Source organism: Coturnix japonica, chromosome 4 (assembly GCF_054131305.1).
Source record: "Coturnix japonica strain WE chromosome 4, WE-NBRP24, whole genome shotgun sequence".
NCBI lineage: Eukaryota > Metazoa > Chordata > Aves > Galliformes > Phasianidae > Coturnix > Coturnix japonica.
This window is the reverse complement of record NC_140666.1, coordinates 78,067,120-78,211,298: the sequence shown is the minus strand read 5'-3', so window position 1 is coordinate 78,211,298 and position 144,179 is coordinate 78,067,120. Positions and strand designations below refer to the sequence as shown.

At 39.7% G+C, this 144,179-nt stretch overlaps 1 long non-coding RNA gene across 7 annotated transcripts; it reads right to left on the bottom strand.

The window, feature by feature from the left end:
* Nucleotides 1–48,609: 48,609 nt before the first annotated feature.
* Nucleotides 48,610–96,795, bottom strand: LOC146761140 (uncharacterized). 7 transcript variants are annotated; one of them, XR_014945501.1, is made up of 6 exons: nt 96,551–96,795; nt 95,694–95,870; nt 62,279–62,368; nt 61,811–61,882; nt 61,149–61,261; nt 48,610–56,066 (listed from the first exon to the last, which is right to left on the bottom strand). It is a non-coding gene; the product is annotated as an uncharacterized LOC146761140 (long non-coding RNA). The 7 variants fall into 7 exon arrangements; XR_014945504.1 differs by having other exon boundaries at nt 61,862–61,882; XR_014945500.1 differs by having other exon boundaries at nt 61,149–61,882.
* Nucleotides 96,796–144,179: the final 47,384 nt, after the last annotated feature.

The following is a 144,179-nucleotide window of genomic DNA, read 5'->3' as shown; positions in this document are numbered from 1 at the left end:
TATGTGTCTCCAGAGGACTCTTGGCATAAAGAACCTAGCAGCATATAGCAAAAAATCCCCACAGTGACCTCTGCATCCCAGCACAATATGAATGCTAAAGACATGTGAAGTTGTTACATCTCCATGCAGGTTTCTTAACACTGCATTAGATTATAAAACTTTTTGCAACCTTCTAAAGATCTTCCTCATTTTTCATCCTTGAAATGTTACAAGAGTAAAATCCTGAGGTCATTAGCTGTCTACCCCTACAATTATGTATGCATATCTGTATGCCTGTATATGTAAACATATACATGCACAATCCTGTTGATTGAATATCCATTAAAGAGATATCCTCATCATTTACATTATTAAATCAAGTTTATTTATAGTCATAATCATAACACACAAACAAAAATTAGTCGACCCCAAAGACAACAGAATGGATTGGACAATTATTATTACCTGATCTGTTTTATCTTAAAGATTTTGCCATCTTTTGCTATTACCACCATATTTAGTTAGTTTAGAAATGTGTACCCAAAACAACACGGTCAACTTTTTGCACATTTCTGAGACTTTTTTTTTTAAAGAATACCTCTATTAAAATACCATCCGAGCACAATCTAGTTTTGTTATGCTCACTGACAATCAACAAAGCTTTTTTTGTTCCTTGAATTGTGCTTATCAGCTAAACCACAAGTGGCAAGCACAACAAATGCTCCAGAACAATGTCATCAGATACAGAAACTTTGTGATTGCTCTGTCCAACGAGCTCTTTATGAAAATGCAGGTTGCAAAAGATTAAAATTCTGCCTTGACTGGGTTCATTTTTTAATAAAGAGGGGAAAAAGGGGCAGGGAACCTTGGGAGGATCAGAAGAACAGATTAGCTGTCTACAGAAACACTAGTTATGTATCATTAACTCCAGTAAAGCTATTCATAGTTAAAGCTGAAAAATGCCCAAGTTGACATTCCTTCCTCCCATGCTGTCAGGGGGGAGGCCAGACACAAGATTTTCCACTTCATCTCCCAGTTTCCTTTTATACAGAGGCTCTCAGCAAACTGCTCGTGTTGCCACAACAGAGACCTTGAACCTTCAAAGCTATCTACAGAGACAGACCCTTATCCCCGATCAATATGGCTCAGCAAAGAAGCACTGGCTGCCCACAGATATCTCTTTGCAGGACTGGAACTTGTGTTTTCAGTGACTGAATTTACTTTTCATAAAAGGGGCAGAATGTCACTGCCAACTGCTGTCTGCAAAGCAAGCTAAAGGAATCTCATTTTCATAGAACAATAAGAAAGGGGAGATGCTCTCTTTTGAGAGTCAGTCATAACCGTGGCAGCTAGCTGTACACTCACCTCCAAATCCTTTTCTGCATCAGAAAGTACAGCACGGCTAGTGGGAGAGGAGGTGATTTTCCTCCAAAAGAGTTTGTTCTGCATTAAGTCCAATCTGAATATCAACATGCATGACCTAAAGGAGAAAAAGCCACCTTATTTCATTTTTTATATAATGCTAAGCACTGACAAAAGAGAGGGAATAATGCAGCAATTCAAAGCATGAGCAGATCGAAACAAAATAGAAATCTGCTTGAATATATGCCATCTGAGAGAAGAATTACTCTGTGGATGCTGAGGAGGAGTGGAAAGCCAAAAAAAAAAAAAAAAAAAAAATTTAAAAAAAATTGTAACTGATGGAAATCAGCACTGGAAGGTAGAAGTTAGGCTCAATTAAAATGCTTAAAAACAGTCCTGAAAACCAAAGAGCCTGGAATGTTCCCATCAACTTTTTCCTCAAAGATCTTTTGATATCTGAGGTCCAGAATACCTGTCTGTCTCTGCAGCTGGGAGTTGGGTAGAAGTAGATGGAGGGAAGGGAAGGAAGAGAAGCCATAGCTCCAAAGATGGCACTGAAAATTTAAGGAGAAAAAAATGGCACCTATGCGGTGGGAAAATAGGTAAGGAAGGGACAAGGAGGAGCAAAAGGAACAGGCTGCAGAGACAGCAATGTTGCAAGAAGAGCTTGTGTCTTCTCTGGACAGAGAAGGAAGATGTAAACTGGTTTGAATCAGGGTGCTGATGGAAAAACTGTCTCCTACAGCTGAGTTGCCTCTATTAAATATATATAGGCCAAGTAAACAAGATCCATAGAGAATGCTTAAGTGTTGTAATTACTGGAATGTGAGGAGAAAGTAAAGGTAAGAATGTAGGTGCAAACAAATGTCAAAATTGAAATTAAATAATACGATAAAACATCTCTGACACCTAACAGAAAGCAATTTCACGTGGACTGGAAATGCTTCCTATGAATGTCCATAGAACTGTAAGATATTTCTCTCAACTTCTTTCTCTACACTGGTATTTATAAAATAGATGTAAGACTCATTTTGCAGAGCCCACAAACAAAACACAGGTTGCAGGTCTGATTTATGAAAGATCAACAACTGTGAATATAGCCTAATATGTAGCAAGAGAGCATGATTCTGCTGCATCATCAGTACTGAACTCCCAATGGCTGTAGGGGGAAAGTATGTCGTATAACCATGGTCAGTATCCATATATCCACAGTCAGTATCCATATGATAAGAATGCAATATGAATCAAATAAATTTGTGTTGCTTACTCAACAAGGCTACTATTTGTGTTTTGCTTCATGAGATATCATTCAGTGTTGATTATTGGTATTGCAGAACTGATTACCCAGACTACAGGCAAACTGCTTAAAGCTGAAAGGATGTGAACAGATCTCTTAAAATAGTCTAGAGAAAGAAAGCAAATATCTCTCCTTGACCCTTGGGGACAGAAGTGTTTCTGTGTATGACACATACCCAGTGTGACACATCACCACATGTGAGTTGGACAAAGGTCTCAGCCAAGATAATATTTCTGTTCTTATAACCTTGGAAGTAAATTCAGGTGTTTTTTTTTTTCTATTAGCCCTTTCAGATGGATTTTTTTCAGCCTTAAAAAAGCAGATGCAGGTCTATCTTCTGTAGAACCTTTAGGAAGAACATAAATATAATTTTGGGATGTACATACTGCAAAGTCTCATTCATATTTCCCTGTCATGGGGGGAGAATGCACACATACACAGTCTCACAAGTGAAGCAACTAGAGAATATGCATTGTGCAACTAGACGCTGGCACACCTGCTGGAAAGGTGTCCACCCATCTCTTCTGTCTGACATTGGGCCCTTGAGATTACAGTCAAGCAGCCAACTGCACAGAATCACTTTCAGTGCCAGTCAGCACGGAGAGGCCGACATCACTGTGGGTGTTAAACATTTTCGCTTGCATGAGAGAGTCTCACATCTCCTCTATAACTCCACATAACTCTCATGAGTATAAAAAACCACCCTCGATGTTTAGGCTGGAGCAGTAATGATGTAAGGAAGTTAAAGGCAGCAGGCACTCTAGATCCAGCAGTCACATCATCCATATTCACTTACTTCAAAGAGCTACGCACTGGGGAAATTTTCTTGAGATTTGGTTACTTTATTCATTTGTTCCTTTTCCTTCATTGTAATCAACCACATACAACCCCTGGTATTCCTGGATGCATGTTATTCTGAACCTTTCTTAAACATGTTTCATGGTGTCCCTTCCTATGTAGGTCAGTACACTGCACACTGATTTTTTTCTAAACAGGCCTTGAGCCCTAGAATATAAGAAAGATATTTAGTTGTTGTTGTATTTTTTCTTAAGCCAGAAATGCAGGTGATCTCCTTCCAAGCAGAAATCAATTATTTAAAAAACAAAACAAAACAAAAAATCACCATAAAAGTGTATCAGATTGTTCCTTCTTTTTCTTGTTTTCCCTTTGAAATAAGAAAAGAATTTCTGAATTTGAGTGCAATTGTGTTACATTAAAGCTACAACTCATTAACTATGGAAGAAAACAGATGAGAAGAGACTTCCAAACTAAAAAGGAGTTTGTCATGTTCTCACAAAGAGGGACAGAAGAAAATTCTGGAGGGGAAAAAAAAAAAGTAAAAGTACTTATTCGGTGTAGCAGTTCTCCCTTCTAATACTGCTAATACTCTAACAGTGCTCACAACAATGTCCCACATAATTCCTACAGAACACCACATAATCGGTGTCCTGCTCCTGTCCCAGCAGTTCCTTAGCTGCTGACACAAGTAAGTCATGGGCAATTTCACCTGAGTGATAGCAGAATAAACACTGGGAATCAAGGGCTCCTACAGACAAAAATGGTCACAGTAAAAAATACAAACCAAACTTAACAAGCAAACAAACAAATAAGCAAAACAAAACCCCAGAAGATTTCAACTGACTAAGACATTGTCTACCTTGAAAAATGCCAGAATTAAAAGATTATGTAGAATCCTTCCATTAGTATCTATGCAAATGGTATTTCACATTTCAAACTCATTGCCTGATGATAACATTAAGTATCATATCAGGATTTTTGGCACCTTTCTCTATTGCACATCAATATGTTTTCTACCACCACCTTACTCTTCTTGTATAATTCATCATGTACTTGATGAGTTTATACAATATTGTTTCAAAGGTTTTCCTAAGCATCTCTTACTATTCATAGAATGGCTTAGCTTGGAATGGTCACCCAGTTCCACACTCCCTGCCATGGGCAGGGCTGCCATTCACCAGCTCAGGCTACCCAGGTCTCCATCCAACCTGGCCTTGAGCACCTCCAGGGATGGGGCGCTCCCAGCTTCTCTGGGCAGTCTGTTTCAATCTCTGGGCAACCTGCTGTATATATATATCTACAATCCACCTGTTCCTGGAGAAGTAGAGGGCTGGAGAACTTTCTTCTATATTACAAAGACCTGCCTGGCATTCAGGCCTACTTGAGTGCAAAATCCTTTATTTCAGGTTCATTCATTCTGTTTGGCTAAATACTGCACTAGAGCTACCATTTTTCAGTCTATACCCAGTAAGCTGTCTATGCAGACACAAAAACCCTGAAGCCTGTGGCTCTCCTACAGCCTAGGAGAAAAGCTGCTAGAAACAAAGCTGAAAGGCTGTCAGGAAAATAGAACATTTTTTTCTAAGCTATTTTTCCATCATTAAGTGCATCTTACACTGCCCAACATTAACAAGTAAACATGCAGTAGGTGTCCAAATTTAATCTTCTGCATATGCCTCGGGGATGATCTGTGAAATTTATAAGTAGGTTTTCTCCTGTTTAACTGAACCAGGTGGGTGTTGAGATGACTGTGCTTTGTCTATGATTCAGTCTTTTAGAATTAAAAAAATATTCTCTGCAGACTATCCATGCTGCATATCAGGGAAGATTTTACCTGAAAGCCAGATGGGGGCCTTATGCAGAATCTGAAGAGCAAGCTTCCCTTACAGCAGTCATTTCAGTAGCACTGTGCTCTCCCCCACTGACTTCTTTGTCCCAGTGTTCTTGAAGCCAGTTTCATTATGCAACTTTCCAAAGCTCTTGGGCAATCTGCTTTCATTCTCTGGCTTTCTTTTCCTTATCATTATTTATACTCTTAACTCCAGTACCTCATTCTTTACACGTGGCATGTTCCTCTTTCTAATGCTTGATTACTTTTTTGCACTCACTTATTCAGAGTGACCTTTTTCACTCCTAGTGTATTTATCGCTAGATGGCTCTCATAACCCTTGGGCATACTGTCATTTATCTCTCTACCCCTTCTATTCCCTACCCTTCCAATGCGGGTTTGCTTAGTATCCCTTTTGTTCCTCCAAACATTGTGCTGCTGAAAGCAAAGCATTTTAAATATTGGGAAAAAAAAAAAAAATCATTAATTGTTTGTTGCCTCACTGCTTCCACACTCTTATGTTTCCAGTTGATGCATTTGCATAGGGAAAAAACAGCTATATGCTTTTGGCAGGAGTGACTTAAATTTTATATTAGTGAAAAAGCAGAAAGGCAGAACTGGGAGGATGGTATTGCAAAGGGTACCCCTTTGTGATGTAGCTGAGTGGGCAGATGCCAGCCAGCAGAGGAGACAGCACAAAAATGGCAAATAGCATCACACTTTCAATAATTCACCTTCTGTACCTTAACCAGGAGAAAGCAAAGGCTAGAGATCATTCATTTTATGGTGAGGTATTTAAACAGGGAGGTGAGGAGGTGATGGAGTCACCCTCCTCAGAGGTGTTCAAGGAAAGGGTAGATATGTCATGGAGAGACATGGTCAGTGGGCATGGTGGTGATGGGTTTATGGCTGGACTGGATGATCTTAGAGTTCTTTCAACCTGAGTGACTCTATGATTTAACAGAGAAATTCTGAACACAACATCTAGGTCTTAATAACCTTTAACATTTTCGAACCAAAGTTTCACAAAGCAGTGCAGACTTAATTTCATTCTGTACTTCCAATCCTCATGCATTATGAAGGGAATTAACCACACATTATATTGGAAATCATATTGTTCAGTTCCTTAATATACCTTTTTCTATTTAAACCTAGCAGAAGCTGCTGCTCAAATGCTAATTTCAAGGTGACTTCATGAAAAACAGATTAGACATTGTGTGAAAGCATCTCTTGTACCCAGAACCAGCAGAGGCCCAGGACCTAACCTGGCAATTTCAGTGCCTCTGCTATTTTTCTGGCCACAGCAGACAATACTTTTGAACTCCATTTTCAAATACTTCAGGATGGAACACAAAAGGGTTTCTCCTTACTTGTACGGTTAGCCTGTAAAATCTGGCCTTTCATTCTCTACCGGAAGCTAACATGAAATCTCATTTTATTCCCATGTTAAGATAACACAACCAGAACCAGTTACCAGGAATTTTCCTGCTCAGTCAAGATGCAAAGTGCAAAATAGAAACTACTGCAGGGAGGAAGCAGTCAACTGCTCTTGTTCACTGAGCTGAGGTGCAGTAACACATCTAATGAAAATATATTTTCAGCACAGATAAACAGCATCACAAAATATCCATCATACTGAACAGAACACTACATATTCATATTGCAGCCTTTCTATGACTAGACTAATGTAGGTTAAACATTCTGGATTCTTATCTCTCTGCTTTTGTTGGGCTGGTGCTAGCAGATCTGCAGAAACAGCAGCATGCACCTGTCAGAGCAAGTGTTTCAGGCTGAGTCTGTAGGCTCAGACATGCACTGGCTTGCAATTACATTCATAAAGTCAAGTTCTCCCTTGCAAATTTAGCTAACAGAAATTTGCTTTTTATTATGAATGTAAGTTTAAACAATATCATATTCTGAGCTAGAGGTGTAAGCAAAGTCACTTAGAACCTGTGGCTTAACCAGTAGAGACAGTTTGAATTCAGTTCTGTAACACATCAGGCAGCAGCAAATCCCACGACTGCTAGTCTCATTTTCCTGCTCTTACCATATTTTAACAGCTTTGCTGTAGCTGGGCAGCAGCAGAGAGGAATTCACATGGTACATCCCCCAAAACAAAATGAACAGTAACATGGTACAGGTTTTATCATTGGACTGCAAATCCTAATGTAGTATTTCAGTGGTTCTATAAATACTTTTTCTTTTTTTTTTTTTTTTTTTGGTCATTCTTATTAAACAAGCATCTTACCTCTTTAATGCATTTGGGTTGATCAGAAGCTTAAGTGTCTTCTACTATAGTACAAATGTCAACAAGTAAAAAATAAAATGCAAGCAAAGTACCAATGTAAAATAATGAAATATTAATATCCTGTTTGGAAACTGTGTGATTCAGTCAGCATTGCTTTCACACCCTGAGTTACACAGAAAGGATCTGGCAACCCCAGATGAATCCATGTCATTCTCAATGTCCTGTCCCTTTTTTTTTCTTCTCTCTCTCTCTTTTTTTTTTTTTTTTTTTCCCTGCAGACAGAAATTATAAACATACACTGCTTTTGGCCATGGTCTGATGAGGTAAAATCCAGAGCAAAATATCATGTTTTGGCTTCTGTTTGGTTACTGCTTTGCTCTGTGTTTTTCACACATGAATGATGCTGTTTTGGCTGCACCTAGAAGCAACCAGCTGTCCCTGAGCTCAGGAGCAGGTTGTTACCTTATAGCACTGTTGGTGATGAAGCCTTTTGATTTTAGTACCTAAATGAAGATGCAGGCGTCCTGTTGGTGTCAACTCCAAAGCCATCAGTTCCTGCAGGTCTCCCATCCTCCCAGGTCCTCATGTCCAAGCACATTGTCATGGCATAGCCTGACACTGGGCGGGTAGAAGCTCAAGGAAACATAATTTGTGCATTAAACATTTATAATGGTGAAAGATGCAAGTTGACAGATAATCCACCTTTTAATCCAAAACATCAGCCAATATATCAGATTTCCTTGTCTTTAGAGAAATAAAAAATGGACAGTTGCATGAGTATAAGGACAGCAAAAAAAAAAAAAAAAAAGCAGAAGCAACTACTCTAACTCCAACAGTTAGAGGATTTTCACATGTACTTCAAATATAATTTAAATAGAGTATAATCTTAGGAACTCCCAGACTAATTTCTACAGGTTGAATTATTTAGAAAACACAGTTTCCTCCCATGGATTCTTCCCTTAGGTAATTGATAAATATTTATAACCCAGACTCCCCGTTAATGAAGATTTTTGCCTAGGAATAGCAATTAAGAGTCTTTGTCAAAATCCCAAATTGAAAATAACTGTCATTCAAGTGTTATTGTTCTTGAGTACGTGTAAAATGTTGCCTTCCAAGATCCAAGGAAAAAATCTTTGTTGGCAAGTTGTTTGAAACAATGCCTAACTAAATGTGAAGGGGCTTGTCTTCACAGCATACCAATGAGGTGGAACTGGCAATCAGGTGTGACTTGTTTAACAAATTAACAATATGTTTCTCTAATAGGAAATTTGTTGCTCTTCATTCTGCATTGAAAATTTGCAGCTACTTTAAAAAAAATGTATATTCTACAGAGACTTTCAACATAATTAAGGTTAAACTTACTTTGAAATTCATAATGGCTACATAAAAGCAAACTGGTAATATTGTACATCTGGAAAATCACACTTTCATGAAATTCTTTGAGCCTTTTGTTAAGGGTAAGTCATTTATATCTTAAAAAAAATAAACTAGAATTCATTAAACTATCAATAACAGCTGTATCTAATTCTGAGTTTTTTGTGTTAAAAAAAAATAATAAATCAGATGTCTTAATCTTGCTCTTATTTGATTTGTAAGTACTTCTGAAAATGAGAGAAAGGGGAATGTGAAGTTGTACAGATAACCATAATTCATCCTATGCTAAGCTGCCAGTCTTGTCCTGTTTGCTAATTCTGTAAATCACTGCAGTATTTACCAGGTTCCTGTGAGTGGATGCTCCTGAGCAAGTTCTGTCTAATTGAGATTTCTGTGCTTACTCCTTCCCCACCTAAGCAGCTGAGATGTGGTGAATTATATGTCAGTATATTACTTTCTTTTTGTTCATAGCCTGCATCATTCTAAACCTACAAATATATTTGATGAAAGAACATAGACCAGAAGAACTTCTCAGGGAGTTGTACTAGTTTACAAGCCTTGAAGTTCATATTGATGGCTTTTGGGTTGGTTGGTTTTCTTTATTTTAATTTCCAAGCATCTTTATGCTATATGGATTAGAAAGATGCATACATTCAGTTCTTCCCTTTGTAGCAGGTAAGTGATATTTAGTGTACATTTTAACATGTTTAAAGCATGTTTGTAATACATATATAAACATGTTATAGAATACATTTAAACAAGAAAACGTGACAAGAGTTTAAGAAATGCACCTGTAACAGACCATCTTTCTAAACCTATGTTAGATTTCTTATTTTTTCTTGGAAAAGATGCTTATCCAAATAAACATAGAATTCAAAAAAGCCACATCTGTTTTTACCAGGGCTTTAGGTTTTGTAGGTAAGCAGTTAAGATTATAAAAACTATTTGCAAAATCTGTACTATGGAGAAAAGAAATAATTAAAACACACTGAAAGCCAGTCTACTTTGGAGCATGCTCCCCCGAGAAGGAGAGTATTTTTGATTAAGTAATCCAAATGCAACCTCTAGAGAATAGGAAGGTCTTCTAGATGCTTTTTTACCAGTGATCATTTCAATTTTGCTAATGTCTACATGTTAAATCACAGAGTAGTAAAGGAATTGAACCTTTCCTCTTGAGACAAGTTGTCTGGATTGGTTTTGTTTTGTTTTGTTTTTCCCCTAGTTGGTTTATACTTCTGAATCTACAGAACGAGCCAGATACAGCTTCTCTTTAGACTGTTCTTACCCTAAATTTACTTACTTCTTATAGTCCAAGTTTTTCATGCTTTGCATTCTAAATTTTCCTTCTCTCCATTGAATCTCATTTCTCTGTTCATTTTATCCCTTTGCTTACCTTCAAATTCCCACCTTCCTCAATGTGTTGACACCTTCCCCCACACAGAATCTCTTCATGCTTTTTAAACCCTCACATGGAGCTTGTTGGCTCCAGAGACCAGGTTCATCGCTGGCATCTCAGAATATCTGAGGCTTTAATGGCAGGTTAAAACAAGACCACCATTTGTGAACGTGGCAAAAATTAGTTGAATTAATTGACTAGAGGTGATCACAATATTATCAGGACAGTCCCCTACTTCCCCCTTTTAGTAAGATTTAATATATTTATTTTACATTTAAGGCATTTAAGGTTTCTGTATGTCACGGTGCACTTAATTATAGCCTTGGTTTATGTGAATACATTTTTGTAGAGGAGAATGAAAGATCACATAATTACCTCATTGACCCAGCAACAAACATTTTCAGGAAGAAGAAAAAAAAAAAAAGAAAAAAAAAATAGAATTGTAGGATATGTGGCCAATTTTCAGCTTTTCAGCAAAAACAGAAAATAACATTTCTCAGGCACTTCATTGAGAGTCACAAGAGGTTTCTGTTAAATACTACCAAGATTGAAGGGTACTCACTACTTAGGATAGCACCTGAATATATCACAAATCACACAGTGCGTGCAATATAACACACCTTTTACTTTCTCTTAAGTCAGCTTTCTTCAATTTGAAATGTTATATTTTTTTTTCAGTTGCTTTTTAAAGCCAAATTCCATGATGGTGAAAGCAATGTGGATTGAAACCAAAACCTGCCTTATCATTTAGCCAAAGACAATGTACCACGTTCTGTTTCTGATTTCAGCAATGACTGCTGAAAGCTTACAGGGGTAAAGAAGAATACCTAGCAGTATAAGTAAAAAGAATAATTAGGCACAGACTTATTCTTTTTGAATACTTATGCATCTGAACCAACGTATGGAGAACAAATCTAAAACAGTGTGAAACACTTTATAAAGAAAACAGAAGATGACCCACGAGGGAATAAAAAGGAGATTTTAGTTGAAAACGACAAGAAAAATCCTGAGCAAAACCAGGCAGTGCAGACTCTTTTAGTACGGAAAAGGCAAAGTTTTATTCTAACAAAACAAGCATCCATCAGAATTAGGTTTAGAAATCATAATATCTTATTAAATCCTGTTGCCTCTGCTAAGTGTAGGAAATCTTCTAATTGCATTTTTCTACTGATATTATTAACTTATCTTATAGCCATCTTCAACTTTCAGGTGTATCCAAGTAACTCTGATGACTTCTCTGAGATGTTCAGAAGTAAAACCAAGATTTTAGTTTGATCGTTGATTGCTTGACCACATTGCCACTTCCTCTGTCTTGAAAACTCACAGAGGAGGATAGGCAAGTCCATACAGTGCATATATACATCTAGATACATAGATATATAGATAAGTGTGTTGCTTATAGCTCCTAGGAAAGATGAGTGCATCACACAAGCACTCAGATAAGAGGTTCTGGAGCTCTTGGGATGAAGAGGTCCAGTCCCAAGATGTGCCCACTGTGTCCTGCTTACCAACTGCAATAATCTGCCACCAGTCCCTGAGGTAGACTGATCAGCCAACAGGACTGACCAGTGCACTGCCTACCAAAAGTCTGATATGAGGTGATGATACTCACGCAGTTACACAGCTTAGAACCAGTTACTGGACATTCACTACATCCCAGTAGCACTACAAGAGCTCAGATGCCAGAGTAGACTTCTGTATGTATGTCCAGTTAACTTATGAATTAAAGAAAACTCAGTGATACGTTTTAACTTCTTTAGAATCATAGTTTTCTGCATAGGTGTAATTTTCCATATGTCGTGCTTTGGTCCCCAAGGCTTGATATGACATGCTGCCACACTGCTCCAGACTGATGTTGTCTTGGCAGATACATACTTGGGCAGTAGGTCGAAGATTTGCAAAATGTTGATGTTGATATATCCTTCACAAGCTGTAAATATACTTTAACTCTACTCTTATTAATATTATTATTATATACCTACATGAAACATTTTGTTTAAACACAGACTACAGCCCATGATTTTTAAGGGCAATACAATCTGACCAGTAGGGTGTAAATGACTCCCACTGACTGTACAAGGATTACGTATGTATGGCTTTTTTTGCATATATACATATATATGCATGTGTCTGTTTGTATCTACATGTTTGCACATGCACATAATTTAGTCACAACAAAAATCAAGATTTTCATTGAAAAAAAAAAAATAAATCGATAGAAGCCTTCACACTCTACAGTCTCCCTTTACAGTCTTTTTCTATGTATTCATATGGATAGAAGAATAAACATGCCTACTGTATTTATTCTGGAGATTTTATTGTGCTAACTAAATAGCTAAATTAATAAAATTGTGTTTCAAATCATGCCTGAGGTCATCCCCATGTGAGACTACAATTCTCTATTAATAATCACGTCAAATGGATCAATTCTTCAGGATTGTCTAAGACTGTCGATTGCATATATTAATCAATCTTTACACATTTCAGATAGAAAATAAGGGGAAAAAAATGGTCTTCCCCATAAATGCTGCACTTGTGAAATCCAATAGGCAGCTATAGGAAAGGTGAACAGGATCTAGGGATGGAGGGCTCACAAATCTCTAGAGATACAAAGTGTATTACATTTTAACTACCTATTTGTTCACTGATCACTGTAATTGTCTTTATTATGGCTTCAGTATTGCCGACTTTTCAAACTCTTCTCAACCCGCAGCACTTACGTTGTTCAGATTTTAGAAATAAGTTGAAACAAACAAACAAGCAAACAAACCCAACAACCAGTTTGCCATGGTAAAAAGCAGAGGATCCTTAAAAACCAAACTGACCGTTTCTGTCTTCATCACAGCACAGAGTGTCAAGTGACAAATGCAGGGCATGCTGCTAAAAGACAAGATGGTAGTAATGAGCCAAAAGAATCCCTGGTGTGACTTCACTCACTTCATTAGAGTTATCCTTAGGATAAATCTGTCCCAGTGCACTGTGGAGTCTCCAAGTTTCGAACGTGGGAGGATATTAGTATGCAGGAAAATGACAGTTCTTCCCCAAGTATTTAAACTAGATTGTAAATCCATTGAATCTGATTCCAAATTACTTTTGCTGCACATTTTTGATACAGTCTCTCAAATCACTTACACAGTTCCAGAAAGCGTTGCATGGTCCAGGCAACAACATGGTGCATTAAAAAGCAATGAGCTATGCAGTCCTGTCAAAACAAGCTCATCAGTAAGTTGGCTGCTGGGTCTTTCCAACCACCAGCTAAATGTATAAGCAGGGGCACCTACAGGGAGGTCCCAGAAGCCTTCTGTACTTTACAAGATTTAAGGACTTAGCTTTAAACATATTAACAGGACACACCATCAACTTTCAGTAGCGCAAGTACAAAATAATTTTTCAAAACTCTCACCAAAGCTTTACTGTCATGATTAGGTAAATGTACATATATATAGCAATATATATATATATATATGAATGTACATAAGAAGTGATGCACAAGCAATTGCTCACCATACTCCAATCAATGCCCAGCTAGCCCCCTGAGCAGAGGAAGGGTGAGCAACATAACTCCTACCTCCTCCAAAACCCCTTCCGTATGATGTCATATGGTATGGAATATCTATTTGGTCCATTTAAATCAGCTTTCCTAATTCTACTATTTCCCACCTCCATGGACACGTCACTGAGAATGGCCTTGGCTCTGTACAATGCTTAGAGCAGCAACTATAAACATCAGCATGTTTATCAACACTGTTGTTCTCCTAGAACCAAAAACACAGCATCATGCCAGACACTCTAGAGAAAACAATTCCATCCCAGCTAAAACTGAGACAAGTTGTCACCAGCCTTGGGATTTTACAGGGGCTGTCATTATCCCACTTGGAGGCAGTATCCCCCAGCTGACACTATCTCCTTACCATCAGTGTCTATGGACAGGGAGTTACAGATGTTTCTACATCACCAACAAACAGTGGGAACCTGGGTGGCTATTGAAATCACCATCTTGCACAGGAGGAAGGTGAGCATTTTCTTGCTGGCAGCCTCTGCCTCCCCAGCCACATCTTTTGCCATCTGAAAGTCACAGTGCTCCACCTATAACCCACCCAGAGGATTGGTTTCTTTCACTGCATCACCTTCTGTTGTTACAATTCCAGCCATGAGGTTGTGATACCTTTACTCTGTGAGCAGAAATGGCTTTTCTGAATTCATTGCCTTTGATCTTCGAAGCTTGGAATTTATCTGCCTGCTTTGGAAATCACTTCTCTCAATGAAAGAAACACTATCTTCCATATATGGACTTCAAACGCATCTGCCTACAATAAGAAAACATTTGTGCCCATGACTAATAGGTTCTAGTTTGAGGTCTTTCTCCTGGGCCCTTTTCCATACAACATTTCTGCAGAAGCAGTATGCACTGGGGATAGGACATCCTGAAAGGTCAAGACCTGGCCTAACATCAAAATACACCACTGTAGATTCATGTCAGCTTCCTACGACAGTTAGATGTATTAAAAGGAACCGGACCCTTTCAGCTACACTGAAGTACTCTACTCAGATTCAAAAGTAGCAATATTCCTTTTGAAAATGAAAATTAAAAACAGTCTTTTGAGAAACACAGCTACCGTCAATACCACTTCCTAACTGCAGCCCTGGCTATAATACTGTGGTCCCAGTAGTTCTTTAAGTAAGTCCAAACTCCTTATAGTCCTTAAATGTACATATATTCTTTTAGTGGCCAGTAGTATTAAACTTGTATTTACTTCTATTAGGTAAAGTTTCCCATTCAGGTGACAGGCAATTTACTGTAGCACTTCAATGGATTGTAATGGCTGTAGTAACTGCACAGTTAAGTGCTGTTTCTAAAAAGTAGAACTGGCAAAATATTTAATGAAGCATTTGGCTTTCTGTATGATGAGATGAGAGCACCCTGTTGTATGCCAAATCAATCTGAGTTTGTACAATATATCCATTCAAGCAGCAATTCTGGGGGCTGGAGAGCCAGAGGAGCTCAGACTAGATTTTCTAGGCTGTAGAGAAAATGCTACTTCCAGATGTAATTTCCAAGTGCTAAGAAGTGCCATTTACTCTGGGAGACATGGATTTGCAGCGTGATTTGTACAAATGCTATGGAACTTCTTCAATCTTTGCTGAAAGGCTGCAAGAATTCTCTTTACCTTTGCTGCTGCTACCATGGGTTTAACCCTGCAATATGAATATTTAGCGCTCCTAATTCCTTAGGATATGTATATACTGTGATCATACTTCACGAAAGGGATTCACAATGTGAGAAACAACAGGCAGTTCCACATCACATACGCAAGACTCACACAGGTCTCTGTTTGTTTATTTGTTTAATTCTTCTTTTTGGCCAGTTCCCCCTCCATGTCCAATTTCAAAGCATTTTAATGTGTTTCAAAACACAGGACTTAACAGGGACAATCTTTTATCTATTCTCATTATAGGAAACATACAATTATTACTTCACTCAGACACCAGAAATCCTCCATGAAATTATTCCATGAATAGCTTTAAGAAAGAGTAGAGCATCGTTAAAATCTTACAGTGAAGATGAGTCAGCAATGTACCTTTGCAGCTAAGAAGGCTAATGATATTCTTGGCTGCATCAGGCAAATTCTTGTCAGCAGGCCAAGAGAGGTGATTGTTCTGCTCTACTCAGCATTGATGAGGCTGTACCTGGAGTGCTGTGTACGGTTCTGGTCCCCCAGTACAAGGGAGATACGGGCATACTAGAGAGAGTCCAACAGAGGGTCACCAAGGTGACGATGGGATTAGAACACCTCTCCTGTGAGAAGAGGCTGAGAAAGCTGGGACTGTTCAGTATAGAGAATAGGATGGTATAAAGATGATAAAGTGGGAAAAAAACATTTGAGGCTGCCCAGAACTGAACATATACGACCCTCCTGAAGGAATTTTTGAGTCAGACAACTGATGTAATGAGTATTTATATGCTGCTTTTCATCTTCTGAACATCACAGGAACATGAACTGGGACAAAAAGGACATCTTAGGAATTACAGTGTGAATTCTGAAGCCACAACATTGCCCTGAGAGAGAGAAGCCTGGAGCTCAAGTTGTCGTGTGTGACTCAGGCTATGGCCACTGTGAGGCTAGTTCATCTCTTCAGTCTCTCCTGAGAAGAAATAAAGCAAAAAATGTTAAATATTTCTTTAGTGCTGCTACTTCTTGCTCTTTTGCAGCTTCTACATCTTTTTTTCTTTTTTTTCTGGTGGTGGTGTTTTTTTTTTTTTAACTGGAAAAGAGCTGGTATTTTTCATAGTCTCATAAATGTTTAATAATCCCAGTAAAGTCCCTTCTTCTGCTCCATGTTCATAACACCTGCACCTAATCAAGCCAAACTCCCTTTCCCTGTCTTTTGTAAGGCACCCCTGGATGTTTTTGTAGGTACTTGCTAATATCTTCCTTCGATTACCTTCTCTCTAGTTTTTCTTTGCAGATATCAACAGGTCAACTGTTGTCACTCAAGAGAAGAACATTCCTTGATTTGAATTCCCAGAAACAAGCTATCAACATAACTAATTGATGATGAACAATGAATTGTCTGGAAAACAGAAGATAAAATGCAAAATGTCCTGAAGTAATTTTACATCTTGTTGTTGAAGAGACATGGAATTAAAAAGAAATTGTTATGTTCCTTATAACCATTCCTTACTGGAGTAATCTACAGGAATAAGTCAAAACTGCATCATCAGCTCTACAGCTTGCATTGTTTTGGGCCACTTTTGTGCATTAGCACAGACATTTTCCTCCAGAGGGAACACGTTCCACATGGAAAAGTAACATTGCTGCAAGGAAAATTGGAAGAGAACGGGCAAAGAAGAGCTCTCAGGAAAATAAAAAATGGGTTTGATCTCCTTGTCTATTACACTACAGAATGTTTTTTACTGAATTGTTTTTCACATTGAGGGAGATACCAAAAGTAGAGAAGCATGAGATTCAGGAGATAATTACCCAGAGAGGCAGCTCATTTCTTCTTCCTCATACAATTCTAGCAAGTAGGTTAAACACAGCACAATAAATCAACAAGTGGATGTCAAATAAAAGGCATTGCTGCAAATGAGGCACATGATGACTCCTTAGAAAAGGAAGATGACATAGAAGCAAACTGCAGTTTAAAGCATTATAAGTATAGAAGTGTTGATTACTATTTAAACATCAATAGAGCTCAAAAACTGAAATTCAATGCAAAACAAAATAAAATAGTGGCTAGCTGTGTTATCTGCTTCAGCAGTGGAACTAGAAAGCTTAGGTATAACTGGAGGAAACATCTCAACCCAAAGGGAAAGTAAATCCTGTAACAGGGAGTTTAGAAAATTCAAACTGGAATTACCTGTTATCAGTGTGCGATCAAAGTTGGTCTTTGTTCACCAAACAAGATGTTCCTCAAGCTACTGTGGGCTGTTGGAATATACAGACCATTCTCCATATATATTTTTGGCCAAGTTAACAAGCTGCAACCAAAACTGGAAACACATCAGAAAGGAAATAAATGGATTAAAATGGACAAAAATTAGGAGATGGGTTATGAAAAACATATTCTAATGAGTCTCTTCAGTCTTACTTCATACATACCAGGTCTGACAACAGAGCTCATTTATGCTTTGTCTTACTTGAAACTGATAGGTTGAATAGGAGAAGAAAGTGCTGCTTATCATGGCTGAAAGTCTCTGAATTTGGCTTTTATACTTTGTTTCTAGACCTAACAACCTCTGTCTGCAGCAATAACAAATTTCTCACAAATGCAATTAAAAGACTTTAAGAATTTTCTAACTGAATGAATTATTGTACAAAACAAATTACTCGTCTCCATGCACTCACATTTTTCTCAATCACCTCTTTCAATATTGGCATCTTTCGGTTTAAGTCTAATAATGTGATAAATCATTAAGAAAAAGAGTCGGGTTGTTCTAACTCACAATACAGTTCTCCTAGAGTGTCTATTCTTTTTTATTCTTATATACATGCAGAAAAAAAAAGAAATTGATTGGTTCTTAGGAAAATTTGATCACACCAACAAAAGATACCTAAATCCTGTCCCATTTGTTCCCACAAGCATGCATATTCTGATTGGGTTTTTACATTGGTTTAACTTGATGGTTCCAATTGAATCAGGAAAGGCCTGTAATAAGTGGCATAGCCAGAGGGGACCCACAAAACTTTAAAAACTTAATATCAATTGTTCATTTCAGTTCATCACATTATTAGCAGCAGCTGTTCTTCTTCAAACCATATTTTCCTACCCTTTGGTTATACAGTGCTGCATCAGTAAATAACTGCAAAATGTTGACATCGTCTGTTCAGAACAAGTGACTGTTATCTCAGCTTGCTGGGATATCCTAGCAAGTTTCATCCAGTCCTTCTTCTTGAAGAGAATATTGTCTTTGATGTTTCAATACCTGTTTATTCAGAAATGACTTTAAAAATACTGTGTTCAAACATTAATAGACCTGCTACTTTATACCACAGGTTCAGAGAATACCATGTTTCTCCATATCCTGCACAGTTTGGTGGCTCTAACAACATCCTTTCAAAACGTGTTTGTATTCCATAGTGCAAGTATTAGTAAGAAAGTCTTGCTGATCTATTCCACAGCTACAACATGGGCATTTCTGAAGCCATTTTCAGACAGAGAAGTTATCTCTTCCAAGAGTTGTACCGTTCTCTGTGGAAAATATGATATGCAAAAGGAACAAGGGGGCCACAAAAGTAAACTGCTGACCAATGATCTTCTAAGAGACTTCTAAAAAGCATTCAGATGAGCGATAAGAGAAAGGGAATTGAATTCAATTCAATTGTGGAGTGAAGATTTGGTAGGCTATTAGAAGAGATTACATTTTAATCATTCATCTCATGAAAGAAAAATATTCGTTCTTTTCTTGAGACATTTCTATTATTATTTCTAACTAAAGAAATATTACACCAGAAACCACAGATGAATTGTAACTAAAGTGAGCTTTGAAACTACATAGACCCCACAAATCTTGGCTAATTTTAAGCCAGATAAAATAATTATATGCCCAGACCATCAAAACCACTGCCACATATCCCATCTATATCATTATGCAAACTAACATTTTCTTTCAACTTTTTCCCCCCTCTCAATTGTCTTCTCCTTCTTCTGGCAGAAAGATTTGCTATGCTAGCCCTTGAATTAGAGTAACATTGCTGTAGAAGGAAACTCCCATATCACATAGTGAAAATTCCTGCTGTCTTAGATAACATGTTCTGATAATCTCATTCATAAACCATACCAGCTCCACCTTATTCCCAGTGAAAGGTTCCTTTCTGGAACCTCACAGCACTCATGGCGAAAAATTTTCCTCTACTTTCCAGAATGAACTTTTATTTCTCTATGATGCTTTCCCACCCAGACGTATTTACAGAGTTCATTTATCCCTTCTCAGCTTTCATTACGTTAGGTTAAACAATCCTAGCACTGCTTGTCCAAAATACCTCCATTTTTTGATCAGACCAGTTTAAAAAAAAAGTTCCTTGACCTCAGTTCTCCCCAGCTAAGCAAACTTTATTTCTCTATTCATTTCAGTGTTCTTTCTCAGATTAACAGACCTGGATCTCTGGCACTATTCTTTTTACATCTGTTGTCCCACCTTTGCAAGAGCTGGATTTACTTGTTCTTCATGTGTTGGTTTATTATCCTCTCTCAACTAGAGAGTCTCCATTTATTTTTCATATCTTTCTTATTTGTGAGTATTGAGTCTTGCTCAGAAAAGAGCTTTCTGGTAGTCAACATACCTCTGACAGAAAGTTTAGAAGTCTTTCACAGTTCCCAGTTCCTCAGGCTGAGTTGACTATATTCAGTTATTCCTTCAGCATATTGGGATCCCTCGTGACACAGAATATTAACAAAAGATTTACCTTTGCACTAAGACTTTTGTTCACATCTGAATGATTTTGATGGAAATTGCTTCTAAGGATTTGCATTGTATTACAGGAGTAATTGGGATGATTAGATTACTTCTTTCCAGTATTTATCCTTCCTGGACAATGGTGATTATGAATATTGGTATTTCAGATATGATTGCCATTCCAGGAGGTTGCTGCAGCCTCTGAAGAGTCAGTATTGGATACAACACATCAGTATAAGTCCTGTTTATGTTTGTTTGTTTTTGTTTTTTTCCCAGACTCTGGTTTTTAATACACATTCATTTCTTTTTTTGTTTTCCTATTTTACATTTAGCCTACACTGGGACTCATCATTCCCACCAATATTTCTTCCAGCTCTCTCCTAATCCATGAAAAATCTTATTAATGCCATTTCCTCTCTGTGTATAAACATCAGAAAGCATGATTATGTATCTCTTCCAACTTTCTTCCCTCCCACTTTCTAGTTATCAACTTTTTCCTTATCAGCTGCAATATCCTAAAGCAAAATTTAATCATATATTCAAGTACATTGAGAAAATATTGTTTTCTGTTATTTCACAGAAATTACAAAGCATATTTCTTGCAGCAGGGTTTGGATTCAGTCATCTAAAGGAACACTTTAATTTAGTATTGCAATAGTCAAATACCCCAAGACATGGAGGTTTGAGTTGTCTGTTGAACTGCATTATCCTCTTTTACCTTCACCTTCTTCTGGAGTGATAAAAAAAATCATCTGAGCCATTACTTCCTGGATCTCAGGGTCACGGCATAGTGCCTTTTGTCCTAATGTGATGGCAAGTTATGTATTCTTCCCCACTGCCCTGCATACCTATAGCTCCAGCCCTCTGGGAGCCACCATCCTCAAAGCCATCACATCCATCATTCTGATGAATACTGAGTGTCCCATCACTTACCTTCTCCCATAGAGATGCTCTTGACTCTCTTCATGCACTCCTCTGTCTGTACTGCTATTTTGTTTTCTTACCCTCTTCCACAGTCTTTATGCCTAGATAGTTCCATTTTGTTTTCTTCACTTACTGTGAAACTTCCTTTTATTCTATCTGTTTTCTTTCCACGTTGTCTTCTGCTGCTTCATCCTCCTCTTCCTTCTTCATGCCAGAAAATATTTTGCCTGTTTCTTAACAAAAACTTCTCTATTGTCCATGCTCAACTTCTTCCTTGGCCTTATGGGGAAGGACTTTCATGAAACAGCTCTTTCAAAGAATGTTTGGCAGTCTTCTACATTATATACCTGCAAATTTTGGCCTACACTTACAGCATCCTCTCCCTTTTTATCCCAGTTTTTTGGTTCTTTTAAGTAATTTTTTCACTTATTCTTTTCAATGAATTCCACCATTATCTATAACATTAAAACATTTACTCTAAGAACCTTGTCAGATATCATTAGATTTTTTTTAATACATGCATTCTTTGGATAAAACCCTCAATGAAAGATTAATCTTTTGCTTATTCACACATGAATATGAAGCACCAAGCACACAAACTCACAAACAATTTCTGCAGTTCACTGCAGTTTTGCCTCTCTTAGTGACTGGTCACCTGAATTTGTCTTATTTTTAACTAAACCATTCCTATCTCCTTTAACAGTTGAATATTCGTCAGTAGCAATTAAGGACATGAAACATAACTCCCATTGCTACAAGGCTTTTGACCTCTTATTCCACACAGGTACAAATCTGCCTTTAAACCACAAATGACATCTAGATCTTCTCATTAAGAACTGGAATAAAACAGTGAACCTAAAAATGATGAAGGGCAACCTAGTAAACCACTGAGCAACTGAGAATGCCAGTTAACTCACCCCTTGAAACAAGAACTTCTTAACCCTTCTCCAAGATCAGCTCCCATTCAGATACACCAGTATACAGTGCTCCCATTGGTGGGTTCTTTTATGCCATGGAATACCCAAGGTGCAATACAAAATGTCATTTTTTGTTTTGTTTTGTTTTGTCTGTTTGTCTTTTATGTATTACCTAGATGTGTAAAATAATGTTTCTTTTCAAATTTTAGAAGACAGCTCAATAGCAAGTACAGGAGGTACTGCAGACTCGGGATTGCAATCATATGATAAAGATATTAGGAAGATGATGGTACTGACTTTAGTAGAAACTGTAGGTTAAACAAGGACTATATTATTGTTGTAGAGAGAAAAGAAGCAATTTTGGTAACATCTTTGCACATATAAAAGGGGAAAAAAATAACCTAAGGCGTATTTTGTTTATTGCTGCCATCTAAGTCATTATGAGATGCTGTGACTTCCCATAGCAAAGATGCATAGTGCAAATGCCATTAATTCCTCTTCCTTCCTAATCCAAAATTAAGAACATTAAAATGCATTAAATTCAAGACATTATAATTTAAAGGGAGATTTTATAAAGGCTCTTTGGTAGTCAATGCTATATTGGCATTTCCATTCTATTTTTTAAGTGCTTATAAATCAGCCATAAATGCTGCTCATTTTGGAACTTGCTATACAAGTTTTCAAGCCACAACCAATCACTCATTCTATCTTTTCCTGAAAATGTGATTCAGATCAATCTTTTTGCTGGGTGAGGTGAGTTTCTGGATGCCAGTGATCTGAAACAGTATGCCAAAAGATAAAAAAATGCATTGTAATGAAGCTTTAATACAAAACAGAACTCCTGCTGTTTTAAAACAATGCCCTTTGATGGAAAACAAAACCAGAATCCAAATAAATTACTATAGTTTCTCAAGCTGTAGTATACATTTGTTTTCTTGAAAACAAGCTGAAAGCCAAGCCAATCAGGTGATGAGGACATCCTTAAACTGCATAACTGCTTAGTTTTACAGTCCAGATATATGGAGCTCCACAGCCATTGTAGCTGGAAGCAGGCAGACTCTGAATCCTCCTTTGTTTTGTATTTAGCAGAGTAATAATCACCGACACTACATTTTGGTGGGTAATCAATATTTAAACAGGTTTATCCTTACTTTGGACCACACTAAAACATGGAGAAGAAGAGGGGCATGATGACTTTACTATTCGAGCTCCATACAGGCTGTTACAGCAAACCCAGGAGCAAAGCTGTGGCAGATAGATTCAAAACCATCTAATACCAGCAATGAAAGGAGGAGAGGATTAGGGCTGGCTGCATAACCATACTTTGCCTCTTTTATTGAGCTGCTCACAACCATGATCAGACCCACTTAAAGAAGAAAAGTCAGAGAACGGCGAGATATGTTCTGCAATGGGAAGGATGATATTTGTCTCACCCAATTCAGCTCAGAGAGAAAATTTCAGTCCAAAGAATACATTAATTCTTAGAGAAATTTGTTCACTTTTTATGTTGGACTTCAGGTCAAAAATCACAGGGCAAGAAAGGAATTGAAATCAAAGAAAATGTTCCATCTCAATAAAACTTGTGAGCTTATTAATATTCTTTCTGTAATTACTGTGTATTATCGTTAGCATTAAGAGGGCCTCCAAAAAAATTTGGTCTCCACTGTATTCAGCACTGCTGAAACATTATGAAAATATGGGCCATGGCCAAAGAGCTTACATTTCAAATCCACTGATCAAAGTGTGCACAGCAACAATACTCAAACTTTCAAGGCTTATTAACATCAGAAACAAAAAATTAAAAGCCTTCCATAACTGAGCAAGATGATCTTTTGACTCGGAATCTGGATTAGTGTTCAGTTTGGAAGAAGAAACGTGTCTTAATAAAGTCAAGAACACTTTCAGCTCTCTATGAAGGCATGCATTGAAGTGATTAAAGAATGGCTCTGTGGGATAGCTAGCTTTTAACTGAATAGGTGAGGAATCTTATTCTGAGATCATTTGAAATGCAACAGCACCTTGGATAAATTGACCATAGTTTTTCACATACACTATATTTATATATGTATATATATGAAACTACTGTTAATTAACAGATTCTGACAAAAAAAATAAATAAAATAAAATAAAATAAAATAAAATAAAATAAAATAAAATAAAAAAAAAAAGGAGGCCTACATGACAAACTATACAGTTTCCGGACAACCTTCAGATTTTTCTTCTTCTAATTTTCTATTTGGAAATACAAGGTTTACTTAGAAATGTCTTTGCAGTTGAACTGCAAAGGTGGTCAAATTCTCATTGAAGATAAAATCTCTTATTTATAGACTTTTTTTTTTCTTGTTTACTGTTTAGTCTTGACAGCAGTTTTAGCAGATAGCGCTTGTTTATCTGTGTACACTTCATCAGCTATTTACTTTGTCTTTTTATCACTTGAGGTATTCAGTTGTTTACAGTGACTGATTTTGCTTCCTGCCTGGATTGCTGGGTTTTGTTGTTGTTTTTCAACTGAGCGCTGAATAGTTTTACAACCTTACAACTGTGAAATGAGTTTCATTCAAGATTGATGAAGTGGTTATCTTGAGAAAGGTAAATCGCTCTTCAGCAGATATACTTTTCCCCAGAAGAAAAAAACAAAGGTCAGGTGTCACTGAAAGGTACAAGAGCTGCTCACAGCACAGAATTCTTTTTCCACAGGGAAATTCTGAAACAAAAACTGGAACAAAACCTCAAAATGTCTTGCAAAACTTGAATCCAAAATATTGCCCAATATCAGCTCAGTGTTGTATTTTGGCTTTTCAGCAAGACAAAGTCTGGAGGGTCTTGGAGACCAAGCACAATGCTGTGAGGACACCATTTTGAGGGTAAGAGAAGCCCATGAAAGCATCCCTCTCTCCAAACTTCTTAAATCAGTCAATGACTTACCTTCAATGTACTGCAGAAAGCTCTTGAATTGCTTGTGCCCTGCTGCATTAAACTCCCAGGATATAAATATCAGGGTGGTCTGCAGCAGGGCTTATTTAATTCTACAATTCTTTGTCATCAGAAGGAAGCAAGTATTCACCACAAAGTCGCCCACATCATTGCACTCTCTGGTCCTGGCTTGCAAGTTCTGAGATGACTCATTGCTCATCCCAGAGCAGAGCTCCAAACAGCCTTGCTGCTCCCTCATGGTAAGTGCATCTCCTATCCATGGCAGCATTCCAACCTGGTTCAACCCAGACCTACTCGTGTGTGAACTCAAAACATGCCACTAAACTACCAAGCCATTCCCAGGGTTAAGACACCATAAATTTATGTCTAATTTTTTAGTCCCTTCATGAATTAAGGCAATTCAGTCAGCAGGTGGAACACTGGTTAACAGCTCGTTTTCCCTTCCCTTTCCATCTCCTGTCAGGATACAGCTTACAGGTCTTCTTGACCATCTTCTAGAAGAAATCATAGTTACATAGGGAATTTTACAAACAATAGATTCTAGGTGAAATAAAAGTCTTCAAAGTGTTGTTTTTTTGGGGTTTGGTTTTTTTTTTTGGTTTTTTTTTTTTTTTTTTTTTTTTGGTTTTTCTTGTTTTTTTTCCCCCAGAGCATAAAGTCAACAAACTGGAAACTTCACTGCTTTGCAAGCACCTTCACTCCTTGTCTTTCCCACTCCATCTTTCATTCCTTGTCTCTCGGTTACTGTGCAGATGGTACGCCTTCCCAGACCTTTTTCTGTTCAGTTGTTCAATTATAGTGATAAAACAGAAGATGGCAAGGAATGCTGAAGCTATCAGAGTGAAAGAAAACAGCATTTCACTGATCCAGCATCCAGCCATCCATACATCCATACATCCATACATCTGCTACCACCAGTGTATGGTGCTTCAGAGAGGAGAGGGACAATATTCTTACTTTGCTCCCCAAATCCTATTAACTTGCAACCTAAACCCCAGGTCTGATGATCCCTCTTATCACAACAAAGCTTGTTGCAGAACTCTGGGACCCTCTAAATTTAGAATGATCTCACAGAGGAATAGCATTTAGAAAACTTCAGAAACCACAAGTGCCAGCATTTCTCTGAACTCCTTTTAAGCTGCCTACCCTTCCTTCTGAGTCTGGTTTGAAAAGTAAACAGAAAAGCAGAATAAATATGTGAGGAACAAGTAATTTGCACACAATAGTGGAATGAAGCCTATCTAGTAACATAAATTGCTTACAGAAAGATCCTGTGAAAACAATTCAAAACACACAAAATACAAGTTTAATATTTTCCTATTAATGTCTACAACTTCTCCCCAGCTGACTACAAAGACATATCATTTAAAGTGGATGTTTCCAAGGAGTTCAACTACTGGTTCCTTTTGCAGTGTGTAGCAATCCTGAAGTGCAATTTTTTTCTTGTTTGATCTTCAAGTTTTAAGCAAGAAAAAGGATCAAGAAAGCATTTTTAAGCAGTTTTTGGTCTTTAAATTCAGTCACACTTTCTGCTCTCTCTGGTTTAAATTATTAATAACAACTTGTGCGGATACTGATCTCAGCAAGTCATCGGCTAAATAACAAATGCAATGAAGGCTCTTCAGCTATTCTCATAACCTATCAGGAGCATCCTGTACCTAGAAAAGGTGTCATCGCTCATTTTTAAGTAACATTTGCAGCTGAACTGATCTCATTTGTTGATGACTTTAATGTTAATTGATGTTCTAACTGCAGGAGTATTAGATGGCTGTGTTCTGCTTAAAATTTTCTAAACTTCTATTTAAATGGCATTTCCAATTTAAGTCAGTTATCTGAAGAATACGCGGGATTCTTTAACCCAACTGTGCACCCTGTCAAAAGGATCCTTCAAAAGGGGTGAGTGAGAGTCTTCAGATTTCATCTTGGATTTGTTTAGAATTTCCTTTTTCTTTATCAAATTTAATATTAACTAACCACAGAGATAAGCTCTTTGGAGTGGATGTTCAGTCCACAAAAGGCACCCTCTTGTCTAAATCCACTGTAATGGTCCCTATTAGTAATCCTCAGCCTATTTTCTTCATGATAAATAAAAAGTGGCACTAACACATTGAAAGTTTTACTGGCAGATCCAAACTGGTAGGTCAACAGAGATTATTCTGCCTCTTGAGGGCACTTTGGGCATGGTAGCTGCATTGGTACACCAAGCTAACAGAGGGCACCCTGAAGACCAGTCATATGGAAGATTCAGACAAGACGTGGGAACTCAAGTTCAGCAGGGGAAATTACAAAACATGAATTTATGATCTAAGGGACTGGATAGAAAATTCAGAATGTTTTATATGCTGGGAAAGGTTTGGAGGGAGAATGTGAAACAAATACAGGGTGAAAAATATATTTACTGTCCACTGGTTTAATGGCTTACAGCTACCCACCTGTACATCCACATGTCATGGATGCCTAATGTGTGTCTCTAAATAAAGTATATAGGAGCATGGCCAGTTAGGCAGCCATGGATAAAAGCAACTGATTTATGTGAGCACACTGGGCATTTACACACATAAATTACACAGTTACTCATGCAGCACACATCTGGGTTTGAAAGTCTAGGTCCTTATTTGCAAAGAGCTTGGGGACTCCTCTGGACAAATAATTGACAAGCAATAAAAACACTCTGAGGTCAGTCCCCAGCCAGTCAAGGATAGAGTCTAGGGAAGCCAAACATGGCTGCAGAATGTAATTCAAAGGTAGCTCAGAAAGGATCTGGCCCAGTAGAGCTCCCTGCTCCAGCAGTGACTGCATAAGGCACACAAAAAGAAGCAGATCATCACATTTACTCTATTTATGAATCTTGCCCTGTCTGCTATAAGTCCATGTTTTTCTCAGAGACTTGTCTATTTTTGAGGGAGGAAAAAAAAAAGACACAACAAAAACAAAACACTACTAAACGATCTCCAAAATTAGACCAATCAATGCATGGAAAGCACTCTAAGCACTCTGTCTGTGTCTGACCTGTGACTAAATACTCACCGTTATATTTAACTCAACCATTTGCAAGTCTGTGATGTCGAACAAATGCTCTACTTTCCACTAGTTTTGCAAAGTGCTCCTAAATTTAACTCTGAGTCAACACTGTATAACTGCACATTTAAGTTAACCTGCATAGTCAGCTTATAAATTTTTAAGAAGCCTTCCCTTCTCTAACAGTGAATGTAAATGTGTATTATTTGAACAAAGACACTAATTTATCAGTCATAACAACAAACGCATTTCTTTGGCTAATACTGACTGTTTGAAGACTTCAAGAGAAGTTAGCTTTGTTACTTATTTTCTTTTTATTAGTACATTGTTTTAGCTTTCCTCATTTATGCATCTTTCATGCAATCATCATTGCATCTGGTCTTGACATACAGTACAGAAAGAGAAAAGTATGATTTAAGTAAAAAAAGCGGGGAAAAGCTAGAATTTAGTAAATTAAATAAAGGACATTTCATGAAAGACTCACATAGAAGAAAATTACGAACACATGGAGAGGAAAGAAATTAAGGAAAAGTCTAGTGTGCCACATTTGCTTAAAATAAAATTTTACCTAAAATCAAATACCATGTGTTTTGTACAATTTCATATGCAGAATAAGAGTAAAGTGAGCTAATACTATGTCTCAGGGTGCCTTCTTTCTCATAGCAGTGGTAGTGACATTGTGTAGTAAGTTTGTGGGAGCTCTGATATGAATGAAGGCCCCACTGAACTAAATGCTATCTACAGATGGCCCCACACTGAGGGGAGTTGCAATGGAAAACTCAGAACAAATACACCACAAAACCTGAGTTAATAGATGACTGATGCAAAATCTGCTACAATCTGTTTTCTCCACTCTTGTATTTCCTTCTCCCAGAAAATGGTGACTGCAGAAAGTAACCTCTTTCCTTGCCTTGAATTCTGTTTCAAGTCATTTCTCCTGGCAAACAAATTGATCATTTCTTCAAACATAATATTACTCACCAGCTATTCCAGCCATACCTACTCTTACCTAAGCGGTATGATTTTCAGTGCAGTCAAGTCCTTCTATCTCAAATTTACACTCACTTTTAGAAGTAAATTAAATCTTTTTTTATTCATTTTACATTTTTTTTTCTTTTTCCAAATTCTGTGGAATATATATAAAATGTAGAGAAAGAGGAAGCATGTGAATATTTTTGTTTTATTATTATTATTTATTAACTAACTAAGGCTCCAACTTCCTTCAAGAGGCAGAAAGATCAAAAGCCTTCTTTGGAGATGTTCCACTGAAGACAGCTGGATATTACATAGCAATAGTGGAAACAATTGCAAATTATCACCATCAGAATCACATAGATGCATGCTCTAAGGAATCAACAAAACAAAACAAAAAAAGGCTTAGCTGTCTGTCAAATGTCCACAGGAGAAAAAAGGTTTTACTCATGACATAATAAAAAAAAAACAAAAGAAAAGAAAGCAAAAAGGATCCTAGGTAGCTGAGGCAGCAGTGCACCAGGTGTATCAGCAAGCAGCTCAGGCAACTTCATCAGCATTGTAGCTCAGATCAGAATTGCATTTGCAAAGCTCCTGATTGTCCTTCCTCACTCCCCCTCCTCCCCCCCTACGCCACTGTGCTCTGGTTGAAGAAGCTGAGCTGTCTTCAGAGCACTCAAACCAGATACTTTTCAGCTGAAATGAAACCCGAAGACCTGTTCTAGCTATTAATGATTCAGTCCTCTGAACCAGACTAGAGCCAGTGAGCTACAATCCCCCAAACCACATGTAGCACAAAGGTCAATGGAAGTCTTTTCACTCAGCAGCTGCACTCCTAAAAGAACACACAGTTTGCTGATGTAGGAAGAGTCATGTGCAACTGCTGCACAAAGGGACAATGACAAGTGGGGACAAGGTTGATTATAGTCAGCCAAAATCAACTGTCGAGCCCTAACAAGCTTGTGATGAAGTACAGCTAATGTAATTATCACCTTAGGGTCCACAGAGGAGTGCACAGATATAGTAGAAGACAAATGGCATGGTAAGCAGGAGTCAGACTTGAGTAAAAAGCAAGGATTTTTAGGCTGAAGGCTGTGATCAAGTCAGCTGCATGGTGACAGCTAGAAAAAGTGCAGTAAAGTGAAAATACAAGGTTGTACAGCCAACAGAATCAGAGGGTGGTTACTTGTGTAAGAAACCAAAAGCCCAGAGTTTATGCTGAATGAAATAAACAACCAGTGATTGCTCCTTAACTCCTCTGACAGAAACAACAATTAACAGACTCATCTTTCTTCAGCTTCTTCTGTTTTCTGTCTTTCCTCAGGTCTTTTATTACATTTTCATCATGCTGGCTGCAGGGTATTTCCTACAATTCCCAAGATGGGGATGATGGGTTTTGCTGTTGACATTACTAGTGAACCACACATGAATTCATAACAGCTAACACATCCAAAGGAGGCCACATAAAAAATTACTTTCACACAATAATATTTCTTCCTTGATATCTGATACCACAAACCTGTTACTTTCCTCAGGGATCAGAGGCCTTTGAGGACAAATAAAGTGGGCAACAATTTCTACAGAAAGGAAAAAGGTACAGATCCTGCTGAAGAACTTTATAGAATATTCTCTTACATTACAAAGAAGACAAGAAAACAAACCCTAAGGCACTGCAACTGTAGGTCACCTTTAAAGGGTAAATAACAAATAATTATACATACTCCATCACACTGAGTTCTGAATATCATGCTGATGCTCCCCAGTTCATCTGTCTTTCATACTGAGGGGACCCATCCATCAGCTAATCATCAACAAACCTGTCATATGGGTGTAATAGAAGTTATCTTCAAGGTAACTCACTGACATTACTTAATTAAATATCTTGAAATATTGCATATTATTTTGTGGTACTGCCACTGGAGACAGAGGTAATTACATGGTAATTCCCATAAATACAATATGAATCCTCAATTATTGTGCTACTAGCCAGATTTGACATTATTTCTACTAGACTGCAATGAATAACTTGTAGTTAAAAAACTGAAATATTCAACCTTCTCTATTCATAAGTTATTTATGTTTATCCATTTCTCAAAGTCACTCAGATTGTTTTTGTAGAATACTCAGTAATTGTATTTAAAGACTTTGTGACTTTTTTGACTGGGTAATTTTCATGGCAACAGAAAGTTGCAAAATGTCCCTAGAACTCATCCATCCTAAGTACTTGCAGATAGATAGAAATATTGCAGATTACTTCAGTTAACAGGTATTTACTTTTTCTCTAAACATTCATAAGATTGTAGGCTCATGGACATGCACTCACTCTTTTCCAATCTTCTTTTCTTCAGGTAACATCAATGCAACAAGAATTGCTGCATTGGGCTGTTTCTCATTCTGACAGTAAAAGTGCTCCCCTTTGCAGTTCATTATCAACTGGAACCCACCAGAAGATTCACAAATTTCTACATTTCCAAGGAAGACAGTGGTTTACTTTTCTGCCTGTCCAACTTCTTAATGAAGTCCAAATGCAAACCAGAACATTCTGCCAGGAAGCTGACATCCATAAAGCATTTTTGAAACTATCATAAAGATTGATACCTTTGTACCACTACGGATCAGAGCATTTGCTGAATGTTATTTAATAGATCCAGTCCAACTGGCACTCCCTTTTTCCATTTGAGTCCTATTTTTGACCACGCAACCTAGTGATGTTGCATTATGGTTGCTGTTTTCTCCCAATGGATCTTGCAGTGTTTCCAGAGTTTGCATCACATTATGTCTTCTACTGACTGGAGTAGTTCATCCTAGGGTGAATCACAGACAAGGCACTTTCTGGAGAGTCTAGCAATGGTACAAGGGACTTCAGAGAGATGTTGGAAGATGTGGAAAACTTGGAAATAGTTTTTTCTTACTAAAAAGTTAAAAATTACATTTTATCCCCTCATTTCTACTAGTAATAATTGTGAGATATAAATCCACGCTAGTACCCCCCTGGGTTTCCTTCTGATCTCTTGTTTCCACATGCTGTGAGGCTATTTTCTCCTTATAGTTTCCATCTCTCTTGCTTTCCCTAACTCCCGCTATTTGCTGTACCATATCTCTGCTATACTCCAGGTCCCAGCAGACTCTCCTCTCAGGTTCTTTATTTGCTTTAATATGCCTCTTGCCTGAAAACTATTATCTAGTTTTCATCAATTCTACTAATTTTTTCCTCCTCTTCATCCTAAACATCACTATTTCCTGAGAGACATTGAGCCACCTGAATATTTAACTGCTATTACCTGAATATTTAACTGCTATTTAAAGCTTCACTTATGGTATTCTTCCCCCCCAGTGTTCTCGTGTTTTTCTACTTCATGTCTGAATGGCCAGTTTAAATACATCTCAGCTACTGTTGACTGGCCCATTAAAATGCTAAAACACATGAATTTTGCCCATGAACACCACATTACAAATTAACCCATATCACTGTGTCCTTTCCTGGTTTCTCAGGCAAGAAATCAGGATTCCAGTTTCTGAATTCAGCTTAGCGTCTCTTTGACTTTAATAACCATTGCCCTTCCCTGCAAATCTTTAAGAGTCAGCAGACATTCAGATTTCTGAAATATGTTCTAGATGTTTCCTGTGCTAAACTGGTCACACTCCATGTTCCTAATCCCAATTCTTTTACCTCTCTGTCTTCGTTACCTTTACATAATGCAGTGCATTGTACTTTGTGAAGTACAGGCAAGGAGTACTTATCACCTGCAGAAGTGTTATGATCATTTCCTCCTGACATTTTATGCTATCAAGTGGTATAAACTACGACAAAATGTCATCATTCAAATACAGCAGTAAAAAGAAACCAAATCCAAACATGAGCTGACTATAGAGTATATGGAAAACTCCCCCCACTTTATCAGCAAATAGTGAAAAAGCAGTAGATAATTCATGTCATAGCATCCATAGTCTCTAGAGTCATACATTATTCATGGATAAAGTCATCTACTTTGTGTCTTTAAAGAAGACACATTAAAAAGTACAATGTTAAAAATAGATGGCATTTTATTGGAGATCATAATTATTTTAAAAGTTGGCAACAGGGCTTTTTAGTTCCTAAAATGACCTTTCAAGATGAAATGAAGAGAAGAAAAGCTACTTTAAGGAAGACACCATGAAAAAAACCACCAATGCCTAAAGAAGGAAGTCTCCCTTAATCAAATTTTAGTGCATTCTCCAGTGAGAAAAAAGGCCAATAAAATTGCATTTAGGAGTATTACTAAATAGCACGGTAGGTCTGTTGAACGTTCCAGCATTTGAAACCTTGTGAGAAAAAAGTCACAATACCTCCATAATTCAGAGATCCAAGCTTTGCCCACACAGTAAACCAGAAATGCACAAATATACTGAAGATCATAAACATGACCAGAAAGCAAACCCTGAGTACAATTTACATGTCTCAGCGTTGCTACATATATTATCAGTAAACAGACCTGGTCACATTTCCCTTAATCACTGTTCATTCTTCTGCTTACTTTCCTTCTAAGCAAAGACCATGCAAAAATATTGATAGCGTTACACTTTAAATCAACAGCAACAGTATAATCAGAGCAGAACAAATAATTGGCTGAGATTAGGTAGGGAAGCACTTAAAAATTCTGAAATACCTTTCGAGTCCCCATCCTGTCCTTGCAGCATGTTTTTTAGTGGTATGTAATATGTTATTTATCTCTCTGCTGCTTGGGTGATTGGACCCAGCCCAGTCTGTCCTGCTGGAGCGAGCCCTACAGTGTGTAGGTTGCAATGAGTTTGCCTTCCTAGAGCCTCCTGCAAGCTAAACGAGACCAGATCCCTCAGCCTTTCTTTGTAGGAGAAGAAAGGGCTTCAGCCCTCTAATCATCTTCACAGCCCCCCTGGACCCATTCCAACAGTTCTACATCCTTGTGCTGGTGACCCCAGGCCTGGAAGCAGTACTGCAGGTGGGGCTTCATGAGGGCAGAGCAGAGGAGGACCATCACCTCCCTTGTCCTGCTGCCACCCTCTTTGGATGCAGCCTAAATCAGAGGTGGCCTTATGGACTGATGCCAGATGATTATTTTTCACTTTTATCTTTATTCTTCACTTGCTCTAAGCCATCAGAACACAGCCAGTTCCTGCGTAGTGTTCCTGAATTGGTAGGACTCAGAGAGCATTAAGAAAGGAATTAGTGAGCTGCCCTGTTAAGGCTGACTCCAGGAACGTATTCTTGTTCAGGAAGGATGTTAAGTGCCTTGTTAAATCCTGTTGAGGCCAGTGGGACTGAAAAAAAAAATGCTTAAAGTTAAGCACATAGTTAAACGCACTCTAGACTTGAACTGTAACTGCAGTTCTGACTACTGCCCTGCACTTGGAGGTCATTTCAGTCCTCAGGGGCCATGCAAGGGAAGCAAAAGCTGCTGGCTTAGTGAGGGGCTGACTGTTTGCCCAGGTGCACGCAGCTAAGAGAGTTCCAGTGGAGACACCGAGCGTTCTATATCTCACCTTTATTCACATTTGTTCTCATATTAAACAAACCTAAACTCATGTATTAGTCAAAAAAACCTGCTTTCCTGCAGCGTTGTTGCCTCCTGTTTGTAGGGTGCAGCATGCAAAATGGGAAGTGGGAATTCTGTCCTCAAAACTGATTGAAGGGAACAGAGGATCAATGAGGAGCACATGGGCTTAAAGACAGATAAATCTAAGGCATAACCAGCATGTTCACAAAATTCAGTCTCCGACCAGATAGCTAAAAAGGGACTAAATTGTCTCGTGAATGTCTGATATACCTATTAATTGCAATGACAATTAATATGCAGACAGCAGAGACAATATGCAGACAGCAAAGACAAGGTGCAGGCAATAGGCAGCATGCACAGCTACAAATAGATGTTACAGCAACAAAGTAATATTTTAACCCCTGTTTTCAAAAAATACATCAACTTTTATTATTCATAGGAAACAATCTACATGAAGAAGAATAAACACGGCTTTAATGTAACAATATTACATTGTCGGCTCCTAATAATAGGTTTAATTTTAACTCAGGAATGCCACATAAACAAATCAAGCTTTTTGTGTCCCTTTGGATTCTTATGGCTACAAATGAGACTTCCAGCAGCTTAAATTCCAGTGTAGGGTGGTTGCACATTGAATCATTAATTACCTAAGTAGGTAGCACAGTCTAGCTCCCTTCTGGTAGAAAAAAAGTACATAAATCAGATTGAAACCCTACGCTGTGGTTTGTATCTTTTTAAAGAAATCCCATCTGTTAGTTTCCACTCCAGAACATTCAGAAATGCTTGCCTGAAGGGAAAAAACCCTAAAACTGAAAATGTCATTGCTGTTGTTGGAGATGGGCTTACCTCCCACTATGTTTTAAATTCAGTACTGCAGTCCTGGCCCTCAAACCCATCTTGTGTAGTGACAGGTCTGAACCACTGCACTGAACTTACGCAGGTTTGAGGAGCCAAAACTTTACACTCCTTATTGTAGGTCAGAGCGCAGCTAAAAAAGAATGCCTATAGGGAGTGGCTAGGAAAAAAAAGGCAGATGAAAGCAAAAGGGCACTCGAGACATTTACAAGAACATGAGGCTTTGAAAACAGGAAAAGGAAAAAGTTATCAACTTACGCTGGAGAAGAAAGGTTCTATGATTTATGCTTGTGTCTGTGCTAAGGAGAGCACCAAATGCTCACGGCTTTCTGTGCAAAGCACGATTTAAACGCACATGGAGATAGTCCCATCCCTGGAAACTTTTCATTCTGTGGCCTTTCCTCCTCTGCCTTTTGCAAATTCTGTAAAGCTATGCCTCCTCATTTAATGGCAATGAAGCGCTGTCAAACCAGATAAAGCAAAATGCTTGCTGTGCTTACCATCCCTTTCAGAGCACATTTTATAATCCATAACAATAAAGTATAATTTATGCATTTTTATCAAACTCTGCATTATTTTAATAACATCTGCGAAGATCGGATTGCAATATGTTCTGGGAGATATTGTTTTGCCCTGGATTCATAAAATGTTATTTTTTTCAGTTAAATCTCCTGCCACAATTTCATCTGCAGCTCCCAGTAATTTTTTATCTATTTTGCCAGATCGCATTTCTAGTGGTAAGCGTTCTCAAAGCCAGATGATTTGCAAAACTTTCTTCAGTTGGCCCTGAATAAGGAATGAAAGCAGGGTAGAACCTATGACTTTAGCTCATTTATTGGGTTTCATTCTTGAAAGAGGCATCAAAATGTTATTCTATTCATAAGCTTTGCATTTATTTTTTCAGTAAACCACTCCCTGATGAAGGACTGCACCTGAACTTGGGCTTTTCCAAACTTTCTTTAGAGAATTCAGAAAGAATTTCCCATTGAAATATTGACTGCCCACCATTTTCAAGAGTGTTCACTTCTCTTACAGCAAAAAGCTGGCTCCAGGAGTAACCCCATGGGTCAGACAGTCAAGCAGGGAACCCTTCATTCCTATCCAAATCACTGCTGGATCTCAGCAGCTTCTCACATTTTCAGACACTAGTAGAGCTCCAAGGGAATACCCCAGTTTCTCCAGGCTAAGACAAGCTGAGCTGCTCCAGTGCCCATTAATGCTTTGGAGCAAAATTTTTCTGTCCTCCTGAGCTGAGGAGAGCTGTGAAAGTGAGTGAAGACAATTGATAGCTTAGTGGCCAGGTCATCTCCATGAACCAAGAGACAACAGGAGTCTGTGGTTCTCATCAGATAAAACCATCTGGGGCGGAAAGTACATTTGCTTTGGATGAGTTCTCTAGCCAATGGGATTTCAAGGAAAACACGCACTAAGGACAGTTGCCTTTGCAATGAAAACTGCCCTGGGAGCTAACTGTCCCATGAGCAAATTTCACTGTCCTTTGTCTGATGAGTCCTCTTTCTCATGTCTAAGGCTGCCTTTTTCAGTTAGACTACTTGTGCTTTCAAGCAGGATCCATGATTTGTATCCTGTCCGAAGAGCAGAAGCTTTTCACCTTTGCCTTGCTTCCCCCACCCTTCATCACACATCTGATGCTGCAGCAATCCGGATCCTGACTTGCTAGGTGTTGTCACCACACTGCTGTGCATACATTGAATTTTCACACTGTAATTAAGGAAGGATTAACTGATAGTTCACACTAGCTACCAAGACAACTTTAGAAAATAAGCTCTTCATTATAGACGTAACTAAAGCAACCACTCTGCTTTGTGACTCACAGGCAAACAAGCATAGAAGTCTTCATTGCTGTAATGGAAACCGTAAGAATTGTAGAGCTAATATTATCTTCAAGGAAACCATATTCGAAATTTTTGAACCACTGGAAATATAAAAATGCTACGTTTACTTGCCCTGTAAAACATGCACTCCACAGTGTGAAGCACATTTCTCTCATTCTTTTGAATAATAAAAAGGCACACATAAATATGTTTATAAAGAGGTAATTCCATCCCTGGTTGAGACCTATAAACCAAGGCAGTTTTGCTTTCCTTGTTACAAACATCTTATGATCAAGTTATACAACTAGACATAGTTGAGTGTATATGTGTGGTTAAGCCAATTTAAAATGATTTGGGGCTAGGAAAACATATTTGGAATGTAGTGCTGGTATCCAAAGATGTAAAGTTATAGTCTCCCAATGGTATAAACAAAGAGAGACTAGGAATTTATATTAGAGTGTATACTCCAATAAGGTCTCACAGACAGAGAGCAGGAGTAGGTTAAAAAGTGGAGCAGTGCTACGGGAGGCCCAGTGAAAGATGAACTTATGAGGTGACAACTCTGAACTACCTAAGTCTACCTAGGGATTGAAGGGAGAAGGGAGCTCTGTTTCAAAGAGGACTTCAGTATTCCAAAATGTATTTGTGTTCCTAAGTGGATTTCAGCTTTCCATCAGCATGGGGAAGGTGAGGCCAGCTGCAGGCTGACCTACCAGGAACACCAGCTGCCTCAGAAAGAAGACCCTGTAGAAACACCCACTAGGAGAACACACAGAGTTCAAGGGAGAGGTGAAAAATTTGAACATGCATATATATATGAGTACGTATACACGCACTGCCAACCATAAATGGCCTCCATTGTTTCCAATCCCACTCCTTTATTCCCACCATAAAAAAATTATGAGACCCAACTATTCATACAGCACTTCCAGAAATTTAATTGAGCAGATAGATTAAACTCTGAGGGCCAAGTGCTGGTGTCAGATACACCCAATGAAACCCCATCTGAGAACAGAATTTGGCTCAGATTCAGGAGGCAAATGAAAGTTTTTTTTTCCTCTTTCAGGAGAAACCCAAGTATGTAAAGTTTATAGGCACTAGTAGGAGAATAAATCAATTTAAGTCCATGTCACACCATTCTTTACAGTTTTGTAACAAGGTGTACTTTGTTAGATTTTAATCTGCATACATTTGAGACAGCAAAGCTCTTCAAAATCATCTTTTAATGGCATCGCAATTTATAGACAGTAACTAATTTCAAACTTCATAGCACTTGGCTTTTATGATTATTTCAAATCATTTAAATGCAAATGAATTTCCAGAGAGAGAAAACATCAAATGCCCTTGAGTGGCAACATGTAATAGAACTGCGAGCAGAAATCACAGTAGGAATTTGAAGCAGTCTGATAGGGTTTGACAGGAGGTCTGTATAAAAGTGTTTGCCTAAATCCAATTTACATTTCATTTCACATTATATTCTATTTACCCATTTTGTCATTTTAATATGACTTATTTACTTAATCCTGCTCTGAAATCCAATCTACTATCAAGAGCAAATGTGGAATTCTGGTCAGGATAGGACTTACTCTATTTTGCATTTTAGGACAATGGCAATATAGTTTCTAAAATAGAACTAGCTCTCTTTTTCCCTCCACAGTTAATAATGTTACAGCATCATGCAGCCAAAAACATTTGTGCATGCCTAAAATAATTACATTTCTTTCAAGCTAAGCAATTGTTTGCCCACTGACAGAGTAATATTTCCTGGGAGGCATTGCTAAGCTACAGTACATACAAAATATTTGGACAGAGAGTGCTGAGAAAGATCTGAACTATTACTAATGTGATTGCACTCAGAAGGATGAGGACCATCTTGGAGCTTCCCATTCAGCAGCAGTCACAGTGAGTGAAGTACAGCAGGTTGGTTTTTTCTACTTGGTTGAATCTGCAGGATGCATGAAGATCTGGCCTTGCTCTGCTGCTTTGGAATAAGCAGTGCAAGGAAGAACCCACCCACACCTTGTTAGTGCTGATCATGGTGTCGTCATCCAAAGCAAGCTGAGTCCTGTGCATGGAGCTTGGACAGGGCTTTACACACATTAGCATAGCCTGCACCCAGCCTTTATCTTGGAGAATGGGCAAGTCTTTTTTTTTTCCCCCTTCTCATGAAGAAGTGGTGTCTGAGCATTTGTAATGGCAGAGTGACTGAATGCATTCTGCTCTGCCTTGTCCCAGTGCAAATTCCACACTAAAGCAAGTTAAACAACGTCACTTCACATTTGTGCATAGGCAAAGAGGATTCTGCAATTTGCACAGCTTGCAAAGGGATTTGGCCCCATAGCACAGGACAGATTTACATGTGTTACCAAGGTGTACCTGTCTGTACTGGGCAAATGCAAACTCCAGTGACCAGCCTGGCCCTAATTTTTGCACCCACCTTGATATCATGCGCAGCATTTGAACAGAGGGAAAACATAGACTAGAAATCCATTAATTCTGGCAGATACCTTACACTGTATCCCAAAGACTTCTTAGTTCATAGAGAGGAGAAAAGGGGAGCAACATGAGCTTGTGTTGCTTCTAGTATCTCTATATTTTCTGATTTCCTAGAGATGAACTCCTTCAGTGCAACGAAGTCTGAAATTTAGATTCCATGTGTTTGTAAAATCTGTACTTCTTTTTAAAGTTAAAAGAAGAAACAAATGCCTTCAGATACTTGAGAGTATTCATCATTCTCTGCCACACTTCCAGCAGTGTACGTACGGTTTGCAAAAACCTATGAATATTTTCATTTCTTATCAGATATAAATTACTGACACGGTTGGTACAATGCTTGTTGGTGAAAACTCCTATAGTTGAGTAAGCTGAGTGATGGGTTTGAAGGAAAATAGCAATAAAATATTGTGCATGGAATAGAGAGATTACTAAAATTGTGCTGTTCCAACAGCAGCCAATTTCACAATCAAGATGTCTTTTCTATTGCAAAGGCGATTTTTATATGCCTCCTGCACATAAATGTCACTATTTTGTTTATTATAGGTTCCTTTCTCATTTATTTCATTAGTTTTGCGTACAGTCTCTATGAAGAGACTTCTAAGGAAGCACATTTGTCCTCTGTTTTGAGCAATTTGTCTTTTGCAAGGGCAATATAGCTGAGTAAAAGCAATAATCCATGGCCTTTTATCAAAAACTTATCAGCCCTGTTCAAACCACTCGGCAGCTCATTATATTTGAATACTCTGACTTCTGGCTCAGTTTCCAACCTCCGTTTGTCCATTTAGATGCTGACTCTTTTTCTTCATTTTTCAAGCTTCATGGAAAGAGTTACTCAAATAATGACTCGGGTATTAACAAAGGCAGATCAAACAGGAGCAAACCTCTAACAATGATCTCAAGTCTTTATTGTTAGTGGGTACATCTCTACCATCAACCAACATAACTCCCCACTTAGCTCACAGGTCTTGCTGGCTGATGGCCCATAGTTCATCAGCATGGGTTTGCCCACAAGCTCCAGTTCTCCTCACAGGTGAAATTTCTCAGTGCAGGGCTGAAACTTATTGCATTAAACTTTTAAAACAGTAGAACATAATTAATCTTGACAAACTAAATAGGTAGAGTCTATATCAAAATCTGTCCAGAGATTGCATAACTCACCTTTCATTCTGCACATGCTGTACTGAACTACCTCTATATTTTTTTCTTCCTTCTGTCTATGTTTCTTTCTATGGAGCTGCAGAATGCTTTTGGTGGTATCTGAAAAGCCTCATTTTAACATTTAGTTCTTTTTTCTGTAGAATAAAGGTTATTCTTCCAGAAGATACTGCTACTGTTTTGTTTTTGTTGTTTGTTTTGTTTTTAATTTAAATATGAATGGTACATCATAAAAGAAATAATAGAAACTTTCGTGGTGAATTAAAAGAGCAAACAACAGTAACAACAACAAACCAAGACTGCAGGCAATACACTTAATACACTTACAGCACACTTCAATCGCTGGTGTTAACATAAGAATGATTGCTTTGCAGACATTGGATACAATTCTCTCAAACCTGCTGAGCTACTGCTTTTTCCCTATGTTTGTTAAATACTCTGTGCCCCAGATAGCTCAGTATCGATAGATCGTTTATGTGCAACATAACTGCTTTGAACAAGTTCTATATTTTTCAAGCAAATGGTTCAGTGTCTTTTATGTTGCAGGAAAGAAGGGAGAAGACAAAACAAGGATGCAATTGAACTATAATCTTCAAAAACTAGCATTGCTGAGGGACAAATCTTTATGATTGGACATACAATAGAAGGAGGGAGGGAGATGTGACAGTCCTCTTTCTGTCCTACAGATTAAATATGATGTGATGATAACAGAGATTGAGGGGATCTCTTTGTACTAAGGCTGTAACACTGAAAGTGCAGGACCAGATTTCCATGCAGCACATGTGAAGGTCCCACACGTATTCTACGTCATTTTCAGAATATTCATTAACATTTCAAACTGGCATGAAAATTATTAGCTTGAGTAAAATACTGGTTTGTTGCTCTTCATCACAAGGATTTACACAATGAAAAGACAACTGAGATTATCAGCATCTTACAAAATAGACATTCACCTGGGGGGGAAAAAAGATATTTAAACAATACTATATATAAGAACTCCAGTTCTGTGTGTATACACGTGCAAGACCATTCACACACACATCTAGGTACTTAGGGTAAGAGTTAATATTCAGCATAGAGCACAACATTCAACATTTTCCTCCAGTATAATCATCTTTTTAAACATGTTAGGACCTTTCTGCAGGTCAATCACAGTTTTCAGACAAGCTATAATTTAAATCAGCTCTGTTCTGCATCTAATATGGATGTTGCACTGAAAAATAATTAAAACTAACCACACCACACACAACTCTACTCCTGTCAGAGGCAGACCACTGTTGTGAATGCACATTGTTAATCTCAGGGAAGGAAAACTTGCAGAAAAGACAAGGAGGTGACAAAGTAATTGCCTGCAGTGGGTAATTTGCAGAGTTGTAATAAAGTGTTGCTCCCTGCTCACTCTTCCTTCATCTCACCTGCACTCTTCCTATGTGCTGACTCACTTTCCTTTCCTACACAGCCCTCTGGGCTAATAATGGAAGCAGATAGCTCTGGCAAGCAGCAGAGAGTAGAGCAGAGCTATCAGTTCTATCTCCACTTTTTCAGCAGCAAGACGGTTCAGTTTGTTCATCAAAAGAGTCTCAGCTTGTTTAATCTCCTTTATCAGTCCTGCTTCCCTCTCAGGCTTGCAAAGACTCCAGCTCCTTAAATTGCTGCCTTCATCTAAGCCAATACAGCACACATTTTCCTCTTCTACCAAATAATGTTTCGATACCAAAGTGAGGGAGCATAAGAGAGAGAAATAATCTTGGCACTCGTTCAGGCTGTTGTGGAAAGAAAGAAGGGGAAAATACAGATTGCCAGTGGGGATTTCCTCTGTAATAAGCCAGATGGCATCATAGGATGCTTGGGGAGACTGTTTCTGTCTAATTCTCGTCAGTGGCAGAAACTGCCAAGACAGGCCTGGCTTTGTGGTAAGACCAGTGACTATTTTATATTCTTTCTCTTTGCTGTGCATGCTTTCCCCACCTGTCACTAATTCCTTTCTAATGCAGCAAGGGCCTGATATAAGCTCCTTCCCCTCCTTTCTCTCCCTAATTCCTAAGCTCCAACCAACAATTCCCTTCTGCCAATACCCACAACATGGACTCACAGCTTGCTTTGCAACCCAGTATCTTACAACCTACTTCATTTCTTCTACTGTAAAATGTTTCAGGTAAAGTGGGGAAAACCAGCTTTGCCATTGCAAATACTTGGAGCCCTGGCTGGAGCCTAAGGTGGGGACCAGTGGCATGGAGCAGGGAGCTGGTGTGCTGTGAGACATGGATATATGACTCTGTGTGGGTCAGAAGGACATCCTGCTTGGAACTCAGGCTGTGGTTACAGGGTTTACTTGTATATGTATTTATAAACAGCATGCACAGGCATACATATTTGTTTCTATAGGTTTTTTTATAATTTCAAAATCTTGGCACTTTCACTGCATAAGGAAATGTAAGGTTCGATCTCTCTATGTATCAGATGAATAAGAGAACCTGTGTATTCCAGAAACATGCAGAAACATAAGGGAAACCCATCCATAATTTCTGTGGGTTTATTTTGCTTCTTTAGACTCAGATCTATCAGCTGCTTGCCTGCTCTAAGGGCTTGTACAAATGGTGTATGGACTGGATTGCTTTTCCTCTTTGTAAGCACTTCTATCTTGTATTCAGCATGGAGCATTCAGATCCTCTAATCTCACTCACAGCTCAGAGCAAAGCAATATTTTCCCACTACTTTTTCAAGCTGCTTCTTGCTTTTTGACATGGCTCTTTGTCTCCAAGTAGTCATCAGGTACAGCAAAGTAGAGAAATACATCCCAGAATGTCATTTCACATAGGCTATAAAGCTGTTAATGGCTGTTGTAGCAAAGGCACTTAAAAACTTTGTGTGCAGTGTGCTGGTGGGAAAGCACAGAGCTGATGCAGTGATGGAGGCTGATGTACAGACTTCTGCTGGGCTGCAAAAGCAGATCTACTATTGACTGGGGTAATCTAAAGAGATTCAGGCTTTATATTTGCTTTATCTATGTATAACATAGCAGAAAATGGCTTACAAGACTTGCCTTGTATCATGTAGCATTTCATGAGTTCTCAGAAATCAATCCATACAGAGAGCTGTCTCCTCATGAAACTAATGCATATATCATAACATTCATCGTAAGTGCAATTGCATTTTTATTCAATTAAACTAAGATACAGAATCTCCAATTGTATTTTTGGATGAACAATTGTTCATATCAGAAGAATATTAATTAAGTGTATTTATTATTTCCATTTATGAAGATACACTTTTGGACCTGCACCTGAGAAGTGAGGACAAATGTCTCTTCCTCTTCGTCATCAACCATCCATGCCATTAACAGCAGAAAAGAAGCCAAAACTTGAATGCATCCTCAGGAGCCTCCACCCACACTACTGCTGACACCAGGGACACCAGAGAGGGTTTCTTGTGCAGCACTTACTGCATGGTGTGCTGTCTGTACAGTCCTGATGCTGGATACTCTCCATGCGCAGCAGAGCCAAGCAGTGCATACCCCACCATCCATCCCTCCATCCAATTCTGCCAGAGACCAAAGCACTCTTCCAGGTCTCACTGGGGACCATGAGAACTGTTTCACCCTGCTCCTATCATGCTTCATCACTTGCTAGTGCAGGCACAGCAACATAATCCCTCTATGTAATTCCCCTCTCCCCACTCTCTGGCTGCCCGCCTGCGGCGCAGCAGATTTCTGTGCCCAGAGCTATTCTCCGTGGCCAACACGAGCAGGAAAGCTCTGGCTGGGGCTGGAAGAGAGACTGGCCAGGCAGAACTGATGGGGCCTAAAGATAGCTTAATACAGCATTTGCTGAGTGCCTTCCTCAGCCACAGCATGTTTCAGCCAAAACAGAACCCAGACATTTGAGCCAAGATGTTTGAACAGGGCAGCAACAACAAAGACAGTTTTTCCTGCTCGCAGCTGCGTGTTGAATATTGTTTTATGACTACATCGTTATTGGGTATGGCAGTCCAGCTCCACAGCTGGCAATACTCTGAGTACTCCAATGCCACCACTGGGAGCTGGAGCTGCTAAAAAACTGTGCCAGCTCCACTGGGGCTTCCCCAGACTCCAGGTGACCCCGTTAAGCACCCCAAGAGCACATCCAACTAAAAAGAAGAAAAATCCTTTTGCTCACCAAGTAGTTCTAAACCAAGTGTAGAAGATAATGGGATGACCTAACCTTGAGTCAGAAGTTTATTTTCCTTCTTGTGAGGATGCACCTAAAAGTAAGTCATAACTCCAAATTTCCTCAGGTGAAGAGCTGGACATGTGGGCTGGGCAGAGCTTAGCAGAGCGATGCGTTTGTTCATTCTCATAGTCTTGGTTAATTAGGCATTGAAAGGTACAGTTTATAACCAAGATAATAGGAACAGCTATCTCACAGTAAATTAGTGGGATACTCCTGGGATACTGAAGGAATAACATACCAGTGTCTGCGGTGGATTAACAGTGTTGTGTGTTTTTATCTTTAAAAAGATCCTTTCTAATAGCAGTACATTTCCTGTTGTCAAATCCATAAGATAACATCTATTTTCTAAGAACATATATGTCTAATAATGTTCCTGTACTATTGATCAATTATGATTCATTTCATGGTGTAGAAATTTATGTGTCTGCTTCCATAAATAAAAACAAAGCTGATTTAGGGAGCATTGGACTACTAAACATGAAAAGAAGCCTTATGTTGTGGGGGTTTTCTGTTTCAACAACATGATTATAAAATCAAGCTTTGGGTAAATTTGGAAGTATAATGTCTCAGAGGCAAAAGAAACCTTTTGTGGAACAAAGGATCTTTGAAAATGAATAAAAATGGCAGAGTATACCCTTTGATTTTGTTTTTGAATGAGGCCTGCCTATAGGAAACCAACCATTGAAGGACATTCACTAAAGCTCCGATCTTTATAGTGACTTCCTGATACCTGTGAAATACAAGGTGTCTTGCAGAAGGCCTAAAGCAGCCAGGGAAAGGATCTCGGGTTAAAGCTGCATCATCACAGGTTTTAAACTGCAACCTCACTGCTCTGACAAGGCACATAATTTTTGATGTGCAAACACAGTACCATGAGGCCTCTTATCAACATGATCGCTGTGCTAGTGGAACTCAGAAAAGTTCAAAGCAGGCTGATAAATTTCCATAAAAGTGCTGCCAACCTATAATCAGATGCCCAAGAGTTCCCAGTTGCACCAAAGATGAAAACTGATTATATTAATTTGTCCTCATTTGAACTGAGCAGTCCTACTGATATCAGCAGTACCCACATGTATTAATGTAAGTCCTTTGTCTGCAAGAGCTGTTTTTCTGCCAGTCAACAGATTTAGGGATTTTCTTCATTTCTATTTCAAAGAGTGAAAATGAAAAGAGCAAAACATAAAACAAAAACTCAAAGGACTTCATGCCATTTAGATTAGAGTTATTTTTCTTTGGCAAGCCAAACCCTGTTTCTCGCCTTTAAGTGACTTTCTCAAAGTCATACTCCACAGTTTCCTTTTAAAATTCAAAGGCAGTGTCTATTGTTGAGATACCATGCTCATACACAGTTGCTTCTAAAGCAACTCTGCAGAAAAATACCCTGCAATTTTTCCAAATCTGGAAACTGTACATTTGTTTTATGATTTATTCCTACCAGGAAGGATCCAAAACAAAACCCTCCTCCCATCTTGTTTTGTGTTTTTCCATTTCCATTGCTGCCTCACCAGTGCAGGCAGCTGCAAACTCTAAGACATGGACATGTAATATTTTTTTAGCTGCAAAGGTTTCATTCTATAGGAGAACTAATTAAATTTACTTTTTAGTGAAAAATAATTCCACTATTTTCCCCCCAGGAAAGCTAGGGAGGGACTTTTTATAAGGGTATATAGTGACAGAATGAGGGGAACTGTAAGAGGGTAGATTTAGACTAGATATTAGGAAGAAATCCTATACTGTGAGGGTGGTGAGACACTGGAACAGATTACCCAGTGAGGCTGTAGATGCTTCCACCCTGGAAAGCCAGGCTGGATGGGACTTCAAGCAACGTGGTCTAGTGGGAAGTGTCCCTGCCTATAGCAGGGGGGTTGAAACGACATGAAAAGTCCCTTCCAACCAAAACCATTCTGTGAACACATTCAAGTGAACTGAGGGGACAAAATATTTAAAAAAGAAGGGAAAGGGAAAGGGAGAGAGAAAAGGAAAGGGAAAGGGAAAGGGAAAGGGAAAGGAAAAGGAAAAGGAAAAGGAAAAGGAAAAGGAAAAGGAAAAGGAAAAGGAAAAGGAAAAGGAAAAGGAAAAGGAAAAGTTGTCCTACAGTTTCCTGACCGAGAAAGAAATACTAATCAGATTCAGAAGTTTATTATATTTTCAGCTACTTCCCTTCCCTCTGCTACAGATTTATTAAATTAAATGCCAGAAGGTCCCTCTTGGCCATTTGTGTTTATCTCAGCTGATTAACATAGTTACCATCTCTGTTTGACTAATGTTTATATATATATTTAAATACATACATACATGTATACTTTTTAATTGTATTCTTCCCCAATATAGATGTATTCCAGAAAGCCCTTTACCTTGCGTGGAGTGCCAGGACTCCATAGCAGCACTGTGCAGCACCTGCCCCACATCACTGGGTAATGGGGTATATTTGTCCAGGCACAGCATGCGCACAGATGTGATTGCTGCTCACCCTACCCCAAACCAGGAATGAACCTGATGCCTTAAGTGTCAGGCAGCTGCTAAAGCAGACCCTGTGGTTCCTATAAGTTCCATGTACTGGTGAGGTTTAAATTTTGCAGCTGTTTACTTGATGGCTTCATTTTTAATAATGCTGAGGGAAGTATCAAAGCAAAGCAGTTAAGCCTCTAGCATTTGCTCCTGCTTCCTTTTTGTACAGGCACAAAGAAATGAAGAAGGCATTTCCGCAAAATAATGACTCAAGTATAAAAGTAAAATTTTCATTTATCTTATTTGGAAGCAACCAAGGAAATCTGAGCTCATGGTATGAGCTCTAAGACAGCTCAGAAGGGAAGAATTAAAACAATTAGTAGCAATTACTACCAAAATTATGGTTCTGAATAGGACAGTGCCCAATAATGAGAGGTCATAATTAGTATTGTGCCCTTCTGTATGCTCATTTGTCTTCTCAGTATTGTAGTCATTTGTGTTGCCCTCTTGCACAGCAGGATCTTTAACGTGACTTTTCTTTCCCTTTTATAAGAAGTTCTTTCCTTTTTATAAGCATAAATAAGGGTTCGACATTTTCAGAGCAAAAGTTTATGCCTTCTGAAGTCTTGAAACAGTATGAGCTTTTCATTCAGACTGTAAAAGAAACTTTCTTGCATTTGAGCTTTGCTGTCATTAACATGTTAAAAGAGGATGGGTCTACATAAGTAAAACAGAGTTAAATCAAATTTTTGCTCAAATAAATTGAACCAGTATCAAACTTTTCATTCTTCTGCAGGTACTTATGTTTTGTGAACATTAGGAAGATTTATTGGTGCATTTTATTGATGGAGAAAACTGAAGACATTGATAAAATTGATATATATATGACTAGAAGAAACCCCTTTAATGTCATCACAGCATAAAAATGCTTGCACAACTGTAGCATCCACACAAGCATTTTTATCAAACAAGGCATCAAGCTAAAACTAATACATGTATATTGGGGTATTAAATGGGAACCACAGGGCCTCAAGAGGTCACCTATACCATATGCCTATTCATACACTTCTATAGATGCGTGGTAACTTGGATTCCTGTTTCGCATAAGACCGCAATTTTTAATATTGGTCTAAAAGCAAATGAGCACAAAGACATTTTGTTATTTCAAAATTTTTAATCAGAAAGAGACATTTTGGGTCAACCGTTTCCTCCTTAATCAAAATGTTTTCTTTCAGCATACATATTAAAGTAAAACTCAAAAAGTAACCTTAAAATGATTAATTACATTATTCTGTTCCAGAAATTTCCTATCACATTATATCAACTCTATTCGAGCCATTTTTTTATAGCTAATCATTTTCAAATCAATATTCTCTTGTTTTTATTTCAACATCACAGCACATTCCAGAAGTCAAGTATTAGGACCAGTGTTGGCCATTTTAAGTATTTCTTGCTTTAGCTAAAAATGGTCGCAGCATTAAACACAAACCAAAACACAATGAATGTAGTGCATTATGTTATTTATAAAACATCTAAAAAAAATAATAATCAAATATCCATGGCAAACTAACTAGCTGAATTGTTCTAGACAAACAGCAAATGTTTTCATTTGTGCAAGAGACAGATAGAATTCTTCTTACATGTCCAGATGTGCCAGCCAACTCACTCCTCTACTGGAGGGCACAGCGTCCACCAGAGGGCTGGCAGGGCAGTCCTTCACAGGACTCTTTAATTTACTTCAGAAGAAATCCATTAAGTTAACTTGAGTGACTTTAATTGGCAAACTGTTGGGGACAGTAATCACCATAGACAGTAATGAGTACATGAGAAATGTGACATCTTCCTTCAGTTACATCAAAGTGGGCATCTCAGCACTGCTTCAGTATTGAAGCCAATACTCACTCAAATCAACAAGATTTTCAGACTTATAAATGTAGAATCTAACACTTGTTCAATCTTTGGCTATGAAATGGTGTTTCTCATAGTATTTCTTTATCATTCATTTCTATATATATCTGTATTTGCCAAGGCACTTTTGTGATTCAGTAACCTAGACCAGAAGAGAATGTCTTGATAAAGTCAACACTGCGTGTCTGAATCAGTACTACAGAAAACAACAAATGTCACTCTGCTGCTTCTTGCCACTTCAGCACAACTTCAAAGGTCACTGATTCCTCAGGAAGCTGCAATAAATAGCCTGCCTCTCATACAGAAATGTTCTGCCAAAATTTTAACTCAGAGTTGCCATATATTTTCACCTTCAGTCATCAATACTTTTTGACAGTTCTTTGCTGGAACACTCCTTCCTTCCTAGCACATTATTAATTCCACAGTTACATCTTTCTCCACACTCCCACAGTAATTGCAGGACTCCCACTCAAGTTTCACTGACACCAAGAAGTGTTTTCCACTGTAACAAGACAGGAAACTCTCTTCATAGCTGTGTAGCTCCTGTTGACAGAACTGTGCTTCTGCCTGTCCCTCCCCAAAAGTTAAATGATACCAGCAAAGTTGTTCTCCTGTTAATTTAAACTAGATTCACACTGAAGCTTTTTACTACCTCAGTAGAGGTAGGACTTATTACTTATACACTAGCTGAACTACCTAGCTGAAAGTGCATGTGTGTGTGTGTGCATTCAAGAAATACAGAGCACAAGGGAGAAAACACTGTGCTCACAAGTGTCACCGCTTAATGCTAAAGTACTGGAGTCAACTTTTAAACATCCCTATCAGAGAAATTTCCTTAATCCTCTGACTGGAGGAACTGCTACAAAAACAAATAAATAGTGAAGGGCTGTATTCTGCACATTGCTGCTTTCTGATGTCCACGCTGAAAGCTGACCCTAGGACAGCCAGTGCAAGCCTCAGGGTTATGTTTTCAAAGAACCAAAATGAGCAGAGGATGCCTAACAAACACTGGAAAACATTACGGGGCAACACAGTAAAACACTGAGTCAGAATGAGTGAAGGGCTTTGCTTCAGGGAAAATACTGTGAATGAAAGACAAGGCAGATAAAAACATTTAGAAATATCATAATCAGTTGTAGATATACAGAATATAATAAAACATGGAAATGTGTCGCATGTCTTGGCCTTCATTCCATCAAAAGTGAACACTGTTGGTTCAGAAACCGAAGAAATAGAAAGGATTACAGGATCTCTCTGGAATGACCAAATAATTACCCTCAAAATAAGCACTGGAGATATGCCTGAAACATTTCACAGCCTTTTCATGTTTGCAAATTTATGCCACTGGAGAAAGAAAATAAGTGAAAGGATAGAACTCAAAACAAAAACCCTAAAAACTATGCTTACACAAGGGATGAATATGAATACTGTAATTATATAAAACCTGTTATGGTGCTTCATAATGTGTAGCCTACCTAGAATCAATAGAACTAACACAGCAGGCAGAGAGAAAAATCTGTACCTTAATTTCTTTTCTTACTTAAATTAAAAGCCTCATATCAGCAGGCCATCATTTTCTGCAGGATTTTCAGGGTCCTTGTAATCTGCTTCAGACTTATCTTTGAATTCTTCATTTTCTTCTGCTACTGAGCAAAGTTTTGTCTTCAAACTTACAACTTTGAACTGATGCCTTGATGAATGATTGCAGCATCTTAGAGCTTGCAATGAAAACAGCAACAGTTTAGGCAGAAAGCAAAACATGACTAAGAAGTACATGTATTATGTAATCTCTACTGTCATATTACCCCTCACTCACTAAGGGCCTTTTTCCATACCCTTCATCTTCGTCTCACAATTACTGACATATTTTCCTTCTCTTTCTCCCAAGAATGTTGCTGTGGTACAAGATCACAGTGAGGAGATTTGTGCTCATTTCTGACGATGACTGAGTCTGCTTTAAATATAACATCACATACATCTATTCAGTCTGTATTTTTATTCATTTCTATTCTATTTCCCCTGTTGAAGCTGAGTAAGGCCCTGAAAAAATCAGTGGAAGACATGAAAAATATCGAATATGTCTATTAAAGTCTGTCCTTATACTTAGTTTCAGTATTTGATTTTTGCTGACATAGGTTTACTGATCAATCTGAAACTCTTCAGCCAGGTAAGACTTTTATTCAGTTGAGTCGGCTCTCACTCACTAGAAGATCTGAAAATAAGAATTATGGGCTATGCTTAGAAAGCATCATAGACATCTTCAGTTTAGATTCAAATGTGCTGAGATAGTCAGCTGAGCTCCCTGCATAATGTGGTGAATACTTTGGCTGGGGCTCTACAGCTCTAATGCAGCTTTGTCAGACAGTAGAAAAACAGAATGGTACAGTAGGAAGGGACCCACAAAGATCATCTAGTCCAGCTGCTTGACTACTTCAAGGCTAATCAAAAGATAAAGTATATTAATAAGGATATTATCCAAATGATTCTTAAACACTGACAGGCATGGAGCATTGACCACCTCACTAGGAAGCCTGTCCCATTGCCTGACCACTTTCATGGTATAGACATTTTTCCTAATGTCCAGAACCTCCTGTGGTGCAGCTTCACACCATTCCCTCATGTTCTGTCACTGATGCCCATAGAGAAGAGTCTGGCACGTTCTTCTCCAGTTCCCTTCATCAGGAAGCTGTAGCACTTTCTTTTCTCCAAGCTAGACAAGCCAGGTGTCCTTAGCCTCTCCTCATATGGCATAACTAAAAGACCTTTTACCAGCTCTGGTGCCTTCCCATGGATACTCTCAAGGACCTCAGCATCCTTTTTAAATTGCGGAGTCCATAGCAGGGCACAGTAATCAAGGTGAGGCCGCATCAACGCTACGTATAGTGAGAGGATCACCTCTTGACCAGCTGGCTATGCTGTCTATATTGTAGTCCAAAATGTGGTTTGCCCAATTGGCAACCAGGGCACACTGCTGGATCATGCTGAGCCCCTGCTGTCACCAGCGCTCCCAGGTCCCTTCCTGCTGAGCTGCTCTCCCACTCCCATCTTCCATTCTGTATGTCACCAATGTATCTGATATTGCACTGTCCCAAGGGCAGAGTCTGGTATTTGCCTTAGTTTCATGCCATTGTTGATTATTCAGTGCACTAATAAAGATATGTCTTAAATCTCACCTTCTAGGTGCTCCTAACAGAAATAGCATCACAGGGTGTTGGTTTTTTTTTCCTTCTCAATTTGGATGTTTTTTTATTTCTTTGCTCAGATAAAATAGGATGTGAATGGTGGGCCACTTTCACACACATGAGAAGAATGGCCTCAGATGGTTATCTATGAGATAGCTAAGTGATATCAGAATCCACTGAAGATGTTCAAGATCTATGCTTTGATTTCCTACCTCAAAAGCCTTGTATGAGTTGCATAAAGCAGCCTAAATTTTTTTTATTCTAAATAGGGAGCAAAAGCACGTCTCCCTGCACCTAAGAAAACTGCAGCCTTGTTGGGCAAGAGATTCCCTTCACAGCTTTCTTTTCTTCTGGATAAGTAACTGTTGAATTCTTCCTTGAGCAGCGGCACAACATCAGAAGGAGATGTATACGGCTCGTGAACCACAGAGCTGCCCATAGATCTAATCCTCTTGAGACGGATGGAGCTGGAATCCTCTGAGGAGGCTGTTAAGGTTGTGCAAATACTGCTGACGTTTCCCCTGACTCACATAAGTGCTTCTGAGAATCCAGACCCAGCACTTGAAAATTGACCCAGAGATCATTAGGGAGGCTGCAAAGTGCATAGTGCATGGATTGATGTATTCTGGGAACTGCTGCAAAGGAAGCAGGCAGCTGCATCTGCCAGATGCAGCTTTTTCAGATCTTGCTTTGAAGCCAGGATAAATTTTGTCACAATAACCCAGTAAGCATGTGGCAAAGACAACTGACTAGGACAAGATGTAACTTGAAATGATGGGATGCACTGCTGTTTGTGGGTATGGGCATCATCTGGGCTTATAGGCAGCTTCACTTGCAGGCTCCTCTGAAGTGCAATGCAGTTAATATTGCAAGTAAGCTAGGATTCTGGTTGAACAGCAAGAGGAATATGTCCAACTGGCAGGGAGAATAAATACTTCTCTGAACAGACAGTAATCAGTTAACATTACTCTAAAACAAACATTGAGAAAGCACAGCACTTTAGCAATTAAAGGTCCAAATTCGCAAAATTAATTAGTGTTTCCCACAGCATAGCACTTTACTTATGAACAGCTCTATTGTAAATGCACGATGCTCTAATATGAAAAGAGAGCATTCTTATGTTAATTATCTAATTAACTAATCTGGGCACAATTAGCAGCTGAAACAGCACAGCATCGCACTCACTTCCTTCTTTCCTTCCGTATTCAAGATTGCCTTTAAATATGTATTTTCAAGTGGCTGGAGACCCTGGCATTTACCAAACCTTTTTGCTAGCAAAGTACCAATGAGCAGGCACTGAAAGAGGGAGGACAGGCAAAAATGTCTTCGGCAAGGTACTTAGGAGAGGCAGATTCAGCTACTTAATCTTGCCCCCACAGTTAGCCTGTCCTCCAGGGAAGCTATCCTTGTCACTGCACAGAAAGTCAGTGTAAAATGTTCAAGAATACAGTAGTCTGTTTCTCTGCCCCCTTGGAAATCCAACACCACTTAACAAGACCTCCCTGACATCGATATTTTCCAAAGGATGGCTCAGTGGCTATTTCAGATGACTGAAAATAGAGAATCTCATTCGTGCTTTGCTGCCAGTATAGCTGTTGACTTCAGTAATGTTTTTTGTGGCATGAACAGAAGAGAAATTATATCCAGATAACTCACAAAAGCATGACAGAGAGAAGTACATTTGCTGAAAACATTTTAAATCAGGCCATCAGAGGATGGTTCAGACTGCCTCAAAGTCCTGCCTCATCTTCCATTACAATGATCCTAAAAGACAGCGAGAAATTTAAAGTACAATACATATTTCAACATCTTTACATTTGTACATTTCAACATCTGCATTTGAAGACATTTTTCCTTAGGAAATTGCTTTTGTGTTTTAGTAATTACTGACATTTTTAATTAATTTAATTTTTATTTTTTTTAATCTAATAAATAAGAAAAAGGTAACAAAGGTTGAGACAAGTTCAATAATGAGTTGTACAAGTGCTGATCAACTTAAATATTTTTGCTTTAACTTCCTTTTTTTTGTTTGTTTGTTTGTTTGTTTGTTTTTGTGGCTTTCAGAGCTTGTTGCTTGCTTACTAGTTTCTTACTTGCCATTATTTTAATATAGGAAGGAGAAGTGGAGAATGACATCCATTCACTCATTGGTTGAGAAGATTACAATATAGTACTCTGCTGGGCTGGTTTTGAGAAACTTAATCTAGTTTGGCCCAGCCTTCATAAAACAGGGATGTAGCAGTCCATCTCCAGATGTCTCTCCAACATAGGTTAGACTATAGTACTGGGAAGCTCCTCACTGGGCTGCAGTCATGGGCACGCACCTCAAGCACAGGATCCAGTCCCTGCACACAAGAATCATAGAATCATAGATCAGATTGGCCTGGGTTGAAAAAGACTGTAATGATCATCCAGTTTCAGCCCTCCCACCATATGCAGGGCCACCAACCACTAGACTAGGCTGCCCACAGCCACATCCAGCCTGGCCTTGAATGCCTCCAGGGATGCAGCATCCACAACTGCCCTGGGCAACCCGTTCCAGTGTGCCACCACCCTCTGTGTGAAAAACTTTCTCCTGATCACTAACCCAAACCTCCCCTATCTCAGTATAAAACCATTCCCCCTTGTCCTGTCACTATCCACCTTTGTAAACAGGTTTTCCCCCTCCGGTTTAAACTCTTCCTTCAAGTACTGGAAGACTGCAATGAGGTCTCCCCAGAGCCTTCTCTAAGCTAAACAATCCCAGTCCCCTCAACCTTTCCTCATAGGAGAGGTGCTCCAGCCCTCTGATCATCTTAATGGCCCTCCTCTGGACCTGCTTGAAGAGCTTCACGTCCTTCCTGTACTGGGGGCCCCAGGCCCTGATGCAGTACTGCAGATGGGGCCTCACAAGTGCTGAGTAGAGGGGGACAATCACCTCCCTGTCCCTGCTTGCCACCCCTTTTTTAATGCAGACAAAAACACAGTTGGCCTTCCAGGCTGCAAGCACACACTACTGGCTCATATCCAGCTTCTCATCCACCAGAACCCCCAGGTCCCTCTCTGCAGGGCTGCTCTCAAGATCTCCCCGCAGTTTGTATAAATACCTGGGACTGCCCAGACCCAAGTGCAGCACCCTGCACTTGGCCTTATTGAACCTCATTAGGTTTACACAGGCCCACTTCTCCAGCCTGTCCAGGTCCCTCTGGATGGCTTCCCTTCCTTCCAGTGCATCAACAGCACCACTCAGCTTGGTATCATCCACAAACTTGCTGAGGGTGCCCTCGATGCCATTGTCTGTGTCACTGATGAAGATGTTGAAGAGCTCTGGTCCCAGGACTGACTCCTGAGGGACACCACTCATGACTGGCCTCCACCCTGATACAGAACCATTAATCACAACACTTTGGCTGCATCCAGCCAGCCAATTCTTAATCCATCGTACAGACCATCCTTCAAATCCATATCAAAGGTTTTGCAGAAGTCCAAGTAGATGACATCCATCCCCTTCCCCTGTCCACCGGAGAGCTCAGAAAGTGTACCTGCATAGATTAGTGAAGGCAGTTGTTCAGATTTTGCACAGTCTGACCGCCCCAAGTAGATTCCTGCTGCATTCCAGCAGCCATGGCATGCCCTGAGGGACTTATTCAAGACAGACTGGATCATCTCAGCAAACAGCACAGCACTAATGAGATGCTAACCCAGCCAACCAAAAGCTGGCTTACACACCCTCAGATCCAAGAAGAGGTGCTCGCATTTGCTCATATTCATCTGAGTAGTCCTAGCCAGAACCTGAGGTCATGGATAGCCCATGTACAACACAGGAAAAAAAAATAAACACCCTAATAAAAGGATAAAGAACTGTAAAGGAGATAGAAGACTGTTTGAAGACACCTTCACTATGTGAGGTATTCTCTTGCATATATTGTGTAAGTCAGCTCTTTTAAAAACTCTTTCCTCTTCCATATGCAACCCATCACAGAGGTAAACCCTGCAAATGATGTGCTTCTGGCTTAACTTCTAACCTAGGAAAAGACTGACCACATCATATTTCCTTGTGGAAGGAGGCTAATTCTTCCAAAATCTTCATGTGCAGTGCTGGGCACCTGTTTTATTTTATTAATAACTTCTGCCAAAATTAACCATCATCCTTGGCTCTTAGACAGTGACTCATGAATTAGCTATACAAATTATTGTATCCAATAAATTGAACAAGCCAAAAAAACCAATGAACTACTTCAACCATGCAAAACTCGACTTATACCAAGAATTAACCAGAACTGACTGATATGGAAACAAAGAAAACTGCCTGCTTTAGCTGCAGGCAAAAACAGAATACATAATATATGTTCCCAGATGCCACCACATCTCTATGAGTTTTATTTAAGCCTTGCAAGAGTTCTCTAAATGCAAAAGAACACTTCTGAAACCTTTCTGCTTTTCCAGAAATGACACCTGATGAATGTGAGGTACTCCAGGTACCACTGCTGTATTATTTCAAAAACAAAGTATTTGGGTTTGTAGAGCCTTTTCTTACAAGCCATAATGTGCCTGGACAAGTTCTCCAGTCAAATACAGATGTCAGAGCAACCTCCTGTCTAAGCTCTGCAAGGAAGCCATCAGTGCAGATGTTGGCTCTTGCACAACACAGCAGGCTCAAATATTCACGCTGGCCTCCAAACACTATGTGAATAATTGTCCTACCTACAGAGAGGAAATTAGTGTACTAAGAGGATTGGAGAATGCTTTTTAATATGTTTATTTCAGGAAAACTCTTGCCCCTTTTTGGGAACACACAGCCACGAAGCGGTTTAGAGGTACAAATACAATTTTGAATCATATATTCAAGAATTTGCCAAATCAAGTTTTCAACTGAGGCATTCAGTTGTGTGCCTTAGTATGAATTTTACCACTGTACAGAGCCTCTTGAGTTCCACTGAGGTATTACAGGGACATGACGGCATTCAGTGAAGCACTTATTTACAGGCGGCAAGCCTGATTTTCATCTGGAAACAGCCATTTCAGAATTTCTTCCATATCCACACAATTATGGAAAATATGTAGTAGAAAAACAGCTCCCTGTGAGTTGCACTGTAAAAGGCTATTGAGCAATAATATTTCAATTTTGCCATCCTGAGTGCAAACTGTTATCGCCAAAATAGAGGAAAAAAAGTATTTATCAGATATATATCTGTAAGATACTTGTGACCTGCTTGTTTCTATCCCACTAGCTGGAAAAAACAGACACCATGCAGCATTAATCAGATGATTTTCTGGCTTATTTGTTAAGCGTGAATCTTAACTTGATGGTTTTTAGTAGAGATCTCAGTAAAATAAGTCATGAAAGCACTGAAATTCATCCTCTTCTGGGACATAAAAGTGAGCGTTTCCAAATTCCTTTCATTAACACTTCAATAGAATTTGTTACAAATACAATTAGTTTGTGCCAGAAAGTTTATAACAAGATTCTTCAGGGAACCTGCTTTTGCATGGGGTGTTGAACTAGATGACCTCCAGAGGCCCCTTCCAACTCCTAAGATTCTGTGATTCCATGCTGGCTGGCTACCAAACCACTAACCCTCTAGAACTGGCTTAGGGACAATTCAGTGTGTTATTTAATGAAAGAGAGTATATGGCCTATGGAGCCCTGGAAGACTTATTTCACAACATGGCTTGCTTACTCAGTGATGGAGCTTGGCAGCTCCATGCTCACAAAGGGACCCCACCCACGCCAGCTATGCTGAAGCGGATTGTCTGAGCCTTGACTCTCCCACTTGGCCGAGCACTACAGATTGCCTTCAGACTCTCTACTTTAAAATAAAGGCAAATGACATGTACAGACATTATCCTTCATATGAGATGCAGGGCTGATGCCCCGCCTCTGCTCAGCAAACAACTGTGCAGGGCATGAGCTGTGTTTTAATGATAAAGCCAACGTCTAATAATGCTCCATCGTTTCAGATTTTGTGTTTTTCACCCTTTTTTTTAACAGAATATCAACACTATATTTTCCTCCTGCATACTGTCTTTCATCCTAAAATATTTCCCCTTCAAACAGATATGTTTACAGTAATTTTTTGGAATCCATTCCTGAGCGATGTGAATACAGAAACACTGTGGTTTGTATGTAATGTGCAGAGCATCACTGCTCTACAATTGAAGCTGAGAAGAGTGCACATTGCCTTTACCTGGAACTACAAAGGTAATTAAAATAGCTGGAACATCAGGTTAATTAAAAACCCCTCTCTGAAGTAGGACTGCTACCGAGTCTAAATGATCAGATTCTTCTTTTAGGTCATTTATGTAGAGCTTTTTTTTTTTTTCCTTTTGTATAAAAAGGCACTGGTACTATGTTGCAGTAAAATAAATAAATAAATAAATAAATTTCTGGAGAGAGAGAAAAATATAGAAAGAAGAAAAACAGTGAAGACAATAAGTGTTCTGATTCTTACAAGATGCTCCTGGACTCAAAGGAGATGCTAGTTCGTGCCAATCCCTCACACAGGCTAACAATTGTATTTCTGTAAAATTTGGTTTCTTTCATCTATCACTTCCCCCCACCTCCCTAACAAGCGCTCCTCTTTGATTTAAGATTACAGCTGAGCTAGATTTAGAATTATTTTACAGTACAGAGCAAAACGAGTGACAAGGAACTGATGAGCACTTGGGAGGCTATTATTGATGAGTTATCATGTAATCACCTTAAGGATGCTGTATTCTCTACTCTCCCTTCTTTGAGGAAGGAGGTGTCCTTGGCTTCTCAGAGGTTTCATGTACTTTCAAAAAGTATCCTATTAATTTTTCTTTAATGTCTGCCACACTCCTTACACCAAGGACTTTCTTGACTGCCAACAACTGCAAGCCTAACTAAGACTTTGTAGAAATCGCTTTCTGATTTGACACACAAATCAAGGCCATCATGTGCTAAATGAGCAAAAGGACTGCTGAGACATCAGGGTACATGGCATTTACAACATGGCAACCTTCAGCAGTCAGAGGGGAGAAAGAGTAGCTCTCCCCATCCAGCAACTCACATGCAGAGGAGCTGCCTGAATTTTCTCTCCTCTAAATCAAATTCTCTGTTATTTTGTAGTTTAGATAACACTGAAGGGGAGGAACAGCCCCTTTAAAACAAATGCGTCCTCCAGAGATGCTTACTATTAAATCTTATTTGCCTCTATTTCATTAATTAACGCTAATCAACAGATGAAGTCGTCCATGGGTTTGTGTTTTGCATTATTGGTATTTAAGGCATACGTTGATATTTATCTTTTGGAACCAAAATGTGGCAATAAGCAAGACTGAACACGCGCTAGCTCATCTCAGAGCAGCAGTTTTCAGTCCCTAACAGTGTACAGCCTCTTGGGTGATGAGAGAAGCCTTGTAAGTATTGCTCCCATCCTGCCCATCTCCACCACTGAGCATTTTCTCCATTTCTGGAAGCCATGGGAAGGAGTGTGGTATACATTTTAGCTCAGCAGGAGCATGGTGGGTGAGATACAGTGGATGGAACAGGATCCAAACACAATGGCTGCTTGCATGGCAATGAATATTGGATTGGATTGACTTGAATGATCCTCATCATCTTCCCCAAGCAATGTTGAGATCAATTAATGCACTCCTGCAACCATGCCAGAATGACAGAAAAGGCTGTTTTTTCTCTTTCCAGAGTAGTCCAAGCCCATCGATTCAGGTGAAGCCAGGTTTAGCTTGATCACACCAGAAGTGTTGGAGAGAGAAAATCTCTAAAGAGCTGGAAGAAGCACAGAAATCAGAATAATCACCCTTGGGAGAGGGACAGGTTCTGGATACAGATGTCATGAGCAGGCTTGACTCGTGGGTTGTGGGAAACCTCTACCAGAAAATGCTTGCAGAATTTGGCAGAGGACAAGGCCAGCCTTGGTGGAGCATGTTCTCAGCAGGACAGAGCAGAACAGGTGAGACAGCAAAGTAATGAGGACCATGTTACTCTGTGGAAGCCAAGGAGCTGCAGACAAGCACAGAACTACAGCACTGACATGGGAGTAAAAAAACAGGAAGATGCAGTCCAAAGTATTCCAGGGGAAGGTGGGTGTCATATAAAATGTGTGAAAGATGCTTTGAAAGTCACATTGCAACTCTGGCTGTGGCAGGCATGTTTTAGAGGTACCAGCTTTCACGATGCCCCTTAAACTGTTCACACTGTGCTATGAACATTCACACAACTCTTAGTGCCAGATTGTTAGAGAAACACCCACTAGTGGAGTTCTTTATAATTCTATCTTTATGTCCACTCCAAAACAAATAAGTAAAAGGAAAAATAAATACCCTTGAAAATAATGAACCCCCTCTTACAGTTCAGCCAGTCCCTCCAAAGAGCTGGAAATAGTTAACTGTATATTTATGCAAATCATTCTGACTATGCAGCCTACCATAACCCAAAGAAAACTTCCCTTTTCAGAAGAGGGGAAGTTTATCTAGCTGGAGTCTTGGATTACTTCTGTTCAGTCCTGAGGCAATACAAATGCCAATTATTTGGGATGCATGCCATACATCTCCAGATTATGTGTAAAATAATCCCTGAGAAATAATTGCTAATTTAATTCTAATCAGGCATTGAAAATACAACTGACACGCTTTCTTACCTGTTGGTATGAAATTAAACTTTTGGTGTGCTTGGCAGGTTCATTCCTGTGTGTGTATTAGTTACAGTACAGCAATCATGGGTTTACCAAGATCTGTATAAAGTCCTTAATTCCTGTAATAAACACCAATTAGTCCACATGCTACCACATCACCTGAAGAGTTAAAGCAGCGTCTCCTCTCTCTCCTGGTCCTCCCTTTGCATTAGGGCTGTGAGTACTATACTCCTTTGATTTTTACAGACAGATAAACAAATAAAGGTTGTAATTTCACTCTGAAGGAAGTGATTTTATTTTATTTTTTAATACTATGAGTACAGAGGCTTTTCAACCCTGGTATCCAATTCAACTTACCCAAAGTCTTACTTTAAGAAGTATCATTTGCATGTTCTAAGTACATTTGTCAACTAATCTCTCCATTAACATCACCCTTGCTACCATAAATATCACCAGTCTATATCACACTACCCAACCCCAAGATGGCATCATAACCTCTTTTAGTACATACAAAGAACATAATAATTCACCGGGATTTCCACCTGATTTAACCCATAACAAACTCATAAGTGAAACACTACACTTCATGGAACTGTCTCTGAAACCCTAAGTGGCAGCTTATAATCTGCTCCATATAGGAAAAATATGAATAGAGCATTAAGCCTTACCTCCACAAAATCAGAAGACACATGAGATAAAAATGCTATGTACCCACGTACCTTCAGTTGTTCCAATCTGTTCTGAAGAAAACAATCAAAATATTCACGTAAAATATGTTAGATTCCAAAGGATTTTAACCCTTAAAGGATATTGCTCTGGAGACTTAATTTTTCATCTTGACCTAAGGCCTATGCATATCATCAGCTGTATTAGAACCCTATACAATCTGCCTTCTCAAAGGAGCACGCCAACTTTGTTAGTCTCCTCAGAAGCAAACCTCTACTAACAAGGAACCCAATCATGCCCACGGAGTAAAAGCTCTCCAAGTCCTGTTACTCAAGAGAAAGAATCACCTTAAGCCTGGGCCTAAAAGGCATAATTCTATCACTACTTGAACAGTATGGACTTACTAAAACTGCCAGGTTCTACTATTATTACGGTGTTACAACTTTCCCCTTTAGCTACCATGCACTTACCATTGCATGTACCATGAACAGCCCTGGCTGTTGTCAACCCCCAGCCTCAATGTTTCTTGTCAGTGACTCCTGAAACAGCAGAAGTCTCACCTGAAAAATGTAGAGTACAAATGGACAGATCAAGATTTGATTTAAGTGCACTTTTATTCAGACATCCAATGCAGGCACAGGAGAGATCCACATCAAGAAAGCTTCCCATACTTCCCATGACTCTAAGTAAAAGAACAGGCGTAGTACCAGGGGAAGAGTTTGAAGACTTTGAAGAAATAAACTGATTTATTTAAAAATTTATAATATTTTTACTGTATTTAAGGCAGCAGAATTTGTATAGTCTTTGAAAAGACAGGTGTCTTCTTCAAAGGAATGCCTGTCTCCATCTTTACTTTCCTTCACTAACAGAAGTTAGATTTGCCAAGTGCTTATTCAAAAAAAAAAGGAGGTAATAGTAATAGAGCTGGATTAAAGAGATCACCAACATACAGCAGACTTTCTGAACAAAAAAAGTAAATAGTTCCTCCTACTGTTACACATGGGATATCTGATCTGGGAGCTACAGTTGGGTAAAGCTCTAAGGTAAAAGCCATGCTAGGCAACAGAAGAAATAACACAGGCTGACAAACACCAACACAAAATGCAGCTATATCACCCACACTTTGAAATCTAATCATTTGGTTCATTCTCTCTGCTCTTTCTCAGCCAAGATATCTGTAAGATATTTACCCACTGTTAAATTGGTAGGCTTCTCTGAGTAAAATTGGCCATAGTCTTGGCAACTATTTTTCTTTTATCATTCAGGGAACAAGGAATTCTGAACTGTATTATGGTAAGCTTTCTGATTTGAATTTTGTTTTCTAATTCTCTTTGCTTTTTGTCTGCTGTCATTTCTTTTCCTGGGGATATATTTTGCCACTTGGGAAGTTCTGAGAAGATAAAACACTGTGTGATTAAAAATTCTTAACTGTCCAAAGCACGTGTGTTTGCATTTGTGGAGCTCTGTATTTATTCTCTGTCTCCCTGGAAAAGCTCCTAGCTTTTTTCTTTCTAGCTCATCTCTGGCACTTCATTTGTAACATACTAGAGGCTTCCAAAGACAGATGCAACACAAAAAGGGAAAAAAAAGGAGAGTGAAAATGCTGAGTTCATCACCATAAATTATTGATGTTTCTTCTACTTAACTTACTCATCAGGATTCATTGTTAATGAGGTGTGGATTTTAGCTTTAAATTTGCCATGTAGCACTGCAGGCATTCAATGTGAAGCACTGTACTAAAGAGGATTTCTCCCAGTGTGCGTCTCCAGATCTTTCTGGTTCCATTTTCTGCAGTAGGTCTCTGCAACTGTGACTGGGCAGGGATGGGTTGTATTTAACCAGAGCACAGAATGCAATAGGAAACAGAAATACAAGAGGAAGATTTTTATTATGTAACTGATAAAATACTGAAACAGATGCTGTATGATTGCTCGAATTAGTTGATTCATTTAACGGGTTAACTGGACTCATTGCACATCTTTGGGATAAACTGAAATTCTGATGAATTTCAGTCATCCAGTGTCTGAGAGCACCAGGAAATCTGCCAATATATATTACTGAATTTCCATCTTCCAGTTTGCATCCATGTTAAATTAGGGTCAGATGCTGCCGTTATTGCTGTTCTTGACGCTGAACTCACACCGCCTTTAATGGAAACAGAAGCTGGTTCATACGTTCTAGTCACTATTGGGACGTTAAACTACCAAAAGAAAAACTGGGAGGGAGGTGAAAGTGAACTGGTTTGGGTTTATCCCAGAGGAATCTTCCACCAAAGAATTCCAAGTAAAATGGGACAAGAAATACACCCACTTTCAGTTTTTTCCAGAGGGCTTTAGCAGAATCCTGACCACATGAACTGAAGTGAGGACAAGTTCTGTCAATGACTGTGGGAAGATGAGGCACAAACCACCATGGAATCTTTTAGAAAATTCCATGATGCCTTTTGTGCCACAGGAGTCACCAAGAACAAATCTGGCTTGTAGGCCATGTAAGCCAGGCAGACTACGTCAGTGGGATGAGAGGGGATGGCCTCAAGTTGCACCAGAGAAGAGTCAGATTGAATATTGGGAAAAACTTATCTGAAAGACTGATAGGGCACTTGCACAGGCTGTCCAAGGAGGTGGTAGAGCCACCACCCATGGAGGTGTTCAAGAAACAGGGAGATGTGGCACTGAGGGACGTGGTTAGTGGGCATCACTGGTGGTAAGTAGACAGTTGGACTAGAGGATCTTAGAGGCCTTTTCCAGTCATAATGATTCTATGATTACTGCACACCTTGTGATCAGGGAAACTAGCAATCAAAGTGGCTTTTTCTGCTGCACAGTATAACAGAGTAGGGGAAAGGAAAAAAGAAAAAACACCACTTAAGGAGCTGCTCCTAAAAAATATAAAATATATTTTAATTATGAAGGGGAATTAATTTTAGTTTGACCCAGGGAAATATCATGGGGAATCCAGCCAACTCATCCATCTCCTATCACCAGAGAATTTTAGATTTCCAAACAGCCCTGTAACGTTCAACTTTCCAGGATCTTCTCTGAATAGTAAACTTATTATCTTTTGACTTCTTCATTATCTGTCACTGTCATGAAAAGCAGCATATACTCCTAAGGAAATTAAATGCTGAAGAAAAAGCATATTAGGCCATCTAATCATCATTTCCCTCCCCTTTGCAGGTTTCTCCCTACCACATCATCTTTGCCCTTCAGCCACATGCAAAACCTTGTCAGCTTTGCTTTGGCTCCTTTCCTTTTTGACCTTCCATTTTCAAACACTTCCTTATTTAAGTTTAAAATATGTAGCAATGTTCAAATGCAGCTGTCTGGGACAGAGTTATTGGAGTGGGGACGTGATGCTGCTCAGACAGTGTATGGTTTCAGTTAGGTGACAGCCCTGAGTGATCATTGTCTCTGTCCCCTCAACATGCCAGAAGTCTGGCGTCACAGCACAGGCTAACTTCAACCCCATCTTCCCCCATCCTCCTTGCTTCTGCACCCAGTGCCAGCTCAGGCTCACGATCTGCCAAGTGAGCTTGGAGCAGTGTGACTTTGTGGCCATGGCATCTGGCATCTTTCAGAAAGTGTCATGTCCCATGTTTTGCTGCTGGCCTGGATGGAGCCTTTTAGCGGATCTCAATATCCCATTACCATATTCAAGAGATAGAGATGACAAAGTACACCTGAAGCACTCTACTCACCCCTGTCCCGATACCTTTCTCCTGTCTAGCAAATACCCTCATTAACCTCAGCTTCCCCTTAGTTTTTTCCAGCACTAATATCTGCACTGATTACCCCAAGTTGAGGCATCTGTGTACTCCAAATCATCTCCTACTGAACTGCTGCCTTCACCAGCATTCCTCACCTCCTGCTGCTTCCCCGGCTGGTCCTTGAATATCACTGCTCCAACAGCCACCAGATACTGGGCAGCTAGTTTACTTGCTTTTTCTTTTGTAAAACACCTGAAAGCCCACTTATTTCAGTGACAGGGTCCCCTGCCATCTCCTTCCTATAGTCACACCCCATCACTCTGTTGTGCTGTCCCCAGGGACTTTCTTCTCTACACTGCTGAGCCTTGCACTGAGTGCTTGAGGGGCTTTCTAATGGAAAATGATATGAAAAAATGTAAATGGTGAGATTGTTTGAACAGTACTGGGAGAGTTTAAACTACTTTTTATTAAAAACAAAATGTTTTCAAAAAGAGAAGTATATTAAAAACTGCAGCTGCAACTATCAACAGCAATAGGGAAAATCAAAGAAATTGAAACCATTAGTGTACGTTTATAAATGAAATAAAAGCATTTTAAAGTTCTGCTGAGGAGAGTACAGAAACTTCCTGCTCTGGAAAAGATGATTGGATTTTAGAACGAAAGAAAAAACTCTTGAAAAATAGAAATGAATAGTAAATTCAACCGAAGAAGTAGGAAAATAAAATGCATTGAGAGGCAGAACTTCAAATAATCTTCTAAAACTAACACCAAATAACTGCAGAATTGAGACAAACTAGATGAGATGCTGACCCTGCCAGATGAAGATCTGGCCCAGAATATTCCGTCTAGAAAGCCAAGGAGAGGGGAGCTTGCCCACCACCCCTCAGTAACAAATCAAATCCTTCTCAGGGGGTTTGTAGGAAACACCAACTGAAGAAAAGAAAAATCATTTTGAAGAGATTCCCACTAACAAGATCACGGTAGAAGGACAAAGTGCAAAACAGTGAGCAGGAGCTGATCTTTTCTCCTTCACAAACACAAGGATGATGTGCCTCATAGCCCAAAAAACTAGTTTGACCAGCCCCAATACAGCAGACTTGCTATTAGCAGGAAGACAAAATCCAGTTTTTATCAGAGCTGCTGAAGGTGTGCTTTAGACTCTCACATCATTCTGATGTTAAGTTGAAAAACACTTGGGATATTTGTGTGTAATATTTATGGACGTGTCAGACTTGGTCCAATACATATTTTTTTATCTATTCATTTGTTATTTATTAAATATTTAGGAACTGCAGATTCAAAGCATAGTCATGCAATGCCCAATCAGGTTAAGAAAAACTTTTCTCTGTGATTGGATGGTTTATAATTTCTCATTTCAGGGTCCCTTGCTTTTGTTTTTTTTTAATTATTATTATTATTTTTAATGCACTATTTGCAGGGATTGTGCTCAAAGTATAGCAACAGAACTTTGATCGTGCTTGGTCAACCCTAAATTTTTCTACTTTGAAATATTTTTTGGTATTTTGTGGCTCTACTCAAGAGTTGGCGTTCAGTCTGCTGAGATCTGTTGTTCCTCTCTTAAGGGTATATTAATTTATTAATTGGAACAGACCTTGGAAATTCACACTTGGTGATTATTAATTTCCCTTTTGTTCCAGCCGCTTCTATCTGGAGTGTCTCATTTGAAGAATCCGTGTTTTCTGGTGTGGTTTTTTTGTGTATGTGTGTGTGAGTGTTGTGGTTTTTCTTTAATATCTGTTCATTTCATAATTTAAAACTGTTTTTTTGTTTTGTTTTAGGTTGTTTTTTTGCCATGCAAGGATGGCTGTCAAAACAGCCAAATCTTGCTATAATAGGGCCCAGAGTTTATGCTTGAGGTTGTATTCATAGAACTGACAAGCTCAAACACAACTCTCTAGAAAGAGAACATGCACCAAAAACAAGTAGATCTATCTGTACAATACTGGCTGCTTATCCAAAATGTATAAATATTGATACAGTACGTTGAGAAATATGAAGGGGAGCTGTGATCAGAAATTGCAGAAAGCTGCTTTAGAGTCAAAATCCCACGTAGGTAATGAATACTCCTGCTTTCATTTTCATTCAATTGTCTCTGGCTGTCAAACAAAATAAATGGCACATCTCTTGTGAAATCACATCTATATTAACTTTAATATTTTTTTTTCACCATTTTCAAATTGTCTTTTATATATATAGCACTTTAATTAGACATCTTGACAACACAGCAACAGATCAGACTGTCAGATGGGTTTCTGAGATTCTGGCTGCTTATGTCAGTGTCATTTTCACTTCCTGAAACTCTTTTTTACAATTTACTTGCTGGATTAACTTTCTGAGGTTCCCTGCGACCAAAGCATTCATCCTTAACACTACTCCCCAAATAAAATAATCCTAAGGTGATGCTGCAGCTATAGTGCTGTCCTTGCTGTCTTGCAGTTATGGCAGACACTGTTAACAAAATGGAAAACATATTCATGAACTTTGTATGAAAACGGAAAAAGCTCTGGAAAAACATGATTCATATTCAGGTTCTTCATGACAATTGTGCATAAAAAGTCTACTTAGTTCTCAAAACGTGAAACTGTGATTAAAAATATACGGTATCCACATTGCTCTGGATAACAGAGGATACAAGGAAATATATAAACAAAATCTAAGAAGTTAATAGCCATCAGCATTTGTATTTTAAGCAACAAAAGAGCATCTTTATTTCTAAGAATAGCAATTTCCAAGGAAAAAAGTTTCAGAAGAAAAATGTTATCATGTTTTCTCCTTTGATAGCTGTTTTTTGCCCTTTGTTCACTCTTCTTTTACACATCCATCTCAAATTGTAGTATGTGTACATTTGAGATTTGTGTTATCTTGATTGTCCTACAGACACAGTACTGAAATGTACAGAAGTAGTGACTTGGTGACCACGTGTGCTATGAAATGTCACCTCTTTGACTAAGACCAGAAATGAAATATCATCATGGAAGGCAAAACCCTGAGTCTAGGAAAAGTGAAGAGCTGCATTAGTATTAAGTTATCAAACAATATGTTTTGGGTAGGGTTTTTGTATTATTTTGTTTCATTTTCTTTTTGTTCAGAAAGCCAGAGGTATTCACACAGTTTCGCATCACTAAACCAGACCTTTCAGAGCCAAAATAACTCAAAAAGGACTTAAAGGCCATAGTTTTGTTTCATGAATTCTCAGCAAGGAAAGCAAAGGTCAGAAACATACCGCTTGCTTTGCTCCTCCTGTTGCTTTCTTTTGATGACAGGAACTGAAAACTCCTGTTAAATTTCACGATTGAATGAATACATAAGTCAATGTAATAATAAATTCCAACAAAATACTATACACAGATGAAAATAAAGTAAGTGCCAATGTCAAGCTCATCTCTGGCCTGCCTCCCCTATGCTTCCTAAGAGAAGGCATTACCTATTATTTATTTACAAGATTGGAGGAAAAATCTTGGAAAAATAAAGGCTTTCTTCTCAGATTTCAGCCATGAAATGTTGTCCTACTGTGTCATTTTGGATTTGCTGTTTAAAAGCCTGTAGTGTGTTTGCTTGCACAGACTCTTTTTTTAAGAAGAGGAATTTATTTCTTTGGAATCTGACAGTCTCAGAAGGGCTGCTCAGATGTTTTTATTAATTAGTTAATATTTGTGTAATGCTTAAAGTATCAAGCTCTATATAAATGTTAAGCTATTGAATTTGGTCCTACAATTAATTGGCAATTATAAACAATGAAAAATTCATATTTATATATTTGGCGGGCGTTACATGAGCGTGACATATTTGATAGCTTAGCAGAAAGCTCCTAATCTATCCAAAGCCCCATAAAGTTTAGGGATATGGCCAACAGCCTATTTAAATAACAAAGAAAAAGTCATATTTTCCCCTGTGTTTCCATGTTAGCCTTTACAGCTTCAATCAAAAGCAATTTAAGAACAGAACTTTCACATCTGATTTTCCCATGCCATCTCCTAGGCCTCTTATATGTACAGATTTGGCACTGAAATTGCATTGCTTGCAAATTCTCCCCAAAACTGTACACATTCAGGTTCAGCTTAAAACCTGTAGCCGTGAGATCATCCAGTTCTTCTTTTGACACTGGAAAAGATAATTTTACCAGAGTAACAGCAGAAAATGCTGAGTGCCATGTTACATTTCCTGGCTTTTTCTTCTACGTGTGAATGTCAGATTGTTAATGAAAAGACTCCTAATGAATCAACACTCTTACAACAGTGTCACTAATGAACTACTGGTAGCTAGAAATGGAGACTAAAAATACTATGGCTCCCTTTAGTGCACAGTTATCTTATCAATATGCTGTAGCCAGAACTGTTAGGCTGAAAAATGCATTTACTTAAGAAAATAACATCATGAAGCAGAACCACGGTAACAACAATACTTCTGTTGCCAGAACACACTTGTAGTTGGTGGGTGGCTTGTATAACTTGAGTGCTTAATTAAGTGCATTTTTCCAATAAATACATTGTAGGACATTAATTTTTACTGATGGCTAAATATCTGCTAAGTAGCTACCCTGTCTCTTAGGCAACCAGGCTGGATTTTAATAACTTGCAGGACAAAAGAGCAACAGGCACACAGAGTCTGGTGAGGATGTCAGCATTTCCATTATAAACCACATTTTAGCACTGGAGACAGTACTCAGATTTGAACATTAAAACATGCTGTGGATGGCATTCTTTATTTTTGTTGCGGGGGGAGTGAGTTTCTGTTTTGCTGTTGAGTACCATTTGCATCCATTTAGAAACATCTTAAATGTACAGAGCTTGTGGGGAAAGAAAAATGTTTAAACAAAGAGTGAAAAAAAGAAGAAAGCCCTAAAACAGAATAAGTATCATGATTTAAATGCAGCATTGAGTAAGTCTGATGCAGAGAGACTGATCAGGGCAGTTGCATGGGACTTTCAGGATACACCAATGCTACACAATCTGGCAGTGCTGATTGAAAGTGGTGCCACTCTTAATTTGGGAAACAAGAAGCACAACATGCTACTTACGTGATGGTGGGATATGGCAATCCTTTCAAAGCAGAAAATAAAATGAAATTCCTGGTCAGTGTGTAAGTATAAGGATATGATATTCTTTCTTTGGAGGAGTTTTGTGTTAAATTCCACTGTTGTAGGTACTTTCTAATTCCAGCTCCCCATAAATTTAAAATAGCCTTTACTTCCTTTCCTAAATATATTTGCAGGAGTTTTATATGTGTTCTGAATCAGCTATGAATCACTTCATGTAGGAGTGTTTCAGGTATGGATGAAAATGGCTCTTGTATATTCAGAAGTTTGATATATATTTTAGACTTATAAAGTTGTTTGCAACAAAAGCTGTTTTATAATGAAACTTACATTATTGCTATGAACCAGGCCAATAATACATGTTTTTAAAACAATCAGGATACAAGTTTACATTAGTGGCTCAGTCACCATCCACATCTGTAAAAAATAAAACAATAAAAAATAAATAATGCATGTAGGAACTGTTGTCAAAATTCATTTGAGCAGTTCCATTTTATACACAATTCATTTCCTATGTTTTAAATACTGAAATATTGATTTATGTTGTCAAGGCATCCTCAACTTACACAGAGAATAGGCTTCAGAGACCTTATAGACTTTTAAATAACTTTAAAATAGTACAGATACAGTGGCTTTTATCCAGAGGTTCTTATTTTCAAGTTTTTTTTGCTTTATTTCTCTGGACTAACCTACGCTTCTAGCATTTTATACACCGTCTTTGTCATGCTGTCCCAGGCACTCTGCTTTCCTTCAGAAGTGAAGCAGATAGAAGTTACATCTGAAGTTCCAAGGCCAATTTCCCTGTGAATGAATCTCCTGTGCCCAGAGAGCGATCCATAAAATAAACACAAAATGTGCCTTCTTACAGACAGACCATGTTTATAGACCTTGTAGTCAAAAATAAGGGCCCTACAGCACAAAGAGTGCATAGGCCTTTGCCGCTAGTGAAAATCTTAGGGCACAGTGGAACAAGAACTGCAAATAAGATTTCAGAGTAATATTACTCCAGAATTTCCTACACTTTCTCGGAAAGAAAGACTGAAGGCAGAAAATGAGTGGAAATATTGTAAGTCTAAAGTTCTTGCAGTCCTCAGCAAGTCCACCCATTGCCTTCAGAGGAGGATATATCCTTGCTGCTCCTCAAGAGTACTACCTGCCTTCAGAGCAGCAGAATGTCTGTGATGGTTCAGAAAACATTATGTCTTTATTATCTTATGTTGCTGGAGAACAGAGTCATATTATTCCCATTTTAGAAGAGAGAAACAGAGGTGAAAAGACTGTTCCACACTACAGACGTCAGTGCTGGCGTACAAAGGCAAGTACTCAGCAGGGCTCTGCTTCCAAAGGGCCGACCTTGGCCACGCCAGCCCTGCAGACTGAAAAGCAGCCAGGGGAGAGTAGCATTAGTCTGGTTACAGCTTTTATATTGTCATTTATGTCTGAAGCCACGATGAGCAACGCTTACAGAAACTCAGTGGCCAATGGTCCTTGAAGTGAGCCTGCAGTCCCAGCGGAAGCTCGCCACCCAGCTGCAACTTGCATAGGCCTCTCCAAAAGCATGCATGCCTCACATGTACATCATCTTTGAGAGAAGGTTAAACACTTCACTGGCTACTTGCTCGGTAATGAGAACTCTCATATTGTTTGACCTCATTTTTGCACAGTATTACCTCCTCCACCATTTTACTAGCGGAGAGTTGGTGGCCAATTATGTTCTCCAACAGTGAACAGGAACACTGTGTATACTTCCCCTATCAGCTCTAAGATTAAAAAATAAGAAATAAAATAATATAAAACCCCCAAAAATACATTATGTATGTGTAAAGACGGAGAGAGCAAGTCCCATCAAAAATGACATGCTGGGATTTCAGGCGGATTCAACTTTTCAAAATGAAACTTGAACATCTGCTAGATGATATAACCTGAATAAAAGTAATTAAAAGAAAATGAGTTCTGCCCTCTTGTATCCTCCTGACTCATGCCTCATTTTCTACTTCAGGATTTAGGAAAGCAAATGTCTATTTCTGTGTCCATCACCAGAGCGACATCACAGCAAGTTAATTAGAGCACATGACAGAGAGGCTCTATTTTTGCCTTTAAATAAAGATCTTTCTGTTGCATATGAACAATTTTCTTTCTGAGCTAGAGAAAGAAACTTCTTGGCTACCAGGAAAGTATCCTCTGTCCCAAAGGTGTTTGAAAATTATGCTTTTTCTATGGCTTGCAAGCTTCAAGATTAGAGTTGCCGAGCGTGCTGTATTAAAAAGGATACAGTCAGACTTGGCTGATCAAGCTTAATTTAGCCTTATGTTTGTGTTTCTGAAACATGGTAAACAATTTTTTAGCATGTACATGCTTACTGACTTGCAAACAAGAAACATTTTTCCTTATCTGAATAAAAATGAATCATTTTTCCTTATCTGAATAAAAATAAACCACTTTTCCTTATCTGAATAAAAATGAAATCTGCAAATGCACAACCTGCATATTAATTACGTGTTTTATATTCCAAAGTGTATGTCTTCATAGAGGTACCTTAAAACCTCTATATATTTATACTCCCTGATAAAAAATATTTCAGGCTTTAATTGAAGAGAAACACTACTGATGCTGAAAGCCACAATTCCCCCTCAGTTTAACATCCATGCTATCATGTGGAAACAGCAATTTTTATTATGTCAGGGTGGCTCACAGTGGCAGGATCCAGGGCACTCATTTGAAATGTTTGTCTCCCAGGTTCTGGCACTGTGTGTCCAAGACTGGATTCCTCAATCTATATTTAACAACCTGAATCCTATAAGTGAAAACATAATTCAAAAGCAGATGACATTAATCATAGCTCTTCGCTATCCAACCCTTTATTCCCCTGACCTTTGCTTGCCTCTCTCTCCATCTCAGATAGGATGACCAACAACACCTGATAAAGCAGATATTTCCAATAGGTTAATAAAATGCTTCAGTTCATTAAGACATGCACAGCAAACAAATTATCATCAATAATCTGTAAAAGGGAGTTCTGCATAAGCAGACATGGATCAGGTAGTCTGTTAATTTTTCTGTTGAGACAGCAGCCCACTCTACTCCAACAGCAAACATCCGGAAGAACTTGGATCTAGAACGTATTCTGCAGCACTTCTTATAGCTAAGCCAAGGTACTCAAAGGACATCTTGAACTGTGGTTCTGTCATCTTCATCTGGAAGTCTGAGAGACTCCAGACCAGAAATGAGCACAAGCAAAAGCACACATTTATCTGGCCAGCAATCCAAAAAAACTCTAAGAAGCTGATCCAACTGGAAGACCCATGTTAAACAAACAATAGAGGCAGTGGTAACAGAGTATGGAGAAGTGCTGCCATAGTGTGTGAGTAGGAAAGGAGGAAAACCAGAACCATTATGATGGTTTTATGGACTTTCTGAATATATTCCTAAGTGTCACACAACTTTAGCATTGCTCTGACAGGTTAATATGTGTAGCTTGCCTCCAGGGGCTATGATTAAGTAGCAACAAAGCTGAAGGGAAAAGCTTTGGCAATAAATGGTGAGAAAATTTTTGTAAGTACTCTTTCTCCACGGGAATACTTTATTTAAGTTAAAGGGAAAAAAAACCCTGCAACGTGTACATGATTAAAATCAGATTCTCAACAGGAAAACTTTATTTTAACAGTGTTACACACATCACCAGTAATTTTCTGTTTTCTTTCCAAATAAGACGTTGTTCAAACAAAACTCCAGCACCCATGTTCTCCAGCTTTACACGGCCACCACCCAACTCATAAAATGCATGTTTGACACCACATGCAGGACTAACAGCCCAGCAAGACAGGGCAACAGTAAGAAGAAAAGGAGTTCAGAAGGCTGCAGGGAGATCCCAGAGAAAAGCCCAAGAAAAGCGTTGGAGCTCTCCCAGTATCAGAATATCTACTCACTCCACTCTTTCCAAGAGGAAGAGCTGGAGACATTCCCTTCACAAAATAAACAAGTATCAGAAAGAGTGAGAAGTGAGAAAAAGATTATGCCAGATCTGGTACCAAATCACAGCAAAGGTGAGCATGTTGTGAGCAAGGACCAGGGCTGAAAGGCAGGATGAAGTGCACCCAGGGCCCACTCTCACTCAAGGACCACCGCAAGTGGCAGCACAGATAGCCTGATCCTTTGGAAAGTCATCACTGTTGCTGCTGAACTCCAGCTACTCTGAAATACTAGTGGCGAGGAGAAGCTGCTTTCATCAGCTGAAGATGCATATTTTCCAGATTCTCCCAGTCAAGCCAGCTCATCTTTATTTCAGCCTTTGATGTAAGGGCAGTGTGTTATTAAGAGACATTTTTAAAGAGGGAAGAGCCGCTATTTGGCACATGAAAGAGAGCAGTGCTGTGAGAATAAGGGACAGCAGAGCACAATGCATAGAAAGAGCAAAGGGAACACAAAGAGAGGAAAAATAGGAGCCACCACATAATGAAGAAAAAAAATAAGAGCTAAAATCCCCAGCCAATGATCCCAGTAAGGGGCCAAGAGATACACCAGGGTCAATGAGGGATGTAAGAGGGAGAAACAGGAGCACCAGAAGTTACTCATGAGCCATGGGACTGTCATACTGGTTGGAAAAAAAGCACAGCACTACCAACAGGAATGTAGCTGAGGTGCTGTTCAGCTGTGCAGTAGGTTGGGGAGGGGAAGGTGGGTTTCTATGAAGGTGTTCATGGATGAAATCACACAGTCACACATATGTGAGAGCTACAGGCAGGCAGGCAGAGTGGCCTGGGGCAAACAAATCAGAGATGAAGTGCTGCAGGGAATGTACTTGTACAGCTGAATTTAGATGAGAGGGTAATGAAAAGCAAGAGGAAAACATTTTAATGCCATCAATTAATTGGCTTTATACAGAATTCTATATTATATTTAAAGCTTTTAGATGTATTTTTCAAAGAAAATTAATTCAGCTTTATGTTTCTAGTAAATAAAGGTCTCCATTTATAAGCAGTGCTTTTTATGCAAAGTGAAAGAGGAAATCAGGCCCCTAATTCTGACCCCTACTTTTCAAATCACTGATTTTTTTTCACAGCAAGATTAAATGCATTGTTGTTGTCCTGCCAGACCTTAACACAAATTAATGACTTAAATTACCTTTCATCTCACCTTATAAATTCTACCTTGAAGCAGCAGAAAGCCCAAGGGCTCTCGCATAACCAGATGAAGACAAGTTCACTGCCTTGAATCCTTCCCGTCTTGCTCCACTTTACATCAATTCTTTATAAGAAGAAGTCTCCAGGGCCAGCAAAGTGTGGGCCAGGCAGCAGAAGGTGCCGTGGGACTTCCTGAGGTAAAAGCCCGACTCGCAGTGACTCGGTGCGCTCCATTAGTCCTAGGGAACACGGGGCACAGAGAAGGTAGCAGATGTGCCCTTGCTTGCCAGGCTTCAGACAAACGCAATCAAATCTATTTTAATCATCTATGAAATGCAAATGTGTTCCACTTGCACACCCGCAAGATCCATTGTCTTCCTCACTGGAGCATAGGATAATGCCAATTAAACATTGTTGCTAACTTAATAGGTGTTCTGATTGCCTATGGGAAATCATCTCTTCTTTACTATTATTATTATTATTTCAAATCACAGAGGTTTAAAAATGTTTTAATCGTTGTTTTAGCATGTTTATGTTGTCCCTTGTTTGACTCTGTGGTCAACATCCACCCAGGTGAAGGGATGAGATTGACACGTACATTCAGAGGAGCAGCAATGCACTGCCTCAAGCATCAAACATTCCCTTCCAAAGTTCTTCCGAACGGGCTCTACACAGATGTGGCTTTCACATTAATCTACTTTCAATCGCACTCACTGACACACACAGCCCCTTCGTTGCTCTGCAAGAAATGGCCGGGCAGTTGGAAAGCTGTTTATTCTCAGGCCCACATGAAAAATGTTTGCAGTACGTATGTAGACTACAAAGTCAAGAATGATAAACATTTAAATCAGACCAGCCATGCAAAGTCAATATTTCGATATCAGAGGAATTGATTCTTGATCTAGTGCCAGCAATGTGTACTCAATGTACTGCAGAAAAATCCTCGCCCAGCCTTCCTGCCAGCACACTGCTAGGGATGACAAGCAACCAGTTATCTGATAGAGCAGATATTTGTTCCAAAAGACGATTTTCATTTCAAAGACAAAACATGAAAAGATCTTACTTGTGGGGAAACCAAATACTGTATTCTTCTCTTGATAAATCAAGCTTTAGAGAAATAAAGCCAAAGAGAGCAGGATTCTGAAAAGAACTTCTGTAGCTCTTTTCATGCTTTTTCAGCTACTCTGCTGGCTTAGCTCTGCCAACTAATAATCTCGTGTTTTCCTAAGATGTGTTGAGAAAGAGTTTATTTGCAAATAATTATTTAGTGATAAGGATGCATGTCTGTTTGCTTTTAAATAGACTGTACAAAGCTAATTAGAGGGCTTATGGTAGAGCAGAGTTCTATATGATTTATACCTTAAGCTGTTAATTATGGGATTTTCAATAACATCTCTTTCTATTCCTTGTGGTGGACTGATAGAGCATCTCTCTACAACAAAACCTCATTTCATTGAAAAAGGTGAAATCTCTTTGTCACAGTCTTTTCAGCCCTCCTCATCACTGGATTTACATAAAGGTAACCAAGTACAAGCAATAACATGAGGGAGAGGAAAGCATCTTCACAGCATTCAGGACCCAAGGACTAGCACAGTATTCCCTTTTGTACTCTGAAAAGACATCTTTGCTTTTTGGACACAGACCTCCTGATAAACTAATTGCAGTTAGCAAGCAGTATGCCCTTGACACTGAATGGAATGAATATAACCTGCCTTCTCAAGTGTGTCACTGTGCTCAAAGCCTACTTGAAGTCCAACACCACTAACCACGTCTCACATAAAGAAATGTAACTGTGCTTCTACCCACAAAATTATATAGTATCACATTTAATACTACTTTATTTAAGGACCACGTTAAGAGGGATTGATCCTGAACTCTTAGCATCTGACTATGTTAACTAAGGGCCTTCTCAGTTCACTGCTCATCCTCAAGGCGTAATAAATAATTACCTGCACGCTTTATTTCACTGCCAGTCTTTTATGCAAGTGCAAACATGGAGCGTCTGTCCAGTTTCTAAGAGGAGAAGGGTAGACTGTAGAGAAAATTAATCAGAAGCGTATCAGAACCTTACTGGGATGCAGCCCAATTAAATTCAATACACACATCCACAGTGGAGGCCATTAATAAGCTGCTAACAATTTCTGCACGTCCCTGCTGGGCTTTATAGAAAATTTTGCCCCTATAATGAACTCTGCGGGCTTTACAGGTGGGATTTTCAGAAGTGTTCAACACTGACCCAGCTCTGCTCTCCTTGAAGTCAGCAGGAATTTTAACCACCAGCTTCGGGGGGGAGGTAGGGAAAGGTCAGCCTCCAGTGCTCTTCCAAATCCCACCCTGCCAATCTGCTTAAGCCCTGCTGACCTCAACGAGGAGAGAGGTTTTGTTGCATTTATTGCACAGAGTAAAGAGGCTTGGTATACAACGGGCATCAGATGACGTGCTGAAGAGGTACAGAATGCTTTTGCATGGCTTATTTGTCAAAAGAACCAACCTTTGAAACAGTATGTAAGCCTATACATCTAAACAAAACATTCCTATCTGGGGAGTAGAGAGGGTAAGTTTGTTTGTACTCTATATAGTCTAGAGACCCAAAATACAGGTATTGATCTAGTCCTTTAAACAAAAACCCTTGCATGCAAGGCTAATAGGCTAAAAAAAAAAAAGCAAACTGAAAAGAAAAAGGCCTGGAATTTTTGAAACGTGTCTGTGAAGATCAAACTCTGTGACAGACTGTGGGAAGACAGAGTGAGCAATAGCAGCTCTACTAGTAGGCTGTTGATTCAGGCTTCAAATTAATTATAAATTCATAATTAATTATGAAGTGCTACCCCTCGCTCTGCCTTCCCATGGCCTGAGGAAGAGACAGAATCTCAAAAGCTCAGAGCCAATTTCCGTTTTATTTTTAGCCAGTCAATCTCACAAAAGATTTTACCTACAACTTGGGGACTTGCTCTTTTATATTCCATCCATGTATAGGCTAATCAGCTGGTGCAGCGATCTGTGACATTTAAATAGGAAAGATGCATATGAAAAGCAAAGGGAGAGCAGAAGGGACCCAAACATGCCACCAGGGCCATAGCAAGGGAAAAGCGAGAAGACTGTCTGCCCTCAGAAGCCCATTGCAAAGAGGGGCAAAAGTCCGGTACCACCAACTGCTTCTGCTGCCTCTGTGCCCCAAAGGAGGGGGCACCCTCTGTGGAGGATGTGGAAGGGAGATGGGGGGTGGAACTTAATGTGTTCTGTGCAGTGGGCTGCTCCCAGCACAACCCTTCTCATAGCAGGGAAGGGAAGTGGTCAGGAATCTGTGATGGGCCACAACAGTGCAGATTCTTACACAACAGCCCAGATAGTACATTCTCCCCATGCACATCTCTGGCCCAGCAGGACTCAATTGCCAGCTCTGATGGAGTCAAGATGAAGGAGAGCCTGGCAGGAGGCCTGGTATTGCCCAGTACATGGCTGCAGCTGCAGTCACCTCCTGCTGCAGAAGATAAGCAGAGCAAGAAGCCTCACACACCCATCACCTGGAAAGCTCTCTGAGGCCCATCTCAAAATCTAGTTCTCAAATAAAAAGCAGCTTTTGTAGCAGCTTTTAACTCAAGAGGTCCACAATCTAATTACAACCTAATAAGACAAATCTTAGAAGTTTGTGGGAAGAATGGAGTGCTGCTTTATAAATCAGGGCTTACATTTAATAAGCAGGCCCTAGACTTCCCATACTCTCTGTTGCACAGCTCTGAAGCCACCAAGTTTTAGCAATCCTGTCTTGTTTTGCTTTATATTATGTGCTGGTGTCCTGGCTGAGCTGTGTGATTCTGCCAGGCTTTACCAGCCCTCTAGCAAGACCTCAGAGACTTTGCAAAGATGCTCCCTCCTGAAGCCAAACCCCTGGCTATTGAAGCTGCTCCCAAATTCTGTCACCCACACAATTTGTACTGCAATCCCAAAGTCAGCCCTTAGCCCCAGGCACTGAACCTTCACAGGATGCTCATGGTTTTCCCCTCCTCACCCAGCCACTGCCCTAGTAACGGCAAAGATCCTTTTGTTTATCTCTGCTGATTTTCTAACTCTACGAATTTAAGACTGATCTCTATTAATCTGTTTTTTGCGTGTTTGTTTGTTTTCTAGTCTTCCTACCAGTGTATATCTTGCTAAAAAGCATTATCTGAGAGGGGAAGGTGTGATAGATGCAGCTCAGCATACTGATGTGATCTTTTGTTTCAGTCATTATTTGAAGGACAGGGTGGCTACACCAGTTTTTACTTAACATTACAAAACCAACATACAGTATATAATTAACCTTAAAAACTTCCAGTGTCCAGTAAACACTGATCTCTAATCCATTATGTTTGTTCATTTCAAGACAGAGGAGCCTTAAATAAAATACTGTCCTGTGAATTAGCAGCCTTTTGGCAGATGCAGGAGGCAAAAAGTATTAAACCTTGGGCATGTCGAGAACCCAGAGCAAAAAAGGAGTAATTACAAAAAGTGTAAAGTGATCTGGGGAAGTAACATAGGGCGGAGTCTGAGAAAGGGGCATTCATTTGCACTGAAAAAGTGTAAGAGGAATATATGGAACCTCCCTTGCATGTCTGGTCTTCAGAGTAGAAACTGTCTCTAAATATATGTATGTGCAGCACAAACAACAACACAGTCCTCGTATGGATTGAAGCCATTATCTGTTATCACAATAAAAATCAGTAAATATATCACAATGCGTAGGAAAACCATTTAGACTTAATCCAACAACATATGATCAGAATACAGCAATACTGAAAACTGAGGACTGATCCAAGCCTACTTATGGGTCATCCGTGTTGCAGATTCCCCAGGTTGCCCCCACCTCCTTCTGTCAGTGATATGAAACCTCCACAACCGGCTGAAATCACCTTCTGAGCCAGGAGTAGGAGTAGGTAATTTAGTTTCCATGGTAATGCAGTTCTGGACCATTCTTAAGCAGAAGCTGCCAAGTATGACAAATGGTAGGTGCTGATTTTTTTATGTGAACAGCTATTCACTATGAATTGAAATGAGATTACCAAATTCACTTTCCTTGGGACTAGAGCTAGGGTCAAAAGCTATTGTTACATTCAAGCCATAGTCCAAAACTAGCACTTTAGCCACCCATCTCCAGCTGCAATATAGAATTTTTGAAGTCATAGAATAAAAATGAATGACTCAATATCAGAGTTGTCAAATAGATGAGACAGATTTACATCAAGCAATTCTAAAATGCTCTGTAGCCATGAATTAAAGGAAACATATGACAAATGACTTGTATTCCTTCCCTCCCGGGGAAGAAATTCCACTTTAAACATTGCTGACTGTTGCACAGTTCCTATTATATATACGCATGTGTGTATATATGTGTGTGTGTGTATATATATATATATATATATATGTATCTATCTACAAAACCCACACCAGAATAAATACTCAAAATAGTAAGGGCTTGAATTTAGCTACTTTTTTTTTCCATAAGCCATTACTGTATAATAAACCATGGTAGGTTTTGCACTCTGCTAATCTCCCCAAACAATATGTAATTGGTCTTGGAAAGCACTGTAATGCAGCAATTAGTAACAAGACAAATAAAAGACGAAAAGGGCCTTTTATTTTAGCCTTGTTTTCCTTCAGAATGACACAGTAGGAAGATATGCTACTGGATCAACTGATGTTTAACACCGTGTCTGCCGTAAAAGCAGCCCTAAAAGCCACTTGGTTTTGCCCAGGATGGAGTGATGTGTGGCACGGGAGGTGGAGAAGGAACCCTTCCATAAGAAACCCATGGAAGAAGCAACTCCTGAAAAGGAGGATCTTCTTCACATGGGTAACTCTTTTCATTTGCACAGTTATCTCAGATAAATACAGAAAAGGGAGCAAAACATTGCAAATTGAGGGACTGGGATGTGGAGGCTGAGAGATATTCTCAAGTCATTCAGTCCCAAAAAGAGAAGAAATACAATGAGAATCAAAATGACAAAATAACAATTTCTGCCTCTACAGAACCTTTCCTCACATTCAATGCTTCTTGCAACTATTCACCGCACTGCCCAGCATTTCTTTATACTAAAGGAATAGTTATCCCTGACATCACCCATCACCTGCTCTTCTGTTCCTTCTCCATGGGATGCCTGGAACAAAGGCTGCCTGCTCACTCAAGAGCAAGAGAACCAAGTTGTTTGGGGTCATACCACTTGTAGAGGCAAAAACAGAAACAGAATTATGCCAAATGTCACGATGGCTCCTCCACAATCCTCTGTGGTGGCTTTGGGTTTGCTGTGAAACCAGGGAAGCTTCTATAGCGATCGCTCTGTCTGGTGGCCAAAATTTTGAGCAGGTAAAATTAATGCAGAACAGGTTGTTACTGCTATTTAGCAACTAATTTCTTCACCGAACAGCAAGGTTTTAGCCAGCCGGCTCCACAACAGGCACCCACAAGTGCTGCAGAAATGGGAAGCAAGGAATACTGAGGGTGACACCAAGGGCAGGGTATTTAACCAACATACCTGAATAATAACAGACATTAAGAGATGGGGCTTTCCCAAATTGTACTGGGGCAGCTGGTGTTGCTCATGCCTCCCACAAGGGACCCTGAACCTGCTAGTCATGGGCATACCAGGAAATTGCTAGGCAAGTCTAAGTCCCCTTATAAATCAAATTGATGCAGAGGGCTGCACAATTTGTAGTCTAGCTCTTTTCAAATGTAGCAAGTTTGTTTTTCTCCTAAGATTATAGCTAGAAGCAGGATGTCTGTGCCCCTGCATGCCCCAGATACTATTGGTAGAGCTGAACGGTAACAAGAAAGTACTTACAGCCCTCCATGTAATTCCTTGCCTGTACACAAAGAGGGAATATTTGTCACCTGCTGACATGCAGGATTTCAGGAGGCCAGGAGAATGTGTAAGACAGTGAGCATACACTGGAAATTTGCTTTGTCCAGGAATCTTATTGACTATCATGAGTTTCTTCTCTATGAAAAGCTCTTACAACTTCATCTGCAAAAGCAGAATACACTGCATCTCCCCCCCACTCACCTAGGCAGTGCTGCAGCAAAGAGAGAACAGCAGGAAGCTGCATGCTGTTTTTCCTGAGGGACTTTTTCATTTAATTTAGCCACTGGGATTTATAATGTGACCTGCCTGGGACAATGCATAAATAGTCTCATTCTGTCAGTGTGACAGAATGACAGAGCCCAGTATGTGCTGAAATATGCACTCCCCTTGTTAAGCCTGTAATTCCAGCTTTGATTTTTTTCCTTTTTTTTTTTTTTCCCCATTTTGTTTTGTTTTGTTAAAGTAATCAACACAAACTTAGAATTAATCAGAAATTGCACATTTAATTTCAGCTTCAGCTTGGCTTTCATCTTTGATCAGCAGTAGAACAGGATGGGCTGAGGGACCTGCATGGCTTCCTCCCTCAGATGATGTTAAAAGCCAGCTCGTCATACACAGTAGCACCACAGTAATTATTTGCTTGGTCACAACCACAGAATCCCTCCTACCTTCCCTCTAATTTCCTCCAGAAAGACACCAAAAGCACAGACGCACTTCCCTGATTTTGGCACCTGCTGCCATTCTGTTCAGAGACGTCACCTGCGGTCACCTTTCCTCCAGCTTCAAAGAGATCCTCAAGTTACGGCTGTAAAATGGGTGACACAGTTGCAAGACCTGCTGCACAACCTGCTTCAGTGCCCTTTCCTGCAGCCAATTCTGAGGGTCATTTCCTCTGCCAGAGATGCCCTCCACCACCAGGGAAGTCCTGCACCACCAGGGGTGTCCTCCACCACCATCCTCCAACCCAGGTGCCCTCTCTGACTCCTGTCACTCATCCTGAGGATGCTTCCACCATGGTATCTGTGAGCACCTGGGCTCTCATGCTTCTGATAGAGCAGTTGTAAAAAGAAGAGTTAAATGCTGAGCCTGGCTTTAGTGCACAGGGGAACAGAAAGTGTGGAAAAGACAGCTCCAGAGGACCAAGGGATGATCTGAGCACTCTTTTGTTGCAAGGCAAGGAATTGCAACCAACAGCAATCTGGGCAATAAGGCTTGCCTCCAGATTGCATACAAACTTACCTTCCTGGCTGAGGTCAATGGTAAATTCTCACTGATCTCAGGAGGGTTTGGGTTTTCAATTAATGCAAGCCTACTGGAATTTATCTGCAGTTATGTAGTATTTGCAATTATTAATTTATCTCTTCTCTGACTTCCAGTTGACTTCTGAAAAGAGATAATATATTATATCAGTGCATAAGACTGAATGTATACTTGTACTCACTCCAAAGCATCATTCTCAGTGATAAAAGCAGATGAACTGACACAACAACACTATGGCAATAAAGCTGGTGAAGAATCTGGATCATAAGTCTTATGAGAAGTGTCTGAGGGAACTGAGATAGTTTAGTCTGAAGAAGAGGAGGCTCAGGGGAGACTGCATTGCTCTCTATAACTGCCTGAAAGGAGGTTGTAGCAAGGTAGGGGTAGGCCTCTTCTCCCAGGTAACAGCAATAAAATGAGAAGCAGAGGCCCTAAGTTGTGCCAGGGGAGATTCAGGTTGGATATTAAGAATTTCTTCTCAGAAAGAGTGGTGAGGCACTGGAACAGGCTGCCCAGGAAGATGGCAGACCCACTGTCTGTGGAGGTGTTTAAGGAAAGGGTAGATGTACATATGGATATGGTTTAGTGGGCAGTATGAGTGGTAGGTGGACAGTTGGATGGGAAGATCTTAGAGGTCTTTTCCAGCCTTAATGATACTGTGGTTCTATGAACCTATTCTTCTGGGCCAGTTTTTTACCTGGGCAAAAACTGCATTCGAAATATACTTAAAACTGGAAGAAACATAATCTTACTGGAAGCTTTAAAAATGAACTGTGAATTTGCATTCTTGAATTTTAGTCCTTCTAACACTTATTGTGGGCTTTAAGCTTTGTGTCAGTACCTAAATACAAGATGCCAAGAGCTGATTTCCCTTCCTCTGAAAATTTTCATTTACAAGCAAGATCCTAACAGTCTGCACCTGCTGTTTCAAGAACACTGGGAAGTTGTGAAACTCCCTGGTGTGTCTCAACAAGTTTCTTTTACAGTGCTGCTGAGCATTCAGAAATCATCTTTTCCCCTATTCTCTTTCAGCCTATACACAGAAAGTCTATTAAACATAACTGAGCCAACATTTGTGCTTATGCGTTCAAAGTTACAGAAGTCACGGGATGTTACAATGAAGCACAAAATGTCCTACTGCAAAATGCTGCATGCAGAGCTACGAGGAAAGGACGAGTTTTATTCCCTCCTACAATGTATTACTTTATTCCAACTACAGTAACAATAGGGTTACAGAGGCTCCATGAAAACCAGTGTGGCTCCAAAAGCAGAAAAATTCTAGTTTATTATTGTTGTCATTATGCAACATTTTCAACATTGAGGCATGGATATAGTCATAGGCTGAAAGTATACTTGAGGGAGACAGATCTGAGGAAAAAGTGGAGCACAAAGGCAATGAGTCCAGTATAACAGGCATGGGGCTGGAGGTGGCGGCTGGGAAAGGAGATGCAAAGCTTGGGAAAAGAGGAGGAGTCAAAGGGAGCAGAAAGGAGTGGTAATAAGGCAAGTGATGAGCCATGCTGGCAGAACAGTCGGCACTGCTGATAAGTTGAGCCAAAGAGAGACATAGATCAGAAAACAGCGTGTCAGGAGGCTGGAAAGTGATGTTTAGATATGAATCTGAGTCAGAGCCGAGTCACAGGGGGAACACAAGCAAGATTTTGGCAGCTGCGTTTTGGATCACCCCAGGGAATAAACTGAGAGGAAAAAAAAATGTGGTCTGCAGCAGTCAAGGCAAAAGCAGCAGGAGCACCAACTTGTTCCTGGTTACATGCAAAAGGACAGGGACCATTCTTTGAGAACAAACACCTGGAGGAAGACCCACCAACCTTAAGCTGTGGCCCTTGTGTGACGGGAAGGAAGGAAACGTGCTACAGCATGAAAGGCAGGCAAAGGGAGGGTCACTTGTTCCACCCAAAACCAAGTTTCCCTGCAGCATTTCTCACACAAGCATTAAGCGCTACAGAAATATAACAAACCGTTACCTCTTTTTTAACAGATGAAATATTCATGAATAGAAAGATGAAGCAATTTCTCCAAAGCGAGCCAGCAGGTCAGTGGCAGATCTTATAAATGAACTTAAGGATTCCAAACCCCAGTTCTGTCCAGGACTTGAGACTTGTCGTCAGTTTGCTATCAGTTTCATAGAGGAAAAACAACTATGGTTTCTTATAACGGTCCAAAAATAATTGATACAATCACATTTAGAAGACGAGTTCCTTTCCCGTCCTTTGTCTATGCTGGCTAATTTCTGTTGATCATTTGTGGTGTGAGGAGTCAATGCTGCAGTATTATTTTCCTTTCCTGACTGGGTGGCTATGTTCTTGAAAAGGTAAAAGCTTAATAAAGAATGTACATTCCCCAAATGCATCCAAACAAAATCTATATTCTGTACAGATGCTTTTAACTAGTAATGAAGCAGCACACATAAATATGAGCCGAGCACTCAGAATTCAACAATTATTTGATATGCCTATTTTGCTATGTTTAAGCTACTGGGTTGAAAGACAAAGACAAAAGGAGAGGCTGTTCACATACTGTAATGGCAAAAATGGAAAGCAACTGGCAGTCACTCTGAAATGCACAGATCTTTTTCTTGCATCGTGCTGGAGTATACAGGCTCTTGAGCAATGGCCCTGAACTGTAAATAGCCACTTTAAAAGGATATATCTTGAAATTAATGTATTACATATGCTGTGCAAGAAAGCAATTAATTTCAGTAATAAAAATAATAAAGAAAACTTATCAGAACATTATATTGTAAGCGAAGGAAGAGACTGGGGACTCAGTTTATTGCCTCATGCCTTGAGAGATACCCTACCAACCCCTCTGTCATCCCAGCTGACTCTCCTTGTAGGTATAGATCCTACCATAGGTCTGTAGCATGCCTGCCCTCACAGTGGGCATCGCAGCCACTGGGACCTGAAAAAAAGCTCTGAGCCTGGCTCTCCCCCTAAGACAAGACAAAAGTAGGTCTAAAAAGCCAATGGAGGGAAAGGAGCTGAAATCAAGTTCCTTGCTTTCCATGTGATAATGCCTTATGTCGCATCTGGCACTTTAAAGACCTGATACAAAGTTCACTGACTTCAGTAAAAAACATTCTTTCCCAGTGCCCCAGACTATGACCAGAATGAGCACATTCATGGGTTCTTCCTTTGCTTGACCATAAATTTCATGCATTCTCTGCCCTCCAACTAGCCTGGAAACTACCAGCTGCTGCCTGCAATGTTAATATTTTGTCCACAGAACAAATGTGATCTGTCTTCATTGTCTCCTCAGAAAAAGTTTTGATACTTCCATTTCTTCCCCAAACAAAATCAACATATAATTTATGTTTGTGAGAAAAGTGATTTTATGGTATTTCTCTTTGTTGACAGAATGATTGGAATAAAATTACATTCTGTTGACAAAAAATGTGATGAAATGTTGTTTGTGAACATTATGAACAAAAGACTTTGACAAAACACAGTTTGCCAATGGGATGTAGTAAAGGTTTTAACAAAATGAATTTGGTCTGTCTGCTATTTGTCCTAGGAATGACATGTGAAGCTTCACAAAACCCACAAGGTCAAAATAAAAAGTAAAAATTTTACCTATAAAAGGATACTATAAGAGTAAACACTGCCTTCACAGAAGCCATTCTATTTAGTGTTTAATCCATATTGCTCGAGGTCACCTTGTTTTTATAGGATTCTGCAACTTCTAACAGAAGTAGGTTGGTTTAACCCACTTTGGTACATATCCACCTCCAAAAATACTATTAATTAACTTTCCTTTCAGCTTCATATTCTTTCAAGCTTTCATATTTTGCTATGTTTTTAATACACTGATCAACAAGGTGTAACTTTGTGCTAGTATTTTCAGGCACAGTAGATATGTTTAAAGATAATAGTGTCTGTTCTTGGAAGGCATCAAGCCTCTGACAGCAGCATGAGTACTCACATAATTTAATTCCTTCAGAGCCTAGCAACAGTCTGACAGCATCTGGAAAACGTGTGCCAAGCTATTTTCTCTTTGAACTTTGATGCCTGACATCTTTACATGGACATGAGCTCATATGAGGATGGACAGAATCTCTCTTTGGTGGGCTCAAGTGAATGAGCTTAGACAAGGCTGATTTACCCTTGGTGGCAGAAGGCCTTTAGGTTAAAAGAAATTTGATGACTCTATGGGGAGTGGGATATAAAAGCACAAGGCCCAGAACAAAGGGAATCGAGTTAATTATTGGAAGAAGTCACAATCATGAAATGGTTGAATGAAAAGCAAAAACAAAACAAAAAACAAACAAAAAAAAGAAAAGAAAAAAAAGAAAACCACTAGGAAAGGTTAAAGAGCAAAAGAACAAAAGCAAAGGTTGAACAAAATGATGAGAGTATTACCACATTAAAAATAAACGGAAGAAAAAATGAAAGTCATATCATGACAGAGCCGGCTATTCTACATCCTTTCCTTCTTGATGATCTGTTGTGTTGGAACTGGACCTAACAAGTGACTACTCCTGGGTAGCATGGTGTATAAGAGGTTGAGTTCCTCCATAAAAGTGGTGTGGAGGACAAGCTGGTCTCTGAGCTCTGCACACAAGGCTGCCTCTGCTCCCACGGAGCCACCACCTCCATGCCCCAGGTGTAGGTGGGAGAACATGCTTTCCCTCTGTACAGATGGCAGAAGAGGAAAACACTGAAATCTCACAATCACTTGTGGAATGCAGTCTGATTTCAGCCATACATTAGCTAAACAGGATGGAAGCATCCTTATGATTATTAAATTCCTCTGTGGTTAAGAAAGGGGTTATAGCAGAGACTCTGGTCAGATCATACAGTGAAAGCACATATTCAAGCATTCACAAAACTGAGCTTTTTAAGTCATCGGGACTTCACACATATTGAAGTGCTGCAAAACTGAGCCTTGAATTTTAATGACTGCTGGCTAAAAAATCTATGAGCTTGGGGCCACCAAAGGTCTTCTCAGACCTACTTGTGGCACACCAAGGCTGTGGAAATGATGTCTTTCTCAATTCTGCATAGGTTAAAAGTCTGAAAGAGACCACTCTGTACAGATCAGCCAGTCTCTATACAAATACTAACAGAAAAGCAGTGAGATGAATTTACATTCATCAGTAAATGCTTCTTAGAGCTAAAAATACAATTAATTGCACTGCTTGCACTAAGGTTTTTGTTCTTTTCTCCTCTCCTTCTTCCCCCCCGCCGGTGAGGGAGAAGAAGGGAGCTGATGTGGTAAATGGTTTTTCCCCTGATTTTTCTCTTACAAAAGAATAAATGAGATGAAAAGGTAAGAAATGTTCCAGCATAATCAACACACACATACATTCTAAAGAAAATAGCAAATTAAATGCAAAGCCTATGCTAATGCATCATCCAGGTTGAGATTTTAATTGCAAAAAGTCAAGAAATGCAAAGTTATGGTTCTCTCAGTAATCATCACTCAGCCCCTTGAACACAGTTTGGATTTGTATTCCAGGCAGTGTGCAGCATTAACTTGAACACCAGTGTGTGTATGTGTTCTCTGCCTTCATTACAGTTGCTGGGGGAACCATAATTCTGCATTTGCTGACTTTTGTTCAATTAATTTTTTTTTCCTTAATGCTGTGCTATGAGGTTCTTGCATTTAATTTCACTGTATTTTTTTTTTCCAAAGGCAAAACAATGCAAAGAAACAATGAAAAGAAGGTTCCATCGTATGTCAAAATTAGGAGACAATCCGCTCTGTCTATACATTTTAAGGATGATACAATCATTTCAGAGCTCAATTACATTAATAATCGTAATAGTAATAGTTGTCATAGCAATAATAATAATATGTTTCCAATACTGGGAGCTTCACCTTACTATGAAGTGAGTGCAAATATATCAGAGGATTGGCATGCTGTAGACAAGGTCTTTTTCCAAATAACTCCATTGGTATCACAGTTTTTTACATTACAGGCAATGCTGAGGTCTCATCCTTCCTTACAACTTGGGGATTCATGGCTTGTTTTTTCACTCCAAGCCCATCTCAGAAATGTTTCACCACCACTGGAACAAATTTTGTGCTCACACAACATGATCAGTATTTTGTTCTCAGTGAGGATAATTTTGCCTGTAATCCTCCAGCAATAATTGTGGTGGGATGGACCTCTGGTGGAACTCTACTAGACTTACCTGCTGAAGCAGCCATAAAAGTCATTCATTTTAGTGTCCTGAGAAATGCTTAGAATAGATCATAGAATCATGGAACCATAGCATCATGAAGGTTGGAAAAAACATTTAAGATCATGTAGTCCAACTATCAGAGTAGGTCTTCTCCTATTCTGAAACAAGAGAGCCACCAAACTCAGTATCTGACAAATGTTCAAAGGTAATACTCACAGAAGCTAAGGAAGCCTCACTAACATTTACAACATGGTCTTAATCCCAGTAGAGCCCAGCAGTACTGTCCCCTGTCCTTGCCCAGAGTCATAGTAGCACTTGGCCAAACTGCACTAAACCTGCCTATTATAGTTCATACACAAGTAAAATTTGTTCATAGAACAAGTCAGTACTCAAAACTCACAAATCTTATCTAAATTATCACTAGTACTTGTGGCAGTGGGTCTGCAGGTCATGCTGTTAACCCCACCTAGAAGAGCCTTCATGTAGGAGATGCGTACTTGTAAGAATCCTTAGCTGGGAAGATATCAGTATTCCCTCCCACTAATAATTCTTGGCATTTTCTTTAGTCAGTTATTGCATATTTTACAGCTGTATGTTATTTGAAGTGAAAATGTGAATCAGGAGAACCTCCTGCCCTCTGTAAGATCTCTTACAAACAGTCCTCTCCCCATGGAAAAGGTGAGTTTTATGCTGTTCAGGTGAGCCCTGACCACTAAGTTGCAAAGATGTCTCTCCAGAAGGTAAGCATCCAAGATACTTGGCAGTTATCAGCATCAGGCAGAGCAGATGGCAATTCCTAACCATGCCAGATACAAAAGATGGTGCTGCCAAAAGTGTAAAGAGCTCATGCAGGTCTATTTAACACTTTGTGCCAGTTTTCCCAAACCATAGTCAGGAGTTTAATTTTCTGCAAAGTCATATCAAGTGGCCAGCGGCTAATCCACAGCATTATACCACTCTTTCTACTCATTTCAGTTGAAAGCTGAGTGGTTACATACTGGAGAAAAATGATAGAAAACCACAGATCTAGAAGATGTAGGAATCACTGCTTTCAGGGTTATGCAACATGTAAATAAGATAGTGATGCATGGAAATAGACCTAACATATGTTACAAAGAGAAACACAGTTTAGCAATCGTGCAGACTTCAGACAAAGCTTCATGACAAGCTCATTTCAGTGGTAAGGAACTAGCTACCATGGAACCAAAACAGTTCCTTTCCAAAATCATTGCTGAAAGGAATAAGTGTCACCTTCCAACTCTCCATGCAGAGGGAAAAGAGCTGAATCAGCTGTCTAAAACAGGCCACCCAAATAGGAAATCTGAATCAAAAGTAGAGATGAGCAAGCAGGATTTGGTGAAGTTCTACAGAAATCAGCTCTTAATACTCACAGTTGTTAGTCAAGGACTAATCAGCAGCCTTCAGAATGTTAAAGAGGAGATTATGAAAATTGGTATTAGGTGCTACCTGGAGGATGATTGTTTACTGCACTGTAGCTCGAAAGAAAAAGAAAATGAGTCCAGAGGTAAGAGATGAATGTGGTGGGGAGGCAGTGTGTAGAGTGGCTGTTCAGATGGGGTGGGACCAGGAGCAGGTGAGCACCAGCAGATGTGAGGGACTGCAACAATGGATGGGTGAAGGCAAGCAGCAAAGTGCTGGTTTACCTTCTAAGGACACTAACAGCTTTTCATCAGCTGCAAAATGGAAATCAAAAATCTCTAGCAGGGTCACCATGGAAGCCTTACGAACAACTGGCCTGCAGAAATTTTCCCCAAAACATTAGATATGTTATTAATACATGGGGAGAAGGGGAAACATTAGACAGCTCCTCTAGCAATCCCTTTATGAATATATTAGTCTGTCTTATCAGTGGATTTTCCTATTTCTTTAAATGAATATTCCAAAGACAGGCAGTGCATCCTACGTGTGGTAGAAATAAAGTTATTTTGAACCTAACCAATTTCAGCTTCAGAATTACCTTTGAAAATCCAACGATTTAAAAAGATACAGAAGCATCTCACAAGCTGATGATACCAAAGGACAAAGTTATTTTAGGAAGACAATTTTAATCAGTGCAGTACCAGCATTTAAATCTGCTCCTGTACTGACATAAGTGGTGAATAAATAAATAAATAAATGAATAAATAAAGGTAAGGAGCCCAGAGGGACTCGGCAGTTTTGGAAATGAATCCACACCTGTGTCACCTTAGCATGGGACTCCAGCAAATCACCCTGGATGCAGAAGTTGTGGGGGGGAGCAAGAGCTGTCAGCTGTCTTGTTAGGAAGAGCTTCACAGCTTGTGCATGACATCTCTGCTCTGTGCTGTATAATGGGTAACAACTGCTTCTCATCTGGCTGCCTGCATTAGGGATTCAGTAAATGAGTCACCTTAGTTTTTATATCTACGTGAGTCCACAGTGCCCAGATTACCGAGGTGAGAAGAGAGATGAAATCAATAGCATCTCAGCAGCCATGCAGATTTTCTATCAGAACAGAGGGGCAAAGGAATAGGAAGGGTGTGGAGAGTTGACAGCTGCCTAGAAATGGGTGGCATGTGACACATGGCACTCCAGTTACCCAGGGCCAGGAGCTTGGCCTCTCTGAAGTGCACTGATACCTCTTCTGTGTGACCCTGCCAAAGGGACAAACACCCCAGGCCTCACCTCCAAATAGAAACAGAGGAGCTCTCTAGGCAGGAAAAAATCCAACCAAAAAGTCTCCAGCAGCAGCCCCCAGATCCACAGCAGCTCCCAAGGAAGAAGGATCGGTTTGGATCTTTTGAGCATTGAATTTGCAGAAGCAACACTATACTGCAGCACGAGAAGCTCGGGGGCTGGTAATCACGATGTCTCATTCCTAATCAGCTATGCAAATCAGGACAATATCTGGGTGAAGTCTCAGAACTGTATTTGCCTAAACCACCAGCTTTCCACAAGATAAATATCACCCTGGAAGCCTGAGCACACTTGCGCTTCTTAAGATAAAGTTCTATTTTCTCAATGGTAAATCTTTGTAGAAAAGATAGTCCTTACTTTTGGCCTTGGTTCATAAATATGTAGTAAAAGGTTGATTATATTTTCCAATATAAATCTAAAATTTGATGGTGTTTCATTGAAATTGGATTTCTAACAGAATCTGGAAAGAAAAAAAAAAGAAACAAACAAAGAAAAAAAAGAAGATACACCTTGTATCCCATGGCCTGAGCTGGTGGTGGTGTGCAGCTGGGATGAGGCACTGCTGCAGCAGATGGCATGTCTACCTTTGTTTTATTTCAGAGTTCCTGGACCCAGAGGCTTCTTTTGGCCAAGAAGACAGTACTACTCAAGCAGCAGCGATGAGAGTGTTTTTCAGCTCAAAATCAAGGAGAAAAGCAAACACCTGCAAACAGAACTCTACACCCATTGACAAAATATTCTTGCACAAACCAAGTCAAGATCCTGACAGATCAAATCCTCTGTGGGAGAACTGGAGCCACTATTTGGGGAGATAATTGTATCCCACTTCTCAGCTGCCAATTACAATATTTCTGCAGCCAATAATAACACTCAAAGAATTTTTAATGGCACTCATGTTCACTTTAATCATGAATCTGTCTTCACAACACCTCTGGAAGATAAAGGAAAGGTGGAGACTGAAAAAATAGTGAGTTCTTGGTGGCCACCAAAGCAGCCTACAGTAAGGATGGAGGAGCTCAAGGCTGACACTGCTGCTGAACAGCCATGCTACCCTGTGCAACGGGTGGGATGAGGAGCAGACCCACCAAACAACTACACAACTACAGTTTGCCACACAGCCTCTTCTGTAAAGCAGGAAAAGTCTTCACCTACTCCAGTTCTAGAGATGTGATGAATTAGTGCTTGACATATTATTCTAAACTCAGTTTTGCTCAAGATAACAGCTTCTTTGGGGAGTATTTGCTTATTTAACCATCTTGTATCTACTTTTAGATACAAGTACTTTTATGCAGGTATATTAACCATGGATTAGCAGGAGACAACAATCACCTAGAAACCTTTGGCTCAACATATGTGGAGGACACTAAGAAAAGGAAAACCTGAGGGTATCCATCACCCACTGCCCCCACAACCAGTTTCACCTTTACAGCCTGATCCTTGCCACTTCCACAGCAGCAGCAGCTGCCAAAGGATGATCTCTGAAGCCTTAAACTTGTAGAGACCTGTGCAGTCAACAGGACAGGAATAAAACAGGTCAATACCTTATTTCTGCATAAGTATCTGAAGCAGTGCAGACTTACAGGAATAACAGCATTAAGCTCTTGCCAGTGTTAAAACTCAGAGGCAGCTGGCTAGTTGTTACCAGCCTGGTTCCCTTTGTGCTGGTGTCTGACGTTTTGCCCAACTTAACATGAGATATCTCACAAGCTATTTGAACAGGGGACGCTCAAAAGTCAGCCCATAGAGCTGATGAAAAGCAAATGACCAAGTCAGTTTACTACCAATGAGCTCTATTAAGTGACTGCAAGGCAATTCATAGCCCTAGAGTAGTCACTGTCCCTCAATAATCTAATGGTAGTATTGACAAGGATCATTTGCACAGCTTCCCTTAAAGGTTAGAACTATTTGTCAGGGATGTTCTGTGCACTGAACACACATACCTTTCCCATTTGGATCACAAACTCGTTCATCCTCATCACAGCGCCACAATCCACAGCAGCATCAGCTTCTCTTTGCACACGATCACTGCTGCAGTCAGACACTGGGCATCCACAATCACCTAAACATCTGCTAGGTATTAATAGGAGACAGTGCAAATCTACCCTAAGGGCTGAAGGAGTGAAGAGGAATTGGCTGTTCAACACTGCGGTGCCACCAAGTACCGGTTAATCTGCCTGCCCAGCTGTTTCTAGTGGTCAGTAGACATATTGCCCTAACGATCCACCACATCACAGACTTGTAGTTTTATGTCCTTTATCATTAAAGGGAAACACAGCTTCATTTTACATCTCCTATGTAAAAAAGAAAAAAATCACTGGTCCCTCAGGCATCATGTCTGAGCTTTAATAAGCAAGAACAAGCCTCAGGATTTTAAATACATGGATCTTTCAGGCTAAAATGTCTACTTTTCAGCCTCTTTCTTTTTCTGCTTTATGATGATGATCTGAATTGTCTAAACATCTCTGCCTCTAATTAGAAGGAGTCTCATGCCTTCGATATCCAGCACTATCCACAAAATGGAGGAAAACCACAGAAACAAAACCCTCCTGATGCAGATGAGATGAGAGACAAGAAGAGCTAATGCAGACAAAGGGCACTTTACATACTGTCTGTACTCGCTCATAAATACATAAATTACAGAAACACTATTTGAAGTATAGATTGATCCTGGTCTTTTAAAAATAGTGTAAACCGCTGGGAAAATAAATAAATAAAGCTGTTGTTATTGTACTTAACCTCCTGTCTCACTTCACAGATACAGCTGGAAGCTCCAAAGAGATGGGGACCTTTACTCCAGACAGGCTCATTGCAAGGGAAGATCAAAGGATGAGAGCAGTCTTTTGGATGTAATCCCCAGCAAAGAGGGATGAGATTAGAAGAGAGGCAGTGAAAGAAGAGCTCACACCTCTGGCTCTCTCCAACACCTCTCCATTACTCCATGCACTCCAGAGGACAGATTATTTGAGTAGCTGAGGGAAAGAAGCTGGATTCCCTTTGTGCTTGGAGGTGTTCCTTGGAGGAGCTCTATAAGCCATTGTGTGATAGGATTTTCTCACCACTTCCCCAATGAGCTTTCATGTACCTGCTCCTGGCAGGCTCTGGGGTCTCTGGTTCCTTCTGCAGCTCCAGATCTGTCATCTCTTCAAGGTAGGCCCAGACGGTTCCTTTTCACTCCTTAGACGGCTTTTTCTACCGTATAGCTCTCTTGTGCTTTGGGGTACTTCCTTGGGCATCCTGGGACACCGTGCATGAAATGTCCCTACACAAACAGACAGGTACATTATGTGTCCTTGTAGCAGTATGTTTTAACTAGAGAGATAAAGTAAGCATTCAAAATTCAGAGCAAAGAGTTGGAATTTGTTGGAAAATTATCAAGGAGGTAAAGTCTGTAGAGAGACAACAGCTTTTCTTTGGCCAATTGGAATAAGCAGAAACAAAAAAACAAACAAAATAGGTAGATTTTCTATAACTCCTGCTTGCAGCAGCGATATAGGCCTCTCCAAATATTCTCCACAGCCTCAGGGGACAAACCAGGTCCTGAAAGCTCTCCATTTGCATCAAGAACCATCAGTTCATTGTCACTCCTTCCTGATGTGTGCAGAAAAGTTATTTTCTCATTACTTCTATTTTTTACTCTTCAATATCACAAGCAGCCTGCAAGATCCCATCCAAGAGACAGATACATCCCCACAGAAAGGAAATCCACTCACACTGTGATACTCCAGTGGGAAACAGTTATTGCTGATTCTGCTCCCATTGAGCAGTATATGGGAATAGCCATCAAGTTCAATAGAGCAGGACCACACAATTAAAGGAGAAAAGATTACTTCACTTTTCCATTTCCTTCTGCTAACACAGAAAAAGATTAAAAAGAAAACCTTTCTATTCCCCATTCCCAGAATTTGCATAACTCAGTACTCTAATGATCAAAGTACAGACCTGTGACCTAAGAGATCTGGGGCCAGACCTTCATCCTGATCCAACAGCTAATCAAACCTTCATGGCACTTTTGAGGACTCCCACCAAAATAAGAGGTCTGCTACCACAGCCTTGAGCAGCTGCTGCAGTGGTGTTCCCACTGCCCTCCACAGGCAAAGAGCAGAGGACAGGACATATGACTTGTCCTCTGTTGCAGCAAAATCTCTGCTCTGTGGCAGCACATTAGAAGCTTAGAAGCTTTTGCGTATCTGGCATGCTCAGGACTGTGGAACTGCCTGTGTTGCCTTTAAGTACTGGAAACAAAAGTTGAGCAGAGCTGAGAATCCAGCCATTGGCTTGCAGTCACTTTATCAACCCACACCCTCTTCCTCCCTGTAAAAAGTGGGTACTTGACTACTTACCTCACAGAGTGTTTGAGCTGTTATTTTCAGGAACACAAACACATCCACATCCCTGTCCAAATATTCTCTCCTTAATCTTACAGCACATTTATAAGTTATTGCACAACAGAACTGCTAGAACTGCCAAGTCAAACTCTCCTAAGATAGGAAATTCAGATCTGAAGCTGGTCAGTCACATGCTGTTTCATCTGGAATACAATTGGTGCCTCAGCTGGTATACCTGGAAGGCACAGGGCTCTGTAGTGAATGCAGATGTTGTCAGTGGCAGGCTTCCCACAGAGACTGAGGGGAACAATGCGGGAGATTAGAGAGGAAGAATACTTCCATTGCTTAGAAAGGAATGCCATTTCAAGATACTGAGCATATTCTCTCAGTATATGCCAGAACTCTTTCAATGTTCTCAGACCTAGGCAAGTGAGAAGGCTGCTCAGTCACTGCCTGCTCCTAGTTTTCCACCCATCAGACAGGGCTGGCCTTTTCACAGTGGCTACCTTGTGCTGGCATGGATATGCAGAATCAGGAGTGCTTCTGGTCGTTGATGAAGATGCCTGGACTTAACACTATACTCTGTGAAAATCCAGGATTTACTGTAGGGGCATATACTAAGCACTGCCAAGCTTACAGTTCAAGACCAAGGTATCTAAATCTGTTCATTCATTGTCTGCGAAGGGCTGCAAAGTTGGCAGACAGGATCCCAAATGCAACTTTATTTTTTCCTGGTTCATGCTGAAGCTGTTAAAATTCTCTGAATATTAAATGTCCAGTCCCACTTTCAGGGTTGACTTAAATGCGGTTTCCAAAAAATGTGCTGAATACTGCTCATTTCTCAGAGAATCAAAAAGCTGGAGGCCCTTTGATGGGGTTGCTTGCATTTTTAAACCGCACACACACACTAGTTAGAAAATGGGGCAAGTATGGTTATATGCTTTTCTATCTCAGACAAAAATACACAATTCTAAGCCAAAATTTTAGGTGTTTCTAACTGTTCTCTGATATACTTTTAGTGTCTTTAACCTGAATATATCATACACTTCACAGCTGTATATACTGGCTGAAGGAAGGTAAAAGTGAAGCACAGAGAGTTTAGTAATCAAAGAGTGGTAGGAGCTGGTGTTTGCTACCTTCAGAAATTCAATTTCCATTGCATTAATTAAACAAACAAGGAATAACTCTTCCCCAGTGCTAAAAAAAAAAAAAGTTTCAGCAACTTCCTTGAGGAATGTTGGCGTTAGTTGAGCTGAACACCTGACTAACAGCTGAGATGGTGTTAGTGAGCTAAACTTGCAAGAGCTGATATCAAATGAAATCTGAATGAATCAGAAAACATGCTTTTGGAAACAATATACTTAAATACAGCAGATGCATTTAAACAAAAGACGTAATTCAAGTTCACGTGTCAGAATGCTTATTCAGTGTTCAGGTGAGTGCCAGGTTTCCCACTGCCAGACTAGACTGTTGGTGGCCATAGATCGCAACAGCCATGAGAGAGGACTTACACATTCTGCAAGTTATGATGCAGGTTTTACACCAGCTCAGCTCTGATTTGAGTCTACAAGTCTTCTGGCAGTCAAATGTCCAAAGAACAATGTATAATGCTGTAGCACCTAACTTTGGCACCATATGTCTCAGAGCAAGCGGATAACATGGCACTAATTAATAGCTAGGCTAGGCTTACACAGGTGGGTAGAGGGATACCTGGACTCCTCTGGCTGTGCTCTTCACTAGCTGGGTGCATGCCAGTTGTGGTACGAAGGCTGTTAAGCTGTGTTAGCATAGTGCTGTACCTAAGCAAAACTGTCCTGCCTTTCAGCTGGTTGTATTTATTCAAGAGCAGAAATGCACTAATATCACACTGCTAGATCCCAGCTGGCTCTCATCTAGCCAGCTCATACCCCAGGCAGGATGGATATCTCTGTCAGCACTCGTCTTCCTAGGCATGTTGAATTTAGGGAGCCACCTAAATTATCTCAGACAAGTCAAGGAAAGAAGCCGAGTTGAACTCTTAAGAGAGGTAGGTGGTGCCATGCCAGAGGAAATTATCTGCTTCTACTAACAGTACTCTTGACCATTAATGTTATTTTGGCATTCAACAACTAAGACAGGCCTTTCCCACAAAACACTGTAAGAACATGATGCTCCCTCCTCACCCATTGCCTTTTATCCTGTAATCTAGTGATTAAAGACTTCATGTGAGAAGTGGAAGAGCTCTTTTGGCCAGAAGGCTTTTTACACCCAGCTTCTAATTTTCAGCAGCAATCTAGCAATAAAGCTATTCTGGTTGGAGTACAGAGGGCTCTTGGTCCCTCCTGTTAAAACTGCTTCACTTTTCTCAAAATATTTAGCTATCTGCTGGGGCAGAGAGAAAGAGAAAGTTACTGCATGGTTCAGTAGTTACACTCTCCACTGCAGGTGGGGGCAGCTTAGGAATGTAAATATTTATCCAAAGTTGAAAAACTTGAATGAGAGTTTTGGAGAACATCTGTCCCAGAGTGTCCCAGAAGTTGAGTAATTAGGCTTTCCTGGGAGACAAGCATACATTGGAGTGCCAGCCAGTAGGGAGAAGATTTGGATGTAAGTAAGTTTCTCACATCACAAGTGCTTCAGAAGGATGTGTATGTCTTGGGGGTTAAAGAATCTGGATACAGCTTGCTGCTCCTGTACGAGTGGGGAGAGCTTTTGTCTGACATAGAGTGGGAGTCCTAGAGTGTCAGGTGAATGTCCTTGCTGCTTCTCCACATCACGGCTGCTGCCAACAGACCCAGCACTGCACAGCCATCTCCTTGCTCAGAGGCCTTCTGCTGCCCTGAATGCAAGTAACATATGATAGACTTGGGGACCCCCTGCAGGGAGTGACTGCAGCAACCTGCAGGTACAACCAAGACAGCTGGGGTCCCCTTTCCTCTAATAGGCCTGAGAGGTCTACATGCATCCTGTGCCAGAGACCAGCTGCCAGCCTGAGGTCCTGCACTTATTCATCCATCCACTTCCTCATGAGATCAGGGCAGTCTCAAACCCTGTTTGCAATGCTGCGTACATCTGGCCTGAGCTCTGCTATGTGGGAGATTGCAGCAATAGCCTATAGCTGAAGGCAGCCCTTTGAGGGCCACGCATCTGTGTACATGTTTACATTAAATAGGATTAGATAAAGCACATTTGTCAGTCTTTCCCATGCTCTCTCTTGTCTTCCTACACTGTGAGTTTGGGACTTTCCTTGCTCTGAACAGCAGTATGAGACACAAGAGGAACCAAGAGCAGCTCTCCCATCTTGGTCCACTTCTTATCCCCCTGATGGAGGGCATTTAGGATGCCTTTGTTTTCTTTTATCTGCTGCCCAAATATTCTCACATAAGGCTAAATCTCTCAATGGAGCAAAAGATGTCTATAGCTTGTTTAGCTTTATTTTCCCACTGTTGACCTTTACATTCACTTTAAGGGATAATGGTTTGACAAACAAAAGATTGTCATATTCATTATTTTTAGTAGCATCTTCTACTCAGGTCCACAGGGCTGCTCCCTGCAGTGGCTGTTTGGAAGCCTTGCATTTAAGATTGGTGCTCCTGCCACTTTGGAAATTTTCATTTTGAGACTCTTGTTTTCAGGGACGTGAACAATTTGCAGGGGAACAAAAGAAACAGCCAGAAACAAAGCACTTGGCATTGACCCAGCCCTTCATTCATAATAAACCTTTTAAAAAAAGCAGAGGTGACTCAGCGCAGGCACAATTCACAAACCAGAAAGGCTGGCTTCCTTACCTCACAACTGCATTGGTAGGCACTTAATCACTGCAAATAACATAGTAGATATTTTAGTTTTGAAAACATATACTATGTTATATTCATCTCCTGAAATTGCTGTAACACACAGCCTCTCATCTAAAATAGCCCTGTCAGATATAATTGGCAAAAGTCATCAGATGAGGCTCACGTCATATAATTAGATGTATTATATTAGGATGAACTAGTTTCTTTAATAGTAATGCCACAATGTATGACAATGCCAATGTAAGACAAAACACAAATGACTTCCATGACCTTCTCAAGGCAGCAACTCTGATTCCCTGACGCTTATGGCGACAAGCTATTAAAACTGTCAGATAACTTGTTTTGGCCCTTTCTAAGCCCACTGTCCCAAACAAACCCAAAAGTTCATCTCTCTATGCCCATACGGCACGACTCAACCCTCTGTGAGCAATGGGCTGGGACTGGAGACCGGAGCACTTGGTCCAAAGGCCAGGAGAAGGCTAAATTTTATGTTTAGGAGACAACATAATGAGAAAGGGCAGTGGCCTGATGATGATGACTCACCACTTCCTGATGATATTCAGGTTTCTAAATAACAGAGTGGGTGTGGATGTCTGTTGTGGTTTGTTTTTTTGTTTTTTGTTTTTTTGTTTTTTTGGGTTTTTTTTTGTTTTTTGGGGTTTTTTTTGTTGTCATTTTGTTTTGGGTTTTTTTTTTTGTGTTGTTTCTTAAGTTAATGATCTAAAAAATATTCCTCTGCTCACCCCGTGATTTTGCTGGTTTCTTACAAGCATGACGTTACAAATCAGTTTACAGTGTCTTACACACCTCAGTTTCTCTAGCAACTGTGTTGTAATATCAGTACTCAGAACTGAATTTACTACTGAAGATAAAAATTAAGGTATCTAATTCTAGTTATACATTGCTGGGCTGTCTCCACACACAGGACTCAGCACAGTCAGCCATTTACTTTGGAATCCTTTTTACCAGTACAAAGGTATTATTACTCTCCTGGTTCTCGAGGGTAATTATTAGAGTAAACAATCACACCCCTAACTGACCTAGTTAAACTGTTGGAAAAGCCAGGGGTAATTTCTAATGCAAATCAATGCACCTGCATATGCAGTGGCCCTGCTCTCTGGTGTTGCTTAGAAGATGTAGGTCCAGCAAGGCTCTGGCTTGGGGGTAAACCTGACAGCTGGAGTGTGCTGAGGCTGTCTACAGGAGTCTGCTGGGATTCATCCATAGACACTGCACAGGACAAGTTTGAAGGACGATCCTTAGTTTTTTAAGACTCCTTCAAAGCTGATTATATTATCAAAATCTACTTATCACTTACGTCTTGACAGCTAGACCCACAACCAAGTGCACCATCACCATCTGCAGCTTGCACTTGTAAGCAGTAATATCATATAGGGGCAGAAACATTCTATAACTTTGCCTAGCTTTATAGGGAAAATACTGACTTCTAAAGACAAGATTCCACCCTAAGAAGTCATAAACTTTTTAGTAATACATCCTGGCTTGCTACCCACTATAAATCTGATTCATGTAACAACTGTTAGAACAATGCAAAATTAGGATTGCCAGTCTCTCTGGAAATTCCAACTCATCCTACTCTGCTTTTGTCATCTCAGCAAGAAACTCATAAATTCCAAGCTGAAAATATGGGCACGGAATATGAAAGTAGAAGGATCCACAGTGAGTGAGCAGGAATGAGATCTCAGCCAAACCAGTCAGCTGCTGCTGTGGCAGCTGTGGTTGATGCTCATGGATTTAATGTGTGGAGCAAGCGGATCAGGGAGATCCCTCCCCTGCTGCAGATCCAGACCGCAGTGACGTGGAGGCTTTCAGTCTTCGGCAATAGTCTATATTTGTTTGCTGCAGAAAGTCTAAGCTTCCCTTTTCTGTTTAATACCTTGGCAACCATTTATATCCTTTATCTCCACATCATTTGTTAACAATGAATTCTACGTAATTATATGGTGCATGAAACAGAATTTCCTTGTGTTTATGTACATTTCACTCTTATTAAATAATTTCTGTGGGTGCTGCTGAATCTGTTGGACTAGGAAAATTGCAGGCAATCTGCATAATTTTCTCTCCTTACCTCTAAAATCTCATAAACATTTGCAATTTTCCATTTATGATACTTTATCTTTTCCAAGCTAATTTGCTGTGGTTGTCTCATAGCTATTAGTTTTTTTTTACCTTTTGCCACTTCCACTGTATCATTTCTTGAACTAGAACAACCAGAACTCCTTCCATTGTATGGAGTGGATACACATATTCAACCCTCTAGTGCTGTGCTGAGTTTTGGGCTTCTCATTACAAGGTAGACACTGAGAACCTGTTGCATATTCAGAGAAGGGCAGTGAAGTGGTGAAGGGTCTGGAACACAAGTCTTGTGGTGAGTGGCTGAGGGAACGGAGATTGGTTAGTCTGGAGAAGAGGAGACTCAAGAGAGATCTTATCATTCTCTACAACTTCCTGGAAAGGAGGTTGTGGTGAGATGGGTGTCAGACTCTTATCCTGGATAATAGCAACAGGACAAGAGGTAATGGCTTTAAGTTGCACTAGAGAGGGGTTCATATTGGATATGAATTTCTTTGCTGAAAGTGGTGATGCATTGGAACAGGCTGCCCAGGGAGGTGGTGGGCCCACCTAAATACCTAGAGGTATTTAAGAAAAGGGTAGATGTAGTACATTTGGACATGGTTTAGTGAACGTTGTGGGGATGGGTTGAAGGTTGGACTAAATGATCTTTGTGGACTTTTCCAACCTTAATGATTCTGTTTCTATTTACTAAAAATTATCTATATTGTCTTCAGCTTTCTAATTTTCTGAAACTTTATTTAGTTTGTGAAATGTAACTTGTCCAAATCATCGTGATTACAGTTCCGCAATAAACTTCACCTGTAGCACAGTGCTTATTGCTCTGTGGAATATGCAGGAGAGCAGGAGGCAGACAGCTCCCTGGTAATCACAGGGACTTTCTTTTATGACTTCTGGCTGCAAGGCTTTGCTGTTTCAGGCTGGTTCTATTGCAAGCAAAGTTGCACTATGTGTTTCTCACTCTAGGGCATAGTCAAACACAGAAAGCTAAAGTAAAACTTAAAAGACACAATGCCATGTAAAATAAAACCCACCCAAAAAAGTTTTCACAGTCCCATGCAAACAGAAACCTTTTAATTCTCACATATTATGAGACATCTTACTCACCTAATTAACCCCCTGCCTTTCCTGGAGCAACCTGCCTGTGTGGAAAAAAAAATATCCTGACACTTCCTAATATAAGGAAACTAAGTCTTTCACACATGTAGGTTTAAAACTAGCACTCCTTCCTGAATTTAAGGGGAACTGTTTCATTCTTCAATAATGTTAATGAACGAGAAACACAACAAAAGCCCAAAACCTGTGACAAGGCACTCCTGGTCCCTTTTAGCCTTGACTGTGATCAGCAGCTCCCTCACCACCAGGAATGGATAACTGCCCTATGCGCAAAGTAACCCAGAATCCCAGCCAGCACCCTTGCCCTTTCCCCAGCCTTCACACTCCTCTGGATCTCTGCTCCTCAATTAAACAAAAGTCTTAAACTTGCATTTACAACATGATGCCTCAAATGCATCTCCAACAACACTAAGAGCAGGGTAGCACATATTAAATATTTACTTTTTGATTACGAGAGACTGAAGGCATTTCAGGCAAGCTAACATCTCATCAGCTACGGGAGGGGCACTGAAATGCCATGGGACAAGAAGACACTGCTACCTATGTCTGTGTGGAGCCTTTAACTGGTGTTTGTATCAGCTGGGGAGTTTTGTTGCTTTCCTCTTTTGAAATAGAAATTCAATATTAAGCTTATGTGCAAGGGGTTGTAGAAAATGGTTTGTTGCAGCAAAAGCAACTTACTGCTGAATCACTGTGAAAGGTAACTCATTTATTTCCAGACTGTTCTCCCCATGCCAGTCAATGCTATACTTTTTTTCATGTAAAGTGACATTCTGGTCTTGATAAAATGAAGGCAAAATTTCCCTGTGGTTTTCTGACGCAGATTTCACCTTGCCCAGATCCAGGAGAGTGATAGCGTTAGCCCTCAGATTAAAATCCAGGAGTTCCTGGCTCTCTGTAAAGCACACATTATTGTTCTGCTCCTCTTCCCACAGCCATCCATCAGCTCTGGGCCCTTCATATACTCCAAGTGTCCTTAAAGCTGCTTTTTTTGGAAGTAAACTTCTGCCTACTCACCCAGCCTCCCCTTTTGGAGGAACTGAGCACCTTTAGCAGGTTTCTGACTAACTTTGGCAGCCTCTGTTGGAAACAACACAAGGGTTAGTCATCTGCCAAGGAGACATTAATCACTTTGCTGCTGCCTCTGCTAATGGGTAATGGCAAGATTTCAAGCGGTTGGCTCCCGCGGCAGCAGATCACATGCCCGATCCACATCCCCTGCACTCTCCTTCCCAGCTCCCTCACCTTCCCTCCACTGGCAGCTCACCGCAGCTGATCAGTACGCCTGCTTTTCCCTCTTCCCTTCCTCCCAACAAGGATTCATAGTGATTAATGTGTTCTCTGGCTTCACCGCCGTGGGACAGCCCCTTCTCAGAGTGGAGGCTGCCATGTAGGATCACTCATAGCTGTCTCAATTATTCCCAGCCCAGTTCAGAGATGGGGAACTTACCAACCAAGTTAAACTGCATCAGAAACCACATCTCTAGTTGCAACTCAGCTAGAAAACAGAGGTAAAATGCACTTGTTTGTGAGTTTAACGAGCTACTGGACATAGTAAGGAGATCCAGAACTTTTAGGAAAAATATTTTATTTCTTTATGCTTTATCACTATAACCAAATATATCTCTGTTTTATGTCATTCTTTCTAACTGCTGGTTTGCATGTCTTTGTCAGATAGAGATTATTTTTTTTTCTAAAGTCTCTATGAGGGCATCTAGGAAAGAATTCCAGGTAAAAGGATTCATACTTCAGTATTAAAATTTATATGAACATATAAAAAAAAAGTTTGAAACTCTTTGATATATATATGCCACATGCAAAAAAAAAAAGTGTATTTAGCATTTGAAAAATGTAATGCACCAGAGCAGATGTTGCCTATGTCATCTTAATTAAGTCTTGTGTGTTTCATACAAATGTTAGTCCCATAATCACTCTTTTTTCCCCCCAAAAAATGCTGCTGCTTTAAAATTATACAAAGTTAATCAACTCTGAAGTTGAATTAAAGGTGTGTGAGGATGCTGAGTATAATTTACAGGATAATTTATGATTTTTTTTGCATACAAAATCAGGAAGTGAATAGCAGCTATTTAACAAAATGTTTTTTGTGAAACTTTGGCTTTCCTTGAATAAAGAGATGGGCTTGCAAAGTTCAATCTACCTCTGTCTCATTAGAAATGAAATAAAAGGTCCACATTGCTTTCTGACCCAACCAAGGAAGAAGAAGAGCATTTCCAAAAAAATAATGTATTTAGATTAAGATTAAAATGTTTGTAACAAAACTAATTACATCACTACGAGAGCTGGGAAGAAGGAATAGCACCAGTGCTATGAGAATGGGCTTCCATTCTCTAAAAGCATTTTTTCAATACCAAAGGAATTCTGCATTATACCTCAGTCTGCACAGGAAAACTGATCAGAGAATAGAAATTGTCTGTTGCCTCAGTTATTTAGCAGATGTAATTATGTGCAAACAGAATTATATGCTTGGCATTATGGAAGTTCCAGGTTCACAGAGCTAAGAATAGTTATGCACAAAATCACCTGGAAAAGTAAATTTAAATAGAATAATATCAGTAATAACTCAAAAATGTTTAGAAAATTCCTGCTGAAAGAAGAAAATACTGGTGATAGGCGGACAGTTGGACTGGATAATCTTAGAGGTCTTTTCCAACCTTGTTGATTCTACGATTCTATAATAAAAATATCTTCATCAATAAATAGAGGAGTATAAACACTATATATATATATACACTATATATATATATATAAATAAATTATCATTGTTAAAAGCAAATAAACAAAACAAAAAAAACAAAAAAAAACAAAAAAAACCAGAAAAATGGGATTAAGATTCCAACCTGATTTGAAAAGAAGATACAAACAACCATAGGAATACAGACAACTATCTAAAAGACTGAAATTGAAACCAGTGATTAAGTACCAGCTAACAGTTTTGAACTGTAGAAAGGTCAGTTGCAGCAGAAGAAATATTCATTAGATCCAGGTGCGTAAGTTAAAATACATAGGAATGAACCGATCCAGGCAACTTGTCTAAGAGCTGGGGAAGGCCATTGGACCTTTAATGTCACTTTTCAGTGAAGCTGTAGTTAAGTTCCCATTATCTGGCAGAAGAGGGATGCTACCCTAATGACTGGAAGCCTAAATAGCCCAGCCTGCTGCTCTGACAGAGATGCTGGGAGCATAGAAGAAGAGCAGATGAAAGATCTGGTTAATACAGAATTTAAGGTGAATAAAAGAAGTAGTAGTCAACAACATGTTTATTGAAAGCACATCATATTAAACACTGCTGATTGTTTTTAAAAATTAGAGGAGCTTTGTTGCTGAAGGCACCAGCAACTGAAATAATAATCCGGAATTTCTCTAAGACATTCAGCTCTGAGTCACATAAGAAATGGGAGTGAAACCAAATCCAGCTTCACATACTTTAAGTGAGAAATAAATATAGGTCTTTGTTAGATTTTAAAAGATAACTGGAAATGGAGAGGCAGCATTATTTCTAATGAGTTTTCTCTGGGGCTAGGTCATAGCTCTATGCTATTAATACTTCAGCAAAATGAAAGACAAGTAAAATAATTTCAGAGAAATGATACAGATTTTGGAAGAATACTGTATAATGAAGTGGGGAAATAACTGTTCATCAGTAAAAGACTATGCAGACAAGTGTACAGATATATAACTTTTGAAAGATAGTTCCAAAGGAATAAGAATAATCAGGGGGCTAAAAGTGTCAGGGAGCATAAGTTCAGTGAAGAAAAGGTGGGAGGGAGTTTTAAAACATCTTCCTAGGATGAGGAGCTTAACAGAACTGGAAGAGAGTGGTCAGTTTGCAAATCATCCCTCTGGGAACTTCTTCCAGGCCAATGCAGGTGGAGGCATTAAACAGATGAAAGCAAGGCAAAAATAATAATAGTAATAATAGTAATAATAACAACTCAGATGAGATCACTGCAGAAAAACACAAAAGAACTGCTTCAAACTAAGTACACATAAAAAAATAAAAAATAAAAAATAATTAAAAAGTCTAAGCCCCAGAGAGGAAAGCATTCTGGAGAGAGTTCTGATGCCAGATTTGCTCTGATGTAGTGGTGCACCAGCAGGGTTCTGGCAGGTGCTGCTTGGAAAACCCAGTGACATTTGTACATGTTCAACACTCCCACAGGGAGATCCTGGCTCTGCAAGTTCTCACTTGGCAAACAAATATTTTGCTTGAAGAATGCAAGACCTTTGAATAGTATAAAGAGACGCATGCTTTGGGTAACAGAGAAGCAAAACAGAGCATCTGAGCAGCTTTGAGAAGCACTGCTGGACTAAAGCTTAGAAAAAGTCAACTCTTTTTAAAAGAAATATCATCCCACAGAGAGGTAAATGAAAAATAAAATAACACAGAAGTGTGCTGAGACTGACCACAGCAATAATGCTGCCATCTGTGGAATACCTTCTCCAACACACATGAGAAGGGCACAACAATTCGTTTGACTTCCAGACTATGAAAAACATTCCCATACATACACTGACTGTCTAAAGCAAAAAGCTTGTGAAAAATGTCCAGCAGGCACGCCATAAAACATCTTTTAAGAGCTTAAGTAACAAAATACAGAGCTCTAAAACACAGCGGTTACAACAGAGGGTGGAAAACAGTTGTTCGCAGACATCCCGACGGATAGTATTGGCATGGACGTCCTACAACCACGCAGCCAAAACAAGAAACCAGAGCTCTCTGCTTCTATGCAGGTGCTGTTAAAATAAATTCGCACTGGCACACTCATCTAGGGAGGGAGGCTGTGCACTTAGGGAGGGCACCGAAAGGTTCCTGCATTGACTGGGGCCCATGTCAACTGAAACAAAACCACATTTCTGTCGTTTCTGAAGGGGAATGGCAAACCTCGCTACACCACAAAAACATGGTGCTTATTTCTCAGCTTTCAGATGTACAATTTCAAACTGAATGCAAACCTCAGGAAGACCCAGTTGCTGCAGATGCCCTCTGAAGAATTAGAGAAAAACATAGAAGAAAGACAAGAGCTAGATATCACATCAAAAACAACCACCGCTGCGGGTTGTGCTTAATGAGAAATGCGATTTTGAGAGCTACTGCTGCTGGTACAACCCTGCAGCTGGGATTTAGGAGTTTTGGCCCTATTTTCAGCTTATAGAAATCATTTCATAATCAGAAAAAAAGTAAAAATAGATGATATTTAAAAGCATGAAGGGGAAAAAGGGGAAACTTTGAGACACCACACAAAATCATTGTACAAGGATGAATGAAGAAATTGAGGATGAATGAGCAGTCTACCAAGAACAATTACCAGAAAAGAGATGTTCAGATTTGTCACACTAAACAACTAAGGAGGCACTTAGTGATAGTAAGTGCCCTTGTTGTTGTTGCTCCAGTTTATTTCTGCCATTCCCAGTCCAACTCTTCTCTCCAGTCCTCTTCAGCAGTGGCCCATATACAAGGCCTGAAGTGAATGAGTAGCCCCATGAAGTGCAGACGAGCCCTCTCAGCTCAGCTCAAGTTCTTCACAAGGCCCGCCTGAATGCATGAATTGACTGGCTTCACTTAAATCTCTTCCAAGTCTGGTTAGTTCTACAAAAATGCTATAATTTGGCCACAGCTGCCATTGAGTTTTAATTTTTTAACTTTTCCCCACCTGGAGAGTAATTTTGGACCAAAATTCATGTTCTGGAAAGCACTGAAAGCAACAGTTCTGAAGCAAACCACCAGCATGGAAAAGGTCAGCCCAAATGCTTACCCACTGGCAAGCTTCTTTCCAGCCAAAGCAAACCAGTAGAATGAAATGTCCAATATGCTTATAGATGGAGTGCTACTGAGCCCACCTTGTTTTCACATATAAACCTGTGTTTGCTAAGGTAGGAGTACTAGACATAAAGCTCTCCCGAATTTGCCCTGCATCTGCCTGGAAAGAGTTCAGGAAGCCCAGATACTCTTGTCTTCTTGCAGCCTTTTTGGTCTTTATACAAGCAGATGCAATACAAAATCAGTGCCAGTTCCCTGAGGGAGAAAAAGCTTTTTTAAAAAACAAAGCAAAGCAAAACAGATTGACTGCTGGAATTTATTTAGATCGACACCAGTGGGTCTTTCTCAGAGGGAAGGGAACTTTCTGTGCATTAAATGTTTACCTCCTTTGCGGTAGCAGCAAATTAGGTGTTTACTTCTTGAAGCAGCAAGAGGAGCCAATGCACCTGTTCCTTCCAGATTGTCCCTGCTTTTTTTTGGCATAAGATACTGTGAAAATGGCTCTGGTGATCTGCTGTGGGAGTGCTAAGAGGTTTTCTAAAACAGGTTGAAGCATTTGTTTTTCAACAACAAAAAAAAAGTTAATATCATTCTCTCTTCGTTGCTGCGTTTTATTATATCTGATTTCAGTTCCACCGAATACTGAAATTAGATTAAACATTAAAAGCCAGGAAATGTGCGTGAAAATAAACATTCCATATGCACTTATTAAATAGATGCAAATCATTATGTCAGCACCTGTCCTCATGGGCAGAATGGTGGCTTTGATAGAGGTTTTCCACAACTCATCATTGGACTGTGGATCATCCCTTGCCCAAAAAATACTCTGAATGAAGGCAGAGACTGAAAAACCACAGTTTTAAGCAAAGGAGTCAGACTGAAAGGCGGATTGTAATTCTCCTTTGACCCAGCAGTTGTTACAGGTCTCCTAATCCCTTTTGTATTCAGAGTGCAGGGGCAAAAGGGCTGCTCATCCTCTGGGCACATCTCCACTTGATGCAGGTATAGCATTCAGCATGTAGCAGTCAACACCCTGAATGGGGAAACAGCTTAGACCAGCAAAAAAAATACACACAAAGTTGTTTTGCTGGTACAAATTAAACCAGTTTGTGGAACAGATTACATTATAGCAACAACAAAAAAACGCTTTTGATGGCAGGACTGAACTTAGGGTAGGGACTTTGCTATTGTAATTATACTTTAGCCATGCCAGCAAAACTTTTTAAGTATAGACCAACTCCCTGCATTTTTATCTTTTCAGTTAAAAAGATTGCACAGAGGCAGAAGTTATGAAATGGGCTGGCAGCGGGTGTGGGGAAGTGTGTTTGCCCCTTAGAAAGCACAGTGTCTCTCAGTGAAGAAGGCAATGACCACATCAGCTCTGGAGCTATGCTGGGGGATGGGATCCTTTGGTCCAAGCCATGTGTTTGTGTAGTAAAATATTTTTTGGATGGTGATTTAGGTTGTTTTATATTAGAGTGTCTATTTTGAAACACTTCCAGCTGCTGTGTTGATGAAGCTTGAGGGTTTTTAATTGCATGGAAAGGATTTTGCTGCTTACGCACTGATGAAATGGTGTGTACATGCAGATATAATCAAACCGTAATCCTTCAGGAAAATCTTGATATTTAAGTACTCTCTGCTCTGGATGTGCCAATGTAATAGCATACATGGTTTTTACATATAATGCAGTGCAAGACTACAACAGTTAAGACATTCAAAGAGGAAAAAAGGGTGGAACACCTTGGCAACAGTGCTAATCCCTTTGAAGGCTCCAGCATCTGCTGAGTCAGGCCCTCCCTGCCTCTCTCCCCACGCCATAGCTTACAACCAGCCCCTGCGTCACTGCAAATTCCTGACTTCACTCTTTCATGAGCCACAGTAGTGTGTGTTTTTAGTGTTTCAGCTCCTTTAAATAACCTCTTTTTTTTTGTTGATGGGAGGACAAAGCACTGTGCAGAGCAGCCACATGCCCACCAGAGGACAGATCTGGGTGCCAGCAGACTGCTCAGCCCTGCTAAAGCAGAAATCTCCATCAACCCCAGTGTCTTCATACCACTTGATGGTGCCATGCAGGCACAGTGATGTGGCCTGAAGCCAGCCACTGGTCCTGCCTTGTTTCCTCATCCAGAAATTGATGATGCAGCCTGCCTGCCAGCAGAAACTCCCATTGTGAAACTGAGTTTGCTGATATTTGCAAAGTATTTGAAGGTGTGTCTCAGTGGGAAACAAGGTCTGCTCTACTTCAGTTAGGTAATGTGAGTACACCCGTTTATGATCCCAGTGGTGAAACACTGGTGAGCAGCATTTTGCACGCATGAAGTCAAGCTAGGATTCCTCTTTAACCAAGCTAACTTGGGTTTCATCCTGAACCCTACCAATTATTTAAATCCCAGCTTCCCACAAGTGCCTCCTACTCTGCTGTGGTGGAGCTGTTGACTCACGTTACCTGCTCTGACAGAGGTGATGCCAAAACTCACCTGTAAGTGTGGAGTAGCAGTGAACTTCCTGCACAGGCACCACCAGCACTGCTGGGCCATCCAATGCAGAGGGATTCACTTAGGGCAGTTCGGCATTTGCATTAACCCAAGTAAGGGAAGCAAACTAAGAATGTGTCTCTTCACAAGAATGCTTGAGAGGAAAATTCAGTGTGGCTATTCAGAGAAGAATGATTTCTGTCATTTATTCCAAACACTAAAGCTTAATAGAAGCATCAACAAACGCAGTTATTAAGATTCCCTTTACTCATCAGTAGTGTTTCTGTCTCTAGGCAGAACTTCATATCTGCTTAACAGCACGGAGCAAATTTACAGCGCAGCTTAAGGTAGGAAATCATGAATATCACTTCAAAAATAGATAGCATCGGATAATTGTGTGTAGCTGCACTTTGTCACACTGAAATTCAGGATCATAGGTAAGCACTGAGGTTCAATTCTTTCCCACCTGTCACTGTTTACATAAATAGAAACTTCAGAATTGTTCAGAAGTTGAAATATTATTATTATTATTAATATTCAAAGTCACTTCCAACTTCAGTGAGATCTTCTGTTATTTTAAAATTGTACCCCCTTTTGAGAAACCTGCATTCCTTAAGAAGATAATTAGGTGGGCTTCCTGCTTTTCCTACATATTCCTTCTGGTTTTTGCCTTTTTATTTTCTCAGTTATTTCTGTATAGATTACATATAATAATATCCGAGTTAGTGTTTTCTTCCATTGCTTTATTTTCTGTAACAGTTCAATATTTCTCCAGATTTAGAAATATGAGAGTCTGTCAAATGAAAATGAAAAATATGTATATTAAAAAAATAATAATAATAAAGTTAACCTTGAATTTAATGCATTCTAGTAATAGAAAAGTATAAAGAAGAGATTATAAAAGTTAATACTATACTGTCAGAGATTTGTAATTCAAATAAAATCCCCCAAACCTGAAGAAAAAAAACACACAAAAAAACAGCTTTTCATTTAAGGTTTTGATCTCTAAAAAACAAACGTTGTCATTGAAATGAAGTTCTGAAGAGAAGCACTAAACATGCTCTGAAAACAGTGATGCATATGTGTCACTTTGGATGGCTGAGGAGATGTAGATCAAATGCGGTCATGTTTACTGAGGAGCTGCCTGCAAGGGGCAAGGTCATAATTTGCACATAATTACTGGTTTGCACTATCGTTGAGCCACTACCGAGATAACTATGTTTTTCTTCCTTCCCTCTTCCTGTGAAAAGCAGTGTTCACCACACTGAGCCGTTCGTGTGCAAATCACTGTTTTCTGGGGTGTATGATTCAATAGTAAACACTGCTGTCAAAAACAGCGTCAGCACCTGGAAATGGCTCTGTATTTTTGATAATTCTTTTGTTGAGTAGGAATGTGCCATTGCAGACATTTAGTTATTAGAGACATACCTACTATAACATACAAATATGGCAGTGTGATTGGTTATGGTGAAGCAGGAGTATTTCAAACACAGGGTGTGTCTGCAATTTGTGCCATACATCCAGTCACACCAGCCTCCCATCAACCAACTCACACAGGAAATAGCCAAGCATTCCATGTTCTGGGTGGACCTAGAGATCTTGTTTCCCAAAGCTGAGAAGGATCTCTGCTCCTCAGACAATGTCTGAATCACAGGAGTTTGAGTCGAGATTTCCAGAACCAGCCAAGGCCTTCACTTGCTTTGCCGGTGCCCACTCTGGGAATGCAGGATGTTCACTTGGAGCTGAGCAGCCACAGAAATCAGTCCTTGGCTGAAAGAGCAATCAGGTGTCAAGAACAAAGGTACCCAAACTCTCTAATCATGCTAGAAAAGATTCTTCCCCGCATCAAAGGTATTTGAAAAATAGCAAGATTTTGTGTTCTCAACATTTAGCGGAGGCATTTCAAACACTCTGGCTAGAATAAAGCCCTGCGCACTGGTACTATTTGATGTGGTCGCAGGTGAGCTAGCTCAGGCCATCTATTCAGCCACAGCTTTTTAGGGCACAGTCAGAACTCATGTTATCCATGCTGGCCTGCTCACATCTTCGCTTTCTTTTTCTGAATTCTTAAAAACCCACACAGTTTGAAATCAGTGTGGTTTCTTGACACTATATCCACCACTCCTCAGCAGCCAGTACTGGCAATCCTGAGACCTGCTGCAACACAGCCAAAGTCTTCTATACCTCCACATTCATGGGGAAGGCAGTTGGTTTGGGCTGCCTAACGTTCTTGGTTCAACAGTCTACAATTTAATCACTCTCCAGAACTGCATCTGGAGAGAATTTCTAGAAGCCAAGTTAGCCCCAAACTGGGCTGAAATAAATTCCCCGTTTCTCCGTTAAGACAGAATGCTATTCTCTGCCCCTCTCTGAGGAGCTTATTGTGGGAAAGCTGGTGCAACTCTCCCATTCTTCTCCAGCTGCAAGTGCCAAGGGCAGAAATACTGTGGGTGTTATTCACACAGCGCAATGCAGTGCAGAGCATCTCCGCGCTCAGGGACTGGTGAGGTAGCAGTTGTCCAAATAGAACTGGGCGGTCCCCGTCTTTTGAGAGAAGCTGCGTGTCACGACCTGTGCCATCCAACAACACATCCGTGCTGCTCACAAACAAGGAACCCTGAAGTTGTAGACAGAAGGTGAATCGTGCTGCATGTAGGTGCAGACGGTTAATTGGTCAGTTGCGCATGAAAGAAGAACACCACCCAGCCACATCCTCGCTGCTGAAAAGTCACAAGGAAAAGCTTTTGCAACCTTCATTCAGCCCTCTTCTAATCTTTAATTACAAAATCACAGCCTGTATTTTCCTTGGGACCCTGCTTCATTCAGTTCACGGAATAGATGTTGTTCACTTAATGAGCAGCTATTCAATATTTTATTTTCTTCTCACTCAGTGTGTTGCCCAAGGCATGATTTACTACATGTAATTCAAACCTGGCTGTGCAGCCAAAATTATTAATTTCAGCACAGCTTTTTTTTTTTCCTTTGGTACTCATCCTCACAGCACTCCCAAGTGCTACACAAACAGTAAATATTATATTCTCATAATGCCACAGTGCGGGTGTTTTCACAATACCCCAGTGTGATTAGATAGGGAGGAGGGGTGGAATTGTCCTTTGTATTTCACAGTCACATAGCAGAGGCAGAAAAATACACTAAAGTCCAAAGAATCACAGCATTGGGGCACTCCCTTGACTGTTTTGAGCCCCAGCTTTTCAAACTTTTTCAGGTAATAACCCACTGAGTATTTGAGGCAGGACTCCCATCGTGCTAACCTGCACCTGCCAGCACTCAGGGATGGAGAAGGCCTTCTAAGCCATAGACTAGTCCACTCCTATCACAGACAGCTTTTTAATAATCTTATCAAATTGGGTGGAATAAGAATTGGGTTTCTCGAGTTCCTATTTAAAAGCTGAGAACTCACTCCTCTGATAGTTAGAAACCATTTTCTGATTTTCAGCCTAAATTTATTCATAGCCAGATTACACTCATTTGTTCTTATGCCAACATTGTCCTTCACCTTAAATAGTTCCTTTCCCTCTCTGCCATTTGCCTCCACTGATAAATTTAGAGAGCAATCACATTTTTTTTCTCTCTCAGCATTTGTCTTCAGGAGCTAAATGAGCTGCACTCCCAAGGCTGCCCCTCACAAATTAAGCTGCCAGGTCCTCTGCTCGTCCATGTAACCATTTTCTAGATCTGCTTCATCCATTCTGCCCTTATCTGCTCTTAGCACACCTGACCAGACTTCTGCACAGCATCAGATATGACCCAGATCATGCTGAAGTAGAGAAGTGGCAACTGATGGCAACTAAATTTTGCTCCTTTTCAGTTTCTAGCAGAAATTTTCACTATTTAAAAAAAAAAAAAAAAAAAGAAGTATATTCTTCATACAATTAAATTTCACCTTGTTCTCCCAATCCTCCAGAATATCACTGTGCATCTCTACTCCGGTATTACAGCCCCGACTCAATGGTCATTGATTTCATTAGCAGACTAGAGAACATGTATATGTGTACGTACATGAATAGATGAAGCAGCTTTGAGATCAGTCTTGAAGAGCCTACTAGAAAAAAAATAATCATAGCCACTAGGGAAGCACGTGGGTCGGATGTGAAAACTCAATATGTTCAGCAATTTGATTTGATACCTTCTGAAAAATCACCATTCTCAGCGGCTGTCAAATGTTGGACACCCACTTGACAGGAAATAAAATATAGTTTGTTGTTTTGTGGTTGTTTTTTTTTTTTTTTTTGTGAAGATTATGTTCATTATTAAGACTGATTGAGATATGACTTATACACACACCTTTTTGAGATTCATATGTATTTTGTTTAAATTGTGACTTGGCATATATAAAGCTGTTTAGAGTCATCACCTTCGGTAAAGCATCTATCTTGCATTCACATACTAAAATACCTGGTAAATAATGATCATACAGATTGAATGCAACTGGAGAAGCATAATACAAATCTGACAGCAAAAGAGAGGGATTAGACAAGATGTTCAAAGAAGGTGAATAAAAGCAAAGCAGTGAGTGTGTGACACCATGACTTCCCTGAAATAAATCATTCCCTAGTTGCACAGATTGCTTGATTTCCTGGCTGAAAATGCTTCATATTTCAGCCAGAATAAGGTGAGAAGCAGGAAGGTCCCCTATCCAGGTACTAATAGTAGAGCCATGCTGGGGGAGCATGGTTTGGGGACCACACCAGTGATCACAGAGATCATTACAAGCAATAGGTACCTTCCAGTATGCCCTTAAAGCCTGTAAATTATAGCTATCTCAGGGTAAACTAGAGGGAATCTTCAAGGGGAGGAGATCTGAGCTGGGACAATCCAACAAGGCTGTGAGTGCATGCTATGCTTTGACCTCAGCAGGACTCAGCCCAGGTATACAGAATTCCCTTCTGAGAATTAAAACTTAAATACATGAAGACATAGAACAAGAAAAATGCATGATTCTTTTTCTGCAAAGAGAAAGAGATGCACTTTCTCATGTGCTTGAGAAAAGAGTGAAGACTTTTACAAGCATGAAATGGATGGGAAGTAGGAGTGAAGTGAAGTCTGGGAGGAGCAGAGGGCACCTGCGGGTTTATTGGAGAGAAGGTGCATGGGAAGGAGCCACCTTCCTGCAAGAGCTGTGAGTGCAACAAGGCCCGGCCTGTGCTGTGTGTATGGCAAGGGCAGGCCTGTACTGTGTGACAAAGCTTGCACTGCAGTGGGGACTCAGGAAAGAGGGGCCCTGGCACATCATCTCCAGGCTCTGCACTGCTGCCAGGCTGAAAGGCTGGGTCTTCATTTGCAGAAGTGAGATACTTTGGTAATGCTGCAAGCACAGACTGAACACATCCAGCCAGTTTATTTAAATGAAGCAATTTTGCCGGCACAAAGGTTTCAGCAGTTGATCTACATGAGCTTTTAGCTAAGCTACTGTGTTGACAGCCCACTGCTTTAGTGGGAGGAGGCATATAAGGTGGCACAAAGGAAAAACATCCGACGGTGCGTTACCATGTGTCTGATATGATCACATTGACTCTCTTTCCGGTGAATGACACTTATTTTGAGGGAAAGAAGAAAAAAGAAGAAAAGAAAAAAAAAGCCTGATAAGGTCACACTTCCAATGCCGCTAATTCTTCCTTGAGAAGTATCTTCAGCTGCGAATACATATATTTACCCTAATGACAGTCAGCTGTCACGTCTGTAAACAGACATGTACCTCCCATTAAGGGCTATTTGCCCCCTTTTGTGACCTTTCACCAGCTTTCCATACCCTGGCCATGTGGCACAGATGGTATAATCCTGTCAAGCTAAGGCAGGTGACAGTGCTCCTCAGTGTTTAGTAATCAGTGACTGTAATTAGCCAGACTGGACGCACACTCAGATAATGGGGCAGGCAACCAGCTGCCAGTCATGAGGCTTTTCCTGAGGACGGGAAAAAATATAAAGAGGCCATGCATTTTCCAGTATATTTTATAGAGAGCTGCTAACAATGCTGTATGTGGTGTTTGCTAATATTAAAAAATGCTTTCTTCCTATTCCTGAGTGACTGATAAAGCATGTTTCACATCACATCAGTGTACAGGAGTTTTCTGTTGTTAAATGTGACCAAGGCATTTGGAGAGTATTTAACTGTACCAAAGCACTTTCCTGTATGAATACTATCTTGTCCCACTTCCCTTACAAGTGCTTGTTCACCAGCACACAGAAAGGTGCTCCAGGCTCTCAACTTTGACACCAATCAGTTTAACACAGGAAAGTAGTCACACTAAGCTCCTGTCTGCATTCAGAGGGCAGGATTTACTGAAAGGAAAAGCCCGACCTAAATTAATTATGAAGTCATCATTTGAAACACAGGGCAGGGATATTGAAATTACCAGCATTAAGGCGTTACATGAAGAAGTGGTCTTACTGTTCTTAGTTGTGTTTTTCTTTATGGAGCTAGGCGATCTTCCTTATTTCTCACCTTGTGTTAAAGCATTCATTTAGACCATGCACAAACGGTGAACACTGTGCTTAGGAGAACTAAGCATTGGGCTGAGCTGACTATATTTTCATATGAGAGATGACTCACGATCTCCTGGATGTCAGAAAATTCTCCATTCCCAGCAGATGTTCATACTTACAGTTTGTTCGGGTAAAAGAGGTTTTATTACCAAAGAGTCAACCAGGCCTCTCTCACAGAGGAAAGGCTGGCATCTATTTCATAAGAAGGCTTTTTTTTTTCTTCTTCTTCTCTTTTTTCCTATTTCAATATTTCTTTCCTATTTTTAAACATGTGCCCATTATTACAAAGACGCTAATAATGAAATATATTTAATTAAAAAACCCAAATGCACACTAACAATGAATCAACTTCTCCCAGTCTTTCATTACATATGTTCCAATTGCTTTTCTCCCTCTTGCCCTCCAAAATTACACTATTTATCTGTACAGAGCAGATACCTTAATCTTTTTGGGGTGAAAGCAGAGAATAATTTCAATTTCCATGCATTTATGAAAAGACATTCTTAAATAGACTGGGAAAAAAAAAAAAAAAGAGAGAGAGATATTGCATCTATAAATAAATTATTCAAGGCCGGGAGCTGGGATGGGGTTACACATTGTCATTGTTTGAGGCTGCAAAGCCTGACCCGGGAGTGCAGCTGTTGTCTTTGTGCTGGGCACTCGGTGCTTGCCATTGTTCTGTGGCTGCAGCAGGGCTGGTGGGGCGAGGGGAGGGCAGCCTGGGTGAAAGGACGGCTGTGCATTGATGGTGCAGGGCACCAGCACTGGTGGCAGCGCTGGGCTTCTTCATTGCGGAGCTATTGGGGCCACTTTAGAGTCACAGCCCCCCTGCACCACCCTGAATCAGCAGTTTCAAGAGATGAGAATGCGTTCACCCCCTGTGCGTGCCAGCTGGATCTTACCCAGGAACAGGCTGGGTTGTGTCAACAGATGGTGTAAAAGGGGACAAAAAGGACAGTATTTCCAAGCTGAATATGTAATATTAAACAGGTGTGGAGGTAAGAAATGGGTAATGAATAAAGAACACCATGCTGCAGAGAGTGATGTCCTCGTGACTGAGAGAGCGGGGCACAAATTGCTTCTACTCAGCATGTCCTCTTGAGCAGCAGGGGAAATGGCTGAGGTGCTGCTGCCACACTTCTTTTCCACAGGAACTGTGGAATCATAGAATGGCTTACGTTGGTAGGGACCTCAAAGGTCATCCACTTCCAGCTCCCTGCTAAGGGCAGGGATGCTACCCACCAGATCAGGCTGCCCAGGGTCCCATCCAACCTGACCTTGAACACTTCAAAGGATGAGGCATCCACATCTTCTCCGGGCAGTCTGTTCCTGTGCCTCACCACCCTGGAACAGAGGGGAAGATGGCAGACAGAATCCCTGCTGCTAGGTTCATTTGTAGGTAGTCCAAGTCTTACTGTCTGGCAGGGATGGAATCCCACATTAATCTCACCACTGAGACCAGGAGTGAGGGGCTTCAGGCTGGTGGGAGAACTGTGGCCACTCTTTGATGGGGTGGAAATTAGGATGTCAGTTGCTGGGGGAGTGGGACCAACAAACAGCATTCTGCTTTGGCACATACTGTCAAACAGTGTGTAGCTACTTACAAAATTGTGTTCACATTGTTCTGTTCTAGGAACCTACCTTTTGTGTTCCCAAGTCTGGGAGTTCACCTCAAAGTTATAGAGCATCTATAGTATATGCATCATGGTATGTAAAAGTTACTCATATATTTTACTTGCAGCATGACATGCATCTGTGATATGTAAAAGATGAGCTTCCTGCTCATCTTCTAATTTATTCTCTCTAGGGCTGTTTTTAGCCAGAACACAGCTTTGCTATTTCCCCATTCTCCATGACCTGTCAGCCAGGTTCAACACAATTAACTCTTTGTCTTACAGTTATGCCCTCACCTGCCTTGCTTATTAACAGTTTCCTTCCTCTCCTCTAAATGAGTCAGTCAGAAGACCATTCTGATCCCCCCTTCAGCTTTCTAGAGAAACCAGTAAGCTCTTAACACCCTCCTGCTTTTTCCACATTCACAATACCACCCTCCACCTATATTTCAATCAACATTCAAACATCTCTCTCTGTAGTTCAGTATTCAAATCTAGGTTACAGGAGCACATATGGAGTCTACTGGCCAACGTGCTGATCAGTGCTGCTTCAATTTTAACTTCTATTCTTGCACTTACATGTCTCCCTGTCATCTGATGTGAGGTTCTGTGCTTGTACCTCACAGCCAGGGTCTCTGTCCCCCATTGTCTTAATTATGGACTCTGTGTGCTGCAGATATATAAATCATGGAAATTTAATCAGGCTTATTGCATCCCTCATCTGCCAACACAGTCTGAAATGAAAACTGCAATGAAATAAAGGCTATTCTCAGTGAGACGGAGCGGCAATGCTACATTCTACGTTTTCTCCAGATAAAATATCTCTGGGCACCCAGGATGCAGTCTTCAGCTCAGGCTGTCACTCATGGCATTCACCCTCACACCCTCCTTCCTTTACTGGCAGCACGAAGAGAGGAAAAGCAAGTCACCCTATGCTTAAATTGGAATCAATAAAAGCCCAGCCTCAAAGCAGCAAGCTGCCATCTTCATAGCCAGTTCTGCAAGTTAGGGCACAGTCAATAGTACCTCTGGAGCAAGTGTTTAAGCAGTCATGTGGGGCAACTTGTCAGGTAATTTCCATTGGCTTAATCAGATCCAGTAATAGGCGTTAAATAGTGATGTCTCCTTACACTGATGAGAACTGGTCTTAACCACAGGCTACTTCCTAGTAGCAAATTGGGGGTAATAAAGAGAACCAGCTGAGTATGGTGTACAGTTATAGAAATTCCAAATAGATACCCAAATCAGGATGGAAAAATTCTCATCGTTATATGAGAATTTGAAAGAAGTACAATACCAATTGGATGTCTGAAGGACACTGAATACTTTAGTTTTTCATCATTGTGTGTTGCCAGAGCCTGCATGATTAGCACCTATTGAAATCAATTAGTTTAATCACAGTAATATCCTCCGGGTCTGGATGGGTTTGTAAGACAAGCCCCAAAACCGTGTCTCTGCTGGGAAAATTACCCATTACTGACAATGGCTACACCCTAACAGATGCAGATGAATAAGTAAACACATTAAGCTGCTGAGGTAGACTAGGACAAACAGCACTCAGCACTGCTTAGTAACCATTCTGTGTTACTCATCTGCCAATGTGTTAGCTGCTATTTAACTTGTTCTGTCCTGATTGACACTTGGAGCTAAATAGTGCTCAGCCTTTGTTCCTTTTCCGAGCAAGGTATGAGGTTTGAGTGTCTGCAGCTTTCAATATACCTTCTGAAGACAAAGATGAAAGAGTCATTGTAATATGGTGGAGTATAAATCAATAGTGGAAAATTATTTTAACTTCAAAATGCTCTTGTGAGCATTACTGTTTGGGATGGAACATAACACAGTCTATAGCCAGCATTAGCAAGTAAAGATGAAAGGAGATATTGTGTAAAAAAATGAGAGGGGAAAAAAAAAAAAGCTGAATTAAGTACTAAGACCAGCAGAACTGTCAAATGTGTTAGACTGTATTCACAAGCACTCATGTGTGATATGCAGGCACAAAACATAAACATTTGTTTAGTTCGTGTAATTTGTCTATTTAGAGTACGAGGGTTTTTGGGGGGAGGGCTTTTATCTTCATGCTGGAATTTGAATGTCTTGTGCCCTGCTAGGAGCGATTGAAGCAGTTCCAGAAGAACTGTTTTCCATTAGCAAGAGCTGACTCAACGATCTCTATTGAGTTCATCCAAAAAATTTAAAGAAAATTATTTGTTTTTACTTCGAAAAGGTTAAATGATTTCATTTGGACCTTATTGTTTCAATCATTATAGACTATGAAAGATAATGTTTCAAATATGTTATTACTTGAAAATCAAACTATTAAAGCCAAAACATACTTTCGATTTAAATAAAATGAAATCTTTGATAATTGGTCTTTTGACGACTTCCAGTAAAGTGAGTCCCAAATGTCATTTCTCAGTAAATTTTGAAATTTCATCTTTTTGTTTAAATTTGAGAAAACAAACAAAAATGAAATGTTGACATTTCTCAAGGAACATGAGCATTGAGCTTGGATACTTCTAGTGAACAACCTCCCAGGTGGTTCTACATGGTATAAGTTGGGTTGTGCAGTCTGTAGGACTCCTGAGGCACCAGGAGCTTTTCAAGCTGTTCTAATACAGCTCAGAACCACAGCTAATCTGTCAAATAAGCAAGTCTATATTTACGTGTTTTCTCTTTCTGATCAGCTGAGTAACAGAGACTAAAAATACACTCTGGTTGCACCTATAGTGATAAAGAGTAGGTTTGGGCACATTCACTGGCATGGAGACTCTTCAGTAGGATGTTAAACTTTCTTACCCATCAAAGAAGAACATTATGGGAACCAAGCATCTCTGCCTTATCAAATGGCAAGTGAAAGACAACAGGATTTTTATTAAGATTCTTATATTTTATTGAAATCTGTTTCATTAAGGACTTTCCCACCAGTGACACCACAACAGTGTAGCACCAAGAGATCGCTACGCATCATTTGATACCAGTTTCTTTTGAGAAATATCACTACTTCTCTTAGCATTATAATGACTCATTGTGCCACCTTACAGATGCAAGTCTTAGACACGAGGGAATAGAAGGAATTCCCACCTTTCATTAACAAAAATAAAGCACATTTCAATCTATCGCTGGTTTAAAAGTTAAAACTTAAATAAAGGGTATAGTCAAGAAAAACAGTAAACAGATAATAGAGATTTAACTTCAGTTTCACATCTGTTTTGGCATTATTCCATGTTTTTAGAAGCACAGTTTTAAAATGAATAATAGAATTATGTGGTGAACGTGGGACCCTTACATACACTTCAAGTCTACCAAATCCATTTAAAACAATCATGTGTGATATATTACTGGAATGCAGCCCAGAATTTATTGGGTTTTCCACTTTTAAAGAATCTAGAAATGCTGTCAAATGAATCGTATGATAAAGATCAAGCGAGATTTTGAAAACACCTTGATGATAAATGATTTAATACATCCAGGACAACAACAAATAGGCCACAAAATTTCATTGCAAGTAGCATGGCTGCTCAGACTCTAATGTTGGAAACTCTTATTTAAGATCTGATGGAGATATTATCTCATTACCCAAATGAGTGTTCCAGCCCACAGGCTCTGAACTAGTCATGAAAACATTGCTTACTTTTCTCTTCATGGAGCTGTTCCACCAGCGACCCTGGTTTTAGTTGGGAAAACAAAGCATGAAAATTCCCAGCATTAGGGAAAAACACATTACATAAAAAGTTGATAGAATATATACACAAATATAACTTGCCTTTGTCACTCCATTGTTTTGCTGTGGTATTTTTCATATCGTTTGATGTGTGAGCAATATATATGGACCACTAACTATTAAGTTTGATACATACAGTTAGAAATTATTGATCATGCAAAAATACTACAGTTTTAACAGCTTTGAGGGCAAATTCTACTGTTATCTAAGCATATAAAGCTACCTAAAAAAACAAACCTCCCCAAATTAGTGGTTGTTTTATAAAACCTTTAATTTTTCAGTTTAAATTCTTTGGAAGTACCAGTTTTATTACTGAACATTCAAAAAACATCAGGTTGAGGATAAGTATCTCCATTTCTGTGCTCTCACAAACTGTAGGCATTATAAGTTAATATATATTCACATACCCACTGTTAACAAAATCTGTTATTTCCTTATTTTCCCCGGCACAATGTGATCTTTTAAATCAGGACAAAGGAAAGCTTTTTTAGGCAATCGTTACATTACATAGCATGCAATAAATGTAGATCATCTTATTTCTATCCAATATCACCATGTGACATCAGAAACGCTGGATGGGATTTTATCCTGTATAAACACAGGAATTCGTATTTCAAGTCCTATTTTCAGCTGACCTAATAAAAGGCAGATTATCTCTTACCACACTGCATTCCTTATTTTTACTTTATAAAAGCAACCCTTCTTTAATCTCCCCATCAGTTTAATTAGGAAGTATGAAATTGTCACATTTTAGTACACGTTATAATTCCTGCTCTGATAGCTGCCTGATCTGCATTTTTAATAGTGCAGCACAAGACCAGGAAGACCAAGCAAAGCACTGACACTTTGCTCTTGGATCCAGTGGTGGGGAAGCACAGAGCCTGATAAACCCACATACTGACTAGGGAAACACCATGCATCTTCTTCCTGCAGTGGGATCTGTGCACAGAGCACTGAGCTGAAGGAAGGGATGAAGGCCACACTCTTGCCCATACTGTCAGGCTGAAGTCTTGCTTTAGTGAGACTCAGTGCAGGGGAAAAACATGACCGCCCCACCCCAGAAGTCTTGCTCTGTTTCTTCATTTCTGTTTAAACACCAGCACGTGGGAATATGATAAAAGGTTTCTGCAACTACCTTGTGAGCCAGAAATATCTTAAGCGAGTCAACCTGAAACTAGCTGTTGTAGTACCTTCATTAACTGTTTCATTGCTGGGAGTTTACTGAGATTGTCTTAGTGGGTAAAGGTGAGAAACCTTTTGACTTTGATTTGCCCCAGCTTCCTGGTTTGTTCTTAGGTCATTCCTGGTTCACTGTCTTCATTGCTGGTCCTGCAGAAGGCTAAAAAAGCTCTGCCAGCAACTCAGGCACATGCAGCAACTATTGTTTATAGAACTCCACTCTGACTGGTCTGTGCATCCTGCTCTCCTGCATTGCTTTGGCCATCCTCCAAATTGCAATACCATTAGCAGTATACTTAAGCTCGTATAGAATTCTCAGCCACTTCCTCTTATGTTGAGAAGTCCTTTTGAGGCTGTTTGAGGTTGATTTGGGATCGCCAGTGTTAGGAAGATAATTGTAACTGAAATGGCCCTGTATATTTTAGTGTTTCTGCTTTTCGAACCTCCCAAAAGCTGCCAAGAACTATTATTAAAGACTTATTAAGAGTCTGAGCAACTGTATTATTATTAAAAACTTATTAAAACTGAGAGATAGAGAAAACTTGGATGTGAAAAGCCTCAAATACTCATTTTCACTTTGGGTTTTAACAGAATATTCAACCATTCCATATTTTGACAGATTCACTTCAGTATGTTTATACTCTGGATGGTCAATGAGTAAAATAATTACTGAACTTACAAATACCAGCCTTGCACTGAAGATGCAGAGATCACTACCAGGAAAGCCAGAAAGATAAAACTCTACAGCTCTGCAGCTGTAAAAAGGATTCTGGCCATTGCACCCTTATCATGTGGCAGTAGATATGAGCAGCACTGGTAGCTGATGAGACATGTGGGAAGGGTTGCCAAAATAATAACATTGCAAGTTCCTTACGCTTCAGAAGTCCTAGGAATCATCATAGTGGCAACATGTACAACCAACGTCTACAAAATAGAAGTATCTTCATCTTCAGATTTTAGAGCCTTTAAAGCGATGCATCTCCAAAACCTAAGTGGTACAGGTAAGTTATACAGGTAATTGACTATTCTGAAAGCAAGCTACGATACTCTTCCCCTCCTTCAAAATGCACCAACTTTACTTGGGGAAGCAATAGTTGTGTTGCTGTTGAATTGAAAGCCTGTTGGGTTACTTATTCAGAATGACGTGGCATTTGGTGTTGGATTTTTTTACGAGTAAATTCCTCTTGTGGCTGGAGAAGGTTTTATGCAAGAAAGAAAACAACTTGTGAAGTATTTTGACTGAGATTTCAGATTTAGGAATGACACAAAACTTCTTTTGTCTTTTGGGATAAAGTAAAGTAAATAGTCATTTACTTCTGGTGAGAGTTAAAGGGCACATAAGTACTAAATGTGTTAGGCAATTATTGAAAAATAATGCTGTAGAATATGAATGGCTTTTTTTTTAAGAACTTGTCTTGGTACGTGCCTAGTACCTATACACAAGATATTTAAATATACACATAATGCAATGAATAGAGCAAGTGGGTTTTATATGGTTTGATCTGTACACAAAGGAAGTGCAAAAATTTGGTGCTCTAGGCACCTGTGCCATAAAAACACATTTTTGGACAAAGGCAACCAATCCATTGTGTTCATTATATGACCAAGTCAGTACAACTGAAACAAATCGATACCATTTAGATGGAATATGCACCACAAACCATCTCCTCTAAAAGTCAAGGATCAAACTTTGTTCACGCAACCAACTAATTCAAATTATCTTTGGCTGTGGCACAGCTACTTATCAAATGTAAAGACTGTGTGTGGACACATTTTATAACAGAGAGAAAAAACGACTTCTGCAGTAAGATACCAGTAAACGTGGAACACAGAGGTCAAACCCAACTAGTAACTAATGCCAAAATGTAGGGGCAGTTTCTAGAAGGTAGGGTAGGCAGTAACCCCTTAATCAGCAATGAGGTCCAAAGTATTCTGATACACATGCAGCACTGCCCAGTGTTTACCCCAGGTGTCAAATCACATCAGATGTACTTGAGATGGGCAGGAAAGGAGGGCTGTGGAGGGGAATCAGTACCAGCTGGGTTCCCCTCCCTGATTTTGATCCCATTTGTACATGGATAAGAGGCTAGGAATATTGCAGCCCCATCGTTCTGTATATGTACTGCCCAAAAGGAAGAAGGATTGTCCAAAACTAATTCTGCAAATAACTCAGCAAGGACACAAAGGTCATGGAGAATCAGTCTAGTGTCACAAGTTCATGTTTTCAAAACCTTCATTTAGAATTCAAATTTCTGTCCTGCTACAATAGAGCACACTATTTTATTTTCCGGTTGGTGCAATCACTACGTAAGATTAAGGATAAACAATCAAAAAGCCAATAGCAGTGTCAGTGGGAAGAGCTTTGAGTTTAGCACCGAGCGTGCAGATACCTTCATCCAGATAAGACTTGTTTACCAACTCAGTCCACACTCCAGGAATAATCCTGCATTCCTCAGGGCTATAAAACTCTCACAAGGCAGCATCTATGCACAGTGCTTTCTCTTGGTGCCAGCTGGACCCAAGGCACCTTGCCAGGCCAGCAGACCTCAGTTACTCAAGCTTCTTCCATTGGCCTTGTCTGGATGACACATCCTGGGATACAGATCTGTAGCACTGTGGCAGCTCCAGTTTTCCACAGAGACAGCAGATTCTCCACAACAGAAGCTATCACAAATGCAACCTACTGGCTTTACAGTTTCTCCAGCATCTTCCCACAGAATGATGAATGTGCTAAACCTTGTTCTGTAGGGCATTTCATGTCTTGAGACTAAGATCAATAAATTGCTTAAGAAAAGACCATGGTCAACAGTTACACAATGAATGCTATGCAGTAAGATTACAATTCACTGTGGGGAGAAAAGATTTAAGGCTTTCTTGAGGACCTCATAAAAATTAGAAAGTACTTGACATCATATTATTGCAAATGCAAAGCATATTTCTTCATTTATATATACATTTGCATAGCACAACATATGTTATTGGATAAAAATTCATCAAAACAAATGTAATATTCTAATGTGCACATTTCTTTTTCTGTAAAATGGATAAAAAACAAAATAAGACAGATGAGTAGTCATGCTTTGCTTATTACCTTTATAATAATGTTTTCAGATACTGTGATGGCAAACCTCTTTTGAATAGCAAGCATTTGCTTTATTCTGTTTCTCTGTAATTTCTGTGGGGTATTTCTTGTCACCTTATGAGTTATATGCTTGGATCTAGGAAGAAAGATCAGCTTTACTCAGAGGTCTAAGTAATTCAGATATATGGCAGGCAGCACCTAAAACAAAAGTGTAATATCAACAAACTCAGAAGCAGTTTTTACAACTGTTAAATATACATGTTGCAAAAGATCAGATTTACTGCTTTGCTCTTATTGTGTTAGCCACTTACAACATTTGGGCACTGAGCAACATAAACTTATTTTATGGTTCTTTCATTCTTTCCCAAAAGGATTCGACACTCATAGACAAGCTAATTCAATGTAGAGCCAACCCGAGTTTTTATGAGAGATAGGCACTGCACGTACAGAAGTATTATTTGTGACAGATAACACCCTTTTAAAGGTCTTTTCTAGATCCATTAATTTATGAATTACATGGCAGAGCAGGGATTGTGAAGGGCTTTATTTCAGTTATATGTTGACATTTTTCCCTTGAAAAAGGTTTTTATCCAAAAAAATATGTAGGACTAAAAATAACATATTCCCTTAGATTGACCTAGACAGGTCAGTTTAACAGTTTCGCTCTTTATTTATCAAAAGGTGGAGCCCATCCCACCTATAAATAGGAACATTTTGTGGGCTTGCTTCATTCACAACATAGTTACAAAAAGGAATGCAGTTGCTGTGGAATAAAATTTAAAGTAAACAATAAATTATGCAAATAAATGCCACATGAAGATAATGGTAAAAAGGAATCCAGGAAACCTTTTTGGCAGTGTACTGGAAAACTAAATTTAAGGAAGCCTGAATTCCAGCAAAGCTTTCTACCTCCACCTTGTCGGTCACAATCTAGTTCAGGAACACAAGAAGTAACTACTGAGAGGTGAAAAATTAGTTTTAGGGTTTGCTTTACTCAAAAAGACCCTTTCCCTAGAAGCTGCTCCTCCCAAGGACTGAGTATAGAGAAATTTCCACCTCGGGAGTCTGACTGAAGTAGCAGCATAGCTGCTAAGCAGAATTCGGTTAGGCAGTTGCAGTACAATATTTAAGGAAATCCAGATTATCTGCAATCAAGAGATCTGTTTATTGCTGGCGGGGTGTGGCAATATGTAAGAAACTCACGGTACCCTGTGAGGGTGTTTCTTATTTCTCATGATATCCAGTGGTTTCTCTTTCACAACTAAAATGTGTGAAAAAAATGCTAACACATTCCAACTTGTATTGCAAAAAATACTCATCTTCAGTACCTGCTAAAATGAAGCTAGCATAAGTTTTGTTATGACCATAATCTTTCTTAACTCCAAAAGAGGTGAACTCATTTCTTCTTCCACACATTAACATGGAGGTATTACCTGATTATGTGCAGGTAGATCTTGTTTCTTTGGAGTTTTCACAGTACTTTCAGGCACTACAAGTGATGGTCATGGTCTTGCCATGAGCATGATTGTCATCAAGAGATGAGATATTAATTTACCACTTACTATAATAATTCTTCTATCTCATTTAATAAAACTGACAAAGTAAAGACCTGGATGTGGCTCTGGGCAGCCTAGTCTGGTGGTTGGCGACCCTGCACATAGCAGGGGGGTTGAAACCAGGTGATCATTGTAGATTCTGCTTTCTCTGCTGGTACAGATTTTTATGAGCGTGGCATACAGGCTATTATTCATCCCTGGTAAAAATGCACAGCTAATGGTGGTGGCTATGTTGAAAACAGTGTTTTGTAGCTGAGGGCTTGCTCTATCAAATAGTGTTATTGAGCTCTTTGTATCTGTTGTTGCTTCCATGGAAATAAATAGGAGGTACTACTTTCAGTGAGACCTACACACATGCACATAAATGTCACACTGCCCATTTTAAACATACTTGTATATATCCTTGTGCAGCTAAAATGTGCATTGCATTCACATAGCCATGCTGGCATATACAGAACTGGGTGTCACTACTTCATTATTAGACATCTTCAACCCTGTGTGATTATAACCCCACTTGTGCACTACAGAACAAGTAGTTGTTAAAATAGTTGGACCAGCACAAAGCAAGAACAATTAATTGAGCAAGATCATTTTGGAACAATCTGTGATGGTTTTTAGATAGCATGTATTCCAGCTACCTCAGCCATAACTCAATGCATTCATAAGCCTCTATGTATAAAGAAAGTGAAAATGACAAGCCATTCCAGTCTTATGTAACAGAAAGAATCATTCTGTTATGAATCCAGGAAAACACATGGAAGGTAGCAGAGGAAAGGGAGCTAACACAGAGACTTTGTCTGAACTCCAAGATGTGCAAATGAGTCACCTCTACAGAGCACATCATTATGATACGAACTCTGTCTACAAGAAAGTGCTGACCTAGTGTGGGAAACAAGAAATGTCTCCTATTTGATTGCTGAAATTATGCATGTTTCAGGAATGATAAATTGACAGCTTAAGTTGCTGCCTTCATTGCAGTAGCTGGCAGGCTTTTCCTTTTCTGAAACTAAATCCAAATATTTGTTTAGATTAGAGATTTAAAATAGCCAGTGACTGGCTGAAAATACGGGAAAAGCAGATTCACATTGCTTCTCTTTACTTCCAGATCAACACCTAGTGTTTGTGTTGTCTGAAATCATGTGTCTGCGTTTGAAGATTGGAGACCCTTACACTGCTGGCATAATGCATAGGATTTTTAAAGCAGTGCAGTTGTCTATTGCATGCAGTCAGCTCTAATGCCAATAGTAATTCATACTGAAATACACCAGTGAAACGAACAGTAACATTTTTTTACCATTATCATAATGTAGAAGCTGTTAGGACAATGGCCACCGCTGACAGATTTCTGAGCCACCACACTGATGAGAAGCCTTGAGCACCCTGCTCTGACCTACAGCAGGACCAGGTTTCCCATCCCAGTCTCTACTGTCCCAGTTAATGACTGCCAACCAGTGTGACTGGGGAACTGGCACACTTTCAGGTGCTACAACTTGCTCTTTTCTCAAAGAAGCAAGGAAAAACTTCTGATAGTGGCAATTAACTACAGAAATTCCCATAAGTGCTTTAGGGAGAACAGAAGAATCAGCTGGGCTTTCAGAATCAATCAAAGAGAAAAGGATCAGGACATCACCAAAGAATCCATAGGCAGGACATGTGCAGAAAAAAGCTGCATCCAGTGCTCCACTGGAAATGTACACTTTTCTTTCCTCTTCTAGGACAGCCAGTAGCGTACAAAGTCCAGGAGAAACACCTTGGGAGTCAGACCTACCAGTCTGAAAATATTCTCCATCAGCAGGACAGCGTGACAGGCAGCAGAAACAAGGTAAGAAACAGACATGCTTAGAAAGGGCTAACCCAGGTTAATGAGATAATTTCTCCTGAGAAGGAACAATAGGAAGTTCAGATAGGGGTTGAGGCAGTAGGAACTTCTGAACATCTACTGGTGAGTGCTTCCTCTGAAACTCTTCACACCTCCATCGAGGGCGGGAAGGAAATGCCCAATAGCTACTACAGTCCTTAACAGATTAAAACCTGGCTTTATTAGTCTCACTCAGAGATTGTACCTCAGGAGCCTCACTCCTGCAGGATGTTACAGTTTGTATTTCAAACAGGACGTGGCATTCTGCAAAACACAGGCTGGACACATTCGCCATTTAGATCAGGTCTTCGTGACTTCTGTCACTTTGTGGGAAAGGGAGGGCTGGGAGCAGCAGGCTGTTCACCCACAGAGGGGATCGTCTAAGCGGATAATTTAGTCACTGTGATATCCAAATCATGGCCTATTTATTTTAAATTCCAACAAAGGGCTAATTACTGCTAATTATACTAGCAGTGACAGTGACGTGGCTGTTCACACAAAGAACTTGGCAGAGACCAAACTCCACTTACACGTAGGTCAGCAGAAAGAAACGAGAGCGCTGCACTTTGTCACATCTCATTTGGGCTGCCTTCAAAATGCTGAGCTAGAGGCAAAAGATACCGCAGTTCATTTCCAATTCCCTGTCTAATCCTCTCACCCTTAATTTATTTTAAAAGTTTAATCAGAAGTTCATAAGGCTCAGATATAAATTTTTAAAGGAAAAAGAGGGGGAAAAAAAGCTATGCACCTGCAGGTAAGCTTTTTAAGAACTCACGGCCAGTCAAAGTTTCATTATGAATAGGGAGTTTAGCAGTTCACTTTTCTGCAAATGTTACAGTGATAAAATGTAACTTTCATTCCCTCACTGTTGCTTCAGGGATATGTCATTTATGGAAAATAAATAGAAGACTTCTATCACAAAGAAACCATGCAGCATTCGGGGTCAATGGAAATCTGTACCTCGCTCTGGAGTTTCTGGCAGCATAGCAATAAGTTCACTTAGAAACTGTCACTAACTGCTAGAAGCCTTTGTACAAGTAATGAAAGTGCTTGCCACTATTTTTAGTACACAAATGACGTCATATCTGCGGAAGAAGAAACCTGACTAAATGTAGGGTTTGCAGCCTGCTGTGGGTTGATGAAATTGACGATGTTAGGATTCTTGAAAGAAGCCAGCATGTTGGCGAATGCGAGTTGCTGTAATGTTCTTGGGTTTCCAGAAGTCAACGTGTTTTGATGAGATCTCTCTCTGAAGGCTCTTAAAGAAACTGAGTTATCATAAGGATGAAAATTCTTTAGTAGATTAATGATTTGTTGAAGCGTAGTAATAAATTGTTTTCACCGTGGGAGAGAAGAGATCAGGGATCTGCACTTGAACTTGTTCTCTTTGGTACATTCACAAACGATCTGAAAAAGGGGATTAATAATGAGCTGGCTATGTTCACTGATGATAGAAATTGCTTAGAACAGTCAATACTTCAAAAGGCATTGTCATACTGAATGCCGGGTGATTCAGCAATATAAAACCACGCATCATTTATTATCGATAGACGCACAGTAATACACTTGGGGGGAAAAAAACACCCTAATTGCACATACACTGTGATAAATTATAAATAATCACTCCAGGAAGAGTCTTGGACTCCTTGTTGAGACTCTTTGCAAACATCTGTCCGGTGCTCTCTGGCAGACAGAAAATGCAAACAAAATGTTACAACCATTATAGGAGAAAGAAAAGGCAAAAGACAAACTGCTGCACCACCATATAAACCCAGAGTGCACCCATATCCAAAGCACTGCACGTAGTTCTGATTGACCTATAGGTCTGTTAGAAGTATGCAGGACAAAAAAGATGAACAGCAGTAGAGCCCCATAACAGTGTGGGGCTCAATAAAGTGCTCTCCTATTAAAACAAAAAACAAAAATAAAGGAGAGATAACTAAGAGGAAATATAATAGTTGTATATAAGATGGAGAGTTGCCTGGAGATAGTAACAAACAATTGTTCCCTATTTCTCATGCATTAAGACCTAGTAGGAAGCAAGTAGCGCAGCTTAAATCAAACAGAAATATTTTTCACACAATTCAGAGCTACACTGTATAGTTTATTGCTATAAGAATGTTGTGGCTGACAAAAATGTAAGTGCATTTAATAAATAATTAGAAAAATCTATAGAGGAAGGATTCAGAAAGGGCTGTTAAATATATAATGCTCTTAAATCTACAGTTCAAGGACTATGTGCATTGCACACAGCTGGAAATTGGGGAAAGTGTCACTTCGTGATTGCTTTGCTCCTGTCATCACCCCTAAGAAACAGTTAGGAGACAGTATCCTGCTCTAATTTAGTGTGGGCATTCTTATGCTATTATTTAGACTCAAAAGCCAGAAGTTTCATGATCTAATTACAGCTGGCTTCAAGAAACAACTTAAATTTGGCTTCCACTTTCATCACCAGGCAGAAAGGCCATTAATTCTTTTTTGCAAGAAGTAGGGGCTGAGCATTGCTGGCAAATCTATTAACTCCTTCCTGCAGTAAGCACATGCTGTTGTGCCACATCTGTCCTTTTTGACTGCAGAGCAAACTCTGCTACCTACTCACTCTTCATCCAGCAGTGCACCCAAGTGATCACTCACCTTGCTTTTCATTACATTTGTTATATCGCACCTCACTTATTCTTGCACACTTTTGAGTTGTTAGAAATCCGACAATATATTAGATGTATTTTTTAGTCACGTTCCCTTGTATTTATATGTAATATATACAATTCTTTTACATTCTCAAGTGCCGTTTTATTCATTTGCGTATACACAAACATTTCAGAAGATGAAAAGGTACAAATCATTCACATGTTATATATCACACATTTTTAAAATCATATTCACCAAACTATTGGTATGAACAGCTTTATTGATCTGTTGCTTACAGCAGTTGCTATGGCTATGAAAATAGTATTTTAATTACAAAAGCAGTGAATAGATGAGCACAAAAAGCTGCATTTAAAAATGGGTCTAAGTGCCTAAGATGCGACAGCACCTTAGCCCTGATGAGAAGACAGGGTGTGCAAAACCGGCCTTGTCCTCAACTCTCCCCTAAGCAAACTTCTGCACAAATTAAAATGGAGAAAGAAAAAGAGTTATAGATAATGACTGAGCTTTTTAATAGAGTTTATATGCTTCACTTCCACAGCATTTTAATGAAATTTGAATGTCTAATTCTTCTGGGTTCTTCTGAAAATCCCAGTTCGCATCACCAGATGCAAAAACGATGACTGAATGCTTTCTTTTAATGTTTCCAAGTCACAGCACAGATGAACTGCATTCTGTATAAATTATAAAATGCATTTACAACAACCAAGTTAAGTGCAGGAAGGCCTGGATTAACCCAAATACAAGAGGCGATTTGTAAAAACTGCACTTCCTGGCTGGCCTCACAACATAGCAAGCAAATAAATGTCAGAGGGCGGGTTCTCAAAATAAAGCAAAACTCCATTTTCAGAGGCATGAGAGCCTTTAAAATAGTGAAAACGCAACCATAGGGATAGTCATGGAAGAAATGCGCATTTTCCTTTTTCATCTTCTTGTATTATTGAATACACAATGACTCTGCAAAGCAGGCGCAGATAGGTATGTTGTGGGGCAGGAAGGGACAGGAGGCACATTTGGCAGGAAAACTGGTGGAGCAGCAATCCTTCAGGGGTGCTGGGCTGCCTGAGTCCCAGGAACACTGACACTGAGGAACACAGCTCTGCTTCGGGCTGACCTAGTCTGAGCAAACAGCCTTCAGCTAGAGGTTGAGAGGTTCTCTGATACCTTAGGAATAAAATGTTCCTTTTAACTTTTGTGTATCTTGTAGATTTGGGGTAGAAGAGCATGACTTTTAGGGTCAGAGACCATGACCATAAGGCTAGATACAGAAGCTAAGCATGTTACACCTCCCCCAAATCTTATTTACTTTACTTTTCCTTTCCAGCAGGTCTATTTGTTGAAATACAGATTTTGATTGTTTAAATCAACAAGCTGTTAGCTCACTCTGCTTCTTCATTTTGATAATTAACAGCAAGCTTCTAGACGGTTACAGAAAGTATTCCTAGGTAGATTTTTTTTAGCGTGGCTTCCTGAGGAAATGAAGCTTGCATGCATGGTACTGTCTCTCTGTCACGTCTGTTCAGCTTCAACTAAATTGAATTGAGTAGACATTTTTAAATAGTAAGATCTTACAACGGACCTGCACAACATTTAGCACATCACAGAATGTAGCTCCCAAAGTAATTAATTGTTGTTGCTAGCAGAGGAGGAGAGCAGTAAGATGGGTTTAGCTGGTAGCAGCTGCTGACCACGCTGGACATGTACCAGTTGGCAGCTTTGCATGCCTGAATCTCCAGAACAGGGTTTGCTGGGTTATCCCTGGTCATTCAGCCAAGCAACAGCAGTGTAAAGCCTTGGGAAAAACTATGAGTATCACCATGGTGCAGAAACTAATGAGAAATGAGGAATCTTACCGGGAGTGCTTTAAATGTGAAGAACACGGGTGTATCACAGCTCAAGAAACAAAAATCATTCTTCATTAGCTACATCATTCCGTGAATGATCTGGAACTGTTGGGTTTTTTCCATTGTCTCCCTCCAAGTTTCCATCCAGATTTACCTGTGCTTGCAGCTCATGTGTACAAATCCCTGAACAAATACATACAGTTGCAGGCAGGTATTCAGTGATCTGTTCAATGGTGGGTATATCGTAGCCCGATGACACACAGTTAACCATGTATATATATCATAAGCCAGTGTTGTATATGATGCAAAGCAATGACATATGATAAACTGTACAATAGGTGATAGTAAGGTGACTCCTATGATAAGCCAATGTGTATATTTACATATGCAGGTGCCAATTTCACATACATACAACAAATAGCAATAGAAAATGCATTCTTCCATCGGACCTATAAATACAAAAGAATACATGTTGGTTCATGTAAGATGAAGCTGCCTCTACTTCAGACATTTAAGAAAAAAGCATGATGTTGATGAAACCGCACATCTCTTTTCACAGTGTAGTGGGATGATAATAAGTGTCTGCTGACAGCCTCACCTTCCCTTATGGGAACACAACAGAACCAAAATGATAAGAAAAGCTATTGCATCCTCCCTTTCCAGCAAGGTGTAAGAACTGTAAGGTCTCTTTGCTTTCGAAAGGCGGGGTTTTTTTAAACAAAAGGCAGAGAGCACTGCAAAAAAGAAAAAGAAAAAAATCTGAACTCAAGGCAACGCTGCTGCAAACACAACAAGCTCTTTGTTTGCTGTTCCACATCATAGCAAACAGGCACTTGAGCAGCATGCATGGCAGCCCTGCAAATCCATCGAGCATCACAGCTGAAATCAGCCAGCATTGGGAAAAATGGAATGGTGTTTGTCACATATAACTCGTGTTGTGACAAAATGAAGCTGACAGAATCTTTATAAATCAGTTGAATTTAAAGCAGAACAGGCAACTTGCTATCTTGTATGCAGCGCTTTGCCCATTTACTACTGTATTCTCCAGTGAATTGCGTGATACTAAAAAATAAACTCTCAGTCTTGAAAAAATTAAGCTAATATGAACACCAGAAAAGACTGATATGCCCCTGCCTTAGGCTCCAGCAACACCAGTGGGTTAATTATATGAGATATACCCAAATGATCATAATTACAATATCATGTATACCTGATGAAGGTGAAAAGACCTCACAGTCCTTGCTGCTCAGACTTTGAGGTAGCAGCTATCCAAAGGAGAGGGCCTCTCTTCACCAACTTGCCAAAGTTTTGCAATCAGCTACACCCATCCCTAATGCTTCAGAGCAACTTGAAATTAAAACATCCAGAATTAACCTAAGCAATCAGCCTCTCGCCCTTTGCCAGCAGCCACTGTAGCCCTGAAGCATGAGATGGTTTTGTAATTGTCTCAAGGCAGAGCCAAGTGTGTGGAACATGTTGAGGGCAGTGAGAGCTTTCTGTTTTCCTCCACAGCCTATGAAAGAAGAGAGTGACAAAGAACAAATATAAATCGCAGACGTACAGATTGCACAGTAGAAATGACCTCTACAGCCATCCTCACAGATACCTTATACTCACAAGCCTGTTCCCAGAGTCAGATTAAAGTGTATCCAATTGGATTAAATTCCTAGCAATGGCAAGCTTACCACCTACCTACAATAGGAAATTATTCCTACTTGTAATCACTCTCACTGCATCTTTATGGTGATTGAATTTTTCAAGCTTTGATTTTCAGCCACTGGATCTGTTCTGTCTCTTTCTGCAAGACTGAAATCTATACCTGATTTAGTTGTTCTTTTGTTCCTAATACATTTGTAATGCCTTCTTATTGTCTGAAACTCTTCTGCCCACTACTAAGAATTCCTTATTACCTTTATCTTCACCGAAGTCTTCTACATTTTGTAGATTCAATTTTCATTCCAAGTTATGCCCCCCTTTTCCATATTTAACATATTGATTTCTTGTTTAATTATCACCTTTGTGCCTTCTTTACTAGGCTAGCTTTCCTCTCCAAGGTAACTTACTTGTGTGCTCATTAAAGCATAGCCTTTAGAATACCCAGCAGGATTTTCTTGAGAGTCCCAGTTTCCATTAAAATTTCCCCTTTTAGCATTCAGTTATGGAAACAAGTTGTTCCAAAGAACTGGTCGATTTTATGTTGCACATAATACTGCCTGCTGCCAAAATCTGTTTCCAAAAAACAAAGGGTACTGCAGTACCCGTGAGTTCTGGTGATCAGTCACTGACACTGCTCTGTACATCAGGAAGCAGCCCAATACTGGCTTGTCTCACGCTTGACACAGCCAAAGATGTTCTTTAGATTTTCCCAAGACTTAGAAAATTTAAGGTGTTTTTTCTTTTTTCTTCCTGGAGATGTCAGGAATAAATCCTCATTCTGAGTTTACTGATAGCAGTGCATCTTTGAGGGCAAATGCTATAAATGCTATAAAATACGAACACTCTCCATTCTGACAGAATTTGCCACCTGCTCGCACGTAGCACACACCTGTGAGCCACACATTTGGCTTTGTTGCTGGTAAAATGGAGGGCAACTGGGGCTATTTTGTGATGAGCTAGAAATACCAAATTAATAAGTTTCATTTGTAGCTTTGGATTCTTCTTTTAAAATTGGCTTTAAAAAAAATACCGTGGGCATAGTATTGCCTTCAACATACCACTTCCATCAAAACAATACTTATTTTTCATATACTGATATCTGCAAGTGCAATGTAACGTGGAGAGTTCAACTGCACATTTTTTATTGTTCATGGAAAGTGCCAGTGCTAATGGTGTTGTTTGCTGTTGTATTATTATTCTTTTTTTTTTCATTCCGGCACTTGGATTCCAGCATAAAACAAAAGTAGCAATGAATATTGATCGACGTTTTATTACCCAGTACAGCAAACATTATACCCAAGTATCCTTTGTTAAAAAACTGCTGCACTTGAAAATATTTTCAGATACTTCCTGGCTCCACAAAAACAAAACAAATAGATTTCTTATCACACCACAAATTACTGCGTTGTATAGATAAGGCTATGTGAAGTACAAAAGGAATGAACAAGCTAAAGAACCACTGTGCTCAAAGAAAAAAGTATTACGAGTGCCTTCTTTTTAATTAAATGCAGGTAGCCCCTACTTACTCACCAGCACACCAAGATGGAAGTATTCAAGTGATGACTAATCACTTAACTCCAGGCAAGTTCATTCACATCAAAGGAGAGAAAGCTAACACAAAGACGTAGTATGTCTTAAAGATCACACCAAACCTAGGCAAGCTTTTGAGGAATTTAACTAGGCTTTTGCATTCTGAAGTAAAGCAAGAAGAGCAGATGGTGCATGGGTGACAAGTTAGCAGAGGTTAACTGAGGAGGTAAGACACTTGCAAGTCATGAGAAATACTGAAAGTATATTAAAGAAAAGTATTACTGTGGCATCAAGAAAGTTTGAAGGAATCCTGGAATATGTCATGGCTTGTTACAGCCTCCACCCAAGGGCACCACTCAGGGCTGCAAGCAACACGGGTCCAGTTCTTCAAAAGGCAAGAACTGAGCCCAGGTCTCCCGTACTGTGAGTGAACACTGAAGTCATTGGGCTTTAGGGTAAAATAAGGAGAGCTCCTCCCTTCCTGAAGGTTTGTGAACTTCTGTGCTTTGGTTTCATTATAAGTAGTAAAAAATGAAACTGTGCTTTCAGGGTTATTAGGGCACTGAAGGAATACTCTGCCCAAACGTGGTCAGTACAGATCAAAAGAGACATTAAAAAATAAAAAGAGATGGTCAAGTAGAGGGACACCAACATGATTAGAGAACTGCAGGACTTGACAGATGAAGAAAGAGTGAAAGAATTGTGTTTGTTCAGTGAAGAGACAGCTGAAGGGGGAAGACAGTCTCTTCAGAAGGAAGGTCAGTTGGCAGAACAAAAAGCAATAGGCACAAGGTGCTTCAGGAGAAAACCCATCCAGGTATAAGACAAAACCCTTCACCATGAGAGCAACAGAAGGTTGGAACAGGCCGCTCTCCCTGAAATCACAGGACTGGGCAGATCCTTCAGCCGGGCATCTGGGCCTACCTAGGTCCTTGGAGCAGATGGCCTCCAGAGCATTCTTCCAATGTAGGCCTTTCTACAATCCCATTGCTATCAAGCTTTTGTTCTGACTAGAGAACAGCAAACAGAAGTACTCGATGATACTTAGAAATATATAATTTGTAACTATGGCTCCAAACTGTAAAGCAGACTTGTCATGTAGTTCTAGTTCAGTTTCAGCAATGTGTCATCTGTCAATTCACCTCAAGTAAATACATTGTAAGACATTGTTATAAATGTTGTAGATAAATGCAATTAGAGATAATTAGTTGATTTTTATACTGTGTGTGCTATGCCTCAAATAGGTGAGAGAGGCAGGCATTTATCCAATGCAATCCCGTTTATTTACAAAGCCTGTACACGATGTACCATTTCCCTGAAAGCAGTAGGAAGCAAACAGCAGGAAACAGTTTCTTTACTCACAGTTTCAACCACCTCTCATTTTTCTCAGGGTTATGTTGCAAGAAGTCCGCAGCCTGATTGACTTCCTTGTTCCCTTCTCTGTCTGCTGCTGTCCCTCACACACAGACCCACATAACCACTGTAAACTTGATCCCATTATTTTTGGGACATTAAAAATCCTTCATATTATCTAGCTAAAGCATTACTAGCATGCAGTCTGCTCACCAGAGAACAGCTGAGGACTGGAAACTATTAGTAGGTAAAAGAAAATTTAAATGTGTTGTTTCATTTTGCTTGCACAGCAGGCCTGAAGCAGCTTCAGAGCAACACAGTACAAATGTAAAAGCATGCACTTAAACGCCTTTAAAACACTTACCTAAACATTGCATGACAGTGATCACAATGTCAGCGCTATGCAAAAATCTATGTACTCTAATTACAAAATAGATAACCAACTAAGTTCTACATGTAGCACAAACCAGGCTCATCTTCCATTTGCATTGCTTCAAGACAGAGCTCACTGGAAATACTTTTTGGGCTACTTGCATTCACTGTCTTGGGCAAAAAAATATTAAGATGTTTTGAAAGCAAAAAAAAACTAGTAGGGAAAAAATAACAATAGAAAATGACAAAGCCAAGCTACTCCTGTAACTTTAATTCATGCCTATGTGACGAAAGTATATTTTATCAATGACAAAAATAAACAATATGTAAAATTGGAGACTATATTTTCAACCCTCAAAGAAGTTTTAGCAGATAAACCAAATGTGAAGCAGGAATATAGTCCTCTGCCAGATGTAATGCCAGCTAGGGCAAACCAAGCATTCTGCTTATCCTAGCAAGATATCATGCTGGTGAGCCCACCTAAGATGCTTGCTTTGGGAAAACATAATAACGACTGGAAGACCTTATGTGACATTGTTCATTACAGAATGTTTGTGACAAAGCATATGGAAAATGAAAAATTTGGTATTTGCCCTCATTTCTTCCTCCATGCTTCAAAAACGGAAAGGGAAGAGCACGCTTTTGCTCAGCACATGCTGTAACTCTCTCATTAGCAGTAACCACTGTAGCCACATACAATCCCGATGTCCTTACTTAAAAAGAAACAAAGAAAAAAAAAGTTTGTAAGCTTGCAACTTGAAAGAAACTACAGGAAAAACTGATGATACAGAAGTCTTGCCTTATGGTTAGAAGCGAAAGCAGCTCAATGAGATTTGCTTAACAAAAGAGGGCTGAGATGCCTTGATCTCAGCACTTAAGTATTTTCATTGAAAGATGGCCAGTGCTAAAGGCTTTTTTAATCCAGCAAAGATTCAACAAGGGAAGTCAAAGCCAAATTCAGACCACAAATAAAGCACTTCATCTGAGCAGTGGGTGTTGGGATAGGTGTGGTGGACTCTTTGTTGTCTGAACTCTTTAACTAAGAAGCTGGTATCTTTGCCATGATGTTCGCCTTGAAATAATGGTCTTCAAGCAAGACTGTCAGGGTTACGTGCTGTAATCAGTATAAAAGTTGGACAGGATTAGGTCACCAAAACAACTGGACTCTGCTTGCCTTAAAGTCTATGAAACGACTGCATTGAGACATGCTTGTAATTCAGTCTAAGCACTTTGTGTAAATAAATACTTATGTTTTTCCACACCCCAGCTGACATTCTGAAAGTTTTTTTCTTGAAAATGGGTGATTTTGACTACTGTCCTAAGACATGTATATTTATGTAATTGAAACTTAACTGAGATAGGAAATAGAGACATTCAATGCCTAATCTGGGCAGTGCAAGCTGCAAAGGACCTGCAGACACTATGAAGCATTCAGAAAATTCTCCAGTGTCGTACTTGTCTGAAATTCTGGTTGTTACCTCTGAGGGCTAAGAATCCATAACACGCTGCCAGCATTTGGATATTGGCTATATTAGTTTATGAAAAAGAAATCCCAGGCTATTCATCAATTTTCACTAAACTCCTCCCAAACTCAACCACTGTTGAGAGAATAAGGATGAAAACGCACATGAATATTAATCACTAAGCATATATATTTATTACTTTCTGATTTCCTCACCACTTGACAGTCTACTTGGTAAACATTGAATTTTCATTACTTTCATTGATTTGATCAACATCTCTAGGTTCAGAACCTGAATAAGCTGAAAAGTGAAATAAAATTCCCTTTCATAAAGCGTTTGTCTTCATACAGAATTCACTAGAATAATTATAGCACTCTAGCTGTATATGGCATAACTCCCAATGTGGACACTTGTATTCTACAGGCATTCATGTAAGATTTAAAAGTGTCCACAAGGCATAATTATACTACTGTAGTCTCCAGTAAATTTCCTCATAGAAAGATCTTTCAAAGTTGAAAAGAGAGGTTATTTGGAAGAAGAAAAAGAAAAAAAGAAAGAGAGAAAAGCCCTTTGATTTCCTAATGTATAAATATTATGAGCTTTCTTTTTCTTCTCTTCAGTTAAAACATACTGCATAAGCAGGCACACACACACAAAAAAAAAGGATTACCAATAGGAAAACAAATGTTCCCTGGGTTATTCATTTTGACTGACCTTTGGTCAAAGCACATTGACCCAAAATTATATCACAATTACTCAAGGAGATTTACCAAGGTTTGGGAATTTTTTAAGATCAAGGTAATTTTCCCTTTTAATATCGTGGGAACAATTGATTTCTGGCATACGCGAATATCAATTCTGCAAAGCAACTCCTGTAAGCTATACTTAAATAGCAAACCGTTTTGTGCCACTACATAAAAATGGATCTGGGCTCTCAATACCATAATGAGAGAGGAAATGGCATAATTACAGTAGGTTTTGTGTTCTCTGTATAGGAGATGAACATAATAGTTCTGATTTTCCCCTGCTTTTTTCCTAGTCCCTTCATCTTGTAGCTACAGTTAGAAGGTATGATTTCCAGTCCCAGGGTTGGATTAAGTTTGCAAAAGAAATCTAAAATTATGCAGATGGAGGAGTTAATGATTAAGTCATACAATCCTAATTCCCAGTAAAACCATGCAGAAACAGTTAAAAATTTAGAGTCTACAAAAATATACTAAATTTAACTTCACATTTTCCTCAGGTTCTCATTATAGCAGAAAATCAAGATTTCCTGGATGATTTGATATATTTTCTTTTTTAATATATTTCATTTTATTGAAGTAGAATATTTTCACTACGTTTTCCAGGTTTCAATGATTCTTTTGTAAAAATAATGCATTTCCAAAATACTTTAGCATAAATTTTTTGAGGTATTCAGCTTTTTACATATTTATTGGCAGGAAATATTCTTTGATTTCTTTTCTTTATTTTTTTATCATTAAAAATATTGTAAATATTTTTCCTAAGAAAGATCCACAAGAATATGTTTTTAGTAATCCAGATGTACATGGTGAAAGAGGCATATTGGTTTTCCATGACTTTGTTATCATCAACATCCATTCCCTGGATGTGTGTAAGAGCT